This window comes from Barbus barbus (genome assembly GCF_936440315.1).
Source record: "Barbus barbus genome assembly, chromosome: 48".
Taxonomy (NCBI): Eukaryota; Metazoa; Chordata; class Actinopteri; order Cypriniformes; family Cyprinidae; genus Barbus; species Barbus barbus.
Genome location: NC_136726.1, coordinates 15383717 through 15511227, shown reverse-complemented (window position 1 = coordinate 15511227; position 127511 = coordinate 15383717). Strand labels below are relative to the sequence as shown.

General features: G+C 36.5%; 5 protein-coding genes across 6 annotated transcripts; 2 read left to right on the top strand and 3 right to left on the bottom strand.

Moving 5' to 3' along the window:
* Positions 1-12696: 12696 nt before the first annotated feature.
* LOC306866831 (cytoskeleton-associated protein 5-like) lies at positions 12697-42589 on the bottom strand. Its single transcript, XM_079412214.1, has 44 exons — positions 42475-42589; positions 41125-41211; positions 39502-39695; positions 38434-38640; positions 38156-38327; positions 37855-37987; positions 37505-37608; positions 37301-37414; positions 37113-37217; positions 36916-37005; positions 36666-36830; positions 36434-36562; positions 35581-35733; positions 35407-35505; positions 35205-35315; positions 35017-35109; positions 34742-34927; positions 31079-31173; positions 30922-30979; positions 30572-30697; positions 27905-28044; positions 27611-27785; positions 27361-27474; positions 27109-27237; positions 26727-26921; positions 26255-26390; positions 25906-26003; positions 24793-24918; positions 24541-24690; positions 24257-24460; positions 23358-23493; positions 23073-23266; positions 22807-22973; positions 21390-21563; positions 21177-21297; positions 20836-21015; positions 20423-20610; positions 20211-20286; positions 18003-18191; positions 17783-17920; positions 17599-17682; positions 17340-17499; positions 17109-17251; positions 12697-13649 (listed from the first exon to the last, which is right to left on the bottom strand). The coding sequence occupies exons 2-44, from the start codon at positions 41179-41181 to the stop codon at positions 13434-13436; spliced, it is 6024 nt and encodes a 2007-aa protein (XP_079268340.1). The 5' UTR covers positions 41182-41211; positions 42475-42589; the 3' UTR covers positions 12697-13433.
* Positions 42590-44268: 1679 nt separating this feature from the next.
* Positions 44269-48651, top strand: LOC306866836 (centriolar satellite-associated tubulin polyglutamylase complex regulator 1-like). 2 transcript variants are annotated; one of them, XM_079412220.1, is made up of 9 exons: positions 44269-44390; positions 44540-44642; positions 44896-45026; positions 45143-45227; positions 45330-45415; positions 46252-46447; positions 47859-47968; positions 48088-48178; positions 48309-48651. In XM_079412220.1, exons 1-8 carry the CDS (start codon positions 44342-44344, stop codon positions 48153-48155), a joined length of 828 nt encoding a protein of 275 aa, XP_079268346.1. In that variant the 5' UTR covers positions 44269-44341; the 3' UTR covers positions 48156-48178; positions 48309-48651. The 2 variants fall into 2 exon arrangements, with proteins under 2 accessions (XP_079268346.1, XP_079268345.1); XM_079412219.1 differs by having other exon boundaries at positions 44279-44390; positions 48088-48151.
* A 687-nt stretch (positions 48652-49338) lies between these two features.
* Positions 49339-65396, bottom strand: LOC306866838 (C-Jun-amino-terminal kinase-interacting protein 1-like; the record flags this gene model as incomplete). The annotated part of the gene is made up of 12 exons (XM_079412222.1): positions 49339-50846; positions 51741-51839; positions 52388-52458; positions 53015-53131; positions 53258-53361; positions 53460-53629; positions 54118-54190; positions 54899-55897; positions 57002-57083; positions 60809-61117; positions 64247-64358; positions 65326-65396. 12 exons carry the CDS (start codon positions 65394-65396, stop codon positions 50774-50776), a joined length of 2280 nt encoding a protein of 759 aa, XP_079268348.1. The 3' UTR covers positions 49339-50773.
* Positions 65397-68022: 2626 nt separating this feature from the next.
* On the bottom strand, positions 68023-82875 carry LOC306866833 (cryptochrome-2-like). The gene is made up of 11 exons (XM_079412216.1): positions 82522-82875; positions 79518-79626; positions 76281-76423; positions 72913-73186; positions 72547-72687; positions 71652-71963; positions 71422-71573; positions 70839-71041; positions 70070-70153; positions 69602-69816; positions 68023-69090 (listed from the first exon to the last, which is right to left on the bottom strand). Exons 1-10 carry the CDS (start codon positions 82677-82679, stop codon positions 69608-69610), a joined length of 1785 nt encoding a protein of 594 aa, XP_079268342.1. The 5' UTR covers positions 82680-82875; the 3' UTR covers positions 68023-69090; positions 69602-69607.
* Positions 82876-90239: 7364 nt separating this feature from the next.
* On the top strand, positions 90240-91496 carry LOC306867017 (carbohydrate sulfotransferase 1-like; the record flags this gene model as incomplete). The annotated part of the gene is made up of 1 exon (XM_079412481.1): positions 90240-91496. One exon carries the CDS (start codon positions 90240-90242, stop codon positions 91494-91496), a length of 1257 nt encoding a protein of 418 aa, XP_079268607.1.
* Positions 91497-127511: the final 36015 nt, after the last annotated feature.

Here is a 127511-nt window from a genome sequence, read left to right as displayed (position 1 = left end):
TTTTTGAAAAAAAAATTATGAAAAATTAACCATATAAATTAATTAAACAATTTAACTACATTACATTATACCGTAAAACCAATACTAAAATGTTCTGAAAAACATCCCTGTTATTGCACAAGGCTCTGTTTTTGGAATTAGCATGTTATGCATTTTATAATAATTTTACAACTTTTAATGTATGCAATAATACAAATACATTAAACAACAATACCATCTGATTTTAAGGTATCTTACCAACTGTAAAATATTCAGAATATTATTCCCTATAATGCACAAGGCTTGGTTTTTCAGATTATGGATTTATTGTTTTTATATACAGTATAGAATCCATATTTGTCATGTTTTATGTACTGTACCTACTCAAATTAATTAAACTCTGACACCGTTGGAGATATAGATATCAAACCAACTGTAAAATATTCAGAATATTATTCCCTATAATGCACAAGGCTTGGTTTTTCATATTATGGATTTATTGTTTTTATACACAGTATAGAATCCATATTTTTCATGTTTATGTACTGTACCTACTCAAATGAATTAAACTTTGACACCGTTGGAGATAAAGATATCAAAACAACTGTAAAATATTCAGAATATTATTCCCTATAATGCACAAGGCTTATTTTTTATGATTGTCTTTGTTTTTATATACAGTCCACAATCCATATTTCTCATGTTTTATGTACTGTACCTACTCAAATGAATTAAACTCTGACACCGTTGGAGATATAGATATCAAACCAACTGTAAAATATTCAGAATATTATTCCCTATAATGCACAAGGCTTGGTTTTTCAGATTATGGCTTTATTGTTTTTATATACAGTCCACAATCCATATTTTTCATGTTTTATGTACTGTACCTACTCAAATGAATTAAACTCTGACACCGTTGGAGATAAAGATATCAAAACTACTGTAAAGTATTCAGAATATTATTCCCTATAATGCACAAGGCTTGGTTTTTCAGATTATGGCTTTATTGTTTTTATATACAGTCCACAATCCATATTTTTCATGTTTTATGTACTGTACCTACTCAAATGAATTAAACTCTGACACCGTTGGAGATAAAGATATCAAAACTACTGTAAAGTATTCAGAATATTATTCCCTATAATGCACAAGGCTTATTTTTTTATGATTATGTCTTTATTGTTTTTATATACAGTATAGAATCCATATTTGTCATGTTTTATGTACTGTACCTACTCAAATTAATTAAACTCTGACACCGTTGGAGATATAGATATCAAACCAACTGTAAAATATTCAGAATATTATTCCCTATAATGCACAAGGCTTATTTTTTATGATTATGTCTTTATTGTTTTTATATACAGTATAGAATCCATATTTGTCATGTTTTATGTACTGTACCTACTCAAATTAATTAAACTCTGACACCGTTGGAGATATAGATATCAAACCAACTGTAAAATATTCAGAATATTATTCCCTATAATGCACAAGGCTTGGTTTTTCATATTATGGATTTATTGTTTTTATACACAGTATAGAATCCATATTTCTCATGTTTTATGTACTGTACCTACTCAAATGAATTAAACTCTGACACCGTTGGAGATATAGATATCTAAACTACTGTAAAATATTCAGAATATTATTCCCTATAATGCACAAGGCTTGGTTTTTCAGATTATGGCTTTATTGTTTTTATACACAGTCCACAATCCATATTTTCCATGTTTTATGTACTGTACCTACTCAAATGAATTGAACTCTGATACCGTTGGAGATAAAGATATCAAAACTACTGTAAAATATTCAGAATATTATTCCCTATAATGCACAAGGCTTATTTTTTATAATTATGTCTTTATTGTTTTTATATACAGTATAGAATCCATATTTTTCATGTTTTATGTACTCTACCTACTCAAATGAATTAAACTCTGACACCGTTGGAGATATAGATATCTAAACTACTGTAAAATATTCAGAATATTATTCCCTATAATGCACAAGGCTTGGTTTTTCAGATTATGGATTTATTGTTTTTATATACAGTATAGAATCCATATTTGTCATGTTTTATGTACTGTACCTACTCAAATTAATTAAACTCTGACACCGTTGGAGATATAGATATCAAACCAACTGTAAAATATTCAGAATATTATTCCCTATAATGCGCAAGGCTTGGTTTTTCATATTATGGATTTATTGTTTTTATACACAGTATAGAATCCATATTTTTCATGTTTATGTACTGTACCTACTCAAATGAATTAAACTTTGACACCGTTGGAGATAAAGATATCAAACCAACTGTAAAATATTCAGAATATTATTCCCTATAATGCACAAGGCTTGGTTTTTCAGATTATGGCTTTATTGTTTTTATATACAGTCCACAATCCATATTTTTCATGTTTTATGTACTGTACCTACTCAAATGAATTAAACTCTGACACCGTTGGAGATAAAGATATCAAAACTACTGTAAAGTATTCAGAATATTATTCCCTATAATGCACAAGGCTTGGTTTTTCAGATTATGGCTTTATTGTTTTTATATACAGTCCACAATCCATATTTTTCATGTTTTATGTACTGTACCTACTCAAATGAATTAAACTCTGACACCGTTGGAGATATAGATATCAAAACTACTGTAAAATATTCAGAATATTATTCCCTATAATGCACAAGGCTTATTTTTTTATGATTATGTCTTTATTGTTTTTATATACAGTATAGAATCCATATTTGTCATGTTTTATGTACTGTACCTACTCAAATTAATTAAACTCTGACACCGTTGGAGATATAGATATCAAACCAACTGTAAAATATTCAGAATATTATTCCCTATAATGCACAAGGCTTATTTTTTATGATTATGTCTTTATTGTTTTTATATACAGTATAGAATCCATATTTGTCATGTTTTATGTACTGTACCTACTCAAATTAATTAAACTCTGACACCGTTGGAGATATAGATATCAAACCAACTGTAAAATATTCAGAATATTATTCCCTATAATGCACAAGGCTTGGTTTTTCATATTATGGATTTATTGTTTTTATACACAGTATAGAATCCATATTTCTCATGTTTTATGTACTGTACCTACTCAAATGAATTGAACTCTGACACCGTTGGAGATATAGATATCTAAACTACTGTAAAATATTCAGAATATTATTCCCTATAATGCACAAGGCTTGGTTTTTCAGATTATGGCTTTATTGTTTTTATACACAGTCCACAATCCATATTTTCCATGTTTTATGTACTGTACCTACTCAAATGAATTGAACTCTGATACCGTTGGAGATAAAGATATCAAAACTACTGTAAAATATTCAGAATATTATTCCCTATAATGCACAAGGCTTATTTTTTATAATTATGTCTTTATTGTTTTTATATACAGTATAGAATCCATATTTTTCATGTTTTATGTACTCTACCTACTCAAATGAATTAAACTCTGACACCGTTGGAGATAAAGATATCAAACCAACTGTAAAATATTCAGAATATTATTCCCTATAATGCACAAGGCTTGGTTTTTCAGATTATGGATTTATTGTTTTTATATACAGTATAGAATCCATATTTGTCATGTTTTATGTACTGTACCTATTCAAATGAATTAAACTCTGACACCGTTGGAGATATAGATATCAAAACTACTGTAAAATATTCAGAATATTATTCCCTATAATGCACAAGGCTTATTTTTTATAATTATGTCTTTATTGTTTTTATATACAGTATAGAATCCATATTTTTCATGTTTTATGTACTCTACCTACTCAAATGAATTAAACTCTGACACCGTTGGAGATATAGATATCAAAACTACTGTAAAATATTCAGAATATTATTCCCTATAATGCACAAGGCTTATTTTTTATAATTATGTCTTTATTGTTTTTATATACAGTATAGAATCCATATTTGTCATGTTTTATGTACTCTACCTACTCAAATGAATTAAACTCTGACACCGTTGGAGATAAAGATATCAAACCAACTGTAAAATATTCAGAATATTATTCCCTATAATGCACAAGGCTTGGTTTTTCAGATTAGGGCTTTATTGTTTTTATATACAGTCCACAATCCATATTTTTCATGTTTTATGTACTCTACCTACTCAAATGAATTAAACTCTGACACCGTTGGAGATATAGATATCTAAACTACTGTAAAATATTCAGAATATTATTCCCTATAATGCACAAGGCTTGTTTTTTATAATTATGTCTTTATTGTTTTTATACACAGCATAGAATCCATATTTTTCATGTTTTATGTACTCTACCTACTCAAATGAATTAAACTCTGACACCGTTGGAGATAAAGATATCAAAACTACTGTAAAATATTCAGAATATTATTCCCTATAATGCACAAGGCTTGGTTTTTCAGATTATGTCTTTATTGTTTTTATATACAGTATAGAATCCATATTTTTCATGTTTTATGTACTCTACCTACTCAAATGAATTAAACTCTGACATTGTTGGAGATATAGATATCTAAACTACTGTAAAATATTCAGAATATTATTCCCTATAATGCACAAGGCTTGGTTTTTCAGATTATGGCTTTATTGTTTTTATATACAGTCCACAATCCATATTTTTCATGTTTTATGTACTCTACCTACTCAAATGAATTAAACTCTGACATTGTTGGAGATATAGATATCTAAACTACTGTAAAATATTCAGAATATTATTCCCTATAATGCACAAGGCTTATTTTTTATGATTGTCTTTATTGTTTTTATATACAGTACAGAATCCATATTTTTCATGTTTTATGTACTCTACCTACTCAAATGAATTAAACTCTGACACCGTTGGAGATATAGATATCAAAACTACTGTAAAATATTCAGAATATTATTCCCTATAATGCACAAGTCTTGGTTTTTCAGATTATGGCTTTATTGTTGTTATATATGGTACTGAAACTGTATTTTTAATGTTTTAGATACTGTACCTACTTAAATGAATTAAACTCTGACACCGTTGGAGATAAAGCCATCAAAACAACTGTAAAATATTCAGAATATTATTCTGGCTGATGCAGAAGGCTTTTTTCTTGATTATTAATCTCATACGTCCTGACCCTTGATTTATTTTATGTACAGAACTGCTATAAATCCATTACACTTATACACTGTTTGAGCTGAAGAAATTAAGACAACTGTATATTTCTGGGAATACAACTTTTTTAAATAATAATTTACTATAGGAACAGTATTTAAAAGGTCAAAAAAAAAAAAAAAAAACACTTCCGAAACCATTTTAAAACCCCACAAGTCTCATTCTGCAATTTTGCTAGAGTTAAAAATATTTGTGTTGAATGGTTTAGGCTACAGGGTTTGAAAAATGTACATGAAGAGTTCCAAACGCATCATTTCCAAAACAAGCATAGTGCAATATAGAGTTAAATATTCAGGGCAATTGCATAATATTCAAAATTAGCTTTATTTTTAAATATTGTAAAGGCAATAAAATGCAATGTAAATCAACAGTAAAAACAAAAAAGCACTGTAATACACACACACACAAACACACACATATACATATAATATGAATAGGTATTGTAAGTAATATTATTTAGAGAATGAAAAATCCAGTGAACTTTATAGTCTGCTGTGTTTACAAAGATAGGAAAAAGATTTTGCTGACAAGGTGTTATAGTGCAGGAAAACTAAATAGGTACCAACACATTGTAAATGAAATTAAATAAAACAATAAAACCAAAGTATGGAAGTTATTTAAAGTAGACAATGGGCATAATTACAATAATATGGATTTTGCAAAATTCCGTAGTTTTTACAAAATAATTCTGACAACTGTGGTTGTCAGAATTATTTTGTAAAAAATACAGAAAAACTGTAAACACATTTACAGAACAAAACTGTAAAATTTACAGTATTAAAGTGTAATTTACAAACAGGGACGGACATTTGAATGTAAACCACTAAATTCTCAAATGTAAATATTACTAATACAACCCAACAAAATATTGAACCTTTTGTAAATGGTCTCTCAAACATTCAATCCAATCCTCCATGTACGTCAACATTACTCGTTCTCATTTCATGCTTTGGCATAGCATTTGGATATTACCTTATAAATATGTTTTGCTAATAAAGTCAAATAAGTACTTTATAAAATTATTCACATATGTTATCCAGTAAATGCAGCTGTTATATTCATAGAGTTTGTGATAAAAGTACCTTTTGCAACGTATTACTTGAAGATATTGAACATTTATTTTTCTTTTGCCCATTTCCTATTTCATTTTGTGTTTACTTTAAAATACACATGCCACATATAAACATTAAACATAAAGAAAGCCCTTAATTTAGAACATCATGATATTTTATTTTGTTTTCAAAACCATATTTCTCAGATTTTCTTTTTATTAATGTAATGTTATTTTTTCTAGAAACGTTAGGGTTAGTTAAGTAAAAAAATATATATATTATACTATATATTACCTTTTGTAACACTGAATTCAAAATATATTTTTAATCTCTTTCTAGTATGAAATCAGAAAATAAGAAGCTTATAAAAACAAAAATTGTAAAGCTTTTTTTATAATCTGATAAATTGGTGTATAATAAGGAATAATAATTAGCATAATTTACAGATGTGCTGATACCTTTATCTCCATTAAGTGGGTACAGAATATAAAACATGAAAAATAAAATTTCAGTACTGTATATAGAAATAATAAATAATTACTTTGAAAAAAGAAAAAGCCTTGTGCATTATTTTTACAGTTGGTTTGATATCTTTATGTCAAATGGTGTCAGAGTTTAATGAATTTAAGATGGTACAGATGTATAAAACATGAAAAACATGGATCCAGTACCATATATAAAAACAATAAAGCCATAATCTGAAAAACCAAGCCTTGTGCATTATAGGGAATAATTTTCTGAATATTTTACAGTTGGTTTGATATCTTTATCTCCAACGGTGTCAGAGTTTAATTCATTTGAGTAGGTACAGTACATAAAACATAAAAAATATGGATTCTGTACTGTATATAAAAACAATAAAGACAATCATAAAAAATAAGCCTTGTGCATTATAGGGAATAATATTCTGAATATTTTACAGTTGGTTTGATATCTTTATCTCCAACGGTGTCAGAGTTTAATTAATTTGCTTAGGTACAGTACATAAACATGAAAAATATGGATTCTATACTGTATATAAAAACAATAAAGACATAATATGAAAAACCAAGCCCTGTGCATTATAGGGAATAATATTCTGAATACTTTACAGTAGTTTTGATATCTTTATCTCCAACGGTGTCAGAGTTTAATTCATTTGAGTAGGTACAGTACATAAAACATGACAAATATGGATTCTATACTGTATATAAAAACAATAAATCCATAATCTGAAAAACCAAGCCTTGTGCATTATAGGGAATAATATTCTGAATATTTTACAGTTGGTAAGATACCTTAAAATCAGATGGTATTGTTGTTTAATGTATTTGTATTATTGCATACATTAAAAGTTGTAAAATTATTATAAAATGCATAACATGCTAATTCCAAAAACAGAGCCTTGTGCAATAACAGGGATGTTTTTCAGAACATTTTAGTATTGGTTTTACGGTATAATGTAATGTAGTTAAATTGTTTAATTAATTTATATGGTTAATTTTTCATAATTTTTTTTCAAAAAATTAAGCCTTGTGCAACGTAAAGGACAAATATTTATGTCTATCTGAGTTAGTTACGGCTTGAAACATAACAGGCGTTAAGAGTTTAACTGAAATGAAACCGAATGTCTAATGAATGTCAAACGTAAAACTAACTTTACCGCCGTCTGTCAGATACCAGTATGTGTATGGCTTGTTTTAGATGGAAGTGTTTGCGTGAAGAGGACGTTACTATAACAGATGATGAAGAGAGAGCGAGGGATCTGGAGAGCAGCCTGTCTAACATACGAATAACCCCTACAGTCACACACGTGAGGTTACTAAAGTTGTTAGAGCAATGTTCAGCGTTTCTCCATAGGAGTTCCTCTCACGTGCACACGCTGAATGTTTACAGTGGTCTTAATCATTATCCACAAACATGGGTGGTATATCAGGTCATGCACTATTAGAGTAGCAGACCAAGGTCGCCAAACACCTTTAACTCTTTACTTTAACAAAACGATAGGGTACATTAGTGCATGCAGAAGCCACCGTGGCCTCATTGTATAGTATGCTATATTGTAACTCAAGAATAAATCTCATGAAGCCTGACAATAACACATCCAGTTCAGGGTTATTATAGTTTACTAAAACTAAAATCATGAAAAATACCTTAACTGAAATAAAACAAACAATAACTGAAATAAAGTCAAATATAAAAATCTTAAAACATTTTTTATTTCAGCTATTTTCAATAAAGTAATAGTGTAAAAAATACAAATGAATAAAAACGACATAAATACTAATAAAAATGACAAAAACACAACAAAATTACACAGCAACACAACATACCTTTTAATAAATTAAAATAAAATAATATTTATATTAATATTTATAAAATAATAATTATTAAATGGGCATTAAAAAAAAGGCCTGACATATTAAAAGTTGAATTTTGTAGTTCCTGAGCATGTCAGATGGACTTTTATAGTCATATTCGCACAGATGGTCTAGCAAGAAGAATCGAGAAGCCTTTCGAAATTACAGAAACCTTTGAAGATCGCACTGACTTCCTATTTTATCGACACGTTTTTTATGGAAAGCAAATAAAAGTGGTTCGGGCTGGAGAGGCTCTAGAACAACGGTCTCTACAGGTCATGCTCTCTCAACAAACAGCTTCGACCGTTAAGCAGTTTAACCCAATATTATCTTACAGGTATAACATTAATCAACAATATACTAGTGGCCTTCTAACAAAAAACATCCAAAAGATGGGGAAAATGGGCCAATACAATTTATTTTGGGGTCTCCAACAGAGGGTGGAGGAGCGGTTTCACAGAGATCATTCTAAGCCAGCAAGTAAAGATGTGGCTAAATGGATCTTTATGGTGTCGGACAGACGGATCCAGGTGACCTTTCATCTCGAGGAAGACAGGATCATCCCAGCTTGGCTCAACTTCATTAAACTCAAAGAAGCGGCAGACTCACAGAAAGCACAAGCTTTTACTCCACAAATGGTGTCTGGCTTTCAGGTCTGACGTCACATCAAATATTTTTTGGTTGATTCCATAAGCATAAGTTATATGACTGTGTTTTATTGGCACGTTAAAATGATAAAACAAAGATTTTGAAAAGAACCGCAAAACATAAAAAAAAAATTCTCAAGAAAATCTCAACAGGACTTTTTATGATATAGAATCAAAGTTTCGAGAATAAAATCATAGCAAGACTAAATTAAAGTAATATTTTACGAGAATAAAGTAAAACATTAATAATATTATGAGAAATAATTGAAAACAGAACAGCAAGGACATTTCTGTTTCTGTCAAGTCACTATGCACAAACCCACCCACATCTCATTGGACCAAATCTGGTTTCAAATATCTGGATTTTAAAGAAATTGTTCACTCAGAAAAAAAAATTCTACCTAAATAAATAAAAAACATTATTAGGTGAAATGTCCAATAGTCGCATTACACTTTGACAAACTGGTGTGCGAATTCGTATCGTGGTGTGTGTGAGATTTTTATAGAATCTCCTTTTTACGATCTTTTTTGTATAATCTCAGTCGTACATTTGTACATTTATGACCTGCTAATTCCACACTGAGGGTTATGTTTAGTTTATTTGAAATCATATGATCATTGTATGAATTAGTGTGAACTTGCAACTTAAAGAAATCGTTGATTTTCTTTATAAAGTTCTTTAAATATCGTTGACTCAGAAATGAAAATTCTGTCCAATAAAGAAAAAAAGAGTAGATGATTGGATGACGTGTCCAACAGAGTCTCATGACAAATCGTAACTGGCGAATTCGTACAATCTCATTTGTACATTTTTGTACAACCTGCTGAGTGGGACATTCTTAGAAATGTTCAACTTTGTAAAATAGTCCCGGTTTCTTGTGAGATCATTTTACCTGCAGATAGAAAAATTTAATGAAAATGGTTTTATGGTTTATATTTTGTTTGCATTCACATCTTGTTATATTTGACGTCTTCAGGTGGATTCTTCTGCGAAACCCTACAAGACCTTGCAGCTATATGAAATGCTTGGGGAATTGATGAGAGAAGAGGAGAATGTTGAACTTCGTATCAGAGATTCAGAAAAAAAGGTACTGCAGTTCACAACACCATTATAGTAGTAACATCTTTAACTAGCCAATCGCGTTGATGCTGGCATGTTTGTTTCAGGTTAGGTCCATCCTTTCTTCAAGAGAAAAGGAGGACAGTAATACTGACCTGCTGATCTCTATCTACAACCCTAAACGGTCCGTCTGCACATGGAAGAAAAGGCAAATCAAGGCTTTAATCAGTCAGCCACTTTCACCACAATGATCCAAATTCACCAAACCCACCTACCTCTGGTTCCTTTTGTTTCTTAGGAACGTATTTTGTTTCAGAAACACATGAGTAAATCTGTATATTGTTTTTGTAGACACAAGGAAAGAGCGCCTCAGAAATATCTGGCACTGGAGGAGAAACTAAAAAGACACCCAAGGTTGGCCAGTCAGTATACGACAATGCGGTGTGGCACGGAGGCAATCAGCCTGTGGCACTGCTCAGGTGTAATGGAAGCCCAGATTGCTTTGATAGCGGCCTTCAGGTCATCTGCATTGTTGGGTCTGGTGTCTCTCATCTTCCTCTTGACAAGATTTTCTATGGGGTTCAGGTCAGGCGAGTTTGCTGGCCAATCAAGCACAGTAACACCATGGCCATTGAACCAGCTTTTGGTACATTTGGCGTGTGGGCAGGTGCCAAGTCCTGCTGGAAAATGAAATCAGCATCTCCATAAAGCTTGTCAGCAGAAGGAAGCATGCTCTAAAATTTCCTGGTAGATGGCTGCGTTGACTGTGGACTTCAGAAAACACAGTGGACCAACACCAGCAGATGACATGGCAGCCCAAATCATCACTGACTGTGGAAACTTCACACTGGACTTCAAGCAACATGGATTCGGTGCCTCTCCACTCTTCCTCCAGACTCTGGGACCTTGATTTTCAAATGAAATGCAAAATTTACTTTCATCTGAAAAGAGGACTTTGGACCACTGAGCAACAGTCCAGTTCTTTTTCTCCACAGCCCAGGTAAGATGCTTCTGACGTTGTCTCTGGTTCAGAAGTGGCTTGGTAGCCCTTTTCCTGAAGACGTCTGAGCGTGGTGACTCTTGATGCACTGACTCCAGCTTCAGTCCACTGCTTGTGAAGCTCTCACAAGTGTTTGAATCAGCTTTGCTTGACAGTATTCTCAAGCTTGCGGTCATCCCTGTTGCTTTTGCACATTTTCCTACCCAAATTCTTCCTTCCAGTCAACTTTGCATTTAATATGCTTTGATACAGCACTCTGTAAACAGCCACACCTTTCAGTAATGACCCTCTGTGACTTACCCTCTTTGTGGAGGGCGTCAATGTTCATCTTCTGGATCATTGCCAAGTCAGCAGTCTTCTCAATTATTGTGGTTTCAAAGAACAAGCGATACCTGGAATTTATACTGTAGGGATGGTCATTAATTGAAACTCAAATGTAAATATTCTAATATTTTGAGATACTGATTTTTGACTTTCATGAGCTGTAAGCTCTAATCAAAATTGAAACAAAAAAACTTTTGAAATGTTTTACTTTACATGTAATGAATCTAAAATATATGAAAGTTTCACTTTTTGAAATAAGTTACAAGAAAAAATGAACTTTTTCACGATATTCAAATTTTTTGAGATGCACCTGTATAGCGCCGTTGCACTTTGGGCATCCCGAGTTCGAGTGCCGGCTCGTGGACCTTTCCCAATCTCACCCCCATCTCTCTCTCTCCCACTTCACTTTGTCAATTAACTGTCCTATTAAAATAAAGGCTAAAAATGGCAAGAAAAAACTATTTAAAAAAAACTTGTGAAATATTCATTTAAAATCTTAATATATTTTAATGTAATTTATTCCTGTGAATTATCATTACTCCAGTCTTCAGTGTCACACAAACCTTCAGAAATCATTCTGATTTGTTGCTGCAGAAACATTAAACAGTTGTGCTGCGCAATATTTTAGTCGAAACAAACATTTTTCAGGATTCTTGATGCGGTGTTATTTTAGTATCGTTGATAAACGGTTATAGTTTTAATATTTTAAATCAGATTTTTTTATGTTTTCAGTTTAAAAGTTTTAGTAACTTTGTAGTATCTTGGTTTCATTTTTATTAATATTCTTGTTTTTAATCTCTTGTTCTAGTTATTCTAGTACTAAAACGAGAAATGTCTCTGTAATGATTTTTAGTAAACAATAACCCTTCTTTGAATATGAAGTAAAAAAAATAACAGCATTGGATTTTTTTTTTGTAAAAATGTGACTTATGGTTCCTTGTTTTAATGCATGTTTGCGGTTTAAAAAAACCCTCACATTTTTGTAGAGCTGTACAATACACAGTACTATTACAATACAGATTTATGTACATCTATAATATAATATTATTGTGCATTGCACAGACTGAGACACTCAGCCTCTTGAAGTAAAAATTCAGGAGAGCATCAACATAGTTTGTTAAATTATATAAAAAACCTTTATTGCCATTTTTACTATAGATTATACACTTAAACTTAATAGCAACACTTCAACACTAATCCCAGTTGGATAATACAAAACAATGCATCAATAACCAACATCTCACTTCAGAGTGCAAAATGTTGGGAATAATATTAAAAGAAAAATGGAATTAACAGCCTTTAGTAATGCAAACTTTATTTACATAAAAATAAAGATCCAGTACTTCATGCCATGCTCCTTAAAAGAAAGGAATCAATTCTTCAAATGTTATGAGAGCTTCAGAGATGCTTGGAATAGAGAGAAAGAAAAGGCAGAAAGAAAACAGCAAAAATGGCAAACAGTGTTGAACAGAGAGAAGTTGAGACCAAGTGAAAGCGACATGAATTCAGATTTCTCTAAAATGTCTATTTTAAAAAACAAGCATCAGTTACACATATTACAGCATTCTGCACAGGATAACTGTACACGGAAAATCCTAAATGACACATAAAAGCCTGGTGTGGTTAGCCACTGTATGTACAAAAACAACTGTGCACAGTACTAACATACAGAAAATGTTTACTTAATATTATACAATGTAGACAGACCGAGTTATTTATTTTTTCATCCTATTTCGCAGAACCGTAATCTATGCACGCATTTACCCTGAAAAACATTGGGATGGTGGAGTTTGGGGAAGTCGGCTGAATATCTAGTGCATTAGCGTAGAATGAAGGCGAGGTGCTGATCTACTGGCGGTTGCTCTTTATCCTCTCCAGCCTCTTTTTGAGGTCGTCGAGGTTGGAGGCGGGGGAGGAGGAGCGGGTGGGGCTGTGGGAGTGCGACTGCTCCTGCTGGAAGTGCTCGCGGGACTCTTTCAGCTGGGACAGTTTGCTGTGGAGCATGTCTGTGGAGGAGGCCACCGATGGTCTCAGGGAGCTGAGTGGAGGGCGGTCTTCCTCCGGCTGCAGGAGAAAATGCAAATATTTACTCTAACTACTTATATATACTGTAAATAAAATTCCTACGTCTTAGTTGTTAAAGTATTAACATCAATTATCATCAATAAGAATAAAAAACAAACAAGTTTGATAAATCTACCATTATTAAAATAAATCCTAAAATTGAAAAAAGTATTAATACATCAAATAACTCATTACTAAAACTCAAATTCACTAATTGTTATTGATGATGATCATAATAGTTTAACAGACTAAGGCTACACTTACACTAGTGCATTTTTGTTTTAAAATGCATAGGCTAACTTTTGCTACACTTCCGCCTGTCGTTAAAGTACTCCTGGCGTTTTTAACCCTCGAAAACTGAGATTTTTGAAAACGCTGCAGACCCCGGTTAAGTTTGAAAACTTGGGGGTTGCATTTCAACAGAAACGGACCAAAACGGATACTTAAAAAAAAATTATGGCATGGCCCACATTCACTCTGCGTATCCTTGGCGACTGTAAAAAATAACAGCATGCTCATTGTTGCACCCACAGATATGTATGGGTAGACTCCCCATTCGACCGCACCAAGCACGCAGACGCGTCCATCTAAATAATAGGGAATCTATCTATACATATCTATGGCTGTACCTGCACAATGGTCATGTGATTGTTTCTGAAACGCAGTGTAAAAGCCAGTGTAAACGGCGTTTTAAAACGAACACACTACTGTCCACTAATAGTGGACAGTGCCACAGTGGGCAGTCGTGGCCTAATGGATAGAGAGTCGGACTTGTAACCCGAAGGTCATGGGTTCGAGTCTCAGGTCCGGCAGGGATTGTAGGGGGAGTGAATAACCAACACCCTCTCCACCCTCAATACCACAACTGAGGAGAGACCCTTGAGCCCACTGCTCCACCCTTGAGCCCACCCATTGGCTGCCCACTGCTCCAGGTGTATGTTCACTACTGTGTGTGCACTTGGATGGGTTAAATGCAGAACACAAATTCCGAGTATGGGTCACCATACTTGGCCACACACCACTTCCCCTCCTAATATTAATCATAAATAAAGAATATTTACTATTGATTCTTTGATGTATTACAACAATACTTAAAGGTGCCATAGAATGCATTGATACATTTACATTTATTCATTTAGCTGACGCTTTTATCCAAAGCGACTTACAATTGCTATATATGTCAGAGGTCGCACGCCTCTGGAGCAACTAGGGGTTAAGTGTCTTGCTCAGGGACACATTGGTGTCTCACAGTGGATTCGAACCCAGGTCTCTCACACCAAAGGCATGTGTCTTATCCACTGCGCCATCACCACCCCTGTACTGATACAGTATTTTAAGTTGTTCTCCGATATCTACACAGAAGGTAAGTGGCTTAGGTAAGGGCAAAAAAATCTCCAGAAATGATTTTACATGTCCATTTACAACCCTAGGATTTCTCCCTAGAATGAAACGGCCTGTTATTGGCTTATTTGGCAGGGTCATGAATAATAATGAGCTCTGCTCTGATTGGCTGTTTCACAGTGCTGCTCATTTCAGTAGCTTACTGCAAGGAGGAAACACAGAAGAAAATATATATTTCGATACTTTGTCTCGCCGTTATATCGTTGGGTAATTATACTGTATATAAAATGTGGGCATCAGGGAGCCGCTATTAATACGCGAGGCATTGAAACCGCTTTCAAACGATCGGTCGAACGCATTATAGTTTCACTTTCGAGATTTGTGATCGCACTAACTCGGTTTATACTATGGAGCGGCAGTAAGTTACTTACCACACATTTTACAAGATCAGATGCTTGTCAGTGGTGCTCAGGATCTGTAAATCATTCGTCCTCATCTCTCCTTACTCTGTTTATGTGGTAAGTGAAATCTGCAGTGTAACAGGCTACCGCTAGCAAGGAGCTAACCATTTCCCTTTAGTGGCTCGTGTTATTTGCTTTCCGTGCCTTTCTGCACAACCTGGAACATAACATTGATTTCCATGATCCGCCATTTTCGCTGTTGTCCGAATTTGATTATTTACAATACCTGTAGAACTTCTGATGATTTGGCTGTGTAGGTTTGGCTGGCAGCTGGCCTAGAACATGGGCGGGTTTATGCAAATGTTGGTGGCGTAGTGATCCCGACTGTTACGTCACAGTCAGTGTTATGTTCTGATTCGCCTGTTTTTCAGTGGTCTTTTTTTATTCACGAGATTTACATGGAGGAAACAATGGCTCACGGTATGTCATTTCCATGTACAGAACTCTTATTATTGAACTATGCCAAGATAAATACAGTTTTCCATTCTAATGGCACCTTGAAGTACATTTTAGGATTTATATATGAATTTTATTAAGAAAAGTTAAGCAAATGTAATAATAAAATCCTAAAATTGAGTTGTTAATGTATAAAATATCAATAAAAGACTTGATTTACTGTTAGTTATTAAAACTAATGTTATTATAACTATAAATTCTAAAATATTGCTAAATTAATATCAAATTTCAATAATTTCTCAGCAATTTTTTGATTTACAGTTGTTAAATTAGTTATTGAAACACTTATTAAAATCCTAAAATAGTTATTAAAAGGTATTAGCGAATCACTGATATAACAATAAAACAAAAAATTGTTATTTGATAAGTCAGAAAAAAGGATCATAAAAGGCTGGGTGTTACGTCTTGAGACGTATTGTGTATATGTCTTGCTTTGCTGGTCCTCTCTCTCTCTTTTGTCCCACCCTTTCTTTCACAGGATTGGATCCTACCAAAGTGATCTCCAGATCTGATTGGTGCTAATGGGACCAAAGAGAGGCAATAAAAGGATCTGCACCACCTGAGGGGGGCGCTCTGCTCAACTTGTGATTTCCTGTTGTTGTATTGCACATGTGCTATTGTGTTTGCGCTACAGTGTGTTGTTGCTGTTAGCTTGCCTGTTATCTGGCTGTTGTGTGCAGTGTGAATTTTGGTTTTGAGTTGATAAATTGTAGTCACTCATTTCCATTTTGTAAAGTACTGTAAATACTCTTTCACACTTGGAAGCTGTAGGGGGCGAGTGCCATTTTCTTTTGTAAATATTGTTTTTTCCTGTTTTTCATTAGATAGAGAGTTAGGGTAAGATCGTATTTTTATTTAGTTTTTCCTTTTGTTAGGGAATTTAGTCTTTTCTTTTAGGAGCGAGCTTGGTGTTTGTTTGTTGTTTTGGCCTTTGCTCACCCCTGAAGTTGTGCTTTCACTCGTGGTTCTGTAAATAAATGTATAAAGGATCTTTGATAGTCGATTTCAGTTTATGTTGCGGCCTTACCCTAGACAGGGTCGTAACACTGGGCGTCACAAACATAACATTGTGTTGAATTCACATTAATCAGCTTATTTTCATGTAACAGCTTCATGATCTAAGACTTTGTAACAATAAGAACATGAAGTGATTCAATGACTGTAGTCAATTGTGTCTTGACTGAAGTTTTAGGAGACAAACCGTTGAGTTCTCAAGGCCGCGCCGTTGCCGTAAGATCTTCAGTCTCTCGTAGTAGGCGGCGGCGTTCAGATCTTCTCCGTTACTGCTGATGGGCACGGTGCTGGAGCTCGGCAAATACGAGTCTGTGCTATGCTGAGGGATTACTGAAACACAACAGAAACCTTACTATGCTAGAACAAAAATCAAGACAACAAAACAAAAAGATGTTTCATGAAAGTTGGTGCAACTCACCTGTGGAGGTCTGAATTCGGCCTTTTCCTTCACGCTCTGACTCAATCATGCGAAGTCCTCGCTCCACGTAACTCTGGAAAAACTGGGATGTGTTCCTCAAGAAGGGCTCGAGGTCTGCGTCAGAGTACTTCTGCTTGTATTCATACAGCTCTGTCAGACCCTGAGAAACAACACACTTTGAATGGAAGTACTGAACCGAGAACTGCAAATAATTCTGGTAATTTTGCAAAAATCAGAAGTCTTCACAAACTGTTGTAACCTCTTTAGTGTTCTCCTTGGAGCCAATCTTTTTGAAGATCTCAGACAGGATGTCGCTCACTTTGGCCTTGATCACTTTGTCATCCTATCCAAATCAAAACAGTTGAAGAAACCAGATCAGCCACAACAATTTTTTCCAAGCATCATCAAGATGAAGGTTTCAGTTGAGACCCAGCAGGACATACCGATCTGAGGGCGCCCTTCTCTGTGCTCTTGTCAGACTTGAGTCCGGAGAGGTTTGCTGAATGCTTGACCACCCGCCTCAGATGCGCCTCCAGTTCCGACTCGTTGCGGTTCTCAATCATGGACATGTGATCTAATATCTATGAGAGGGACAGTCACAGATTTCTTTCATAAAGCAAGTTTCATGAACTTTCAGGGTCTATTAAGGGCTCAAATGTGTACCTTGGCGCCGGTGAGCCTGCAGAGCGTGTGCAGCAGAGTCTTCAGTGTCCGGTGGGGAACGTCACTCTTCAGCTGTTTGAGCTTCTCTTTAGGGAAAACCTTCATGAAGTTGTGCACATCCAGCAGGATGCGGTCCAGATTAATACTGTTGATGGTCTGTGGCAGGAAACGGATCATTCTCCATAGACACTGCATAGGACAGAGACAGGTGTTAATTAAAGAGGATTTAAAAAAAAAATAAAAATAAAAAAAAAAACCTACATAGTTCATTAATTGCTGTTTTATGTTGGAACAGGATTAGGGGCAGTTTAAAAAAAATAAATTAAGCATCATTTAGTATTATGTATATTAATAATAAGAATGTTACATTTATATAGTGCTTTTCTGGGTACTCAAAGAGACGGGAATGTATATTAGGGATGGGCATTATACCGGTAGGAATTTGTTAACAGGTAGAGATTTTGGACTATAGTCTCTATTGCAGATACACGCTTGCGTGATGTTGCTGTGCTACGCGGTCACGAAAACTTATCGTTTGCATGTGCTTTTAAGCATTCTGTTTAAAAACAAGTGATTTTAAGCGGTTGAAACTCAATCAGCAGTGAGAGAACTCATTTCGCTATATGTGCTTTATAGGCCTCGAGCTGTTAAATAGACACTTGTATTTGTCATCTTTGCAAGTATCCTCAAACAGGTCTAAAGTGAAACCCAACAGCTGAGAAAGAAAAACACGAGTTCTCTGCACAATCTGACTTTGTTGCAACGTAGAATTAAACTGCTGGTCTTGTCTGGCCAGAGGAGAACGGCACACTATTTCGACAACACCATTTCCCTTTTTTAATACTGTAAAGCTGCTTTGACAATCTGCATTTAAAAAGCGCTATATATATATATATATATATATATATATATATATATATATATATATATATATATAGTATGTTGGATCCGGGCAGCTCAAAGTGACAGCAGTATAATATTCCTGCTGTCTGTCACTCAGGTTTATCAAACAACAAAAGAGAAAATCTCTCACTGCTCTTGACTAAATCCCTTTGTAAATTAAATATTTACTTAGAGTAAAGAAAATGTAGTGTGTATTCATTTGATTGCTTTAGACAACATATGCAACATTTCTTATTTGTTCTACTGTATTTTCTTTTAGTCATATTGCTTGTAATTAGTTTTATTCTTTTTGATTAATTGCTGACTGTTTACTTGTCTTCAGTGAGCTTTTTTTTTAGCCTAGTACAAGTTTGTGATATCGACACACTGGTGACATGAATTATGTCATTTCCATGGTATTAAAAATTTATAAAAACCTTAAAGCAAAAATAGCTATTGTGATACATCATTACCGTGGCATAAAATTACTAATATCGTGATAAGATTTGTCATATCGCCTACCCCTAATGTATATACTATGAAATTTCATTTTTAAACTTGATTTTTTTTTCACTTTCCATTTGAAATTATGTGCTTGTCATCTAGTTTCTTAGCTTTCAGTTTTGTAATTTGAGAATGACTTAGGTTTTTAAATGATTTTGAGTCTACAATAAAACTAACTTGGACACAACTGATTAGCATTGCCCTAAAAAGGGGAAGAAAATGGAGATGTTCTTCCACAATGTTTGAAAAAAACAAGACCATTGGCTAGTAAAATGGTATATCAAATGTTTAACTATTTAGGTCACTGCCATTTTGTTTTTTTACATTACAACAGTCTACTTGGAGCATTCATAAAGTTGCAATTATGAGTTCAACAACGTTAATGGTGTTTACCACTCAAAAAAAAAAAAAAATGCAATTACCATAACTGACATTACGTAAGCACATTATTGCCTATGATTCATCAGTGCATGCTGTTCAAAATAAAACGTACTCATGTTAAATTATCTTCTCCACCTTTAAAATAACCTTTCCGGGTGTGTGGGTGGAATTAAGTGCATTCAATATCTTTTGATGATTCAAATTCAAAAATACCAAAAACAAGCTCCAAAATATTTCCCACTTAATTGACATGACTTCTGGGTGTGTAATACGGAGTCAAGTAAATCATTTTATCCATCACAATTTCATTGAATTGTGGAAAGTAACTTAAATCCTACAGGCTAATTAAAACAAAACAAAAGAGTCAAGAGTTCTGCTTGCAATATGACGTAGTTCAAATGTCAACATGCACATACGCCCCACAAAGTGAACCAGTCGTACCTTCATGACAAGTTCAGAGAACATGGGAGAGCCGGCAGTGCTGATAAGACTGTCCTGCAGCAGCACCAGCAAAGCACTGGAAAGAAAACAACCTTTAACCTACAACCATCGATTACAGTCAGTCTGCAGTGTCAGCCAAATGTACACAGAACAGTACACAAAACAAAGTTTCCTGTAGAGGATTTGCAGCCCAGCGGAGCCACACTGCTAACCTCAGGATGTTGGTCTGGTCAGATTTCTCTAGCACTCGAACCACGAGCAGGTTGACGGATCGAATGAGCTGCTGTCCGTCCTCGATGTCCTCCACTCTGGAGTCCAACATCAACGTGATCAGACCATGCATCAGGTCCTTCAGGACGCCCAAGGAGGCCTCCCGCGCCAGACTCTCCATAGAGAACAACTAGAAACGGACACAGTGACTCAGCACACCAAAGAACGATGACTTTTGTTTGCTCTGCTGACACAATGCATTTTAACGCATAAACTATTTTCTGCAAACAAAAGCTTTGTTTGTTTCTGGGAATACAATACCAGATGTGTTCAGAAATTAGGCCTTAGCTTCTTTGGAATCCTTTACGCCGAAACAAAATCTCTTTTCACAAGCTAAAAGTAAAGCAGCACTCACAGAAAGCATGTTTCCTATGATGCAGCTGTAGAGTTTGAAGATGTCCTTCTTGTCCAGCCGATCGTCGGCCATGTGTGTGTTATAAATGAGCCGCAGCTGCATGAAGGTGGCAATGAGGAACTGGTCGATGTGTCCAGACATGGCTTCCGCTTTGTCTGCCTGCCTCAGGACCTCATCAATCTGCAGAAAAAAAAAAAAAACAGGAAAAGGTCTTATTGAAAGTGGAAATTATTGCTGGAAAAGAGCATTAATTTCTTTATAAATAAAATAAAAAAGTTGCTTGAAACATTAAGCCTGGCTATGACATGTAAGAATCCAAATAGTGGAAGCAGGACACTCACCTGTGCCAAGGCTTGGATACTGGTGTTAATGTCCCCACTGGCCACCTGAGAGATGACAAAGTTGATTGTGGAGGCAGTGCTGTTGTGAATGTCGTCAAAATGAGGAGAGACGGAACGCATCCTGAAAACACACAAAAAACAACATTTAAATATTTTATTATGCAATACATTTAACAGACTCGAAACAAGACCTCTATAGTGCTAAACTCTTACTTGCGCTCAGGAATCAGGACCGGCTCCAGAACGTCATCCAGTTTGTGCTGCACCAGGTCAGGGATATCGCTGGCACACGTGTGGTTGTTCTCGAATACGTCCAGATCCAGCTGAAACTCCTTCGGGATGGACGGAGTTGACTGCTCCAAGTGAGCGTTCTGCGCCCGAGCTTGACTGTTGAAAATGGAGGAAGAGGTCACTTCTGCTGCATTATGACAATTCCCCACAACATGAATAAAAGTCCCTAAAATTTTGATTCAGTACCAACCAAAACGAAAGCATCAAAGCGTTAATCCACTTATGATTTTCCTTGCAATACAAAGTTTACAACAATGAATATTACCATTTGAAATGTGCCTTCAATTTGTCTCCTAAGTTTACTAACCAGAGTAACTGGAATAGTTTCAGGTAGGGGAGCATTTGACATAGCAACATCAGTTAAATAAAAATAAAAAGCTACATACACAAAAAGTTCAAACAGTCATTTGTGCCCTCTCAAATGTTTGCTAAATTGCATAGCTTTTATCAAAAATATTGCATAAGCATATAAACACAATCCTATTCAAAAACTTAGGGCGTTTAACATTTTTTAATCGATACTTAATTTTAATGCATCGTTGCTGAATAAAGTCACAGTAAAAACATTACAAAAAAAAACTCCCATTTTAAATAAATGCTTTTCTTTAACTTTCTATTCAAAGAATCCTGAAAAAAAGGCTGCTAAAAATTCAGTTTTGCAATCACAAGAATGATGTTTTTAATGTTTATTAAAATTTTAAACAGTTATTTTATGTATTTTTGATCAAAGCTTTGGTGCATTTATGAAATATAAAAAAATTAAAATGAAGAAATATTAAAAAGTTCAAAAGTTTGGGGTAAATGAGTTTATTTTTTTAAGCATCTTGGTGCATAATTACAATTTCTGTGTGTTAATTTTATGAAACCATGGAAAAATGCTTTCAAACTACATTTGTACTGTTATATACTCTTTACATAAATCAGAGCGAATACACAGGGATTTCAAATATGAGGCTGAAAAATATTAGGCAATATCAGTCACCCATACGATCTAATAATATCCCTAATATTTCAGTCCAGTTTTTTTGTGATCTCTAGACCTCCAGGATGTCAGGTGCCTTGTGAGCAGTGGCTACAGCTGTACGGCAGTACTTACATCCTATAAGTGCGATACATTATTCTGTCCATGGAGGGCAGCGAAGAAAAGAAAGGAATAGTAAGAGGAGAAGAGAAAGACTTAGGATTAAGAAACAACATGCAATGACACAAGAGGATAGAACGAGACAGAATGAGACCATGTGCGTATAGAAAATATTCCAAACGGACCAGGAATTCCCATTTCCCATATAATACCCTTGGATTTCAAACGATCATTCAAGAATGCATAAGCAGTACATACCTGAGCTTGTTGGGCACTTCCTCTTGAGCAGGGTTGCGCAGGAAGGTTGCATTGGGATTGGTGGGATGCTCTTTCTGAGGTCGCTCCTGTTTGGCTGATGCTGCAGGTGTCTTCTTGGCTGAACGTTTGATCCTCTCCTCTAGCATGCTCATTTCTTTCTCAGACAGCTTGGCAATGATAAAATGTTCAAAGTTGAGTATAACATCACATCTAACATGACGTATCAGAAATGAAAGGTGAAACGTTGAGGGTAATTAGCGTCTTACATTGCCAATGAGTTTAAAGACTTGGTCTCCACAGGCGTTGTAGGCGGCTACGACTGTATTGAGCGCAGCGTTGCGGACCGTGGTGTCACGGTCTCCGATGTGAACGGCGATTTCTTTAAGAGCCTTGGCTGGAGTCGGCTGGCACACATTCATACCAAAGTTCTCAATCAGGCAGCCGAGCTCCTCAAGACATTCTGAAGACAGAAACCGTCACGATAAAGACACTTTCCACTGTAAAAATGACACTGTTTTTGTGTTTGAGAAACCAAATCCATGTGCATTTACCACATCTCTGCTTGGAGTTCTTTGATTTGGTCCCTTCCATAAGGAAAGGGAAGACTTTACTGGCTGCGTAGACTTTACACAGCATTGTCAGAATAGCTCTGACGTCTTTACGCACCACATCCTTTGACTCGCCAACCTGAGCAAGGACAAGAAACCAAAAAGCTCCATGTTAGGCAGTGCGTTTCAAAAAATTAGATGCATGTTACCGTATTTTCCGCACTATAAGGCGCACCTTCAATGAATGGATTTGAACTGTATTTTAGAACTGTTTTCATATATAGGGCACACCGGATTATAAGCCGCATAGAATAGATACTGCAGTCAAACGTTTGACTGGGTTTGCGTTATGCATCCACTAGATGGAGCTGTGCTAAAGGGAATGTCAACAAAACAGTCAGATAAAGTCAAACTTTATTAAGCGTTCTGACAACTCCGTTCACTCCCATGGTAACGTTGTTCAAACGTTGATGTGCATTTTTAACAATATCTCCCAGCCTTGCTCACTCTTCTCCCAAACGTGGAGGGGAACTTTTCCCTAATTCAGTAAACACGTAGTAAAAGAAACAGTCTGATACCACTAAATCAAACGTTAGTGCATAACTCAACATTGTTTAGTTACGTATAACACGTAAAGCTCACTTTTTCAGTTCATTCCCCGTCCACGAATCCCTCGAATTCTTCTTCTTCAGTGTCCGAATTGAACAGTTGGGTGTGAGTAAGCACAGTACCGGTGTTTACTGACTACGGTAACATTTTGACAGAGCACCTTGATCTATATATACGGCGCTCCGGATTATAAGGCGCACTGTCGTTTTTTGAGAAAATTAAAGGTTTTTAAGTGCGCCTTATAGTGCGGAAAATACGGTATTTACTTATCGTTTAGATGGATAAAGACCCACCTTGAGGATCAGGTAGGGGATGAAAGATGAGGCCTCATAGTCATTGAGCTGGTAGTTCTTCCTGCTCAGCATGGCGAAGAGCAGCTTGAGGAACTCCAGGGCTTTCATCAACACACTGGTGTTTGTGTCAAAGAATCGCAAGGTGAACCACTTCAATATCAGATCTAGACAGCTAATCACAGCCTCACACTCGGCCTCCATGTGCTGGAAAATACAGTTCAACATAAGTAATGTCTAGTTTAGATTGATATGATTTTTGACTCCCCAATTACTAGATGACTAACCTCGATCATGGCTCCAATAGCTTTTACATGGCGCTGAAAGTCAAAGTGGAAAAGTTCGTCTTGCAGCCACTTGGCCAGACATGTGGACATTTGAGTTTTCAGCTGCTCCACATACTCGTCACGAGGAGTGATGAAGTTCCACTTGAGAATCTGAAGAAGAGTTGAGAAATAAACAAACATGAGAAAAAAGCCTAATGGTGATGCTCAACAGCGCTGACAAATATTCAAGAGAACAGTTCAAAAGCTGCTCACCTTTAATGCCCTCTCTTCCTTGATCCTCTGCTCTTTGCCGTTGGGAACGAGGATGAAGATGGGGCCAGATTTGTCCTCCTCATCCTTTGCCCCAGCCTTAACTGGAGGTTTCTTACCCACAATACCCTAAAGGTTTAGGAAAACAATTGTTACACTGAATCTAAGTCCCAAATTGTGTTGCTTCATGCCGAAAAGATTTTTGATAGTAATGTCTCAGTTTGGTAAACAGATTTAAAATTACGAATCCTTTAGCTCATGAATATCAATTTGCTCATGTGGGGTTGTAACTCTTAGAATATTAACTTAATCAGGAGCAATAATTATATTATAAATATCTATTACAGTGCAAATAAAAGCTTCTGTTTTTCACTAAAATAATAGGAAGCCCTTAAAGGGATAGTTCACCCAAAAATGGATAGTTCATTAATTTCTCACCCTAATGTCATTCCAAACCTGTAAGACCTTCGTTAATCTTCGGAACACAAATTAAGATATTTTTGATGAAATCTGAGAGCTCTTGGATTTCATCAAAAATACATTAATTGAATAAAGAGAATGTTAAATAAATAATTTGTGTTCCGAAGATGAACAAAGGTCTTGCGGGTTTGAAACAACATTAGGGTGAGTAATGAAGCTTCTCATTTGTTGGCAACAAGTTTATAAGTGCTTCTCATTACAATATTTGTAAGAATTTCCACTGACTACCAAAATCGGATTGTACCAGCAGAATAAGCTGAATACAGCTGAATAAGATAACAAAGGTTTTAAATCAGTTTGCGTTACATGCAGTGCTCCCACACCAAACCGTGTCACCTCATGCCAGCTCCACTGGTGCTCAGAGATTCTAATATACCTGTTCACTGCTAGGCGTCCCTCTTGAGAGCCTGTTTTGTTTAGCATTATCTTTCTCTCCTTTCACTTTGAGCTCCATGCTCCCTCTCTATTGCACAAAATGACACTTTAGAGAGCAACAGTCACTGTCTTTCCATGAACAGTCCCTTGTGTATTACAGACCTGATGTTTCAGATCAGTTTGGGAAAAGGTTTTATATCTTTCATGAGCAGCAACTCCCTACCCAAAACAGGCAAAGCAGAAACGCTGAAATGTGCTCACCTTTTTAGCCGCAGGACCTGCTGGTTTAGCTTTCTTAGTGTCTGGTTTGGGTTCTGGTTCACTGAAATCTTCACTGGGACTTTGGTTCCTGGCTGGAGCTGTAAAATTAAGATGTTCAAGTTGAGCATCTTTAATTTTCATTTTGCACAAACTAATAAATATATAAAAATATATCTTTTTATATCTTTTAAAAATTACCCCAAGAAAAGGGACAGGAAAAAGCAAAAAAAGGGTGATCTTGCGGTGTGCATATGTTTGTATTATCAAACATGCAAATATACACTTGTTCAATAAACCAGCCACGAAGTGGTGGTCATGTTAGCTGTGGTTAAAGGGAAAGTGCACGAACCTGAAGCTGGTTTGGCAGCAGGGGCGCTGGAGGCGGGAGTTTTGGAACCTGCAGCTTTGGCAGGAGCTGCAGGCTTGGCTGGCATCACGGCCCTGGCCTTCTCCAGCATGCCAACCACCTGGTCCTTTGAGGCCGGCTGCAGAAAGACAAGAGTGAGACTGACGTTATAGTCTATAGTCAAAACTTGATCCATGCGATTTGGTTTTATTTACTATCTAAAATAACATTGAATGAAATCATACTTTTATCAGGATGCATTAAACTGATCAAAAAGTGACAGTAAAGACATTTATAGCGTTACAAAAGACATCAAATAAATGCTTTTTTGACATTCATATTTAACTGACTTCACACAAATATTAAGCAGTACAACTAAGCAGCAAATCAGAATATTAGAATGATCCCTGATGGATCATGCGACACTGAAAACTGGAGTAACGGCTGCTGAAAATTCAGCACTTCTCCCACTTGCCTTTAGTTTTCCGGTAGCCTTGGTCATCTTCTCATAGCCCAGGTGCATCATGAAGGTGGGAAGCGCATCCTGAGCTTTCTTACGCACATCGCCACTGCGGTCCTCCAGGCAGGCGTACAGGGGAGGCATGCACAGCATGAGGTCCGCGGGCACCGTACGCAGTGTGGGCAGCTTCTCAGCAAGCCAGCCCAGCATCTACAGAATTTTAACTGCATTTTAGCTTGTGATCACTGATCAAATAAGGTTATTTCTTAAAGTTTTGTTTTAGCCATGTGTTTTATACATGAGCTCCATATTCTTTTATTATTAACTTTAAAAAAAATAAAAATTTGACTTCTTTTAAAATGCCAGTCATTACAGGGTAAACCACAAGGTGCCATACTTCCTGTCTGAGGAAGGGGTTTTCCTTCTTGAGCTCTTCTGATAGGTCTTCTCCTTCAAGCCATTCCTTCATTCCAGTCTGCTCCACCCATGCGTTCAGTGTTGACAAGGCAGCAGCACGGACGTTGGACTGAAAAGTCAAATTTCAAGCAAATTAGAAACAACTCACTGCTCTAGCTGTAGATTATTTGAACAGCCAACAGCCAGACAGGCAGCACAAGAAGTGTTACAACTCCCAATCAGGATTTCATACCTTGCTGTCTCCAAGAACAGTAATAACTGGAATTCCCAGGTTCTTGACATGTTGCTTGAGAGATGGACCCATGGCAGTGGCTATCTGTTGCAGAATATTGAGAGTCTGCTGGACCTACAGACATTTTATGCAATTAAAACCATTTAATTGAATGCTACAGCTGAAATACCTGGACGGCTATGGGGAGCACTAAAGCACACTAAACTATTGTCAGAAATAAAACATTTGAATCTAAAGTCATTTGAATTACCAGTAGTTTGTTGGAATCATTGAGACGACCCTTCAGTGCCATCGGCAGCTCGCCGATGGTGGCCTGGATGAATTTGGCCTCAGAAATGACTGCTGCCACCTCATCAAGCCCCTCCTTCCTTATCTTCCAGTTCTTATCGCTGATCTTTGACACCATGTCCGATGTGATTTTATCACTGTGAACGAGAATCAGTCACGATCTCAACTGTTTGTTAGCACTGAGATCCAAAAACTGCTTGATGAATGTATCATTTGAAAAGAGAACTTTTTCTGAAGTATTGTCACACTCACAGACCTGATATCAGATCTGGGCAGCAAGTCCATGATATCTCCGGCTCCACCGTCCACCTCCTCTTCTTCAGCAGCATCTCCCTCTTCTTCTGCTCCTGCTTTTTTGGTGCCACGGATGGGGGCGGGAGGAGACTGACCCTGCATCTATTAATAATAAAAAAAATAAAATAAAAAAAAGTGTGGTGAAAGGTGAAAACTGATTTAATTAACAGGGGAAGAGACAAATACATTAGCACCAGTGGTATATTTAAAGGGATAGTTCACCCAAAAAAGACAATTCTGTCATCATTTACTCACCCTCTAGCAGTTCCAAACCTGTATGAATTTCTTTGGTCTGCCGAACACAAAGGAAGATATTTGGAAGAAAGTTTTTAACCAGGCTGTTTTGGGACACTTCCATAGTATGAAAAAAAAAAAAAAAAAAAAAAAACTATGGAAGTCAAATGGTGCCCCAGAACTGCTGTTTCCCACATTCTTCAGAATATCTTCCTACGGAGCTCAGCCCGGCATGTCACCTATAGGCGAAAGAAGGAAAAAAAAACAAAAACAAAAAAAAATTCCGTCCCCTCGGTTTATTAACCGTACTCACGAATTCTTAAACCGTTCCCTCAGTTTAAAAAAATAGTGCCCATGGATTAATAAACCGTACCCACAAATTTCAAATCCGTGCGCTCAGATTTTGTACCATACCGGTTTTTGAACACGTAGCCACAAATTCATAATCTGTCCGCACGCTTTCGCAATCCGTTCCCGCGGGTTTGTAAACTCACGGATTTGTTGCCACACCCCCACCGGCAGTTTCAACCAGGCCACCTGTTTAGGTGTGGGATGCACTGTATTGTTTTTATTAAACATTATTTTTCATAGTAGCCTATGAGACCATGATCCGCACACACAAAATAGTCTTCTTTTTAGCATTTATTTTACATTAACCAATAGGATAAAACACTGCCGCCTGTGCTAAATAAATTCTAAAAAGAATAGAAAATTTCCTGAATTTTCTATAAAAAAAAACAAACAAAAAAAACACTATAGTTTCAAGAGGAGAAGGTACAAAGCAATAAAAAACAAACATACTGGTTGTCATTCCTTTGCTCTCTAACTGAATGCAATGTTATAATAGAACTATTTAATAATAACATTAACAGTGAAACATGCATCTATGGGGGAAAAGCTTAGTATAATAAAAAAAAAACACCAAAATAAGTCTTCATGTCAAGAATGAATAGTACACAAATTCCAAAACTGTAAAAGGTAATTTAAAAAGAAAGCATTAATGAATTATTTTATGATAAACATTTTACTGTCTTAAGTGCACTCATTTATTTAGCCTATAAATAATAATAATAATCACTATTGTTATTATTCTTATACATTTAGGTTATGCATTTAGAAGATGCTTTTATCCAAAACGACTTACATAAGAGGAACAAATTACTCCAAAGTCAGTCACAAATCCAGGTTTATTATACAATAACCAGGTGCCAAGATTATCACAAATTAAACAAGATTTTAACGCACATCTTTCTTTTTAAATCGTTGTATTCCACCTCGTACCCGTTACAATAGAGAATCACTTAGACAATTTGCTGTAGGCCTATTCCACATAATATGCAATCAAACAATAATAGGCTACAATATGATTATTTAACACGTAGGCTACCTAGGAGCTGTTCTTCTAAAATTAATCCGCGAGTACAGTTTACAAACCCACGGGAACGGATTGCGAAAGCGTGCACATGGTTTATGAATTTGTGGGTACAGATTCAAAAACCGAGGGTACGGTTTACAAAATCGGAGCGCACGGATTGGATATTCATGGATATGGTTTATTAATCCATGGGCAAGATGTTAAACGGTTTATAAACCGTACTCACGAATTCTTAAACCGTTCCCTCTGAGGGGACGGACTGCAAAACCGTCGCCACGGATTGTTTTTGTTTTTTTTCTCCAACAGGTGACATGCCGTCATCTTCGTATCTTCCTTTGTGTTCAGCAGAACAAAGACATTCATACAGATTTGGAACTACTTGAGGGTGAGTAAATGACAGAATTTTCATGTTTGGGTGAACTATCGATCTTAAATTGAACGACAATTTTTTTTTTATAAATATATATATTTTATTTAATTTCTTTGCACTTCATCTCTTTTAATTTACTTGTTTTTTCCTGTTCCTTTTATTTTATTATTCTCTGATTTACTGATTTATTTACGTTTATTTCTTTGATGTAATTTTGTTTTAGTTTGTTTACTTGTTTTCTTTTACTCAAGTTTATTTTATTTATGTTCTTGGTTATTTAACTTAATAAATCAAAGAAAACCAGTCAACAAATGCCTTTTGAAATTGGTTTCAAATACATCTGTAGTGTGAAATTAAGATTGTGCCCTTGCAAACAATCTGCTTTGATAAACAAGGTGTAACTAATGGACAAAACATGATCATTGCAGACAATGAAGCAGTAAAAATAAACAAATACACCCCTATTATGTAGACATAAACTAGGTAGGGAGGGACTAGCAATTCCAAATTAAAACGATGAATAAGCAGGTGTGGTTAAAATGATTATGTACATAAAACAGGTTTTAATGCGAGCTAAAACCCAGTGATGGTCAAGGCAACTCTTTGAAACGGCCAATTTCAAATACTGTTTTTCAAAAGGGCATATTTACCTTTTCAAACTCAGCATCAATTTGTGAAAGGAGGGCAGGTTTTTCGTCTTCAAAGAACATGCGCAGGGGAGCGCCCATGTACAGATACATGACTCCCAACAGAGTGATCGCTGATATCCTCACAGCCTGAAGTTAACATGAACAGCTCATTACACACAATTATATCAGGATTTACAGTGCAGTTTGACCAAATATCAAGATAGCCATAATATTCCAGGCAAATAATGTTTATTAAATCACCATCACTAGAAAGTGTTGCAGAATAAGGGACCATTAAACATGCCTTTCCACTTGAAATGAAATTTATTGTTATGTATACTGAAACCATGACTCACAAAAAAACTACTCACAGGATTTGTGGCACCCAGAGCAGTTTTGACATTGTTGATGAACGCCTTGACATTTATTCTGGATTAAGGGGGGGATTAGATTCAGAGTCATAAATGAGGAAGAGATTAACAGCATGAAGAAAAAAATAAAAAATAAATTCAGGTATACACTGCTCACCCTGCAAATCCAAACTCCTTCATGGCATTGGCCAACCAATTCAGCGTCTCTGCTTGATTTTTAGGGTTTTTCTGAGTGAAAGCCATCGAGACAACCTGCGAATTAAGAAACAAGGACAATTATTTAAATCATACATTTTATAATGCCATAATATATGATGTTTAATAATCAAATAAACCACTATTAGTACCAATAAAAGTATTAAACATGTATATGATAATAATCAGGCATGTGATCAGTTAGACAAAAAAGGAAAATCTGACCACGCCCACAATCCATGCCCCCAGCACTTATTAAAAATATATATTTTGGCACATTAAAAAGGTCTCTCTTATATTGTAATACATATTGTCCAGAAAAAATAAAAAGCAGCATTTAATAATCACGATAGCAATATAATATAATAAAGTGCTATAATAGATTATAATAAATAGGTGTGGGAATCTTTAATCACCTTACGATCCGATCTGGATCCGATTCTGGGAGTCACGATCCGATTCCAGAACGATTCTTGATCTACTTTTCCCCCCCTTATTAATTAATTTAGTTAGTTTACAGACTTAAGAATTTAAAATGTTAAGAATTTTAAATGAATATAACTTCAAAACATACAAGTAGCAAATAATAAAGAGGAGCATAGAAAAACAAAGAGTGCTTTCAGTATCTAAGATTATCTGAACGTTTCCCATTCAAGAACTGTGAGTGATTTTTCTTCTTTACTGTTGTTTTTTTCCTATGACATCATAGGCAGCGCGAGATCTAATAAGCTGCATTCACGCACGGATCTCTTTTGAAATATTAGTAATGTGGTTTGTCCTGTACGTTTAATCCCTTAAGACATAACATTAATTTTGTGTCATAAAACCATTTTGAGACGCAAGTACATTAAAGCAGTCTACACAAAAAAGCGCACGTCAGCATTTGAAGTTGAAAGCAGCCTTCTGTTAGTGAGGTTCATATACAAGTCCACTGCATTCCAAACCACATAAATGATAACTTCGTAGAGCATTTGTAAGGAAAATACAGACGGGCGAGACCGCACACTTCAAGTGTAACATCAAACAAAGCGTGCGTCTCTCACAGCGCATCCTGTGCAATGAAGCTCGTGAATGTCGATGTAATTCGCTTCAACTTATCCGAACTTTATGAAAGATTCTCAGAATCAATCCAGAATCGTTGGAGAGAGAATCGCGATGCATAGATGGATCGATTTTTATCTCCCACCCCTAATAATAAAGTATATAGAATTGTTATTATTATAAAATTACCTGCCAGAAGTTTGGAAACATTACAATTAATGATTTTGAAATATCTTCAGCTCAAGGCTAAATTTATTTGATCAACATAGTAAAAAAAAAAAAAAAAAAAAAAAAAAAAAAAAAAAAATCCAGCAATATTGTGAAATATTACTACAAATTTAAAAAAAAAAAGTTTTCAATTTTAATATATTATAAAATGTAATTCCTGTGATGCAAAGAAGAATTTTCTTCATTACTCCAGTTTTCAGAGACAATTTTGCTGCTTTATATTTTATGTGGAAAGAGTGATACTCTTTATTTTTCAGGATTGTTTGATAAATATAAAGTTTAATGAACAACAATTATTTGCATTTATCAAATATATAAATTTTGTTAATGCATTCATTAAATGGAAATCATTTTAAATGCTTTCGTTTTTATCACTTTCACGCATGATGAATGGAACTAACGGTGAATCGAAATAAAAAAAAAAACAGGCTGTAGTCTGACGCGCTACATGTCTGCTGTTACAGTACTATTATATGATTACATCACAACCGTTGCACTAGCAATCTCAAATTCTCACCGCCATTCATAAAAAGTCACCGGGTCGAATAACACGTTTCAGCGCTGATTCTACTCACGTTTGGCGCTTTGAATCATTTGAACTGTCCTGCAGATGGCGCCGCGAGCTCGTGCAGCGCTCTCAGAACCATTCCATCCATGATGTTTCATAAAACAATCTTTTCGCAGTTTATTTAGCTAACAGCTTAAGGCCATTTGCGATATTTCAATCATCATGCAGTACCCCCCCACCCCTCCCCAGAAAAAAAAAAAAACCTCGGATCTATGCGAATCACATGGGTCGTCCCTCAGAGGTTGGAAGATACGGAAATCCGTATTTATACCACAAAAAAAACAAAAAAAATACATCCCTGAATGATACAACAGCAACAAGTTTTTTACTTTAATTACTATTCATAATAATAATAATAATAATAGTAATACATAAAAAAAAAAAAGGTACTACACTTACTACAACTAATTCAGACGTTTAAAAAGGATACAATAAACACGTCTATTACTGTTATTATAAAATAAATGTCAAATAACTTAAAAAGCAAAAACAAAATGGAAACTATTAATTTCCTGCTAGTTTAAAGGTAGGGTAGGCAATTTCGTAAAGGCTAACTACAGCCCACCCTTCCAACATAACTGCTCTGTTTCCGTTTTTTTCCAGCATAAAATCATTCATTTATCTTGCAATTAATGAAAATTAAACAAATCTTATTTTATTTTTGGAAAATAAAGGGGATTTAATATTACAATTAGAACATTGAAGACATTTTATGATTATTCCTTAAAAATAAGGTTTTAATCATTTTAGTAGGCTATTACGTACATTCTACTGAACAATAGGAATATATTTCTGCTGCAATGTCTACAATTGAAACCCGAACTGTTATTTTGACGGGTTGCCGTGAATACCTTTATCCTCATATCATATAATCCTCATATCATATAATGCGCATGAAGTGACTCTCAGAGCAGTTCTTGAGATGTTGTTCTGTATTTAGGTCCTCATTTAGTGAGGCGGCAGACGTTAATATCACCACAAGCCTCACGCACGCTTCTGTATGAGTAGCAAACAAAACCGCACATCTGTGCCATACATTACAAAATAAATAAAATGAACTTGACCTTCAAGGGGGATGGGGGGTGCCGTTGGGAGGGCGGGCCGCCCTCCTAAGATAATGGCAGGGGAAACACTGGTGGAGGACTGAATGCAATGCTGTCAGATTACATTAAGTCTCATTCACCACTGAGAAAACATTACAGTACGAAGTAACAAAATTACTAATAATAATAATAGCGCCTTTCATTCTTGCTGGAACGCGCTGATGACGTATCACGTCTGCGTGAACAGGGAGCACAGAGGTATGAAAATACATATTTTGATAGGCAGGCGGGACAGCCTATCAATTCAATTCAAGTTTTTGTATAGTGCTTTTCACAATACAAATGGATGAAAAGCAGCTTTACACAAAATTTTAGTTTCTACATTATATTTACTAGTAGCTTATCAGTGGTGACTATGTCAAGTTGCACATATTCATGCAATTAATTGATGACATGAAATCAAACAGACGGTGAATACTAACTGCAATGATTGTGTTAAAAAAATTTTTTTTTAATGTTTGAGGATTCAGAACGAACATTTTGATTGGACAAATTTGATGGTCCTATGCATCCACAAACGCTATATAAATACATATACATTTTGACCACTTAATTTAGTTAGTTTAATTTAGTTTAGATTGCTATCGGGATGTAAAGAAACTTTCAACCAGCAAAAACGTTTCTGAACCAAATCACCTACCCTGCCTTTAAAATGAAGAAACAGTCCCACACCACAAATACCAACCTGCTCAGCAGTCCACGGCAGAGAACAGGCCTCCCCAATCGCAGTGAGAGCCTCTTTAGCGTTACTTCCACACTTCACGTCTCCAATCTTATCAACCAGACCATCCAGAACCACCAATGCCGATGTCTTTGAGAACGATCCCTTTTGTGCGATTAAACCCACAATGTGGAGCTTCATTTGCATGACCTGGAGATGGAAAGATACTTGAAACTAGCACCAGATCGAATGCCAAATGCTGAGAATTAAGAACAGCCCTACGTGGTTAAGAGGACTACCTGAAAGTTGGTCTCTTTCCATCCAGGTTTCTTAGCCAGCATCTTGACTAAAGCCTGGCACGGCATTTCAGATTTGTCGATCTGCTCCACAGCCTAAGCAAAACACATTCTTTAGAGCATGTTCCTAAAGTTGAAATCATTGCAAATAAGCTGAAACAGCACACAAATTAAAGACAAAATCCAGTCACCCTCTGAAACTCTTCCATGCAAGCAAGTCTCTCCTTCCAGTTACCGCTGTCCAGCAGCTGCATACAGGAGGCTGGGAGCACAGCGGCAGCCTTCTCCTCACAAACTTCAGGCTAATTAACACATCAATAACAATTACATAACAGTGGTCAACAGTTGGTCAAGTTTGATAAAATAAATGTCAATGTAAAATTGCAGACATACAGATAACTCAGTCTCAACAATCTCCTTTGTGTCTGAAGCTTTCTTGGACTTCGCACTTGGGGCAGAGGCAGGTTTGCCCTTCTTGGGAGGTCCTGCAGCCTGTTCATAAAGAATGAGAAGTTAATTTGCCTTGCTTAAAAAGAACTGATTTAACAAAAAAAGAACTGATGATACCTTTGCAGCAGCAGCTTTCTTAGGAGGCCCGGATGGTTTGGCAGGTGCTTCAACAGGTGGAGGTGCTTTTGCAGTAGGTTTCTCTTTCTTCTCTCCTCCCCCACCTGCTCCTTTCTTTCCAACAAGCTCCACTTTATCAGCACATTCTTTTATCTATTAATGCATGAAACAAGAAGGAAGAGTAATGAACTTTTGCACTAGTTCCACCTACAGTCTGTTCATTGACTGCCTGATACACATTTGTATGGAAAACTCGCAGTTAGTCCAAAGGTGTGGGTCATTCACCTTCAACTGGCTGGTTTTATGCAATTTTAGAAATTTTACAAGGTTCCAAGTTAATACAAAAAAAAAAAAAAAAAAAAAGGCTGATTGTTTTAGACCTTTCAGCATTGCAGGTTCTTAAAGGACAATTTACATTAAAAACACTGAATTATTTTGCTGTTACAGTAGAATGTCAGTATGAAAGAGACCAACAATTTAAACAAAGGACCATTATTTAAAATACAGATTAATAATCTAAAACCTCATATTACAAAGTTAACTCTGTAATTCACAATATTTAGAATCTAATGAATCTCTCAGTACAAGAGATTCAATACATTTATTAAACAATATTGCATATGCATGCCCATTTGCCCAATTTTTACACAAGTCACTTAGTCTTTGAAAAACATCTCTGGCAAATCCTACTGTACATAGTGTGCCTAAATTAGAGCCTAAATTCACTTGAAGCATTTAAAAAAAATGAAGACTAAAATAACTAAAATTGTAATTTATTTGTTATCAGCTATTATATTAATATGCCTCAAAAAGCTGCAACCTAAATGTTGTGATGCAAAGCTAACATTTTTACCTTGTCCAACTTGAGTTTGTCAATATCAGCAAGGAATGGGTTAACTGCTTTCTCCCCTACTACCTTCATGGCTGTCCCCAAAGCCTCAAAAGCAGCATCTCTAACCTCCGGCGCAGAATCATTCACTTGCTGCACAGAGAGAAGAGGGACAACCAAATTCAAGACCTAAAGACACCAGCACTGACATGTTTCAGAAAGTGTTTCAGTGCGTTTACTGGTGAGGAACCTGTACCTTGAGGAACGCTGCACAGAAGGGCTTCAGAACGCTTTTTGGCAATGTGCTCGGGGTACAGTGACGAAAGCTTCTAGCGAGGAACAGTGAAGCCTGTTGCTTGATGGACGGGTTCTTGTTGTCCATCACTCCCAGAATATCCTCACTGATGTTTTGCAAGGTTGTCTGCAATACAATTGCCATTTTCCAGGTTATTAATAACTGATTTCAAATCAGTTGTCAATTGACACCATGCATTTTGAATACTCACAGTAAGGAAGACTGCATCAATGGCCTCCTGCAAGGCCTGAACCACCTGAGGTTTCTTCTCCTTGAACTTCTCCAAGATGGTTGGCACCACCTTCAAAAGAAAACATTTTAAACGGCTGTCTATTTACTTTGAACAACCATCATGATTTGCTTATCTTTTTTCCGTGGAGTTCATATTGCGTCATTGTGAGCACTTACTTGACCTGCATATGTCCCAAACTTCTTCCTCAATCCTGTCGCCAGACAAGCCAAGCATTTGGCTGCCATGGCCACTAGCATCACATTGGCATCTTTCCCAATAACCTAGAACAACAAAAGGTAGTATTTCCTAATAGACTTGCTCACACAGGATATCCTGTTACCCAGAATCCCACTAGGACTGTTACCTTTTTTAGCGCTCGAACCAGGTCCCCATAGTCTCCGTTCTCTAGTTTTGGGTTCTTAGTCAAAGCCTCCACTGCCTCCAATGCTTCCTTCCTCTCCTGCCATTTTTTTGCTTCCTGTAATGAGAAAGAAAAATGATGCAGGAATGAAATTGACAAAACCCCAATATGATTTAAACAGATTAGGGGTATGTTGTTCTGACTTACTATTTTCTCATAGAAGTCTTTAGGAAGTTTAGAAAGGATCTCGACAGCTTCCAAAAGCTCATAAGGATCCACCGGAGCAGCTTCAACCTCATCATCATCGTCTCCTAAAGTCAGAAATTGAAATTTAAGAAAAAGCTGTAATAAAATATCCATCTCCTTTTAAAAGTTACAAAAATATAGATGCTTTGTACAAATTGGCACATACAAATTGGCACATATAGATGGCATACTATGACAGACAGTTATAAAAACAGGATTAGGAAAAATTAGTTCAAACTGAATGCTTAATTTTCACTAGTGCCTTGAACCACTGACTGCTTTTTGCACTGGTGTAGAAGCTGTATTCTCACCGTCTGCCTCATCTCCTCCTGCAGCCTGCTGTTGTTCAAACTTGGTCTTAAGGTCCTGTTGAGAGCGCAAGAACCTGGTCTGCTTAGGAGCTGCGGTTGGCAGTTTCACCCATTCTTCCTCCAACTCTTTCAACTGAAAGAAAAGTATCAAATAAAAAAAATATTACAACCTGTATACACCGTTAACATGGAGAGATGAATGCCTCAACTCAAAAGAGCCAGTCTATACTAATATCTCAATGCACATTTTTAAGTGAACACATTATGTATTTGAAAACTTAATTGAGAAAAGCAGTCTCACCTGTACAGAGTTGATATTCTGGAGGGGAGCTCGCAGCGCATCACGGATCCATCTATAGATCTCCACCGCCAGCAATTTGGCCTCATCTCGAACTGCTTTTTCTCGAGACTCAAACAATTTTGGCAACACTTTCACAACAGGTTTGAGAGTTATGATCTTGGATCCAAATTCACTGAAAAATAAATTTACAAGTATTTTATGCTGAATAAGTGCCAGCAAGTGACTATTTGACTACCGCATTTCCTTATGGTTAACAAGTTTAAAAATTGCCTACTTACCAAAGTGCTTTCCTTAGCGTCTCAATGCAAGCGACAACAATTTTGGGGTTCTTGTTATCCAGTCCTTTGATCAACTCATCCTGGACCACCTCTGCTTTCTCAATCTCTATGTACATGAGACATATATCAGTTCCCAGCTCCTTAGCTCGTGCTTTGGGCTGGTTGAAGACTTTGCTGACCACTCCAGAAACCACTTCCCCTGTTGTCCTGCAAGACAAGACTCTCCATTAGATCATTAAGACATTATAGATACTAGGCTCCACAAATCAACATTCTCTAGAAAATTCTTCTACACAGCACCAAGACTGTTCCCCGTTTAATGCACCAACTTGAAGACAACTTTGGTGTCACAGATAGCTAAAAATAATCTTCTATTACTTCAATTGAACATATTGCTTTCAGGATTTATCTGTGATTGTCTCCCTAAAGCAAACTGAGTAAATCACATTAAAACACAAACATAATAGAATAAGTTACTTGGTTTCATATCGTTCCTTTATCCAATCTTAATTAAAGAGTTTATTGCACCATTAACAATGACTGACCAGATTCTATTCAGCTATATTTAGACAGTCACAAAGACATCAACCCAATAATGGAAAGCAGTGCCCAGAGCAGCAGAAATGTAGGCCTTTTTTTCTGTGATGCATGTCTAAATTTAAGGAATAGCAGTGTTCCTCATGGAAAAATAAGGAAATGAGGTACATTTCCATGTTTTCTTAATGGGTTAAAGCTACTATGTTCCTATAAACAAGACACCTACTTTGCTTGATGACTCTCACTCAATCCAGAAATAGATTTTCACCGGGTATCACATTTCTGCTTTGTTCCAAAACTCAGTTGTAAACTAAAAGCTCTTACAAAACGTTATCCCATATAAAACAGGTCACAGAAACAAAGAGCTGCTCAGGGATCGAGGGAAAAGCAAACGCTGCCATTAATGCTCCAAGGACAAAATTAGTGGTTCGTGAAACTCGCTTGAAACTTAGCAAGAAGTCAAAGACTTCTGTTGTGTAAACTACTTCTATGGTGCTTCTTGGCATTTTGGGACAAAATGGGACTACTTACTTGCCAGCCACGTGTGCATTCTCGATAAAAGCAAGTGCTGCCTCCAGTCCTTTGAGTTGGGCTACAGCATTTGAATCTGTTACAAATTTCTTTATAAGTCCAAGGTATTTGCCCCATTCTGGGCTCTTCTCGTCTTCTATCTTCTGGAAGAGCTTCAATGCTTCCTCGTATCCGTTTAGTCTCGCTTTCCAAATCTAAGGGAAACCGGAAGATCAATCATGACAACAAACAACCAAATAAATGAGCTTGTTGATGTAACTGATCCACTTTCTTCAGGGCCTGACATATGTTTAATCACCATTATTCATAATACAGGACACATGAACTCAAGGTCACTATGTATGAAATGCTTTATCATCCTGAGTGGCAATGTGCGGTATATGCAAAAACTCAGGTCGATAAAACGAAGTACCAGTTATTAAACAATTTTTATCAAGAAACTGAAGCAAAACTTCTTTAATGTGGTGTGACCAAGCAATTTAAAAATCTGTCAGATTGAACCAGATGATTCAAACAGAAGCACTACTATTCACTACCATCTCCACCCGATTGTCCCGCCTCTTTACTACAAGTTCCAGCAAGAATAAAAATGAATGAAACTCAGAGGGTATGTTGAAAGAAGCAACACAATTGGCTGAAACCCATCATCTAATCGTCCAATCAGTTTAAACTGCAGAAAGACGTCACATGTAAACAACCTGTCACCTAACATTACATTCACCTCAGGAAAGTTCTCCAGTAGCTAGTTAGGAAAATTAACTCTGGAAAACATCAGAAAGATTAGATTTTTTTTGTTTGTTTTAATTAACACTTATTTAGCAAGGACGCACGCATTCAATTAATAAAGTGACAGTAAACATTTCTAATGTTACAAAAGACTTCCATTTCAAATAAAATAAATGCTGAATTTTGAACTTTCTATTAAAAAACAAAAATGCTAAATATTTATTGAGCAACAAAATCAGCATATAAGAATGATTTCTGAAAGATCATGTGACACTTAAGACCAAATAAGGTCTCCTCAAACTTCAGCATTACCATTAGAGGCATAAGTTACATTTTAAAATAAACAGTTACAATTTTAAATTGAAATTTTACAATTTTACTGTTTTTTAAACAAATAAATGCGGACTTGGTGAGCATAAGAGACTTGTTTTAACAACATTACTTATAACACACACAGTTCAAATTACTACAGTTTAAACCTAATCCTACCAAATAAACATATAAAATGATTTTAACAGTGTCCAGGATTTGCAGTGGCTTGGAGCAGAAACAACTGAAAACTGACACTTTCTTTTTTATTAAAAACCTAAAAATGAGTTTTTGGGTGCGAGTGATGCAAAATGACTTAACATGATTTTGATGGCAAAGCAGTTTTTCAATTGTAAATGAGATTGCTGACAACATAGGCATTAGATTTCCATAAAGACATTACTTGAACTATGTAATAGTAATAGTTCTTGTTTAATTCAGTGGTTTGCATGCATTCATCTCTGAAGACAACAATTAGGGTGATCGAACCGCTGACAGTTTAGTTCTACAACCACAAAAGCTGGTCCTTCTTACACCATCAGGGGATTTTGGATGGGTCAAAATATAAAAGTAGCCGGGATCACTCACCTTGTGTTCACATTTTTGGTCGATGGGTAACTTCATCCATTCACTGTCATCCCCCATGGCTGTTTTCTGTCTGTCTTATCTATTCAACTAAACAAAGGAAGGGGAAACTTTGGTTCCTCGCACAGCATACAAAGCAGAACAAAAAAGTTGTATTGCAATCACACTAATTTTTACACTTCATCACAGCTTTCTGCCCTAAATATGTAAAAGTCACAGTTTAAGACCACATAAATGCAGAATTTTAGAGTTTAATGTTAATTAGGCATCTTTGAGTTCATCTGATGCATGCAACAAACATCTCAAACATCTAAAGCATTCAGAACAAATATAATTAAGATGGCATGAGAAACCTGACCAGCTTGTCACAATAACTTTGCAAGATCATCATCCACATGCATTTCAACAACAACCTCCAGACAGAGGAAATTCTTGATTCACTTCACTGCAAATGCACACATCATCCAGATCTGCAGCCAAAGCAGAGCAACATCCACTAATGCATCTCCCAGAAGAGGCTAGTTTCATATTACATATCGATCCGAGCCGAAAACTAAATCCTTAAACACAAAAGCCCAGGCCTTATAAGAGAGGAAAACACAAAATGTACACAAGATACGTGTAGGAGAATGATGCATGCAGAAACTGCCGCCAATTCAGCCCGCCCAAAACAAACATAATAAGCAAACAAGGACATTTATACGCAAAAGCATCCGTTTAAATGCATAAATAATGATAAATGACGTAGTTTGAGGGTTTTAAAAACGCTACAGTGGTTAGCAGCGCATCACATGCGAGAACATTATCGAGGTGCAGCAGAGCCGTTAGTGACCCGCAGCTGCTGTCGCTCGGGCCGTCGCTTTCTGCAGGATAACACGTTTAAATATGGTCCTACTTTAATCAGGACATAGCAAATTTACTCCTTACAGCATTCTAAAACCATTCCCGTGTATGGGTTGTTTAGCTTCAAAGAGTAAATATGGCTAAATTTAAATATACCGGTTAGCTGTTAGCACATACGCGGCCCTGACTGACTGTCTGTTAGTCCTGCAACAGCTTTAACCATCACGAGATTCAAACAAATATCGCCATTTTCACAGCTTTCCCCAACAAACACAACGCTTGAAATGTCAAAAATTAATCCTTGCTGTCTCATCCAACCTGATATGCGACGACGAAATGAAAAACCTGACTCACACTATTGTTTGTCACAGACATTAAAGCGGCTTGATATTATTCAGTCCGTCACTAAAACTGAAGCCCTCGAATAAAACGCAGCAAACTATAACGAGGCTTAAAATGGCTTTCGTGTAATAATCTCCGATCATAAGTAAATATTTCCATTTTAGTTACCTGCTTTTAGAGAGGGAAGACAGGGCGATCTTCATCAGCTGGGACCAATATTTGGTCATTACTCTCCAGGCTTTGAAACGCCTCCGAGTCTCTCCGAGTCCCTCCGAGTTGCTCCGAGTCGCTCCGAGGGCGGGGAGACATAGAAGGAGACGCCTAGCTTTCATTCAAACCACCTCTTCGTTTGTTATAGGCTGCATAGAGCATTTTTATGCTGTTAAACATGTTTTTATTGGATATGTAGTTTTTTAATATATTTGTGCATCAATAAAGTGAGCATGAAATTACAGAATGTTAGTGTTTAATCTTATATTGTTTATATTGTCCTCATGTGGTTTATGAGGACACAAATTTGTATAATGACATGGGTATGACAGAGGTATTACAATATGAAGGTGGTTTATGAGGACACTGCCTATGTCCCCGTAATTCAAAAGGCTTAAAAAACATACTACATGGTGTTTTTTTTTAATCTAAAAATGCACAAAGTCTCCTGTGAGGACTAAGTTTAGGTGTAGGGTTGGTGTAGGGCAATAGCACACACAGTTTGTTCAGTATAAAAACCATTACGCCTATGGAGAGTCCCCATAAACCACAAAAACCAACATATGTGTGTGTGTGTGTGTGTGTGTGTGTGTGTATATATATATATATATATATATATATATATATATATATATATATGTGACCCTGGACCACAAAACCAGTCATAAGTGTTAATTTTTCAAAACTGAGATTTTTACATCATCTGAAATCTGAATAAATAAGATTTCCAAAGATGTATGTTAGGATAGAACAATATTTGGCTGAGATACAACTATTTGAAAATCTGGAATCTGAGGGCACAAAAAAATCTAAATATTGAGAAAATCACCTTTAAATTTGTCCAAATTAAAGTCTTAGCAATGCATATTACTAGTTTTGATATATTTACAGTAGGAAATGTATTAAATATCTTCATGGAACATGATCTTTACTTAATATCCTAATGATTTTTGGCATAAAATAAAAATCTATAATTTTGACCGATACAATGTATTTTTGGCTATTGATACAAATATACCCGTGCTACTTATGACTGGTTTTGTGGTCCAGGGTCACATATATATATATATATATATATATATATTTATAACGTGTGTAATATAAGATACATGTATATGTATATCATAATACATAAAATAACTGTACATAGTAATAACTTGACGTAACCTGCCAAGGATTTTTTAATTTGCATTGTAAAATATGTAATTTTTTTAATATTACATTTACATAATAAATAAAATGTAGCTTTTTAAAAACTAAACACCCTTTTAGCGTGCTTTTGTTAATGATATGTACACGCACTGTGGTGGCACAAAAATACTTAATTACAGATCCTCGTGGATTAGTATTTAAATGGGCAGCCATATGGGCGCAGTAAAACAGCTGCGCTGCGCATGCGCGGGTTTCCATAGACGCGGCTGCATCAACAAAAACTGACGAAACACAGCCAAGCATTTTTTAAAAAAGAGGGCGAGACTCCACGCAGCGCTCACGTCCGTGTTATGTCACGTGCTGCTCAACCGCGTCGTCTATTGGTTGGTTTATATCCCTAGATGAATTTGAGCAAAGATACTGAGGTTCTTACATAAATACAAAATAAATGTTTCGGGACAAAGCTCAGATATCGACTTCCAGTGTTCCTATATTTTTTAAATAAGAGAACGCAGTCTATTTAAATACGTTTTAACAGCAATTTTAACCCTGAGCCCTAAGAAACTACAGATGCAGTGCAGAGTGGGCACACTGACCGCTAAAGAAGCTTAGAGACGCCATTCTGAATGGGTTACCAGCAGAGTCATCTAATCATTCAGAACCATAAAACACCATGAAAATGAACACGGATCGATTCAACCTCACTGTTGACGAGTATCTATGTATGTTACGGTTATCATTGCTTTGGTGGTTCGTAGATTGACAAGCTGCAGTCGGTTCCTGGATAACTGCTTGCAGAATGATTGACAGATGCATTGAACATTTTTAACACACCACTGTCATGTCACTGCCTTTTCTTTTTCCTTTCCAGCTGAAACGAATGTCCTCTTCTATCTCAACGATGCAGTCACACAGCTGCTTGAACATAAAGAGGAATATACTCAGTTCGGTGTGGTCCGATATTTAGCAGAATAGTAAGTTGTTATTATTTAGCACTTATACAGCTATATCATTTTTGTTTATTTATTAATAAATAATTATACGTTATATAAATAATATATTATAGTTATTTATTATTATTTACTAATACATTGGCACACACAATATTTATTGTTATTTATTAATTCATTTGTTTATAATAATATTTTATTTTAGTAATATATATGAATATTTTTAAATACAGATATTACCATGTTGCATGTCCCAAAATATAATATAATTTTGCAGTTTTACCAGTGTGAAAAATGGGAATCATGTGCTCTTCAGGGAATTCAGTTACATCAAGGCAACTTCTCAAAACAGAGAGTCTTTCATCCATATCTTCTGGAAATGCTTCAGACAGATTGGCAAAAATGGGGGTAAGCAGAGCCAGATGTCCCCTTTTATCATTTTTTAAGTCAAGCCATAACTCTTTACTTTAGTTGCTTGCATTGGTGTGTTTACTGTGAACAAATTTGGCTGTTTCTTCTTGCAGATCTGTTGGCAATGTCAGAATACAGTTCACTTTTACAGCTGTTGTGTCCTGACTTTCCTACTGAGATGATAAAAAATGCAGCCAGGTAGATGCATATTTGTATTTTGACGTTTCCTTGACCGTCCCTAACCCTTGACCGTTCTCTCCTTTCATATTGATATTTAACAGATTTTTTTTTCTGTTGTAGGATTGTCCTTATAGACGATGCCACAGACTGTCTAATGTCATTCTCAGATTTTATTTATTTATTCCAAATCCAGTTCTATTATGAAGGTAATAAAATTTATAATATAATAATATAATATAATTAGTGCTGTCAAACGATTAATCATGATTAATCGCATCCGAAATAAAAGTTTTTGTTTACATAATATATATTTAATATAATTTATTATGTATATATAAATACACACACAAATACAGTATATATTTAACAAATATTTACATGTATATACATTTATATTCTTATATTTGATATTATTTATAAATATATTTAATATATAAATATAAACATTTTCTTAAATATATACATGCATGTGTTTGTATTTATATATAAATAATAATTATATACAGTATACACTCATATATTATGTAAACAAAAACTTATTTTGGATGCGATTAATCGTTTGACAGCACTAAATATAATATAATATATAACACAATATGAAGCTGTGATTATAACTGTAATAATAAGCTGTATTTTTGTAATTATTCACTTTGGTAGTATTGAGATTCTTAAAGTTTTGAGTCAAACAACCTACTTTAGTTGCCAAAAAAAGAAAATTTAAGTTAATTCAGATTAAATTAAATATTGAAAAAAAACAATGTAACCACTTAAAATAAACGATTTTCCTTATACAAATAAAATGAAAAGTAAAATCTTGATGTTAAAAAAGTAGATTCAGGTGTTATTAGTCAAGCACCCAATCACAAAAGCACTGGTGATATTTAAAGGTCTTGCTTACAACAAAAGCCGTTCTGACCTTGAGAGTTTAACTGCGGTTGTAACAAAATACCAGAGTGACATCACTCGCATGTGAAAGCGTTTCTATGGTTACTCGAGGCTCCATCTTTCATCGGAATGATCTCATCCTCATTCACTTTCACAGAGTTTGTGGAGAGTGTGTCTGTGATTTACCAAGACCTGCTGTCGGGGAAGAGCCCAAACACCGTCATAGTCCCGACCTCCACCTCGGTGGAGCAGTTATCCAGCACAGCCAATGAGGTGCCAGATGCTCAAGAAGGCATAGACTCCTCCATCTTTTATGAATGCATCAAGGGACTTTGTGAGAGGTTTAAACACAAGTAAGACAAAAATTAAGACATTTTTTATCATCATTCATTCATAATATATGAAAGTGACATGACATACGGCCAAGTATGGTGACCCATCTGCATTTATCCCATCCAAAGTGCACACACACAGCAGTGAACACACACACACCGTGAACACACACCCGGAGCAGTGGGCAGCCATTTATGCTGCAGCGCCCGGGGAGCAGTTGGGGGTTCGGTGCCTTGCTCAAGGGCACCTCAGTCGTGGTATTGAGGGTGGAGAGAGCGCTGGACATTCACTCCCCCCACCTACAATCCCTGCCGGTCCGAGACTCGAACCCGCAACCTTTGGATTACGAGTCCGAATCTCTAACCATTAGGCCACGACTTCCCCTAATATATTGTCATTTTAGTACTTCAACGTATTTTATATTTTAAACTTATTGATACCAGTTTGTTGCCAAGGTAACATCAGCTAAGAACAGGAAACGGAGGCTACAATAGCACAGGCTCACCAAATTTGGACAATAGAAGATTGGAAAAACGTTGCCTGGTCTGATAAGTCTCGATTTCTGCTGCGACATTCAGATGGTAGGGTCAGAAATTGCCGTAAAGAACATGAAAGCATGGATCCATCCTGCCTTGTCTCAACGGTTCAGGCTGGTGGTGGTGGTGTAATGGTGTGGGGGATGTTTTCTTGGCACACTTTGGTCCCCTTAGTACCAATTGAGCATCGTTTAAATGCCACAGCCTACCTGAGTATTGTTGCTGACCATGTCCATCCCTTTATGACTACATCTTCTGATGGCTACTTCCAGCAGGATAATGCACCATGTCACAAAGCTCAAATCATCTCAGACTGGTTTCTTGAACATGACAATGAGTTCACTTTACTCAAATGGCCTCCACAGTCACCAGATCTCAATCCAATAGAGCCTTTGGGATGTGGTGGAACGGGAGATTCGCGTCATAGATGTGCAGCCGACAAATCTGCAGCAACTGCGTGATGCTATCATGTCAATATGGACCAAAATCTCTGAGGAATGTTTCCAACACCTTGTTGAATCTATGCCACGAAGAATTAAGGCAGTTCTGAAGGCAAAAGGGGGTCCAACCCGGTACTAGCAAGGTGTACCTAATAAAGTGGCCAGTGATTGTATATATAAAATGTTAACATTTCAATTCTAATTTTTTTTTTTTAAATAGTTAAAATAATTTAAAGAGTTATTTTATTACTCTTGAATTTGCTATATATTTTTAATTATATTCAATTTATATTTAAATATATAATTATATTTAAATTAAATTTGACTTATTGGATCTATATTTAAATACAATTATAATAATATGCTTATGTAGTAACTTGTTTATGACTAAATTTAATGGCACCCTCTATAGCCATCCTTACTACTAGAATATGATAGTGATATAATTTTCCCAGGTTTCCTTCCACTGTTGCCATTAAGGAGATCTTAGAGAGCAGTCAGCGAGTGTCTTTCAATGGCTTCCTGATGGCCTTGGCCAAACATGAGGGAGTAAACCAAGACATCGGTGAGCATTAGATGATGCTTAAATGTATTTCTGAATACTTGTAACTTTTATTATTACAAATATAAACTGAATGCTTCAGTTTATATATTAGATCTTGTGTCATTTCATTTATTTATCAGGTGCTCTTCCCAATAAATCGGACCTGCTGATTGATCCAGAGATGGACCAGGAGCTGGAGAGACTGTGAGAGAGACGGACTTGCTTCAAAGAGTATATTACAGTCACTTGCTGGTTAACTATAAACCATCTGTTATTAAACAACGAATAGCTTGCTAACAATCTTTTTATATTTAACACTAATATACTAGCATTTGATGCTATATTTCTGTGATTCTTCCAGCATAGCTCAAGTCGCCATCAGCCCGACGTCCAACAATAGCAGCAGCAGCGTTGTGGGACAGAAGGAAACGTCCAAGAAGGCCTCACCGCGCAAGTCCCTGCACCAACGCAAGAGGATCGAAATGGAGAGCGACGGTTCTACAGAGGAGACTGACTCTTCTGAGAATTAACATGCACAGACCTGCTTGTTAGCATCTTTATGATTTTTTTTAGACTACTGTTAGTGCCGGTTCACTAATTTGATTAGAATAGTGGCGTTTCAATAGTGCTGATGCGTGTCGGTGTTCACTACTTTCTAGTTCTGTGGGCGTCTCTGTAACCCAACTACTTCTGTTGCTGAAGCCAAAAAAAAAAATACAAAAAAAAAATTGAGCCATATTGTCTGAAATGACAATTATTTTATCTTAACTTCTTGTTAGAACTGTTGCTTAAAAGAAACATTCAGTAGTAGATTAATTAATCTGTGATGGACTTAACCCAAAGAATATCATATTTGAGTGCAGTAACATATATGTCAAATTTAGTTTTATTAAACAAAGATCAGTAATATATATATATATATAAATAAAAAAATCCATTAACTTTTATTCAGGAAGAATGCATTAAAATGATCAGAAGTTGAGACTTTTTTATTTTTACATCGTTACAAATATATCTATTTACCATAAATGTTGTTCTTTTGAAATTTTCAACACTGATCATTTTTTAAGCACCAAATCAGCATATTCGAATGATTTCTGAAGGATCATGTGACACTTAAGACTGGAATAATGATGCTGAAAATTCAGTTTTGCATCACAGGAATAAATGACATTTTCTCACAATATTACTGGCTTTACTGTATTTTGATCAAAAATAATTTCAGCCCTGGTGAGCTTAAAAGACTTTCAAAGAAAATTTAAAAAATCTTACTAACCCCGAACTTTTGAACAATAGTGTATGTAAAAATCTTTTGTTTGTGTGTATACACGCATATCTACACACACACTTATAAAGGTCTAATAATAATTACACACCAGGACAATCCATTTACAAATAGGATTTAACTTTATGGGTTCCACAGAAGACTTATGATCATTCAAAAAAACAAAAACAATGTACAGTGATAAATGAAATAGGCACAACTTGTGATTTTGCAGGATCGGTTCGCAGATATTTTTTGCAGACACAAATGGTCCTATTAACTGAATACCACCTTTCAAAATGGCCATACCAAACAAAACATCTTCAAACTGTTCTACAGGAAACCATTTGGCCTTTTGATCTATTCAATGAAAACCTTGCTTTTTTAGTGAATATTGCATATTAGGTAAGCGCATGCTGTGAGGATGTGCCATTTTGAAAGGACTGGTGAAGATGGGTCTATTTTAGGCCTTGGCTTTAAAACTTTTCTTTTTGTATCTGGGGGGGTGGGGGGGGGGAGAAAGCACACATTTTTCATTACCAGACAGCCGTATTCCTCAGCACCATAGTGTTGCATCCTCTCCGTATATATTTTCAAGTGCCAGAATAATATATTTTAAGATCTCTCCATTTTAATAGAATTATAAATAAGATATCTTATATAATATGTAAAAAGAAATTAAATTATTTGGTTTTCACAGCTACATATGTCAGGGATACTGAGATTGAAGCAGAATGCGAATAAGCCCAGACTACACTCTGTTTAACAGAGCAACATATGGGAATAAGCACACATAAACATTAAATACGAGAATCAAAAATAAAAAGCATTCACAGACGGAGCATGGATGCCATATTGTATTTGTGAGACTTTGTAGTGCGCAACTGACTGAAGATAAACAGCAGCAATTTCCCTATTTAACATACAACACTTGAAATTGTGGCACAGCAATGCTCTGTATCACGGTTTCACAGCCTTGGCTTCAAAGCGGTGCTAACCCCCCTTTCAAAATGATTTGAGAAACACTGGAAAGAGTTTTTTAACCTGGGGTTTCGCATAGTGGGACACTAGATGGACAGACTGGGCTGAGTTCAATTACATGGTTCACTTCCATTCTGAGTGAAGAAGGACGTGCGGGAAAGAAAAAGAAACCATTCGCCTCTGGAAGATTTTGAAACTGATATTTCAAGGTAAAAAAAACCTTACAGTTGTTTTAAGATCTCCTTTCTGTCTTATGTTGTTTCATCCATCATTAATGCATCAAACATTGTGCTTCGAATGAATTCAAAACCAAACTAAGCACAAATGATTTTCACAAGTCACATCAAACATTTTTTTTGTTAATAAACTTCATAAGGCTTTACACCGGTCAATAATACTCGAATTGTACGATGTGAAAGTAGTTGCGCTGTAGCTGATATCGGTTTTCGATTTTAACATTTGTCTAAAATAGACATCAACATTATATCATCAACATGACAAGTTACAAAGAGGCTCAAAACCACCATCATGCGACACGTCATATAGTAAGTGATAATGGAAAAATACGAATAGACTGAAGGTCATTCGAGGAAGATGTCTTCTGTCGGACAGGAATATTCCATATGTTCTTTGTAGAACTGCTGAAAAGCTTTCCTGTAAAAACAAAAGTATTTTTTAAATACATATCTATATTATATGCACTAAAGTCATATTTTAATTGCATTTTGGGAAGGTCTAGATGTGAATTTTAGATGTAGAATGAGTTTTGCTTTTATTTGTGCTTTCAAAAATGGACACAGGAACAGAACCAGGTTTTGAAAGTAAAAATTCCAATCATTTTCTACACTGGGGAGTTGATTTTTATTATTATTGATTATTATTTACCATTAAAGAGAGACCTACTTTAAGCTATGCTGGTATATACTTTTGTTAAAGTCATCAGCCTGCATAATTTTAACTTGTTTCTTAATCATGTTTAACAGCACAATTCCTTCAGAGGTTAGCAACAAATTGCATAGTACACAGTTTTCCGGTGCTCTCAAACTACTTATCGTCATATAAAGTCAACATTTTTTATTTCTCTATTGTTTTTTGATTGTCATTCGTAATGCTTCATGTAGTTCAATCCCCTCACTAAAGCCACATATTCTTGCATCTTTGTTTTTGGTCCAATTTTTAAATATGTCTTGGCTTTTACTATTTCTAAAGTTTCTACTATTTAAAAAATAAAATAAAATTAGCAAAAATATCCATCTTCTCGCAAAACGAAAATCAACATTTTGTGGTCCTTAGTTCATATCTATTAGCCCTGAGATTATCTGTATGTTAGCATACAACTAAAAGCTGACTTTTGACAAAAGATGATGTAAAAATCTCTCTTTCGGGGAAAATGGACCATAATATTAATAAGTAATTACTTTTTTTTGTCCAATTAATACAGCAATATGCAAAAAGCAGTATGTTAAATGAGTAGGATATGTTCCTCAATATATGAGTTAGTGTTTCAACAGTAAATCAAAAGTATCTGTAACTGACTAGAGAACTCACCCTATAGATTCAGCCAGTTTCGTGGTTGTATCATCTGAGAAGAACACATGACAGGCAAATCTCTGGTATGCTGGATGTTTCGTTATTACTCCAAAATACCTGAAAAACAAATGATGGAGTATTTATTTGCAGTCAAGAATGTGGCTGTATTGTTGTTTTTGTATGTTCTCTTTTTTCCCTGTAGGGGGCGCTGTAGGTGGGTAAAAATTGGGTTATTGTGTTAGCTTTTTATAAGTGACCACAAACTCTCAGTCCCAAATTAAGAATTTTATATTAGTCTTTTTTATATTAGTCCTACCATTCAATTTTTTTTTTAAATAAATTAATTCTGTTATTCAGCAAGGATACATTAAAATGATCAAATGTGCCAGTAAAGATTTCTATTTCAAATAAACACTGTTCTTTTAAACTTTGTATTAATCAAAGAGCCCTGAGAACATGTATACTAAAATATTAGGCAGCACAACTGTTTTCAACATTAGTTAGTGCATAAAAAATTATTATAAATGTATTCATTTATTTCAAGTATTTTATAAATGTATTTAACCCCTAATTCATATATTTTCACTTCAGAACTAGTCGAAATTGACAGAAAGGACCTGATAATAGCATTTTGAGAGAAACCGTGATTTTCTGTTCAAACTCACTTCTTGTTCTTCGGATGGCACCCACAGAAGGAGATGTTTTTCAACTGAAAAAAGTGAAAGCACTTCTCACCCTGTAAAATATGGAAAGAAAGACTGAGTGGTCTAATCAGCAGCAGGGATTGAAACACATTAGTGTAAGCTGCAGCCACATGATGTCAGTGTGGGGCAAGGTCAGTATGTGTGTTTAACTCCTGGACCCTGTGATTTAGATAACTGAGCGCGCTCACTAATTCACTCACAGGGGCATAGGGGGCGAGATTCCCCCCACATTATGGCAAAAGATTACCATTCGGTCTTAAGACCCGTCATTGCATAACTGTGGGACTGAATATGTTGCGTCACAGAGCACAGTTGAGTGAAAGAGCATTATGGTGGCAGCATCTAGCCAAAATATGAAGCCAAGGCAGAAGGAATTGACATTGAGTTCAAATGGCAATTTTTATTAATTCCCACTAAGCTATTTCATATCATCATCCATTTAGCCTTATTGAATTACTTCCATAAATGATAAAATCACAACGATTTTTTAAAACATTTTTTTAATGTTTGAGGCTTGAATAGGTACTGCATGACAGGAATGACCCTTGTGCTTATTTTTTTTTTTAAAGAAGAATGCAGTATACAAACCCTTCCAGAAGTCCGACAGTCATCTTGAACAATGATTTTCACTCCTCTTGTGTTGATTTCCAGAATGCAAGGTGAAGGGGGGCTGAACTGCATTGTTGTTCGTCTGTTTGATGCTATCTGTTGACATAATCAGATTGCATATGAACATCAGATTAAATATGAACAACATCATGTCATTGTAGTTATTATGTAAATACATGGAAATCCAAGGCAGAAATATAATGCAAAAATGGATTAGTATACCTTGTGCATGGCGGCACAAAGCACATCGTTCCCTTTGTGATACGGCACTTGAACAGAACCAAGGAATTTTACCCAGAATTTGTCCATCCAGTCACTTTTGACCTCTGAATAAATCACAGCAGACAGAGAAGGCCATTATTCCTCAATGCACAGGAAACAAAAGCTCAAATACTTAAAATACTATAGCAAAGCCAAGATTTACCTTTAACAAGTTCATCCTTTGTCACCTTGACAGCATAAAATGCAGGGAAGATGCCTCTGGATCCAGTGCGCATGTTGTAGGCCTCGCACCATAGATCCTCGGCCTGCACCTCAACCAATAAGGGGTCATCCGCCTCCATCTCCAACTCATCATCATGGCGAGGAATAAACCTGTAATCAAGCCAAAATTAAGAATGCTCAGAAATCGCCAAAAAAGGGGTTTAGGCTACCACCCATGAGTAAAGTGTCTCTCTGAACAAACTATATATTTGCATAGTAAGATATGTCTTAGTACTCATGTTATGTTTTTAATTTTTTAGGGCTGTCATCTGGTTTCAATGTAGTTTGTATTTAGGTGAATTTCAAAACAAAATTACTTTTTTTAGGACAGTTATTTTAGATGCATTGTGACATTATTTTCATGAGAATTTAGCACATTAACAAATAATAATAATGTTAAACAAATACAGTATAAATGTATTGCAGTATGTTTTGTTTGCGTAACTGTCAAAAACGAAGAAAAATAAATAATAATAATAATGGTCCCAAAATTTGGCTTAATTTGAAAAAGGCCTGAATATTTCTTGGCTGGGATATGTTTATCTCTTTTTTTTTTTTTTTTTTTAAATAGTGTATCAAGGATTTGATCGACTCCTTACCTGAACACTGCTCTGTGGCTCTGTTCTCTTTCCTCTCCATTAATAACACAGGAGAAGAATCCAAATTCAGCACCTAAGTGGGAGAACAAACGTTCATTGTCACAACAAGAACAACAAAGGATAGAGACAAATTTGAGTAGGAACTGCTGGCTGAATTTCATAATCTTGATCCTGGCTGGTGAAAGGTGGTTCTGATATTAGCAACCCATTAATGAGGAAAATCTCTAGTTCTTGCAAAGCCTTGGCAGATGTATTACTGAAGAGGTGCCACAAGGTTCAACCCTTGGCCCTTTGCCATTACTTCTGAGCCTTTTTCACACCGCCCTTTGCCTTCATTTAGTGTATCCACTGAATATATAAGGTTAATGGATGTTGCTAATTTTTATAAATGTATAAACCATAATTTTATTTCTGAATTATATTGCACCTTCAACCCCTTTATAGGACAGGTTATGAGATAAAGCCTTCATCTACTGGGAGCACATGGCCTTTTTGGTGCACAACTACAACTTTATTTGAAAGTTTATTGTAACATATTGGAAGCCAAAAAATAAACTCATAAGCTAGGCATTGTGGACAATGGAAGTGTTTCATGGTCAAAAGTAGCTGAAATACCCCAGCAGCCTCATGAAATGGCTAAATGGATTTTAGAGTACTTAATTAAGATCTGTGCATATTTGCAACAATCCCTATGTTAAGAAAATGAATGAATTTATTTACACATAAAATCTAAATTAATATTTTTTTTTTTCCAAATTCCAATTCAGCTCTTATTTCTCACCAAAGAAACGTGACCGTCCATTCCTAAAGACGTTCATGAACTTGCGGGAACGGGGCATGTCTGAGGTGGTGTCTGTGGTAGAGTCTGCTGACAAACAGGAAGTGTCTCTCCTCATGCCCCTCGCTCCCGACTCTTCCTCCTCTTCATCTACTTCCTGATCCTCCTCATCCTCGATGGCAGACTCATAGACGGTATTGTCACTGTCACTTTCGTAACCTTTGTAGCAGTCCTTGATACTCACTAGCTCGAGCTTAGCATGCTCATCCACCACCAAAGTGTACTTAACCGAGTCATACGTCAGTCCCGAAGCATCCGTGCTGACCGCCACTGCCTTTAAGTTCCCTGTGTCCTCCTTTGCCAATTTAGGCTTGCGAATTTCAGCCCACTTACTTGCGTCCCCTGCGTCGCTGAGGCTGACAGTCCGGCATGGGGGCGTGGGTGGGTACACCTCATCCTCCTCGCTAATGGAGGGGTTCGGACAACCCGCTGATGGGTAGTAGTGAAGGGGAGGAATCTCCGTGTCCGAACTAATGGACATGCGGTTGCTGTCGCTGCTCTGGGACAGAAATGGTCGCTCCTGTTCACTGTTGACTGGCGTGAGGTGGATCTCCTCTGTTGCATTTCCTTCTGAAATGTGATAGTCCTTGTTTTTGTCGACCAACTGGTTACACGTACCTTCATTCTCCACAGGATACTGCACTTGTTCCCGATAGCCGTTGACAGAGTGATACCGGGCTTTTTCCTTGCAAATGGTCGGGATGTCAAGGACACCCTCTATCAGGGTCACTTCCGTGGATTTTTCCCTCATGACTGTCTGTGTGAGGGGCGCCACCACGTTGGGGTTGTTCAAAGACTCTGACAACTTGTCCTTCTTCTTGGTGTGAAAGGCGGAGGCTTTGTTCGTGGAGGAGGCAGGGCCCCTTGGTTTGGTGTCCGCCCTGGCCTGAACTTTGTCCCCATCGGTCAGGCTAACCTGCTCAGGTTTGGCCACCAGATCTCCTGTTTCACACACACAGAAGATTATACATTAGGTAATAAGCCTAATGGAGAAAAACATCTGAAGACGATTATGTAAAAATGTCAGTCAAGACCATAATTAAAGTCATGCAAAATGCTAAGTCTCAATCTGCACAAGAATTAATCAATCTTGATGACTTTTAAAATAATATAGAAGACTATATGATATATGGTAAAGAAAAATATGGAGTTGAAGTGTGTCATATTGTCAACTAAAGAAACGTACCAGCAAATAATATGAGATTAAAGCTTCTTCGACACCAAATGTATGAACAAAAAATTAAAACAGTAATGAATTTTAAATTCGTAATGCAATTGAAGTAGTAACTTTATTTTTATTCATATTGTGACGTACATTCAAGTGAAACACATTATCTAAAAAGAAAATATTGTAGGGCGGGGACTTATTTCAATCCATCGGTTGCTGATTGGATGGTGGCAGATCTTAATTTGAGAAGTTTGTCACCACAAAAACTTCCAGTTATGACAGTTTGATAAAAAATTACAAGGTAATATGAGAAAAAAAGAGAAAAGTAAAACATGCATGAATTGTTCACAATAAGATCAAAAACATGAGTTTGTAAAATAGTGTGAATTTTCATTGCATACAGCGTTTAGGTAGGTGCTAATGCTTACATATGCCAAATGCAAATTTCCCATCATCAGGAAAGCATATAATTTTAGTATATAGTGAAGCCATCCAAATTGGGACAAAGCCATAGTATTTAAACTCCTTAAAGTATTTCAACAAAAATTAAACACATTAGCTTTACAGTATCCAAGCCTTTTTTCATACTAGGAGAGTCGGACACAAATGACATCTGATGAACTCTCTGGGTAAGTAGATTGACGAAAATCCCATTAAGTTAATTAGACACATAAACACATTTTCATTCCATGGAACAGAATACTACAAAAACAACTACAATTATGAACAATAATACACCTACAACTTGTATTTCTTTCATTTATGGTAATTCCTGTAAAGCATAGAAGTGATTATGAAAAATGACTTGTGTTGAAAATTCAAGTCTCAGCAATTCTTCAGACATGTTCATTCGTGTGGTGTGCGTGGCCATTACTCACCCTTAATGTGTGGTGATGAAGAATGGGTTTTCTTTTCTTTCCTCCGTTCTTTCTCACCAAAGGAGTTGTTATTTATTGTGTCCTGCAATTGAAGTAAAAAGAAAGGGATAGATTTTAATATTACAAAATGCAGAGAGACCAATATTGTTGAGATGAACTCTTACAAAAAAATTAAAAATACCTTGGCATAACTAAATATGATAAAAATAAAAAACTAAAACTGACACGTGCACATCCCTCCATTTTGGATAAATCATGTGATTTTGTCACCATTACTCATTGTCACCACATTTTAGGTGCTTTTCTACAGTGAAACAAGAAACAGAAACTGTATTTGACAACAATCCATAAAATGAGAGTGTTACAGGAAGAGCAATCTGACCGATAGATTTACTGCTCTTTCTTGATGCTGACTCACCAATTGACCACGCTGCTATAATGCACATTTAACACTGACACTCCTATGTTGCCATAGCAATGCGCCCATCTATGATGCAGGAATTGGCATGCGTGAGAGAGTGTCAGTGTGTGCGTAAGTGTGGGGGTAGATGGGAACACAGTAGTGTTCGTGACGGAGTAGGAAGACACAGATGGCTAATATGATGCTCTTATTTAGTGACACTAAAAACGGTATGAGGGAAAAAAACCAGATGGGAGAAACTCGATCCGCACAGTTCACTGCTATGTAGTTTTTTTATTGGAGCCTATCTCCGTCTATTACTGTATCAGAATATAGAACTAGTAAGAACGTTTCTCAAAGAGTTGACAGTTATATATACTTTTATCTATATGCTACTGTTATATACACAGTTATCTATATGCTACTATCATATACAACGTTAACTGTATTCTAATGTACTCCTGAAAGTTCCTTTAGCAGATTTAATTTGCATATTCTTGGTTGTAAAATATTGATAACTCATCCTGTTGAGTCATCAATATTGTTTCGTCCAATCAGATGCTTTCTACTGTAAGAACAACATAAAGATAAAGGTATTTGTTTTTGTTTTTCTTAAAGGGACTACTTCTGCCCAAACACACAGTTTCAATAGAAAATATGTCAACAAAAGAAACAAAAAAATTAACGTTAATTTATTTAATCAAGTCTTCAAGTCTCATAAGTGTTAATCAAATTCAAATAACTTATTCAAAATAAAAAACAATGTCTTTTATGACAATAATGACTTAAAATGACCCTATTCAGTCTCTTAATGCACATTCCTGGTGTTACTGTACACAAATGTTATTTACATTATTTACAATCTTTCAACAAAATGAAAATAACTCTTCATCTAAACGACCTTCCTTTTTGGATGACGTCACAAAGCCCCTCCTATTCCATTGAGGTATCATGCCATGCAATTTTAAGAATTCTATTTCCTAGTAAATCAAGTCTTTACATTTTTAATGGTTGAATATCCTATTTCAGTCAATAACATGTCAGCTTATAGAAGTAATAGAAATAGGTTGTCAATAGCGCTTCACATTGATTCTGAGGGTTTCAGCCAACACCCAGGCCGAAATATTTCCGTCACAATGTAGATATTTTTAGAGCAGACTTCTCACGGTTTTACTTGTATTACCCAATAACTCTGTTCACTGTCTGTAGAAAAGCTTGTTGCTAATTCCTCAAATGCCCTTTGAGCCCTGCGGCTGTGCCAGTGCTGCAGACATGGAGAGATTCGACAAGCCAAGATTATGAGATTAAAGACAGGGAAGTACATTTACAGTCATCCACCATCTTCTCTGGTCGTAAAACGGTCTGCAGACCTGGATATGATTCAGTGTGCTCAAATAGTCAAACCAAAGCCTTTTTTTACACAAGCAACTATGTCAACCTCATAATAACCAGTTGGCAAAATAATTAGATATAATACAAGTGAGCTTTTGCAAGTGTTAATTATAAAGACCATTGGTTTCAATATATCCGGTGGTTTGGGAATTCAGTACACTGGACTGGCCAGCACTAATGCTATAAGATGGTAAATATTGTTATGCAATTAGTGCAGAACAACTGCATTGTGTTAAATGTGCATTTTTAGCTCAGCAGGTTAAAGCGATGAACATTCTTTCGTCATTTACTCACACTCATATCATTCCAAACCTGTATCATTGACCTATATTAAATCAAGAATGAGATGTGGGTTTTTGTTTGCCTTCAGAAGATCTGGAATAAAGTGATTTTGACACTTTTAATACATGTAATAGAGCAGCTGGAACATTCAGCAAAATATCTCCTTTTGTGTTCTGTGAAAGATAGAAGTTTGGATTGACATGAAGGTGAGAAAAAATGACAGTATTTGTGCATAAAAATCAGATGTCTTTTTTAAAAAACTCGGGGGAATATTGGAAAATAACAGCAAGAAGCATAACCTAATGCAGTAATAGAGAAAACTGCAAAGGTCAATTTAAGTTCAGTACAGTCTGGGTTAGAAGTGCTGGGCCATTACTTAAATCATTTAGTTTCTTCAGCCTCATTACCCATAATGCACTTCAAAATTCAGAGAGAGAAGACTCTCAAACATCAGCATTATATTATATATCAGTGTTATATATATTAAATACTATAATATTTCTATATTATTATAGTATTTAATACTTTTTTATAATATAGTATTTAATGCATTTTACTTTTAGTCATTTTGTTATGTGCTTTTGTCATTTGTTTTTGTCTTTAAATTTTTTTTACTGAATTTATATATATATATATATTTAGTTTTAGTTTTGTAATATTTATACTTACAGGTATTTCAGTTAGTTGCCAAGGCAACATTAAAATTTTTTAATCTTATATTTATTTTATTTGATCTTCATTTCAACTACCATGAACTATTTTAATAGTTTTACTTTGATTTAACAGTAACAATACTAGGAACTATTATGCGCAGTAATAATAAATTAATAACACATTTTAACGTTTATAATGTCTGTAATTATCATTACTTCACATTTAAAAGTGTGTTTTGTAAAATACAGTAAATTTGGGCATTTAATATTAAGGGCAACCAAATTTTGAGGCAAACTGTAGTTAATTAAAGAGCTCAAAACAGTTTGCTTAGTTGTCACAACTAAAATTCCAGTATCATCATATTTCTGAACATGATAAAACTACACTCATAAATGTCAGGTCAGAGTATGTTGCTTTTCCATTGGGGAATGTTGTCACACAATGTCTTTTTCCAGGACAGTAATGTTGGAAATGTTAACTAATGTAGCCAAGAAATACCCCAAGGAGTAAAAAACGTGACAATGTCCCCCGGTCTCTTCTAATATGATATATAGATCAACAAGTTATCAACAGTAGCTATCCCAGAAATGTAAATCACAACCCGTTTAAAAACAGCGCCACATATGACATCCAAAAAAACAGCGTTTTTACTCCCACCTCATTATATATTGTTCAAATCGGCCCATTAAATTGCCGCCCCCTGCTGTTTGACCCTCACAGGTCAACAGTAACGATCCACTCGCTCTTTCTCGTCGGATTGCATTACGAACGGAGGGCGAACAGCAGTGCAGGTGGGCTGAGCTGGAGCTCACAAACAGGAAACGTCATCAGCATCACCGGCCGTGAGTATCAAAGAAACCCGAACGCTACATGCCACCGATTTGTATACACACTGAAAAATACACGCCATCCCTCCAGGTCAACAGCTCAAGATGACATTACCGCTCGAGATCCTGTTTGTGCAGTATGGAAATCATCACTTTTACTGTAAAACAATTTATAATCCCTGTCCATCTGCCTCGGACGTAATCGCAAGCCTCTTAAAGACTGTAGGCCTTTGCCAAAACTGTCCGTCTCACCTGAGTCCTTGGCACTTGGGGGAAAAGATTCAGGGTGGTGGGTCTCTTGGGCCGGTATGTATCCATGGCGACAGCAGGGATGAAATCCTTTAGCTGAGGCTGAGTGACAGGCGGCCCTGCGCCCTGCTCTTCCTTGTAGTTGTCATCAACGACATCAACCGGCCACCTCTCGTTCTCCTCTTCCTCTTCTTCCAAGATTCCTCCCTCTGCATCAATCAGGTCCAAGTGGAGCATCTCCGTCTGCAGCTCCACCACCCCCCTCCCCTGGCCGCTCCTCGGCGTGCCATTGGTCGGCTGAGTCATGTGATCCTGGGAAGAGCAGGCAGCAGAGCTTTAGAGGCGAGAGCAAAGGAGCTGCAGTCAGATGCAGCCGACCAATCAGAGCGCGGTGATGACATCAGCCTGTGGCTCCCTTCCTGGCTGCTGTAAGGAAAGCTAATTCAATCCCAGAGAACAATGAGGCGTGTCACGCGACATAAGCAAAATAAACACACCCAGAGAGATTATAACATGTTTAATTATGCTAAACTGCCTTGAAGTCTTTAAATGCAGCTCTTCTTACCATAAACACTGTCAATTATCACATAAAAAGAATGAAGGATTTTTGTTTACGTGGTTAGATAATGATATCCATACTAAACATTCAGGTGTTATTGATCATGTTATAAATTCTGTCAAAGCCAATTACTCTGAACCTCATTGTCTTTCAACATGTTTTCTGATAATGCTAATTATTGCATTATCTTCTACTCTTTTTTTTTTTGTAGCATAAACACTTATGTTATGTGGTGCTAATTATTGCATATAAAGGATAGTGAAATCATAAATGATGGATTTTTGTTTAAGTGGTCAGATGATGATATCAATGACAAATTGTCAGATGTTATTGAACATGTTATAAATGATTTCAAAGCCAATTACACTAAACTGCCTTCTTGTCATTAAACACAGCTTTTCTTAACATAAACACTTACGTTATGATGCTAATAGTCGCATAAAAATGTTGCGAAATCATGAACTAGGGATTTTTGTTCAATTATGCTAAACTGCTTTATTGCCTTCAAATGCAGCTTTTCTAAGCATAAACATTTATGCTATGATACTAACTATTGCATAGAAGGGGTTGTGAAAACATAAATGAGGGATTTTTAGTATTTAGACATTTAAGTTTATTAAGAGTTCAGATGACCAGATATCCATGATAAACAGTCAAATGCGATTGGCATTTTAGCATGAAAATGTTTAGGATGCTTATAATTGCATTTAAAAAAGGCTGTGAAATTATGAGGGATTTTTGTTTAAGTTTAAATGGTTAGATGATATATCCATAAACAGATGCGATTGACATCTCCCCTCAGTGTTCATGTCTTATGCTAATGCTAATTGACTGCTTTGCTAACTGGCGCTGAACACTACAGCCTCTATTGTGACCTCACTCACTCATAGTCATATGAATACTGATATACTCAATCTCTACGCATATTTGGACTGCAATACATGGAAAATGATGATGTGCCTTTGACCTAGAAATCTATTTTTGCTGTGGGGTAAACAGCTCGCCAGGCTCAGCACCGTCAGATGATTCCTCACTCAGCTCCAGACTGTGTCTGATGGAAAGATAAGTGACTGTTTGGTTTTAGGGTGGAGAGATATATAAACCACACACACACAGACACACACATACATTTTACTTTGTGGTGGGGACCGCCTGTTGATGGCTACTGTTTTTGAATTAAGATAACTGTGATTACTTTACTAACGGTAATCATACTCTTTAAATACATTTTAATTAAGGAAGGACACAAGGAAGGTAAAAAATGGAAGGGATAGATCATGCAAATGTTAACTTTTTGGTCATTTTCCTCAACATCATGTAATTTTAAACCTGTTTGACTTTGTTTTGATCATGAAAAGGAGATGTTTTACAGAATGTCCAAGCTGCTCTTTTTAGTTTGTGATGTTTGCCTAACATTATCTTTTGTTTTCTACATAAAATGATTTTTCAAAGTTGTAAATAAATCTAATGATAAGTGTAATGTCTGACTCCTGAACTAGTCTGTAGTGAGCTGTATGTTCATCGCTGGATTTTAGCCCACTGGAGATTAGCTACAGGCTCAGAGCAGATGTTAATTAACCCGCATAGCCATGTACAGGTGGTGCTTTGGCACACCTCCCACAATCAGAGTAAACTCTGACACCCTTGGGGGTGTTGGGGGTAACGCGTTACAAGAAACGCGAGTTACATAATCAGATTACTTTTTCCCCAAGTAACTAGTAAAGTAACGCATTACTTTTTAATTTGCAAGAAAATATCCGAGTTACTTTTTCAAAAAAGTAGCGCCAGTTACTTTGTTTTGTCATTTATTGACTGACAAGTCTCATGTGCCCATGTTGGAAGAAATCGGAAGTACAGAGGCGTTGTGTGCGCTGTGTGAACATGATGTTACTGTAGTTCTAGACTAAATGTCAACATGTATTAATTCATCTCACTCGCAAAAAACAGATTTAGTATTCCTCAAAATGAATTAAAACGGTGAAATGCAAACAGAATATGACTCAAACCTGCAATAATTAAATACTTTAAATAACACAAATGTATCTAATCCCATTTTATTAACCAATGTCTTTGCTGCTGACCTTTGATGATCCATACTAATAAGCAAAAATTAAATAATTTCTGCTTAAACTAATAAGCAGAAATTATGCTTCATTTTTTTTTTATTGCTGAAGAGTGTCGTACCTGTTTCTCCTGCGTTCTACTGTACAGATGTGAATTTACTTTTCCTTCAGCCCGAGGTTTATTCATTACACTTTTTGGTGCGTAAGGGCTTTTACATTTGCTATAAATAGAATTTATTATATTAAACACAAACAATCAAGCCCTGCTCATATTTAAAAAGTAACGCGAAAGTAATGCAAAAGTAACTTTCCATAAAAAGTAATGTAATTAGTTACTTTTTTAGGAAATAACGCAATATTGTAATACATTACTTTTAAAAGTAACTTTCCCCAACACTGCTGACACCACAATATATATTCAGCTAAATATGCCAATAAATAAATAAATTGTGAAAATCACATATAAATATATTGCTTTAATATACAAGTAAATATATTGATAAATATATTTAAATTAAAATAACCTAAATGATTCTTTCTTAGAAAAAAAGGTGCAAAATATATCACTGGGCCAGTACATTTTCAAAAAGTACCAATATATACCATTTAGGTGCTAACATGAACTTTACAAATATGCACCCTTTAGGGTTAAATAAGGTAAACAAAAAATGTACTTTTGAAAAGGTACCACCCCGGTGGCAACTTTTGTATCTTTTTTTTTCTGAGAGTGTATAAAAATGTATTTGTTTACCCCAAAATTCCTGCTATGAAAACAGACTCAAATCTATACAGTAAGTTTATTTGAGGGTACAGACTTACTTTAGGGTCGAGGTCGAGCTGGTTGAGAGTGATTCCGTTCTCATCCATGATTTCTGTCACTTCTGACAGGTCATCATCCTCGTATTCATTCAGACTGATATCATGGGTTAACCTGCAAAGCACCAGCACACCCACACAGACAGTGACACACACGTCATCCCTCAACGAGGTCATCGCTAGACAATCATACACAGAGAGAGGGCACGGCTCTCCTGCTCATCTGATAACTTCATAACTACTGCTGCAATGCTGTAAACTTCTAGGCATATTACTCACTGATCTATACATGTAAAAAATTTTTTTAAGTAGTTTCTTTTCATGTCATTTCATGTAATCCTATTCTGCTCATTTTAAGTTTATAATTTAAGTCTGTTTGATAAACCTTTATATCAATTTACATATAAACAAATTTACATTAAAGAATATTACAGACTTATCAAAGGTTATATTCAGAATTATGTAAGTTACGCATATGGATATCTGCTGTAAGTACGCAAAAGCAAAAACAAACACAATTCTTGTTTTTTTTCATAAATGTAAAATGCTTATTTAACACATTGTATGAACTTGCTTAAGGACAGCATTATTTATATTATACCTAATGTTTTGAAATAAAGGTGTTTTTAAGCATCCTTACCCTTTATCTGCAAGCTAGCCGATAATTTAAGCTTTAAATGCACTCATACTAAATTCGCAGTACTTCCTGTTTATATACCTGTAATTGTGCAGCCGCCCACATTTCTAGATAGATAACAAGATGAACAAAACAATTTAACATGATAACAATGAATTCAGTCAAGCACATGAACCTAGCATATCAATAAACGTCTTTTTGCACACCACAGTCGTTACTTTATCTTTTGATTATGATTTTGTACCATGCAAAAGACTCAAAGCAAGACCAGAAACATACTCATTAACTTGCACAATCTTCAGTTCCATACACAACCCTACACATATTTCCTTCATGCACACCAAACTACCTATTGGCCTATTTCAGAACACACAAGCTAATCCAAGGTCAGTTAAGTGCAGCGTAAAAAGGCCGTGTAGGGGACACGGCTGCATCACTACTGTACCATTTCTCCCACTGTTCCTCCATCCAGCTGTCCCCATCCTCTCTGGAGTCCATGGCCAGGCTGAGCACCATCTGCGGGGCAGGGCGGGGTGCCACTGGACCCTTCTTGAGGGGGAAATCGATGGAGCCAACAATTATGCCACTTTCTTTCTCCACCACCAGTCCGGCACTCCACACAGAAACGTCCTCCACTAGGGTCCTCAGGGGGGGTTACATCAGCCACGGGAAGCTGTAGTGGATGTCCTCACTTCCCCTGGAAAACATCCTACTGTACACCCCTGACACTCCTTGCTCTGCTCTGCGTGTGTCCTTCAATGGAGCCATTAAAGTCAGCAGTACATGAGTGAGAGAGTGAGAGAGTGAGAGAGAGGCGTAGTCTCCACTAAAAGAGTCTGCCACCCCAGTGATTGATGGTCCAGAGCAATGCGGCTCAAGTTGCCACCTCCACACAAGTGCAGTCTGGTTCGGTGAAGAGATGCCTGCTGAGAATCGATGGCATTGATAATAGATGAAAATATCTGGAAGGCTGTCTGTGATATATATTGTATCATTAAAGTTCATTAGGAAACCCTCCTAAACCATGTAAATTAGATTCAGATCTTCTTGCATTTCATTAATGTAAAAACAAACATGTTATTGATGGATCATATATGCATCATCTTCTTTTACATTGTGCGTTGGGGCGATTGCAGATAACGTGTGTTATTGACTTGGAGGAGATCCGTTTGATTGCGGGACTCTGCAGAAGATGGAGGACGAAGAGAGGCAAACAGTCAAAGAGGCAGAGATAAGAGTCTCCCCAAGGCCATTATGCTCTTTAAGAGCAGACATTAGCTGACCTGGACAGGAGCTGAGAGCTCTTCCCTCATTACCGCAGCTCCCACAGGACTCCATTCACATCAGCTCTGCATACTGCAGCTCTATTGCATTACTACAACGCCAGTCTGAGATAGACACCAGCACACTGCTGGATGCTGATCTGTTCACTCAGATGTGCACTGATGGCACACTCTTTTAATACAAATGAGAAAATCATAGATGTCATTCTAATCATTCCTTCATTTTAGAAAAAAAGAGCATTTCTGACTTTATTGTATAACAAAAAACAAACAACAACAACAAAAAGAGAGAGAGGGGGAAAAACAGGACAATCAAAAACGATATATCATAGAACATAAAAAAGAGAGGAAAAAATAAAACCAACAAAAAACTCAAAACACACACCAAAACAGAACAAAGAAATCAAACAGAAAAGACAACAAACAGTCCAAACCACAACACAGAGAGAAAAAGAGAGAGAGAAACAAACAGGAAAAGGACAACAAATGCTAAAACCCCAAGACAAAAAAAACAAACAAACACAACACAAAAACAGATCAAAAGGAATAAAAACAAAACATGACACCAAAAGGACAGGGCATAAATAAATGAATAAATACAAATATACTATACATTTCATAGAAAAAAATAATACTTCTAAAATAAAACAATACTGAATAATTCTAAAATAAAACAATGCTAAATAAACAATAATACTCATAGGCCTGGTTTCGCAGACAGGGTTTAGACTAAACCAGGATTAGGCCATAGTTCAATTAGGATAATTAATTTTGATAAACGTGCCTTAGAAAAAACATTAATGGTGTGCATTTTGAGACAAAATAAAGGCATTGATATATTTTAAGATCAGTCAGAGCAAGTTTCTTTCAGTTGAAACCGCTCAGACTTAGATTTTAGTCTGGGATTAGTCTTAAACCTTGTCTGTGAAACCGGGGGATAATATAACACTAGGATAAAAAATAAATAAAGATTTAAATAAAAATTAAAAACTAAACATGCTTATGTATACAAGGACCCAAAACAGAACAAAAAAAGGAACATTTTTTATTTTAAATAAATTGCTAAATAAATATAAATTTATTAGAAATAAAAATAAAGAAAATGCAAAAAATGCAGAAATAAAACAATACTAAATCAAATACATGTACTGGTTAGTCATAGAGACATCTGAACATCTTTGTCTAATCCCTTTTTTTCTAGTTTATATATTACATACATTAGTAATTCATTTTGCACGACATGCTTAATACTTTTTTATATTATCATTATTCTTTTTCTTTCTGTTAATACATATATGCACTATTTGTAAGCAGCCCAGCAATTGTTTTGGCAATACAAATGTAGTTTTTGTCTTGCCAATAAAGCACACGAATTGAATTGACATAAATTAATAGATTTATGACTATAAATTTTAATCACTTAATGCAAATGAGAAGAGCATTTTCATGTATTTATTAAAAACAAACCAACATTAGGTCCATATGTCGCCCTCTGGTGGTGGTTGAAGTCAGTGTTTCTGAAAACTAAAACCACTCTACAGGAATTTCCATCACCATGCTAAGGTGTTGTGAGTGGTAGATAGGGAGTTGCTAAATGGTTGCTAGGCGTTTCTGTGTGATTAAGTCAAAAGAGCCCACACCCTGATCATATGATATCTGGATATGGCTCCAATCCCTTCTTCAGTGTAGCTCTATGGAATTTATCCAGCTGCTCTAACATCCACCAGGCAAAAATTCTGTCTGATCCCTTAGAAAAGTGCAAACACACCTTTCTTCTACAAGCTGCAAGAATTCATTCATGTCTGTAAAACAGGGTGTCGAATGAATAACCAAGTTTTCAGATTAAAGAAAAACAAATGGGTTCAAATAGGTTCCAGAAATTTATTTGATATATTGTAATCTACACTGAAACATTGTAGATGCAATACATCACAGAAACATTGTTTGTCGCTGACAGAAGCATGCAGTGAAAAGCCTTAAATAAATTACTGCCTACAAACAGAAAAGCTTAACAATCCCGTCAGCCTTTTAATGAAAATAAACTCTTTTATACAATACAAAAAAAGAAAAAGGGACAAAAAAATAAATAAAGCTGTTCCACATTGGCAGAGAAAACATCTTAAACGGTTAAATTATCATGAACGCACACATTAGTGGAATGTACAATTAATCCTCGTCGACTGTTAGAAAATGTTAAAATGAATCACTTGGTAAATAAATCAAACTTATTGAATTATAAACTGATGATTGTATACTGTTAAATTCAGAAAACCTTAGTGCAGCCAGTGGCAATTAAATGTTTGCATTCGGAGTTACATAAAGCATATATTTATGGGGATAAATTACTGAACCAGAAACCGAAGAAGTAAAATTCTTCATTGCTTGGGTCAACTAGTTGCTTGTAGCTTGCAAGAAATTATAGAGTTCAACTACATCAGACGTCATATCAAATTCACGTGGTCAGAACACTGTAGGCATCATCGTCAAATGTTCCCTCATCATTTCTATAATAAATCCATAAACCAGAGTTGCATAAAATTTGGCTAGATTCCAAGAATACTTATATCGGCGAATCGCTTGTTACCCTAAAGTTTCACTGGCGACGGCAATATCCATTAATTCTCTGTCAGATCGCAATACCGGGAGAACTACACATCTGATACAGATCTGAATCTTCATACAATCATGTTTAGTTTAGCAGGTCGAAACTGGAACAAAAGCAGCTTTTTTTTTTATTATTGATGTTTGACAAACAAGCCCTGGATTTGTCACAGGCATTGACAGAACTGCAGTGTTAATTCTTTTGTATTAATGCTGTTTCTGTTCTTCTGTGAAAGGTGGCGCCAGTTGCACACTTTTCTCCTGCCGTTCAGCGAGGTGGACTCCTCAGACTTCCTTGGATATAGGACTGCAAAAGCAGTCTCAACCTGAAGAGGGCAGAAATAGAATTCATTATCATCACTGTTCATTTTGCTCCTTGCTGAATATGCTTAATTCAATTGTGGGATTCAGCAAAATAAGTTGGTTTTTGAAATAGCTCTCACACCTCATCATGAAGCATTGCAGTAATAACTAGATACATGTTCAATTACATGCTTTTTAATTTCACAACATATTAGAAGTGTTTGGTTTCAAAAACATTTAGATTTTAATGTATACATAAATACAATTATAACAATTATTTTAAAATAAGTTATTTCACAATTAAAAAAATAAATAAATAAATTATATATATATATATATATATATATATATATATATATATATATATATATATATATATATATATATATATATATATATATATATATATAAAATTAGTCATGCAATTTCTTTTTATTATTGCAACACAAATATTGCTATTCTGATGAACATTATTATTATTAATAAGACTCAAAAGCAGTTATTAATTTTTTTTTTCTTAACTCTGGCTGGTACCTGTGGTCACTGCTTGTCATCAGTCTTCTGCTCGACTCCTTTGGCTTGGTTGGTGTGCTTGACTTTTGACTTCTGTTTGCTTGGGAGCCCAAAGGGTCGGCCCCTTTTTCTCTGAGTGTGGGCCCCGGGGGAAGCTGCTGTCGGGCTTGAGTTTGGGGTGGAGGGCTCGGAGTTGGGCGGGGGTGATGGCGCAGGGGTGGGAGTGGACACTTCACCTGCAGAAAACATGATGGTGCTTCAGCAAAAGTACTGTCCTGACTAGAAGAACTATTTGTTTGGTTTTAGGGGGTTTTAACATTAAGGGTGAAGTCTGCTTTATACATTTATTTTCTTCGGCATTGTAAAGCTATTTTTTATGAGATCAGGAAGTGTAGTTACATTTTGCTTATAAAAACTAAGCATAGCTAAGAAAACTGAAAGCTGCACAGTGAATCCTGTTAGTATGATGGATGATTGACGTTATCTCACCATCAGTGTTGCTGCTGGCCTGAGAGTCATCCGACATGGGAGGCTCCGCCTCTTCCTGGATTGTAGGGACTGAGGCGAGCAAACCTGCAGAGAAAATAGAGAAAGAGGCTTTGTCATCTGCATAACAAATATACAGAGGTCACATTACAAATAATCATTATCTTTTCTATGTACAGGGTTATAAATTTACTGACATTATTTTATCTGTTAGTAAAATGCTGCAACTATTGGTATTTTTAGGACACACTGAAATTACAAGGACTTGTGTAGCAAGACGTCTTAGTCTTAACAAGAAATGTTCTTGTTTTTTTGCAATGTTAATTAACAATACTCTAAAAATTGCAATCAATGGAACAGATCAGATATCTTGTGTATCTGATCTTTTTAAATGGCAGCTTTGAAAAGCTTTTTCACTTATTAAATCATTTGCAATCAATTTTCAGCCAATACAGCCTCTGCATATGTAATATTTTGTGTAATCAAGTATGATCACTTCTCTATGCAGTCTAACTACAAATTATCTACAAACTCAATCGGGGGTCAAAAGCAAACTGCTTCATTACAGTACTTAGAGCTACTGGGTCAAAGAAATTTAGTGAGAAATGACAGTAAATTACTGCAACTGCTTAAATAACCCCTTATACAAGCACTCAATATCATCAGAATGTTTTTTTTTGTTGGTGACAAAATGCTGTAATTTCCCATTTCCTCCATAAGAGGGCTGTAATAAACCTTATGTCATGATGGATAGGTACACTGTGTTACTCACTAAGGCCTCTGTAGTGCGACAGCTGCTGGTAAACCTGCTTCATTCGTTCAATGTTAAGCCGGCTGCTCTCGGCATGGTTGATCATAGGTTTAGGATAGTCCACACCCACAATACAGTTGGCCGCTTTCTGCACCGATTCTGGGGCGTTCCATGGCTCGTAGATGTAGCGGTTAGGATAGTCTTTTAACTTCGGGATGTACCTCCTGTAAGTGAGAATATAAGATAGTTTTATGACAGATGCAAATGATTGCAAAATAAATATTTTTTTTTTTAAATAATTACTTGCATTTTTATTACAAATTACTATATCAGTATTAAAGGCATTTCATCAATTCATCAAATGACATCCATCAATCTTAAAATCTTAATATTCTAATTTCCAAGGTATTCTTCTGATATTCCTAATAGAGAAGTCTCCACTGTCACAGCAGCTCTTTTGAATATGCACAGTGGAAAAGCCTGAACCTGTGTAGCGGTTTACTCAAGCCTTTACGCAACACAAATCTACGAAACTCTCAAAACATATAAAACCAGCCAGTGATGTAAGACATGCTTGGGTGTGGTTCGGGGCTGGTTTGTGTACCTGATGTAGTCTCCGCTGGGATCAGTCCTGCGGCCGAAGCCCACGGGACAGTAACAGTGGAAGAACTGCTGGAAAAACGCACTGCAGGACAGCCACATCCAGCTGCCTGCATTCACGCTCCAGTCCGCATCCAACAACAGCTCCTCAAACACCTGAGAGAAAGAGAGGGCGGTTAAGAGGGGAAAAAGGAATAAAAAGGAAAGAAGGTGAAGTTGTGCCATCTTATTTACTTTCATTCCGTTTTCCCAGCTGATCCACAGGTCTCCACGAGTGAGGAAACAGGCTACGGCATGTCTGGCCAGGTGGTGGATCCAGCCTTCCTGTCTTAGCTGGGTCATGATGGCATCAATCCAAGGGAACCCAGTCCGACCTTCTGCCCATTTAGCCAACGCCTCAGGATTGTGATCCCAGGGGATCTGCACGCAGATGGGGTTTCCCTCCATACGGTCAAAGTTAGGGTTGTTGGTGCCTGCCGTGTAGAAAAACTCTCGCCACAGCAGCTGGCCGAAGAGTGAGAGGGGTGGACTGGATCTTCTCCGTAGCTGGACAAGTGCAAGAGGTCAAGAAAACAGTCACAAAATATTTGCATAACTATGCTGTGTCAGTTCTACAGTCTTTTATTACCATACATGCATGTTCCAATAATTAATTCTCATATATTATAACTGCCACATTTTAATTCTCTTGTACAAAACTAACTTATTAACTATCCACCTTACTTTTTTATGAGTACTGAAGTTTTCTTTTGTTTTGAAAAAAGTTCTCTTTTTTCCATGTATTCTTTTGCATCACTACCTGGACCAACTTATCCATTTTAATTAGTTTTGTCAACATCAACCTTTAGATCAAAAGCACTTTTAAGATCATAAGAAAAATACATTCAGTCAAGTGTGTCCAGAACTTTGGTTAGTAGTTTGGCTAGTATTCATAACTTTTTTTCATGGTGTCCCAAGGCTCGATTCTGGGAACCTCTATTATTCAACATAAATGCATCTACTGGCAAGAGTAAATATTTTATTTGAACATCCACTTTCATGATTTCTATACTGGTTACCTTTGAATTTTAACTATTAAACTTCCAGTTCTCTAGATTACAAACAATGCCATAAGATAACAATAACTTACCTTCATAAAAAGTTCCCGCAGATTGTAGTAAAACACGCGACATGACAGACAGCCGAATCGTAGGTAAGGACTAAGTCCAGTTGGGCTTGCGAACAGTGATAGAGTGGTTATTCTAGGCCTCTCGAAATTCGCTACCCAGGCCTGCATCAAAATAACATGATTAAATCAAATATGAAAAAAAAAAAAAAAAAACATTTGACCGATATACAGACACACATATATAAAAAAATAACCATCATTCATTATTATTTTCTATAAATTTAAAAAATGCATAACTGCATTTCTAGGAAATAATTAAGATGTCAACAGTCATTATTAAAATGCATTTTAAAATGTCTAACTTCATTAAGTATCACCATGTCTCACCTTTCTGTCTAAGTGTTTATTTAATCTTTCCAGGGCTTCTGTCTCACCACCCTTCCATACATGTGAGCTGTCACCCTGAGTCTTAAAACCCAGCTCCTCGAGAGAGGGTACGCCATAACGTTCATCATGATTTTCCGAGATCTGCATCTGACACCTGGCCATCTGTTCTTGAGTGATAGTCGGCAATGGTTTCCTAGGAAGTTCGAGTCTGTTCACAATGGCTTGAAATCTCTTGAAAGTGAGAGGGGGGCTGTGGTTGTTCATTTCTATGATCCTGAGGGAAAAGCAAAAACATTTTACTTACTTGTTCAGATGACAATATATGGTGAAAATTCTTATTTGGGTCATATATTCCAAGATGTAGGCTAGAATCTGTGATTGCGAAGTACAGTAAACATCCACACCGGTGCGGTGACTGACAGCTACATACTCCTCAAAACATTAGATTCATCTGCGCTGGAGCTGTGCCGACTCACAACCCCACGCAAACAAGATAATTCCGCAAGTAACTGCAATTCCAGGTTTCAAACATAGATGGCGACAAAGAGGCAAAACTTACGGACTGCAGCTTTAATTTAGTCATTAAAAGTAAAATATAAAACACTATGTGGTGGGATGAGCACAAATCTGAACTACTGAACAACTTGTTGCCCTGACTGACATCAATATAACCTTGCTTGATTATAGGACATTCTAGAACATTCTATTTCAACGATCTGTTTCAAATAACCTGAGGTTGCATGGCAAAAAGCCCAATTTTATTCTCAAGGAAACAAGGTTATTAAAGTAAAGTCATATTCAATCAGCTAGGAAAGTTTGCATGGCAGCGTGTCCTAAGGTAACATTTCCCCACATTCTCCAAATGCAATCACATACGCCTGTCTGGCTCTGAGAGACTCAAAGAGAGGAGCTAATAGTCTCAGTGGCTCCTCTAAGAGAGAAACAACAGCCTTTACACATTAACAGCCTGTCCCTTATTTATAGTCCTAATCTTATACAACTCCTGCCTATATCCGTCAGGGGTGGAGCCCCTGTCATTGGCCGGTTTTCTCGGCACGGTGCGGAATCAGAGGGCACCCGCGTGCTCGTTAGGAAAAGCCTGGCGCTCGGCTCGCACATGTTTGCAGTGGTGACTTGCATGCTGAGCTATTTCACCCTCCCACCCACAGCACATGTTTCACAGTGTGACCGCCAGAGCCACTTTCCACCATCAGATGGCAGCCGTGAGTCTCATATCGGCCAGGAGAGCAACAGACGTCATATGCACACCCGCACATGCATTCACACATGCTTATGCTTGCAAGCTCATTCTCTTCCCCTCTGAATGAGACGTAGAATCTGGGCGTATCACTAACATCCAACCCATTTATGTAACCTACGCAAAAGGCCACTTGTTTTACATTACAAGTCAGGAGCAGTGGTATCTACACGCTGATCTGAGAAGGGGAGAGTCATTCTCTCCTCTTTGGTAATACTCTCAGGAAAGGCGTAGGAGAGAGAATGCGAGTTGCACATAAACACAAGTTAAGGCCAGGGTCACGGTACTGCATAGTTCATTGTTATGCTACATTATGCTAAAAGTGCTGGCAAAGTTTACGGAGGAATCTAGTCAATGATTAGGGATTGTTGCCCTATGACTACACTAACAAGGAGGTTTTCCTCTCTGGCCCAGTAGTTCAGATTTGTACCTGTCCTACTGACATTTTCACTGTCCCCAATACATTTTTATTTTTATTTTTTTTATTTGAACTATGTCAGTAAATTGTATCAGTTTTTATATTTCATCAGTTTCAAAAGTTTTCCTATACTATTTGTCAAAAAAGAACCCCCCCCACATACATCCATCCATAAATATTTATCATAAATAAATACTACTTGTAAAAGCTGAAAATTATACAACTTTAAAATATCTGTGTGCGCGCGCGTGTGTATTATGTGTGTGTGTATATATATATATATATACACACACACATATCTATATATACACACACAAAAGGCCTTTCTTGTATGATCAGATCAATGCAAATATCAACCATTGTTTTTAAGCAGCAAACAGTTGTAAATGAGAAAGAAGTTAATGTGCCTTCTAAAAATCTAAACAATTAGACAGTAATATTTATTATTCGTTTTAATTTAATATAATTTATATGCTTGATTTATCACTTTTCATAAAAATGGTCTAAGGCTAAAATGCTGTGGTATAAGATTTTAGTTTTTGTGAAAACCTGTATCTGAACTGTAAATCATGTAATTTTATGGCTTAATACTGTATGTTACCATGGACATTGTCCAACCCCGCTCATACTGTTCATTTTACTTGTGCAGCTCTTAAAATGGGTCATAAATCTGCATACCTTGTAAATAGTGAAATCAAATTCCTTCCTTCATATTTGTTGATATTTGTGTATTGAAAATATTTTTGATTGACGATTAGACTCCTATCTGATTTTATATATTTAAAAAAAATTTTGGGGGGGGGGATAGTTTGACCAGGGATTTTGAAATTTTGCGAGCCCTGCACCAAATACATAATGTCTGTATATGTTTTGTGACATTGATATCAATGTAATTTCACCATGTCTCTGCTGATTCCTGATTCATGTAAACTACTGCTCAAAATCTTGGTCAGCAAGATATTTTTTTTGAAAGAAATTAACATTTATTCAAGCAACTAATCAAACGTGATAGGAACATTATAAATGTCTTCACTATTTCAAATAGATTATTCTTTTGAACTTCTTATTCATCTAATAATCCTGAACAAAACATACTATGGTTTCCACAAAAATATTAATCAGCACAACTATTTTCAACATCGAAAATAATAAATGTTTCTTGAGCATCAAATCAACATATCGAAATGATTTCTGAAGGATCATGTGACACTGAAGACTGGAGTAGTGATGCTGAAAATTCAGATTTACCATCACAGGAATATATTTAAAAATACATTAAAGAAAACAGTTATTTTAATTTGTAATAATATATCACAATATTAACATTTTTACTGTACTTTTGATCAAACAAATGCAGCATTGGAGAGCATAAGAGACTTCTTCCAAAATTATCTGAAATCATACTGACCCCAAATTTTTAAACGATAGTGAACAATAATTAAACCTCTTAACATACTTAAGAATGGTCAGCACTAGTAAAACAAGCTACTAAAAACATAGTTAATGCACTACGTCAAATATTAAAATAGTTTTATAGACCAATAAACTGGACCTATAAATTAATTTCTTTACAAAACCTTAACAAAAACTTTTATTGCATCAGTGAGTGAGTGTGTGCATGTGTGCGTGTGTGTGTGCGCATGTGTGTATATTTTCCATGAGCAATGTGTGCGAGTTCAGTTCATCACCCACCTGTCTGGACTGTAGAGCGTGTGAGTGTTTCGTACCACGGTTTCCACACCGTATTCCTGCGCCATTTTAATGATGGCTGCATCCCTTTCTTTGCCATAAGGCTCAGAGTCATATTCAAATGTGAGACGTGTGACATTCCACTCCTGAAAGAGACAAGAGATCAGACATTTATGTTAAAGAATGATAATATCAAAACTAACTACTACAACATCAAGGTGTAGTATCTTCACCCCTTATTTCAGCCATGTAGAAAGCAGTACATAAAAAAAGTACATCTGGTGATATAGTAATTTAGTGTTATATTCCCAAAAAGGGCCTGAAAAGGAAAACCATTACTAAACATTTCAATATCCTTTCACACGTCGCTCAGGTAATCATCACAAAAACGGATGCTGTGCAACTCAGCTGTTCAGAAGAAGTGTACTGTAGGCGGATTCTGTGACTTCTTGGTTATACAAGTGCACTTTGAAAGGCTGATGCCATCACCCCCTTGCATAAACAGCACTATCAACCTGCCAAAGGGTTCGTACAAGACACTTGACTGATGCATTGCCGTGTTTGAGAGAGAGAAGACTGCTCTGACTGCATGAAAATAAGATCTTTCATAACACACTACTCTAAAATGCTGGTGCAAATCGATCAGGAGTCAGGACTCAGATGTTTAGCTGAATACAGAATTACTGGAGCATCTAAATGAGACATTTAAGAGCTGTGGGATGCATTGAACTTTATTACTTTAGGTTAGAGATTTGAATAGTCCCCTAAACCCAAGGATGCACAATGGTAAAGAGATGACTGCCTTAGCAAGCATAGCTAGTAAACATTTATATTACTCAGGATTCCCACACATTTCAAGCAATGAATTTCCATTACTTTTCCAGTTGTGAATGACGAAGTATGGAAAAAGAGAGAATTTGAAAAAAATAATTTATAGAGATTGCACACACAATGACCAGTTTCCAGCCAATTATTTTTTTGACAGTTGAGCGGTTAATTGTCGATTGTTCCCTTGAGATTATAATTGCGATTATTAATAACGATTATTTTGAACAGATTTATGCCATTGTTTGAAGCTGCATGCCATATATTTATATATAAAATATATATATAAAAAAAAAAAGCTGAAAACACTCTTCCTGGACTTGTATTGCTTTTCTATAGAACTGAGCCTCAAATGTCAACTTGGTTTGGTTTCTTCTTTAAACAAAAAAAGAACAAAAAAAAAAAAAAGGTAAAATTATGCATGGTAAAATACTAAAACTAAAAGAAGAAAATGGTCTAAATAAAGCTACATATTTCATTTACAATTAAACAGACGAAATTTCTAATTACAGTAACATTTTACAGTACAATTTATATTAACAGGGCTCCAGACTAACAATGGAGAGCAGTGGCACCAGCACCTGATTTGGTAGCACTGAACATGTAATATTACAAGTTTTGTCTCTTAGAAATGCACATTAACAGGAGCTTGAGTTCAGAGTAGCAGGAGCTTGAGTTGGGATGCAGAAGTACATTTGACAGTACCATTGTCAATATGAATAACCTACTTTTCTGCCACCATTTCTGCCATTGTTACCATTAGTGTTACAGTAAAACTATATTAAATGTGGGTGATTTGTGGACTGAAATGTCTTCTAACTGGATCGTTGTTGCACTGTTTCAGCTGCTTTCTGCATCAGTGTTGATGAGAATAACAGCTCAGATTTATTTGGCTTTAAACTAGTTTAAATTAAAGAGATGTGATTTGTACTGGAGAACTCTGCGCTGAACTCGAGTGCTTCTTACTGGATTTCACAGCGTTGTTTAGTGCGTGATCGCGACTGGTCACTGTAATAAAAGCATACGCTCTAAGCTCGCGCTGCGCTGTTTTCTTTTGAGGCGAAGCGGATAAAAGGTCAACGATTACCGCTATTTTGTTCCGCTTTCGACACGTTTGGCATTTAAATCTATCATGCACAACAGGGTGACAACGATCAGTTAGACAAAATGTCTTTTATCCAGTGTGTTTGAGTTTGTTAAACACCTTAAGCACACAGAATATTGCAAGTGGGCATTTTTAATCGTTTATTTTTGTAATTGCGGCTTTGAACGATTATGTAATCGTGGCATCCATAATCGATAACCATTTACAACAATGATAACAGTAAGAAATGTTTCTTGATCACAAAATCGGCATATTAAAATGACTTCTGAAGGATCATGTGATATTGGGTATTTATAACATTTTACTGACTAATATTTCACAATATTACTGCTTTTACTATGTTTTAGATCAAATAACCAAAGCATTGGATAAAATTAGAAAGTTTTCTCAAAATTACTAAAAAAAATAAATAAAATTACTGGTTCAAAACCTTTGAATGGTTGTGTATTTGAGATAACATAAAAAGATACTGTAATTATCATTCTAGGTTACCAGCTCAAAAAAAACAAAAACCCAAAGATGATGCAATTCAGTGGCAACCTGAAACACGTGAGAAATAATAGACAAAAGCAACACAAGGTTTGTCATCCTCCATGGAGACCATCTCTAAACACTTTGTGATTAATTAGTCTTACTATTATAGAACAAAAACTACTTAAGCTGAGATTTCCACCAAACACCATCCTTGTCACACTACATCCTTTTATTATGTCTGGTACCGAATGGGCAACACGGGAAATTGAACATCATTTTGACGAATCTACTACCTTGAAGATGTCTCTCCCACTGATACTGTAGTGGACCAGCGATCACCCACAGCTTCCTCTACACTAGTCTTCCCAGCAGACCACACCACACTGTGTATTTTATGGAACAATAGAAACCAGCCAATAGCTCATGTTTGCTAATCTAATTAGCCAGAGGTTGATATTTGGCAATATGTTTTAAATCAGCGTTCAGGCTTGTTATCGGTTTAAAACGGCTGCTGTCAAAACATAACATTCTTCATAGTTTGAGAAAAATCTTCTGAAACAAATCATCACTTGCAGATGAACCAACTAATGATAACTGACCACTAACATCACTGTAGATACATTAAAAATAAACATGTTAAAATACTCTGTCAAATCCACTAACCACAGTAAACACGCAAACATACCAAAAAACTCAGCATTGCTTTGTGCACCAGTATATGCTCAGACCTGATAGAGACTTTCCATGCTTCAAGTTGTCAGACATAACGGTTTAGATTTCAAAAGCCAAAGTGAGACTAAAAGACACAAGACAAATATCCTGAGAGAAATACAGACCTTGAAGAGTCTCGGGAAGACATCTGTTGGCTGTCCTCGCACCACAAAAAGCCTTGAATTCAGTTTCCTCAAACTTGTGTCCAAATCTTCTAAAGATTCCAGTAAAAATCTGCCAGAGAGAAAATTTCAAACATTATAATATTTACAAAAGTTAATATGAATATTCCATGAACTTGTAAGTAGTGCTAAACTTTAGAAGTTATTCCAAACTAGCAAGAGTTACCAGGTGTTTTCTCACTAAGGAAGTGGACATATTGTATATTTTTCTGTCAACATGTAAGAAAATCAATTTAAATATTTTAAGTAAAAATGCAAATGATTTTGAATTGCAATATTAATAGCACCTTGCACTGATCACCCAAATCTCTATTTGTTGTTATTGATTCAGGTTTCATTGGAAAATTCTATCTTGCCACCAAAATACTATTTAACCTCATTCTACCTCTTACAACTCCAACTCTCTACTACAATACACTTTTTAAAATAGGTGGCGGTGAATAACATCTGTGTTTGAACTAATGAATTGTCCTTGCTCGTTCTCTTCCTTTCGAAGCATTTTTCTTAACGATGATCTGCTGAAAGAATTACAAGTGTGTGTAAAAATATTCCACAAGTTCCTAACTGAAACAATGATTAATTAAGGTTAATATTTTTATATATCAGGCTAAAAATCATGCCCCCCCCCCAAAAAAGATGAAAAGAATTAAAAACACAACAGATCTGCTTCATTGTCATTTGTAAGGAAAACGAGAACGATGCTTAAAGACACTTTGCGATAGATTTGTACATACATTTGAATGAAGTTTTGTAAGACCTGTTTCTGACGAAAACGATTTGGTATTTTTTAACGAAATGGTTAAGTTTCTTTCGTGGAAATTGTGTTTTGTCCATGGTTTCTCCCCATCAAAATTTCTCCTTTGGATTAATGCTGATGCAACTGTTAGAAATAAATATCTTTTTTCCCCTAGATGGTTTAATAACAACTTGAACTGTATTCTATCTGTGTTTGATGATTTTGGTAATATTTTAACTTACGATAATGAATCTCCATAATTTTCCAGTCCCACCAAAGGAATATAATACTTTGAGAGCGATCCCAGTAGGCTTAACCCTGTTAATTAAGTCACTTTAAATTCAGTAAAGGCAACAGTGTTTATCCGGCTTTCTGTTTGTATGGTATCGATATTTTAGATCGGAAGTGCAATAACAGACATATTCGCAAAATATTTCAGATAATAAGGTTACTCCAAGAGGGAAATTCTACTGGGGTTCCTCTATAACAAATATAAATTGGAGAAAGGCCTGGCTTTTACCAAGTAAATTTAGCATATCTAACAAGGTTAAGGAGATTAATTTTAAAATCCTTCATAAAATTGATCCCGTTAATTTGTCTATTTCTAAATATTCTAATGTTGATGAGTCTTGCTCGTTTTTTTGAGGAAACAGCTGCCCATTTGTTTTTTTGATTGTGGTGTAACTATGTTTCTAACCTTACAAATGTGACCCATACCTTCATCCTCAAAGATGTTATTTTTCATTATGAAAGTCCAAAGCTATTATCTGCTGAATATGTTGTTAATTTTCTTATATTGAATGCAAAATTCTTCATTCAGAAGCAAAAACGGCTTAAATCTCCCTTGTCTTTCCCCCTTTTTCTTGTTGAATTGGACTCTCGTTTCATCTCTTAGACTTACAAATAACAAAAAATTGCCAAATTTTTTATGTATTATGACAACTTTTCTAAAAGGATGTCATTTTATTTTTGTACTTTTATAGATAATATAATTTGATGTACGCAAATCCAGAATATTTGTTTTCTGTTCTTATATTTATGATTGCTCTTTGTTGGAATATATTCAAGTCTCGCTTCTCCGTTTCTGTTTTTGCAATATAAAAAACAAAACAAAAACCGAAATGGTTAAGTGAATGATTCAAATATAAAGCACTGCTCGTCGCCACCTACAGGCGTAACCGAGCCATTGAACAAATCCTGGTGAATTGATTCAGAAGATTCGAGTCACTGGGATGAATCAAAACCCCTAATAAGAATCTTTTAACTAAAAAAATATTTTACAAAACTCGTATTGTCTGATTCAGCATGCACCGGGTAATAAACTTATATAAGTTTGTTTTCATAATTACATGAGCAGAAATGGATGCTTACAAACCTAAACTATCGCCAATAAAAAAAGATTGAAGTCTGACGGCGTTTAAACAGGTCACACGACAATGCTCTGATATGCATTCCATTTAAATATTTGTAGCACTAGGTTATTCATTCATTCACACAATTCATCTCACAGCATGCGTGGTGGACAGCACACGTGAAATCTCGTGACTCGCGCGATCGAATTTAGAATATTTTTACGCGTACACTTTTATAAATACTGTCTCCGAACTGCGTGCGTTTGACTTAATCGACAAACACATTCAGTGATGCAATAATAAAACTTGGCAATTTTATCTGTTATATAAAACCAAAGTGGGCGTGAGCAAAACGACTAGCCTGTTAGCTTCCATATAACGTTAGCTTAATGGTCTGAGGTCTGAACGCTGTAACTGCGCCACCAAAATTATTCACATTTCATGCCATTAACGATGAATTAATTCAGCGTGTATTTTTAAAATAGAAATAATACACTCTATTGGATTTATAGAAGTGTCCAGCTGACTTGTAAAGTTCATTCACCTGCTGTAAACAGCATTCGGGCCCCTTACGCGAGTCAATATTTTACGATTTATATAACATAACTTACATGGGTAATAAGAAGTCAAAATGTCATTTTTGAGCTTAAATAAGACCTCCTTAAAATGACATAGCAGAGCACCAGCTCACAAGCACACCGAGTCGACGCACGTCAGGGCCAAAACATAACAGCGGCTGTGCAAAACAGCTGCGTAGTTACGCGCCACCATATCTAACGTTACCCTTCACAATTACACCAGACTTCCCAACGTATGCCTGTTTATAACTAAAAAAAACACTAAAACAAAAGGCACGAACCTCCATCTGTTAACTCCCACGTTGGCCGAGCCTGCAAACCACGGATCCAAAATATAAACACACCGCACAGTATCCGCGCCATTGAGAGCTTCCTGCAAAGCCGGATTATCATGAAGCCGCAGCCCTCTGCGAAACCAATGCACGGAATTCACCACCATAGTTGAACTTTATTCCATCCTAAAGGTTCAGTGAAGTCGATGATAGTCCAAAAGCGTAAACGATCCCCGATTTCAGCCGTCCAGGAACCACGTTACACCTCTCTGTGAAGTTTGAGGTGAGGAGCAGCCACAGCAGACGCTCTCGTTTCTTCCATTGGGCAGCACACTGGCACGTGTACGGATTACCAGAATGAGTGACTCGGGTTTACGAGCTGCTATTGGTTCAGCCCCACGGTGGAAATCCAGCCCAGTCACGTTTCTCTGGTGTGTTGTTCATGGGAAATAATCGTCAAATTATGACATCAGATCATGCAACTGGTAAAACACGTAAGGCGCGCGCGTAAGTTATCTGAGGTGAAGACGGCAAGTCTTGTTATATATATATATATATATATACTGAGTATAACCAGTATAGAATTACAGTATAGAAAGTACAGAGGGACGTATAGAATACAAAAAAGGGACTTTGGTATAACGCGAGAGGACATGACGGAAATGGAAAATATATGTATCACGTACACACAGGTATCCCAGTTGAGTCGGTCTACATGTTTTATAAGCATAAAGTGAAGAAACGCACTTGCATTAACGTGGTGTTTTGAGCCCCCTCGTGGTAGTTCTTCGCATTGCTGTGCTCAGATAAAACAAGGTTCAGATTAGGGTCAATGAACTTTTAAAGCATTTGTGGCTGACAGTTTGGCTCACACATCCATGTCCCAGTGCTTTAAGCCGCCTGACTGTTTTTTTTATATATAATATGACATAAAAGTCGTATATCAATAGTGTAACAATGTAATACTGTAGTATGATACATTGCATCTGGTGTTATTATTATTGTTGTAATATAATACATTCTTCTTGTTTTTGTTGCAGTTAGTAGCACTAATCACAATAATACTGTATAATTCATATATTTATTTATAATGCATATTAGTGTACATCAGTAGTAACAATGTAGTATATACTGTAGTGTATTATGTTGTTGTTGTTGTAATATACTGCAGTATTATTGTGGTAGTGGTGTTAGTAGTAGTTCTAATCATAATAAAAATTGTATAATAATTCAAATATGTATATCATTTATAAATATATTATTGTATGTCAACAGACTGTAGTATAATACATTTTTACTGTTGTTGTTGTTGTTATTATTGTTGTAATATTATACATTCTTCTTGTTTTTGTTGCAGTTAGTAGTACTAATCATAATACTGTCACGGGTCATGGTTGTAGGAATGGCACAAGACGAAGGAGTAGACGTAGAGATACTTTTAATAAACATCAACACACGTAGACCATTATAATAACATTAATACGAGAAAAAGACTGAACAGAAACAGAAGGCTTATAACTAATGAGCAAACGATATGGATGATACAAGATAGGTGAAATGAATGAACCATGATTAACTAATGAGAACAGGAACTACCAAATAAGGGCAAACAGGAACAAACACGTAACAGTGTGCCCTGGAGGCTGGTACAGGACAGGGACACTGGAGGGACCACCAGGGCGGATCAGGCAGACCCGGAAGCCATGGTGGATCAGCAGACTCAGGGAGCCATGGGAGGCCACATCTTCCTTTTTTTTTTTTCCTAAAGAACAATATGTATACACTACAATAAACTTCTTTCAAAGCTTTAGCTTTGCAACTTACTTTAAATTTTGAACTCAATGTCACCAAACCAAACGACAGGTGTTAAACTCTCAAACAATTACTTTACTACAGTCCTTAGAACTTTAGCACGAATAATGCTTTGGTGGCCTAACCACTCTGCCAGAACGTATCACTTTTACAGTCTCTTCTTCAACAACTTCAGGCATTGAAGACAACAGTCCAGGTGTTGTTATTGGCAGTGACACTGGCATTGCAGACACCACATCTGGGACACAGTCATTTATTGCTGGATCAAATGAATCCTGAATGTGTGAATTCTGGAAACTTGTCTCTTTCGTCTTGAGCAGGTGTTTTCGATTTCTTCTGTAAAATTCTCCATCCTGCGTTTGAACCAGGTATGACCTTGGCTTTTCCACCACGACAGCTGACTGCCAGTGACTTATCAACTCTCAATCTCACCTTTCTCTTTCCCTCAGAGCAGGTAGGTCTCTTGAACCTCGATCATAGTAGAACTTTTGCTTTAGCTGTCTGACTTTTAGGCTTTTCTGAACCCCTTTATGCAGCTGTGGTTGTAACAACTTACTCGCTGTTGGCAATCTGTCAGTCTGCGGCCCGTAAGCAGTTATGCAGGAGACAACTTCACTTCTCCAAGTGGCGTATTCCTGTACTCAAGAAGAGCAATGTACGGGTCTCCATGACTTTCTTGCGCTTTCTTGAGCAGATTCTTAATGGTCTGTATAGCTCTTTCACATTGACCGTTTGACTGAGGATATCTGGGGCTTGAAGTTAAGTGTCTGAACTCCCATTTATCACTGAAGTTTCTAAATTGTGCACTCACAAACTGTGGTCCGTTATCTGAGACAACTTCATCCGGAATTCCATGTCTTGCGAAAATTGACTTCATTGCCGTTATCATATGTTGGCTTGTTGTCTGTGTTAATTTTGCAATTTCAGGAAATTTCGAGAAGTATTCCACACATAGCAGGTAGTCTGCTTGGTTGAAGTGAAAGAGGTCAACTCCTACCTTTGCCCATGCTCTGTCTGGTAAGTCATGACTGACGAGAGGTTCTTTGGTGTTATTCCTTCTGAAGGTATTGCACACAGCACACTTTGACACCATATCTTCAATTTGTTTTCCCATTCCCAGCCAGAACAGTACATCTCTCGCTCTCTCTTTGCACTTCATCACTCCTAAATGAGCTTCATGAATTTTCTCCAGCATTTCTGCTTTGCAGCACTACCAGTCTTGCATTTTTGAACAACAGTCTTTCTGGGAGGGTCAGTTGTTCCTTGAAGGTTCAGTACTTCCTTATTGCAGGTGGCACACTTCTGATTTGTTTAGGCCATCCTGTTTTGACTACTGCTTTCACCATCTGCAGTTCTTTATCTGCTAAAGTAGTTTCCTTGACAGCTCTCAATTTCTCTTCCGACAAGGGCAGACATTCTGACAATTGGTGTACTTCCAAGTCTCCATCCAGTAGTTGTTCTGTTTCTTCTTCCAGGTAGGCTCTGCTAAGCGTATCTGCTATTTTCAACTCTTTTCCAGGTTTGTAGGTTACCTGCAAGTCATAGGGCTGGAGTTTCATCAACATCCTCTGCAGACATGGTGGGGCTTTCTGAAGAGGCTTTTTGAACACTGTCTCCAGTGACTAGTGGTCTGACTGTACTCTTACGGTCTTCCCATAAAGTTACTAGCAGCAACAGAAAGAGTCACGTCCTTGTTGACATCAAAGAATTTGAGAACTGGAGCATTGCTCAGCTGTGACTTAAGTGCCTCAAAACTCTTTTGCTGTGATGTTTCCCAGTGCCACTCCACTCCCACTTTCCCAGTGCCACTCCAAGTTTCCTCAGCGGCGCACTGGTCTCAGACAGGTTTGGAACAAACTTTGCGAGGTATTGAACCATGCCAAGAAACCTCATTAAAGCAGATTTGTCTTGTGGTTTGGGCATCTCCACAATTGCTTTTGATCTTGTCTGGGACTGGCTTCAGATCTTCTCCACTTAGTACATACCCGATATACTTTATTTCATCCATTCTGATCTTGCACTTTTCCTGATTTAATTTCAAATTGATACTTCATACTCTCTCCAGAAGCTTCCTAAGCCTTGAATCATGCTGTTCCACATTTTCTCCCAAAACGAGTTTGGTTCCAAAACGCGATAAATGCTCAAAGATAAATCTAAAAGATGCATACCTGACTTTATAGAAATACATAGTATTAAGTATCGAGACACCCCACACTACGGGCTTCTGGCGACAGAATCGCCTCGATCCTTTTGCAACATTTCCTTAAGTACTTCAGACCAAGACCAATACCCCCTGAGATGGAGACAGGAACTAACAATTGTAATTTGCGAGTTAACACCTTTTGTGACAAAAGGTAATTTAGCATGAAAACCACTGGGAACTGACCCGCCCTCTACAGTGTGCAAAATATCTCTGAACTCTTAGGATCTGTATTACCTTTTAGTTTACTTCTTATAAGAATGAGACCATTGTACCAGTTGCCCTGAGACAATTCAAATGATACCAAACATGACTGTAAATATCATTAATGCAAGTGACCATTCTGAGTGAGTTGAGTGAAGGGAAGGATGAGTGAGGGGAAGAGGGGATGAAAAGGAACTGATGCATATGTCAGAGAGGCGTTTTCCCACATTTTCTCTCAGTGGGACGTGGAGACAGATGTCTGTATGTTAATGCACTGTGTGTGTGTTGTCCATCTCAGAAGTTCAAAGTGTCTGAGGTTCTGTAATTCTCATGTTTCAGAGGAGCTTGTATGTTTGGGATCATGAGCAGATCCTTTCTTTCTCCAAACTTTAGCCTTTCCATCACTTTGGTCCATAAAATCAGTCCATAAAACCTGGTCCCAGAAGTTTTGAGGCTCGTCTCCTATTCTTCTTGCTAATGAGTGGTTTGCATCTTCTGGTGTAGCCTCTGTACTTTTGTTCATGAAGAATTCTGCGAACAGTAGATTGTGATACCTTCACTCCTGCCCTCTGGAGGTTGTTGCTGATGTCACTAACAGTTGTTTTAGGGTCTTTCTTTACAGCTGTCACAATGCTTCTGTTATCAACTGCAGATGTTTTCCTTAATCTACCCATTTGAGGTGTGTTACTTAGTACACCAGTGGTTTCTTTCTTCCTCAAGAGATTCCAAATGGTTGTACTTGCTATTGCCAGTGTTTGTGCAATGGTTTGATTGACATTTCATCTTCTCTCAGCTTCACAATTGCTCGTTTTTCACCCATAGACACCTCTCTGGTTTCCATGTTGGTTACATGTCTAACTAACTATAAATGCAGTCTGCACGGATCTGAAACTGAGCGCAGACATTCAGTGATATTTACTGTTTGAATAATCAATTAATAGGACACACCAGAGCAACAAAACACACCTGTCAGTCACATGTTCCAATACTTTTGGTAACATGAAAAATGGGTGGGTTCAAACAAAAGGTGCTATCTTCTAAGTTATGTATCAGATCCAGATGAAAATACCTGTAAATAAAAGCTGAAATGTTAATCTCTCATCTCATATTCATATACTTTTGATGTCAAACCCAAATGTTTTCAGTCTACAGCAAAAATAAAGGAATTGGCCTTACTGTTCCAATACTTTTGGAGGGCACTGTATATCCAAAATAATTGATATTGAATCGAATCGAATTGCAAGCTTGTGAATGGGAATCGAATCGTGAAATTTGTGTCAAAACCTAGCCCTATCAATTAAACGCAAGTCACGAAGTATCTAATTTATCCACACCTTAATTATATACCTTGTCTCATTTTTCAAACTCAACTGTCCAGGAACTACACACTTAATCTACACTTTAACATAGTACATTACTATTATATTAATAATAATTATTATTATTATTATTAGTAGTAGTACTAATCAGATTGTTGTATAATAATTAATATATGAATTTATAATGTGTATTACAATATTTCGCCCCAAATAATGTAAATTCATATTAATATAATTTGTATGTTATTTATATATAATGTAATAAATTATATAATAACCATCATCATAAGAGTTATTATAAATTAGTTAAAAAGTAAATTACAATATTTAATATATTTCTTTATAATATATGACATTTATATTATATATTAATACTATTAGAATGTTTTAGGGAGTTGTAAATTTGCTGAAGAATTTAAACAAGACGTTTGTCAGTGTAAAACACAACTATTTATTTGCATTTAATTGGAAGACTACATTGTGTTTTCTTAGTGTCACTTAGTTAGTTCAGTGTCACTCTAGGGCTGTACATTTCTTATTATCTTAATTTTTGCTGTCTTATGAGTCCAATAACATGACTGAAATATCTCTTAGAATATCCTTTGCATTAACCAAACCTGTCAATGGCAAATTAAAACGAAATGTTATTTACAAATTGCCTCTAGATGGGAGCAACAATGCACACTAGCACAGTTCTTGGATTTCGTACGAACGCTTTTTAAGTGTTTACATGACTTTCTAAATGTATATTATGCTCGAATATATGGATGAAAACAGAGAGGAGGAGAGTTATTTAAGAAAGGATGGCAGCATCTGTGTAATTAGTAGCCCTTAGTAAATGGAAAGAAAAATGCCAGTAGAGGACCTTTCAAAGATGTCAAAGAAAGCAGTATTCTGACTGTTGTGAGGAGAATCAAGTTTCTTTTCTTTTTAGCTTTTTACATGATTTGTCAAAGCTCTATGATTTTACGGATGTAGCCTGCTAAAAAAGAACTCAATGCACAAGCTCTTAAGTGAATGTAAACTGTTGGGAATAAAATCAGATGTGTATCAATAGATTGGATCCGTGCATTAGAACAAAATTGCCCACTGCTTTTGACTGAATGACAGCCACTAATAGCTGTTACCAAACAAGTTTACTTCATTGCTTTTGGCACACTGTACCACATACATTGCACAAACATTTTAATTCTAAGGTGAGTATTATTATTTTATTATTGCTCATTATATATTATATATAGTAAAATATTATACCTATAAACCAGGGGTGTCCAAAATCACTCCTGGAGGGCCACTGTCCTGCAGGGTTTAGCTCCAACTTGCCTCAACACACCTGCCTGGACGTTTCTAGTGCGCCTAGGAAAACCTTGATTTGCTGGTTCAGGTGTGTTTAATTGGTGTTGGAGCTAAACTCTGCAGGACAGTGGCTCTCCTGGACCTAGTTTGGACACCCCTGCTATACACCCATAACAGTTAACTTTAAAAAAAAAAAAAAAAAAAAAAAAAAAGGAAACCTAATGAAAAGAAAATAGTCTGTTTGGAATTTTCAAAAAACCTCTGACCCCAAACAAAACAAACACACATATTTACAAGTTAAATTGGTGCATTTCATGAATTAGCATAGAGTTTATAGATAAAGTTTCCTTTGTTATTACTCGTCTGGTTGGAGGTTTAAAACTGATTAATAATGCTTTTTTTGACAATAATAACTGAATGATATTCCAGCTTGTAATGTTATTAGCCTATAAAAATGGGACAGTCACAGTCAGGGCTAAAATAAAATGAAAGTATGTGTCAAAAGATATAAAGTATGTTAAAGGTTAACTGAGCATCAATAAATCATAAACATGTCAGATATCACAACTGAAACTTTGCCTATGGCTATTCTCCAGGGATAATCTTGAGGCTGTTTATGAGAAGAATTCATTTAGTAGCCCATCTACATTCCAGAATTGTGATGTGATGGAATCTAAAAAAACTCAATCCTTCAGATTTATACAAAGGATCATAGCAGGCAGAGATCAACATAGAGAAGGGCTGTCAGCGAGTCCAGAAGTTTAACTTGCTCATTCGCACCTGAATTTCAAATAAAATCGTTAGTGCTTGTAATACAGACTCGAATGATTTTTTATAATTTTTTTCAGCAGGTCTTTGTTGACAGGACTACATCATCTAAATAAACTTATCCAGCTATGAAGTGTTCAAGGAAGACCGTGATTCTGCTTGCATTGGTGTCTATACCGATTCAATACACAGCGATGAAGATTTTTATAGGTTTTTATGTTCATAAATGTCAGTTTCTTAACCTTTTGAACTGTGGCTTGGGACAGGATGTGAAGACCTTCGATTGGATGTGTGATAATTGCAATTCCACCAGGAAGACTAACATCCTCATCTTGGCGACCCCACGCAGCGGCTCCTCTTTCTTTGGACAGTTGTTCAACCAGCACTCAGATGTTTTCTATCTTTTTGAACCACTCTATCATGTCCAAACGACCTTAATCCCTCACCTCTCTCCCAGCAGATATGCTGTTGAGCACAAGTTGTGGCTGGAAGCCAGTCGTGACCTTCTTAGAAGCTTGTACAACTGCGACTTGTATTTCTTAGAGAGTTACATCAAGCCGCAGCCAGCAAACCATACCACGGATAAACTGTTTCGACGAGGAGCCAGCAAAGCCCTCTGCTCTATGCCGGTCTGTGATGCTTTCAGCTCCAGCGATGGCAATATAGAAGAGGGGGATTGTGTTCAAAAGTGTGCCTCCCTTAACTTGACCCTCGCTACCGAATCATGTCGGGAAAGACGGCACGTGGCCATTAAAACAGTGCGTATTCCAGAGGTCAATGATCTTAAAGCACTGATCGAGGACCCTCTGCTTAATCTGAAAGTTATTCAGCTGGTGAGGGACCCGCGTGGGATATTATCTTCTAGGATTGAAACCTTTCGGGACACATACCGCCTATGGCGGATCTGGAGAGCCACAGGCCGTAAACCTTACAACTTGAATTTGACTCAGCTCACGACAGTGTGTGGCGACTCTCTGAACTCGGTGTCCACCGGCTTGAGCCGACCGCCGTGGCTTCGTGGACGGTACATGCTGATGAGATATGAGGACTTGGCCAGGAATCCTCTCCAAAAAACCAAGGAGGTTTATGAATTCCTTGGTCTTTCTTTGGAAAAAAGTGTGGTGGACTGGATACACAACAACACAAGAGGCAATAACGACGTGTCAGCAGCGCACAAGTACGGCACGCTGAGGGATTCGGCAGCCAACGCAGAGAGCTGGAGGGTAAATTTGTCTTATGAAATGGTTAATTACACACAAACTGTCTGTAAGAACATTTTAGACAAGCTCGGCTACAAAGCTGTCAACTCTTCCGAGGATCTGAAAAACATGTCACTCTCACTCACTGAGGACAAAACCTTCATACTTTTTTGTAATATAAGGTAATGCATGCACAACTATTTTTCTACTTTTATATTCTTAGCCTCATGTGAAAGAAGCTTTGCACAAACAAATTTTATACATTGGAGATCTGTGTAGATTTGTTATGTTGTTTCTATTTTTTTATAATGCAGAAGAATATGATCATTATTTAGTCAAAAGGTTTAAATTTTTCATTGATTCAGTGTGTATACTATAGATTTGTATTTAGTGTCCAAAGACAAATGTTTGGCTCAATTTATGTGATTCTTTGCTGTTGATAAATTCCAAATTAATGAAAAGACAAAGCAAATACACTTTTTTATTGCTTACATGGCTTCCTGCTATGATTATTTTTTGTGTGCTCTTAAAAAATAAAGGGTGTTTTTGCAGCAATGCCACAGAAGAATCATTTTGGGTTCTATAGAAAGAACCATTTGTTGAAGAGTTCTAAAATATCCACCCAAAAGTGAAAATTCTGTTAGCAATTGACCCTTCACAGGAGCATGATTGACAGGCGATCTGACCAATCATAATGCTGAATCCACCATTTTCTCCAATAAACAAATCAGACAGGAGAGTAGATTAACGTCGGTGGACTTAAACTTGAATAATTGTGTGTATTGATGTCTTTCCGTGGTTGAAATAAAATACCTTCTGATGTTCATTCATGTTTATTTTGTGCTTTAACTGACGTGGTATCTGTCATAACATATTAAAGAGCCACAAAACTGTATTTATTTTTTCAATTTCTTAAAGGGGTTATCGGATGCAAAATTCACTTTCCAAGTTGTTTGAACAAAAATGTGTGTTGGAAGTGTGTGTACACATCCATCCTATAATGATAAAAATCCAACCAGCGTTTAAAAAAAAAAAAAAAATCCCTATTTTAAAATCCCCTTTCTCAAATCAGGCTGTTCTGAGATTCCTGTCAGAATGACGTAGTTCTGCACAGCCCGCTCCCACGATATTTGATTGACAAGGCTGTCTTACCTTAGACCCGCCCTGAGTGAGCTGTCATCAGTCCGCCATTGTGTCGACTCTGGTGCAGGTGAAGACAAGAACGTCTCCGATTATTGAGGTGTTTTGTTGTTGGATGTAATAATGAATATAGCAGTCGTCATTAACTTTACTTTCGTTTTGAAGGGAATGCGCCAATCTGCCTAAATGCGTCTATGTTTGCGCGAATCATTCGTGACCCAGCTTCATCTACAGAAGAAGTGAGTATAAGGTTGTTTTTTTATGACTCTTTGCAAATAACTTTTCCTAATTAAGTGCTAGATAGCAAGTTTCGCGGCTAAAGTAAACAGTACTGCTCATCACCCCATGGGGTAAGCAGAGCTCATTAGCATTTAAAGCAACATGGACTATAATGGCTTGCTAAAAACAGAGCTGATTTTGACATGGTAAAAAAGGTGTTTTTTACACTACCATTGTGAAATTTTAACCAAAGTATGTTATAGTCTTTTCATTAAGACTCTAAAGCAGGGGTGTCCAAACTACAGCCCGCGTCATCTGCGGCCCGCTATCACTCCTGATAGCATTTTCCAGCAACCACGTCGCTAGTTTCAGTTTCGCTTTAAATATTTAGGCTGGGCAATTATAATATATGTTTATAGTGAATGCCACTATAATTTTTGTTTATTTTTTACTTATGTTTTTGTTCTTTTTTCTATTCTGAACACTGCTAAATTTACAGGATTGTTTGTGGAGTGTAGGGAATATAAAAACACGTTTCTAATGTTTGTAAATGTTTATTTTATTTTACATTATTTCTGAATGAAATTTTAAATGTGTCTTATACATTAATTGATTTGTACACTGATGCAACTTATCTGTGTCAAAGTGCTCATAAAAATAGGTAGAGGTACAAGAATAGAACTGCCATGTAGGTACAAGTATACATAGTACAGTAGTAAGTGTCAATTTTTAATAAATTAAAGCTTCATATTATGCGGCCCCTCACTTAATGTGGAAAACTTGATGTGGCCCTCGAGTCAAAAAGTTTGCCCACCACTGCCCTAACGAATCGTATCAACTTGTGGAAAATGGGCATCCGATGACCCCCTTTAACTGCAGTCATCCCAGTTCTCAAAAAAAACAATCTTGATCCCTCAGTTTTATCTAATTATCATCCAATTTCAAATTTACTGTTCATTGCTAAATTACTGGAAAGTACTGTTGCCTCCCAGCTTCAGTCTTTTCTAGTTGAAAATAATCTCTTTCAATCTGGCTTTCGTCGATTGCATAGCACAGAAACTGCTCTTGTAAAGGTACTAAATGATCTACTACTCTCTGGTGACTCTGGTTCTCTATACTTTCGCTCCTTGACCTTAGTTCTGCTTTTGATACTGTTTCTCATGATTTACTGATTTCCTGCCTCTCTGATTTGGGTATTTCTGGTGCTGTTCTTTCATGGTTTTCTTCTTATCTCTCTGACAGACAGTTCTACATATCAGTGCCGGATTTTTGATCCCCTACTGTCCATTTGAAGCAAGGTGTCCCCCAGGGATCTGTTCTTGGCCCACTATTATTCATTATTTACATACTACCTCTGTGTCAAATCTTGTACTGACAAGGATTGTAATTACCACTCATATGCTGATGACATTCAAATTTACTCTATATGTAGGCCCACTCTATCCAGTCAAATTGACAAAATCTCTACTTCTGTACATGAAATAAAAGACTGGCTAACCTCAATTTTTTTTTAAACTAAACATGGACAAAATCAATATCATTATTGTTGGAACCCCGTAACTCACTAGAATCATTCCTAATAACTTTTCTTCTGAGATAGCTGGTACTCCCATTAGATCAGGGGTGTCAAACTCAGTTCCTGGAGGGCCGCACCCCTGTAGAGTTTAATTCCAACCCTGATCCAACACACAAACCATGTAGTTTTCAAATTAGCCTGACGGACGTTATTATCTGGATCAGGTGTGTTTAATTAGGGTTGGAGCTAAACTCTGCTGGGCTGTGGCCCTCCAGAAACTGAGTTTGATTCTTGTCTTCTCAGTATCACCTTGCTTCAATGGGGCGTAGATCATTCATTGTTGCTGCACCCAAACTTTGGAACTCTTTCCCCCCCATCTCTTCGCTGTGTCAATAATAATCTTGATTTTACATCACTTCTTAAAACTCTCCTGGGGCCTGTACCATGAAGCCGGTTTAGCTGGCTATCCAGGTAAGTTTCAGTTTAGTTTGTGCCAACTCTGGGTTTTAGGTACCATGAAAGTGGTTTGGCTTTTAGCAGTGTTCATCGCCATAGTAACTTGCGCTCCACAGCTAACCTGCTCCGGGGCAGGTTATGTTCTGGTTTAGAGAGCTCAAACCGAAATTTGACCAATCAGCTTCAAGCAAAGTGACACATCTCTAACGCAATAACGCCACTCCTCCAGTTTCTCTTACTCCAAATTAAAGGACGCTACATAATAAAACATTTTTAAAGATAAAATCATCTGATTTTTAGAGATGATTATTTTTTATTATTTATATAATTATACCCTTAATCCATTACACAAGCCAGTTTAATTAAATAGTAATTATTAAGCTTTTATTTTAAATTAATCTAAACATATAGATAATATGCAATATAAATACGTTTTAGAATCAATAGCTGTAAACATGACTACATATGAGTTTAGATTTTTAAGTGTTGTTATATCTATAAATATTATTAACTTTACAAATTTTACTTGCACTTATATGGTAAGATAAGTTTTCCTCTTTCATGGATCGATCGTTTCATCTTGCTGTGCAAATGTGTTTAAATTCTTCATATCGTTCAATCTTTTAATCTTTGGTAGTGAATCGCACTGACTCTCTCACAAGAAGTGAATCACAGTTTCAAGGCATGTGATTGGCTGCTCATTACTGATGTCACACATTCATGTGCACGAGCTCCATTAACTCAGGATCAAGCCTGAGTTGACAGAGAAAGTTGATGATCAGCTTCATGGTACCAACAAAGCCGGATTGGACTGGTTTGGTTTTGCCAACTCAAAACTAATCCTGTAACCCTGAGTTTGTTCAGCCACCATCATGGTACAGGCCCCTGTTCTCTGAATGTTATAATTTATAAGTTATGCCCTACATATTTTTGTTTTCTGTATGTTACCATTCTTATTTTGTGTTGTGTTGTCTCACCGTGTTATATTTTGTTTTTCACTTGTGCTTTTGTTTGTCATGTTTATTTATTATTTACGCAATCTTGAGCACTGAAAAGGCGCTATATAAATAAAACTTATTATTATTAGTAAAAAATTACAAAATGTGAAAGCTGAGACTTTGTTTCACACCAAAAGTAACCTGCTCTGTCTTGTCTGTGAAGACTCACATTGTCAGTATCTGTTTGGCAGTTTCCTCATTTTTATGGAACCAAAACAATTTTTTCATTCTTCAAAATATCTTAACAATGTGGGTAATTAAATGATGATTGCATTTTTTTATTTATGGGTGGAGTATCCATAATGGGAGCTAAGGAGTTCCTCCTATATGGCCCGGAAACGTCTCCAGAAGAATTGGAGAAAGCGCTAATCCGTTATCACAGAAAAATGGAAATAATTCAGACAGGGAAAAATCGAATAACAAACCGCCATGGCCTAAGGACCAGCCCAGAAGATCAGAACGGGAAAAGAAGCCATATAATCGGTATGAAAGGGAGAGTATTGTTTGACTGCTTCTAATCCTTGCTCTAGAGGATCATGGCTTTAGGTTTGAAAGATCTAAAAACTTATTAACAGTGGTGGAGTATGAATGACAAAAGTGTTTATGGATTGTGAAAAAATGTGGTCAATGCATGCATTTTGTCTGAAAGCAATGAAAAATGATTCACAGTTTGGTCCGCATAGACTTCTGTATCGCTGAATGTGAAAATTTGTCAGGACCGGAATAAAATTATTATTGATTCAATGTGTGAACAGTTTTGAAAATGTGGCTTCAGTATTGAACAATGCTTGTTAGCAATTGAAAAAACTAATGTTGGTGGACTTAAACTTGAAAAAAATTGTGTGTATTGATGTCTTTCTCTGTTTGAAATAAAATACCTTCTGATGTTCATTTATGTTTATTTCATGCTTTATGTAAATATGAAAAGATGATCGGTTCGTGTGCTGCTTTAACTGATGTGCTACGATGATTTCTCACGACACATTAAAGAGCCACAAAATGGTATTTATTGCTTACCTTTCTTAACAAATGACAAAATGCTCACAACACAACCAAATAAAGACTTTTATTTGCAGTGCGTTTCTTTATTACGTTGTGTTGTGAGCATTTGCTGCGCGCGTGTTGTAAAATTGATGAAGTTGTTTTCTTAATTTGCAGGAGTTTTTTGCAGCGCGTTGAGCTTTCCCAGCCACCGTATAAACCAGTTAGTATGACCACTTTTTAAATTTCTTTAAAACATTTATTTCTTACAATTATTTCTTGCACATAAATATTACCATCTTACAATGGTACCCCCCCTCCCCCTTTTCTAGAATGAAAGAAAAATGTTTTAAACGGATAATGTTTTAAAGGGGGCATGTCATGGGGAATCAAATTTTCTCTGATTCTTTGACATAGGCCTATTGTTTTTCATGATTTGTCATTGCTTCTCCTCTCCAGTCCAATTTATACAAATTTTGAAATCAGCCATATCATGGAGCAGAATGTGGTGTTCATTTGAATACATAATCATCGCAATGAACTAATAAATAAAGTGGTCAGGCCAGTTTTTTTACAAAAACGAAAGACCACTCTTTGCTTTTTTGCATTCTTACAACTGAGATAACAGCCTTTGCTTTTGCTAGAAGTAAATATGTCTGTGAGAATTTGTCATGGCAAACCTTTTAAATCTGCTGATTTATTTATTTAGTTAATTAGTTAGTTTTAGTGATTTCAGATTTTTCTGATACAGATTGCACTATATATTGAGTTTCAAATGCTTTCTTTGAAGTTTTTTTTTTTTTTTACATTTCAATGTAGTATAAAATTTTTGTGTATCATTGTTAATCTTTGTAAGTTTACTGAGGCCCCCTAATGGCCAACCAGTTGAAAACCATGGTCTTACAGTGCACAAAAAAAGGCTGTCTCTGCAAGATGTGAAACAATCCTCAAAAAAGGTTTGGTTCATGATGTTTAATGTGTTTGACATACAAAAATATTTAAAGAAATATATAAAACAATTATATCATAATTTTATTACGCTAAGAGATATATTCATAATAGATGTTATTAATTCATATTAAATATATAATACTATGAATGAAGATGCTGTATAAATATTATAATACATATTTTAAATTATATATATATATATATATATATATATATATATATATATATATATATATATTATAATCCCCCCCTCAAAAAAAAATATTACATTAAAATATAATAAATAATGTACCGGCCTCTAGAGGGCGCTTTAAGTTCACATTTTACAACTAGCCTCCCTACAATGCCAATATGGATTTCTTGAGTTAAATTGTTTTGGTTTAAAGTCTAATCACAATTAAGATCAATATTAAGAATGGCTTAAATACCTCATACCTTATCATGCTTGAAAACTGAGTGGCGTGCATTAAAATGAGCCTCACTCTTATTTTTTTTATATATATTTTCCAAGACGACCAATCCAATTTCAGATGTGCCATGTGTTTTGATCAATAATGGTAAATCTAGATTGAACTTGGGGATATTCCAGCGGTTTGTTATGAATGGCCTGATAAAATTCTGGGTATTAAAGGCTCTAAATTCAATCACTGACAAAGCAGAGAAAAAGTCGCTGACAAGCAGGAACCTGCTCTGCAATAAGCCTTCAAAACTCCTGGTGTATGTAGTGATATCAGAGAAATATCTCTTAGAATATTCCCCGTTTACTGCCTAAAATCAGGCAAGGACAAATAAAACAGAATGCTTTTAAAAAGCTCATCAATAGAGCTGACCCTTAAGATGTCCCTTGCTACCAATAGAAGAAATTTTAATATAAACTACATCCTTGTAAAATTCAAGCGATGTAAAAAGCATATTACTTGAGGAAATTTGCCTTTAGGAAAAGTATTTGCTTTATTCAATTTTTTTTTTTACACGTCTCGGACATAAATGATTAACAAGTTCCTGCTTTTTCAATGACCTTCTAATTTCTTTTATTAATGCTATATCTAAAAGTAGTCTTCATTAGAAATAGTTTCCTGCTGTGGAAGTCTCTTAATTTCACAGGATTAAGCCATTTTATTATTATACCAGATATTACGATAGCTGAGAGGTATTTGATGGTTATCTTTTAAATATTTAATCTGCAAATTTAGGCATAAATGGGTTTAGTAGATATCAGGAATAAAAGTATGAAACATTAGTATACCACGCTAAATATATACATACATTATTATTTCAATATGTATTTATATAAACATATAAACAACCTTACATTCATTTGTATGTTTAGGACTATATGAGTAGCAAGGGTCACTGTTAAATCTGTGAATGTGACTTAATTAGAAAGATAATTGATTTGATATGGACATTATAAGTGAATGGTATCATTCTTTTCAAACCAGGTCAGTCCCCAAGAGCCCTTTTATAGTGGTTTAAGAGTGTTTTTATGTAAAGTGTTGTTCTTGAAATGAAAACGATAAGTTTTGGTTCTAAGGCTTGTTGTTCTGAGAGAACAGGTGGTGCTGATCCATGCTGTATTAGGTTTAATTCATGTCTTGCCAGGAACGAGTGTCCATGCCAGTTAACGCACGGGTGATTTATTGGATGTCTAACAGAGCTGGCATGGTGCAAGAAAACATCAAAGCAGTCTTGTCTTGCTGAATTTACTTTTAAAAGTCTATAAATAAATCGATGAATAAAATGTTTTTATTTTTTTTCCAAAATTTTTTAAATTGTGCAAGAGACCAAAATTCATTTCTTATGTATTCGTCTATAAATATTTGTTTCTCTAGATTATTACATTCTCTCTCTCTCTCTATATATATATATATTCTGTGGTCTTTAATATCCTCTTGCAAAAGGACCAGCTGGATGGCAAAAACAGTGCTAGTAGTACCTCAAAAGTAATTGGAATCAAAAAACAACTACTGACTCTCCACTGATCAGGATGACCGCCAACTCATTTGAATGTCACTCAACAATCATAGGATGACATCAAGTGACCTATACGAAAAGAATGGCAGATGGAAGCTGTGGTGAAGTGCACGGTGAGGAAGCTTCGAAACAGGGCTGAAGTTGTGCAAAGCTAGAAAAAGTCCTTCATCAATGAAAAGCAAAGAAAAGCCAGGCTGAGATTTGACTGAGTATATGTATGTGTATATTACACATTGTCATCTGTATAAGTCTGTAAGTATGTATGGTAATGTTTATATGTAAATTGTTTCTCCACTGTCTGGAGCACGCTCTTAAGAATCTCACTCACCAAGGCACATGTGCAGTGGTGATGTGACAATAAAAGTGATTTGATTTCATTTGAAGTAAACAAGTAAAACTATACATTCTGAACAATTATACTTTTAAGCAGTGCATTAGCAGTTAGTATGCTACACCAAGAAGAGTCTGTAAAAATAGGGCATAATCTACTATGTTAATATGAAGCAATTTTCCATATTGATTTTTCACAGGTTTTTTACCTGCATTTTAAATTACGCATTGTATTTTGTGTTTTCGGGTTACACAATGGATAATGGATATGTCTTGGAAAATTTCTAGCACCTTTTCCATTTTTCTAGATATTTTTCTTACAGTGTACTAACTGATCAACAATCACAGGTACAAGCTACAAGGTGTATCATAAATGAACAATTATGTAGCTAACTTAATTCATGCTAGGCAATCTTTGGTTCCTCTTTCTGTGTAATTTAGATGGAACAAAAGTTGCAAAAAGTTGCCAAATAAATTTTAAAAATAGCTAAATTTGTTGCTAGTTGCTTGTGGAAGAAAACGTTGCTAGGGTAGTCTGAAAAGTTGCTAAATTTAGCAACAAAATTGCTAAATTGGCAATACTGATGAGAACTGCTTGTCACCCCATGGAAGAGAGGGGCGGGGTGAGCAGAGCTGTTTTTAGCAAGGTAAAAAGGGTGTTGTTTTACACTACCATTGAGAAATTTTAACAAAAGTACAGTATGTTATAGACGTTTCATTAAGACCCTAAAGAATCATATAAACTTGTGGAAAATGGGCATCCGATGACCCCTTTAATCCTGCTAAAAACATACTAGAAGTAAACACAAATTGAATTAAGACGTGGAGTATTCCTGTTTTAGTTGCATTATCAAAGTGCAGTACAGACCTTTTTCCTGAGTAACCGATGAGTGGCACCCATGACGGATTCTAACTTCCGTTTGGGTGCTCTCGTGTTCCGGTCTCCATAGAAATCCGTTAATTTAAACTTTTTCAATATAACTTAATATAAAAATGTGTGTGCTGTGTTGTTGTTGGCTGCCACAGTAACAGCAATAAGCTAAGGAATTCCTTTAAAGTACTTGTTTTGCGTACTAGAAAACCTGTCATGTCCGCTGTATGCATGGCTTGCAGCGCTTAAGTTAAAATACTGAGTGTGAAATAATAAAATGTGTTAAAATCAGAGGTGGAAAGTAACGAATTACATTTACTCGCGTTACTGTAATTGAGTAGCTTTTTTGTGTACTTCTACTTTTTACCTTAATTTTTAAAATCTGTAATTTTACAGATTTTACTTTTACTTAAGTCTATTTTGTTTGAAGTATTGTACTTCTCTACATTTTAAAACGCATTCATTACTGAGTAAAAAAATAAATAAATTGCTCCCTGGAAACTACTGCAGTATATAATGGGCAGGAGAACAAACTGGCGCTAAAATCACAAGAAAGATGCAGAGAGACAAGGCAGGCGTTAGTGGTGCAAACACAGCTGAAACCCAAACCCCGTCGTATTCTGCTGAAGTTGAACTCGAAGGAAATGAACTGAGCCCCTGGCCATGTTTATGCTCTATTATGCAGTGTAAGCTGTGTTTGCCTAGGGAGACCAAACTAGCAGCTTATAAAACCTCGACATCAACCCTTCACAAGCATGTAGAGGTAAATACTTGCATCATTGCATTGGTGGTTAAAATGAAGCTTTGGCAGTTTAGCAAAAGGTTTTGCACAAATTAGCCAAAAAGACAGTGGTGCAGGGTGTGCGATATCGTCTGTGGCAATATCGTAATTGTTGTTTTAACGATGTGCAATTTGACTATCAGCATTAGGGATGGCTCGATACCATAATTTTGGCTTTGGTACGATACCAGAATGTAGTACCTCGGTATCGATACTAAATCGATATCATAGGTGGCAAATAACCAGCCTCAAAAGATAAGTGAATTAAAAAAAATATATTATTAATAATAATAATAAAAACAGATTCATATGTTAATACCTTTGTATCAAACTGTAACAAAAAACCTAAAGGGAACATAGGTTACATTTTGATGTTGGAGAAAAAAATAAATAGGCTAACTGAAGTAATAAGATGAAAATATATTCAAATCTAATCTTTTCAGTGCAAACACACAGTGCAAAATAAATGTCTCCTAAAAAAAAAAACCTACCGGAAACATAGGTTTCATTTTGAAGAAGTTTGAAGAAAAAAATAGCACTGAAGTTGCGCAATTGATGCAACAAATGTTGCTTTATTGTAAAGTGTTATTCTAACAGTCAAAGTAATATTCAAAATCATGTTATTATTTCTCTCTCTCAGATTGTTTTCAGATTTCAGACTCAACCAAAGAAAAAGCATTAAATATAAATCTCACTCTCTCACTTGCTTCATATTAGTGGTCGTCAGCGCGCCAGAAACATTCCCTTCATATCATTGATACTAAAATTAATATAGCAAAACTCTTGCTCAATTCATATTTCCTCTCAGATCTATTGGTTAATGTTGATAAACTGCTAATTGTCGGAGATTTTAAGATTCACGTTGATAATACAAATGATGCGTTAGGACTTGCGTTTACTGACCTATTAAACTCTTTTGGAGTCAAGCAAAACGTCAGCGGGCCCACTCATCGTTTTAATCATACACTAGATTTAATTATATCGCATGGAATTGATTTTACCAATATACATATCGTACCTCAAAGTGATGATGTTACTGATCATTTCCTTGTATCGTGCATGCTGCGTATTACTGATATTAGTTATATGGCTCCGCGTTATCGTCCAGGCAGAACTATTGTTCCAGCCACCAAAGACAGATTCACAAATAACCTGCCTGATATATCTCAACTGCTCTGTGTACCCATAAATACACATGAACTAGACGAAATGACTATCAACATGGGCACTATCGTCTCTAATACATTAGAAGCTGTTGCCCCCCTCAAATTGAAAAAGGTTAGAGAAAAACGTACAACAGTTATACCCATTCTCTCAAGAAAGAAACTCGTAATCTTGAGCGCAAATGGAGAAAAACTAACTTGGAAGTTTTTAGAATTGTGTGGAGAAACAGTATGTCCAGCTATAGACAGGCTCTAAAAGCTGCCAGGGCAGAGCATATCCGCAAACTCATAGATAACCAAAACAATCCAAGGTTCTTATTTAGCACAGTGGCTAGATTAACAAATAAACAGACGCCACCCAATCTAAATATTCCCTCACAGTTTAATAGTAATGATTTTATGAATTTCTTTACTGATAAAATAGATAACATCAGAAATACAATATCAAATGTAGATTCTACTGCGTCTAGTATTTCAGCTTCATTCATCGCACCCAAAGAAAAACTGCAGTGCTTTACAACTATAGGACAGGAAGAGCTAAATAAACTTATCAGTGCATGTAAACCAACAACGTGTTTATTAGATCCTGTACCCACTAAACTACTGAAAGAGTTGTTACCTGTAGCAGAAGAACCGCTTCTCAATATTATTAACTCATCGTTATCTTTAGGTCACGTCCCAAAACCATTCAAGCTGGCGGTTATTAAGCCTCTTATTAAGAAACCACAACTAGATTCCAATGAACTGGCAAATTACAGACCCATTTCAAATCTTCCGTTTATGTCTAAAATTTTAGAAAAAGTTGTGTCTGCTCAATTGTGCTCCTTCTTGCAAAAAAATGATCTATATGAAGAATTTCAGTCAGGTTTCAGGCCTCACCATAGTACAGAAACTGCACTTGTTAAAATTACAAATGACTTGCTTCTTGCTTCAGATCAAGGCTGCATCTCATTGCTAGTATTACTTGATCTTAGTGCTGCGTTCGACACTATAGACCATGACATACTCATAGATCGATTACAAAACTATACTGGTATTCAAGGGCAGGCTTTAAGATGGTTTAGATCCTACCTGTCCGATCGCTACCACTTTGTTCATTTAAATGGAGAGTCATCACAATTATCACCAGTAAAGCATGGAGTACCACAAGGATCTGCCCTAGGTCCTCTGCTATTTTCAATATACATGTTGCCTCTTGGTAATATTATTAGAAAATACGGGATTAGTTTTCATTGTTATGCTGATGATACTAAACTATATATCTCAACAAGACCAGATGAAACTTCTAAACTATCTAAGCTAATAGATTGTGTAAAAAATTTAAAAGATTGGATGACCAATAATTTCCTCCTATTAAATTCAGATAAGACAGAGATATTACTTATTGGACCAAAAAACAGTACACAGAATCTCTTGGATTACAATTTGCAACTAGACGGATGCACTGTCACGTCCTCTAAAATAAAAAAATCTGGGTGTTATATTAGACAGCAACTTGTCCTTTGAAAATCATATTTCCCATGTTACAAAAACAGCATTCTTCCATCTTAGAAACATTGCCAAGCTTCGAAACATGCTACCTGTTTCTGATGCAGAAAAGCTAGTTCATGCATTCATGACCTCTAGACTGGACTATTGTAATGCACTGCTAGGTGTCCTGCATCTTCAATAAACAAGCTACAGATAGTCCAAAATGCAGTGGCTAGAGTTATTACCAGGTTAAGAAAATATGATCATATTACCCCAATTTTACAGTCTCTGCACTGGCTACCTATTCAGTTCCGTATCATTTACAAAATATTATTACTTGCCTATAAGGCCCTAAATGGTTTAGCTCCTGTGTACCTAACTTGTCTTCTACCACGCTACAATCCAACCCGCTCCCTAAGGTCACAGAACTCTGGACTTTTGGTAGTACCTAGGATAGCAAAGTCCACTATGGAGGTAGAGCTTTTTCAAATTTGGCTCCCAAACTCTGCAATAGCCTTCCTGATAACGTTCGGTGTTTAGACACACTCTCTCTGTTTAAATCTAGATTAAAGACACATCTCTTTAGCCAAGCATTCACATAATGCATCTTATAATCTTGTACTGCAGTTATATCTGATCAAATGTACATTATTATTATTCTTTAGCTTGGGTTGAACAAATCATTTTTGCTTAGATGGAACAGCAGCTACGCTAATTATGTCTCTATTTGTTTCTGCCACGGGATAAACTTCAGTCTGAATCCAACCCTTAAATGATCCGAGATGACCGAACACCTGAGGAAAGGTAATACCAACCCCTCAGAGGACTTCGGAGGATGACAATGCTCAGACAACATACAGAATTACCAAATTTTGCCATAAATTAAACATATTAAGGTTCTGCAATATATAAATATATTGTGGAAACTTAAATTCCTAGAGCTGCTTTGCAACGATTTGTATCGGAAAAATCGCTATACAAATAAACTTGAATTGAATTGAATCTAAATACCACTTCAGATGAAGCTTATGCGTTTCCTCTGCATTGCAAAGATGAATTTTGTTGATACTAATTTAATTTGCCTGGTAACAGCCCAAATGTCTTATTATTCTAAATAACTGATTCCTTTAATTAAAAACAACAAATTTGAGATTTATAGGCCTATCCCAGGGGTGTCAAACTCAGTTCCTGGAGAGCTGCAGCCCTGTAAAATTTAGTTCCAACCCTGCTCCAACACACATACCATGTAGTTTTCAAATAAGCCTAGATGATTAGATTAGTATAGATATAACCCTAATTAAACACATCTGATCCAGCTTTAGCTAGATCGGATGTGTTTAATTACCGTTATATATCTATACTGTTGTAGGGCTGTGGCCCTCCAGGAACTGAGTTTGACACCCTTGGCCTATCCCATTGTTGCCTCCCTCCCACTGTTAAAAAGTAACAAAGTAATTTTTACTCTGAGTAAATTTTAAATGAGCTACTTTTTACTTGAGTAGTTTTTTAGACTGGTACTTTTACTTGTACTTAAGTAAAATTTAATTAAGGTAATGGTACTTGATTAAAATATTTTCGTACTCTTTCCACCTCTGGTTAAAATAATGTTTGCTCTTATCATTTTGTGGACAAAATCCTGTGAACTTCGCCCCGATCGGGAGCTGCATGTGCACTAATCTGTTTTCATTGAAGCTAAACTTGCATTGCTTCGTGTCATCTTCTCACTCATTAAACTATGACAGGTCCTTTACTGCAAAAAGACGGTCATTGCGACACTGTAAAGCGATGAAACAATGGCGCAACATGATTTTTAACATCATTTTCATAGTATTCATGTTATATTATCGGTTCTGAAAATACCGTCGTGTAGGACTTTTCGCCACATTTTGCGACAGGATACATACACGGCAGTTGTCAACCATTTGACACTAAACAAAAGAGGAGCATGGCTTCAACAACGCCATTATCTGTTTGCACATATAGAATGACAAGTAATTAACTGCACTTGAAGCTTTCGTAAAATAAAAAAAAAACACACCAAAACTGTATATGGCATCAAAACGAAGATGAACTCTATATTTATATGTATAATTTTGGAAGGGACGTCGGATGGCATCGCTTGGGGATATAATGACGTGTGCCATTAATATTGTCTTATTTAGAATAAAGTAAATAATTAGATTACCGATGTCCATATAAACATAGTCACTGTTACCCAACACTGAGGATTATTTTTTCCAGCAGGACAACGCTCCATTTACAGCCAGGTCAGTAAAGGTGTCAATGGAGGACCACTAGATCAAGACCCTGTCATGGCCAGCCTAATTTCCAGACCTGAACTACATTTAAAACCTCTGGAATGTGATCAAGAGGAAGATGGATGGTCACAAGCCATCAAATGTGGCATATATTCAACCAAAAGCAATGTGAAAGACTGGTGGAGTGCATGCCAACATGCATGAAAGCTATGAACGAAAATCAGATTTATTCCAACAAATATTGATTTGTGAACACATTAGTATTGTGATGTCTAAAAATGAATATGAACATGTTTTCTCTGCATTATTTTAGGTCAGAAAACTGGATTTTTTTTTTTGACCAGTTGTCATTTTCTGCAAATAAATGCTCTAAATGACAAGATGTTTATTTGGAATTTGGAAGAAATGTTGTCAGTAGTTTATAGAATAAAACAAAAATGTTAATTTCACTCTAACACATACCTATAAATAAAAACACCAGAGAAACTGATAATTTTGCAGTCGTCTGTTATTGAAATACAACATTTTGAGTTAGAGGTGGAGAGAGATAGATGAACTTATCCCCAAATCTCTATGCTATTCTGGGCCCGTATTCCTAAAGATTCTAAGAATCCTTTTAGAGAGCTCCTAATTTAGCTTAAAAAATTCTAACTAGGAGTCTTAGCTTAAAAGTGATTCAGGACCAATCTGACAGCAACTCGGAGGGAGGAAAAGACTAAAACTTTTATCTTAGTGAGGAGGCGGGGCTGACCCCGTTGCCAGCTATGATACAGTCTTTTGAAGACTGTGATTGGTTGGTTGTCCAAGAAGGAAATAAATGAGCACTTTTAAGAGTAGGGTATATTATTAGACTTCACTTTGAAATGACAGGCGTAATTTTTCCGTACTCTCTCTCGCTCTCTCACACACACACATGTTATATGTATATTATATATATTTTCTTAATTTTTTATTATGCTGTCATACTTCACGTATTTTATAGGAAATGACCAGCGACATAAGTGCTGTAACAGACCCAAATCATCACTGCTGCATGGTTTCATTTTTCCAGTTGCCAAATATGTTAATGTAGTGATTACGTCCATTTCTGGTGCTATGGCATTTCAGCGCGGTGTCGGAGTTGTTAGCATGTCTTTAATAAGATCAGTCACAAACATGATCCCTGCACGAACTAAAGTGCAGCGTCTTATTAACTCACTGTCATGCATTGTGTGCAACACATTTCTTCTCCCTCTTCATTTTCGTCCATTTTCTCCGCTGTTAAAGAAACTCTTAAGCCCCTTAAAAGTCCTCGTCCGTACTCCTAACAAGTTTGACCTTAAGACCTCTTTTAAGGGTTAAGATGCTTTCTGAATTACTTTTTTCTTTACTAGGATTTTTTCTTTAATTTTAAGAGTAAACGCCCACATTTCTAAGAATTTTCTTAGAATTTTGCAAAAAGTAGCTCCTAGTGACAAAATTCTAAGAAAATTCTTAGAAATGTGGGCATTTACTCTTAAAATTAAAGAAAAAATCCTAGTAAAGAAAAAAGTAATTCAGAAAGCATCTTAACCGTTAAAAGAGATTTAAAAAAAACCGTTAAAAAAATCTCAGACACCGCGCAGAATTGCCATAGCGCCAGAAATCACTACATTAACATATTTGGCAACTGGAAAAATGCAACTATGTAGCAGTGATGATTTGGGTCTGTTACAGCACTTATTAGGCTTATATGTCTCTGTTCATTTCCTATAAAACACAGTAAATATGCAGGGCCGGCGCCAAGGCGGCCAAACGAGTAACTGTGCCCCCCCACTTTCCATCCTCTCCCCTCCTTGCTGAACGCGATCGATTTTGAAAGCGAAAGATAAAACAGCGCACATAATGCCCCCCGACACACACACAACGTGATTTGTGACCCCCCCCCCCCCCCCCAGAAATTTAAATGCCCCCCGATGGAGGTGCCCTGGCGCTGGCTCTGTATGACAGCATGGTAAATAAAAAATAAAGAATATATATACATATATAATGTGTGTGTGTGAGAAAGAGCGAGAGGAAAAATTCTGCCTGTAATTTCAAAGTGAAGGCTTATAATATACCCTTACTCTTAAAAGCACTCTTTTATTTCCTTCTTGACAACCAACCAATCACAGTCTTCAAAAGATTGTGTCATACATAGCAACGGGGTCAACCCCGCCTCCTCACTAAGATGAAAGTTTTTGTCTTTTCCTTACTCAGAGTTGCTCTCAGATCGGTCCCGAATCGCTCTTAAGCTAAGACTCCTACGTAAAAGTTTTTAAGGTAAATTAAGAGTTTTCTGAGAGGATTCTCAGAATCTTTATGAATACGGGCCCTGGTCTCTAGATTTGGCTCAAGTCTCTTCTTCAGTCTAAGTCTAAGGTTGTTTTTATCCGTTTTATCGTCCAGCAGGCATAAAAATCGAGCGCAATAGCACATTTCCTCAACAAGCTGTTTGATTTTAGGCATTCAGGAAAATTTATGCACCAATGTTTAATGCTTAGTGCTAGAGGTTTGTCCAAATCCCCTAAGTATGAGCAAAAGCGTTAGCAATGCTTTGCTTTAGCAAGCACTACTAATGACCGGCTACCAGATCTCTGCTCAGCGGTACAGAAACTGTTTAATGCAGTTAATAACTGAAAACCTAGGATATCCATTTATCATGCTGTACAAAAATGTGTCAATAGCAGGTGCAGGTGCAGTCTGCTTTTAATCTTTTTGAGGTTTTTCCAGGACCGAAAAATATATCAGGTTGTTCTGTTCTCCTGAAAATCGCTCTCCGAAGTAATCTTTCAAAAGCAACCTTTGTGTAAGGCGCCGAGAGGAGGCCAAATGTCACGTCCACAAGACTGATGTTGCACAAAGTGTTTGAAGGCTGTGACCATCTGTGAACGCGGAATCATAACTGTGGATGTGCAGCATCTCTTTCCATTCCCCCGACTGTTAGTCAGACATCTGAGGACGGAGGTGATGCTGAATGATATCTGGCGGCTGCACGGCGAGAGCTCTGTAATTATGACTTCAGTTGCAGATGATGAGTAGAGTGCATTTATGAGCTTAAAAACGCTTCCAGTGACTCATCCTCCATCTACCTCGAACAAGAATGCTTGTTGAGAAATGTCATCAGGCATGAACTGAAATGAAAATGAGTCGGATGATCTGCTATAGCAGGATTCAAATGTTTAGATAATTTGCCACTCTCGCTGGTACTGCAATCTGTAAGCACTGCCTTGTTATTTGGCTCAAACATGGTAGGTCAGTCTGAATCATTAATGTCACAGAGAATAAACCGTCTCAAAGCCTATCATCAAAATGAAAACGCAATAAAGAAATCAATGAAATACAAGAAAAAAGATAAATAAGCGATGCCTCATGGAGTTTGTTAACCCAGAGTTTTTCAAGCTTTTCGATGCCATGGACTCCCTTGCCACCTTCCAAAATATTAAGAAAGCTATACATTTATCTCATTTATAAAGAACAATTTATACTGTGAAAAATACAAACATATTTAAAACATGTGAAAAAACACCCATAAAAAAGTTAAAGTAAGCTTTAGTTAGTTTTCAGAAATTAAGACTTATGTATTTTATTTTAATTATTTATTTTTGGTTAAGAGTAAGAGATGAATGATATGAAAATACAATAAAATGCATTTAATTATTTTATAACTATTTTAATTTCTTTTATAATTTATTATTGTTATTAGTATTACTATTATTGTTGTTGTTATTAGTATTCACTTGAACAAGTTTAATAAATATAGCTATTATTAGCTAACTGTTGTTGCACATATATACACATTATATATATATATATATATATATATATACACACACACACAGTATATCACAGGAGTACACCCCTCACATTTTTGTAAATATTTTATTATATCTTTTCATGTGACAACACTGAAGAAATAACACTTTGCTACAATGTAAAGTAGTGAGTGTACAGCTTGTATAACAGTGTAAATTTGCTGTCCCCTCAAAATAACTCAACACACAGCCATTAATGTCTAAACTGTTGGCCACAAAAGTGAGTACATCCCTAAGTGAAAATGTCCAAATTGGGCCCAATTAGCAATTTTCTCTCCCTGGTGTCATGTCATTCGTTAGTGTTACAAGGTCTCAGGCATGAATGGGGAGCAGGTGTGCTAAATTTGGTATTATCGCTCTCATTCTCTCATACTGGTCACTGGAAGTTCAACATGGCACCTCATGGCAAAGAACTCTCTGAGGATCTGAAAAAAAGAATTGTTGCTCTACATAAAGATGGCGTAGACTATAAGAAGATTGCCAAGACCCTGAAACTGAGCATGGTGGCCAAGACCATACAGCGGTTTAACAGGACAGGTTCCACTCAGAACAGGCCTCACCATGGTCGACCAAAGAAGTTGAGTGCACGTACTCAGCGTCATATCCAGAGGTTGTGTTTGGGAAATTGACGTATGAGTGCTGCCAGCATTGCTGCAGAGGTTGAAGGGGTGGGGTGGTGGGGGGTCAGCCTGTCAGTGCTCAGACCATACGCCGCACACTGCATCAAATTGGTCTGCATGGCTGTCGTCCCAGAAGGAAGCCTCTTCTAAAGATGATGCACAAGAAAGCCCACAAACAGTTTGCTGAAGACAAGCAGACTAAGGACGTGGATTACTGGAACCATGTCCTGTAGTCTGATGAGACCAAGATAAACTTATTTGGTTCAGATGGTGTCAAGCGTGTGTGGCGGCAACCAGGTGAGGAGTACAAAGACAAGTGTGTCTTGCCTACAGTCAAGCATGATGGTGGGAGTGTCATGGTCTGGGGCTACACGTGTGCTGCCGGCACTGGGGAGCTACAGTTCATTGATGGAACCATGAATGCCAGCATGTACTGTGACATACTGAAGCAGAGACTGGGACTCAGGGCAGTATTCCAACATGATAACGACCCCAAACACACCTCCAAGACTACCACTGCCTTGCTAAAGAAGCTGAGGGTAAAGGTGATGGACTGGCCAAGCATGTCTCCAGACCTAAACCCTATTGAGCATCTGTGGGGCATCCTCAAACGGAAGGTGTAGGAGCGCAAGGTCTCTAATATCCACCAACTCCGTGATGTCATCATGGAGGAGTGGAAGAGGACTCCAGTGGCAACCTGTGAAGCTCTGGTGAACTCCATGCCCAAGAGGATTAAGGCAGTGCTGGAAAATAATGGTGGCCACACAAAATATTGACACTTTGGGCCCAATTTGGACATTTTCACTTAGGGGTGTACTGACTTTTGTGACCAGCGGTTCAGACATTAATGGCTGTGTGTTGAGTTATTTTGAGGGGACAGCAAATTTACACTTTTATACAAGCTGTACACTCACTACTTTACATTGTAGCAAAGTGTCATTTCTTCAGTGTTGTCACATGAAAAGATACAATAAAATAATTACAAAAATGTGAGGGGTGTCCTCACTTCTGTGAGATACTGTGTATATATATATATATATATATATATATATATATATATATATATATATATATACTGTATATAACATTTAAACAATCATAATATTATAGCCAGTAAGTACATGAAAAAGAGAATATTTTACCCAACCATATAACATTTTGTAATCATATGCTAAACTTCTTTTTTGATTTCGATATAAGAAACTCAGTCATGAAGGATAAAGGAGAGTAAATTAAAAGATTTCTATAGGCCTAGTGATTTATAATGATATGAAACACTTAAATGCTACATTTTATGTTATATTTTCAATAATGCTTTTTTCAATATTTAAAAATAAAATCCTGCAGGTTTGGAATGACATGAGGGTGAAAATGATGAATGCTATCAGCTAGTGGGCAGACGAGCTCTTTATATCTTTCTCAGAAAAACTCTTTTTCTCTGTCAGAATGGATGAGAATGTATTACTGCCATGAATGACCCTCTGCACCTGCCTGAGTCCCCTTGAGATGTCTGGAGGAGCAAAGTGATGACAGTAACAGAAACTAAAGACAAATAGAGTCTAGAGGTTCTGTACAGTACGTGCCGTCTGCAAACTTTCGTGACTGACTTTTAGCTTCCACAGCAAAGTGTTACTCAAGCTCTCAACTGTACGTCTTTGCTGATTTAGCTAGCGGGAGGAAGCAAGTTTTCAAGGAGACGAGTTTCTTACTCGTATCCTCTAATTAGGGACGGCTGCGGCGTGGATTCAAATCTGCAGCGTGCCACGGAAAAGATAAAGGAACGAGGTCTTGACTGTTGAAAAATGCACTGTTTGCAAAATTAGCGCCTTTAGGTCAGAGAAGACCGTTCTTTAGTTATTGACAGTAATGAGCGGCTGCGCTCGTTAAAAATCACGGCGCCAACTGGCGAAACTTTCCAGGCTCGGGTGTGAGTTAGCTTAGCTTAGTTTTAACATATTATACAATGCTAAAACTGAGCTAGCATCTGCCAGAGAGCTTGCGGAACTTATAAAGTCTTGCATATGAATCAATCTGCTGTTTTTAAATTAGTATAAGCCACCCAAAAGAAGGTTTATTGTGCTTGGTGTTGCAGTAAACAGCTCTGAGAGAGACTGCGCACCTTTGTTTGAGTATGTGAATGTAATTGCTTTTAAAAGGGAAAATGAATCCCGCTACACAACAGCTAAAGCCATTAAAGCATTACAAGGCTTTATTATTGAGGCTGCTAATGGTTATGAATAGCTTCTCTTTGGGCTGCTTGAGTTTGCAGATCATTCATAGTGATTAGCCTCCAGACAAGGTGATTTGACGTGAGCGTTTGAATAGAATTAATGGAGGACATGTCTAAAGTAAAAAGTTTTTTAATCAACAAGCTGCTCTTTCTTTCCTTTGCTAAATGGGCACTAGAGATGATCATTGTACGCCAGACATATTGTTGGGGTCCATCTATTCTGAATAATCAGGAAAGAAAGGCAAACAGAAATGTCCCTTGCTGAGTTTGGATGTCTGCTAACATTTAAGGCCACTTTTGTGAGAAACGAAGGATACTCGTTTCTGTCTCGTATAGCCATACGCTGTCTCACAGTGAGAGTCATTGTCCTAATCATGGTATCGGATGACAACACAATGTAATAAAGTTAGCTTGAAAGGAGATGGGGTTTCTTTTGCACAATCTCTCCATTTGTTCAACTTAATCTTGAGCCCTCGGAGGGAAAAAACGACAGATCGGTGAAGTCAGGCTTGGGTCATCTTGGTTTCTCATGGTTAGTCAGTTTTAGGTGAACGTGGAAGAACATTCCCTCCCATTTCTGCCGGTGTTTGGCACACATGAATCTATCGGCTAACATGTTTGGCAACTGTGGGGTCTGGCGGGATTTGCTGACATCACTTTGTGGCTTTGTGGTTATGTTACTCTGGTGGACCAAAAAATAGACAATGTCTTTTCAAAATACATTTCATTATACAGTACGTAATAGACAATGAGTAAGTGAAGCAATCTGGAAAATTGATGTAAAATGGCAAAATATAACTTGTTGGCTTGAGTTTTAAGGTGAATTTACATGATAACAGATTTCTTGATATATTTCATTAAGAAACAGACTACGAGTAAGCAGCTCTAGGAAAGAAAATTGAGTTAAAATGTAAAATAAACCTTGTTGGCATGATTTTTGAGGTGCTTTTAAACAATGACTGATTCCTTGCTGTATTTCTTTGTTTTAGGCTCTTTTAAGCAATTTTGAGGAAGAAAATATATATTTTTTTTACAGTGAATAAAAAAAAAAAATCTTTTAATAGAAGTAATAATAATAGAGTAAGCGATTTTATAAAAGCAATATGGAAAATTAAAAGAAAATGGCAAAATATTACTTTTTGGCATGAGTTTAAGGTGAGTATACATGATAAAAGATTTCTTGATATATTTAATTATGAAATAGACTATAAGCAAGCAATTCTAGGAAAGAAAATTGTTTTAAGATGTAAAATAAACCCTGTCTGCATTATTTTTAGGTGCTTTAAACGACGACTGATTCCTTGCTGTATTTCTTTGTTTTAGGCCATTTTAAGCAATTTTGGGGGAAGAAAATATAATTTTATAGTGAATTTTAAAAGAACTTTGATGCATTTCATTATAGACATTGAGTAAGCGATTTTAAAATTAAAAGAAAATGGCAAAATACAACTTGTTGGCATGAGTTTTAAAGTGAATTTATATGATAGCATATTCCTTGATGTATTATATATATTTCAAAATGAAATAGACTACGAGTAAGCAATTTTAGGGAAGAAAATTTAGTTAAAATGTAAAATAAACATTGGGTGCATTTAAATGATAATTGATTCCTTGATGCACTTCTTTGTTCCAGGTCATTTTAAGCAATTTTTGGGAAGAAAATATTATTTTTAAGTTGAATTTTACAAGAAAAAACCTGTATGTTTTATGTATTCTTACGTAGAAAACATTCTACCATAAAATTAAGTGTTGTATTTTGACCCCATTGACTTCAACAAAAACTGTTGAAAAACAGTCAAAATATATTTTTCTGCAGAAGAAAGGAAGCCACATGGGTTCTAAGCAACATTAGGGTGAATAAATGATGACAGAATTGTAACTCATGGGTGACCTCTTGCTTTAATGAGAAAAAATGTTAATGAACCCCACTTAGCACAGTTACTGGCACAAGAGTACAACGTCCCAGTGGCCGAATGGGCTTGTTTCACCTTTTAAGGTGAGAAGTGAAACTTTAGGCCCCTATTGGCTCCTCAGGAAGTCTGCCTTTGTATAGGTGAGTGAATGGTGTCTATTGGCGTCCGTGTGAGTGTGTGTGTGTAGCAGATGCTGGAACTGGTGGACAGAGGTGGTGGCGGCAGCTGTCTGATGTCCGTAATGGGGCTCATGGGATATCTTTATGAAAACACACAGCCTCTAACCACATTCAAATGGCACCGCAGATGACAGCTACAGTGCTTTGCTCTTCAGTGTTTGTACTGTTTTTGTTTGTTTTTCCTGTTTTTTGTTTCTCAAACACGATCAGTTTTACCAGGGATGACCTGCTGAACATTCGGCAGAACACACCACAAAATCTTTTACCGGATTTTGATTATTCGGACGTTTTGCTGGACATTGTTGTTGGCGGAGCCGTAGCTCTGGTCAAACGCTTCAGGACGCGCAGACGGGGGAAGCGAGCCGGCACGCTTGTGAAGCTTCGTCAATGCGGATTTAGAACGGCGTTGCCTAGCATCCATCTGGCAAATCTCCGCTCTCTACCCAACAAAATGGACGAACTCCTTCTGCTCTCCCGGACAAACAAGGCTTTTTCTAACTCTGCTGCTCTGTGTTTCATGGAAACCTGGCTGAATGGCGACATACCGGACAGCGTGCTACATCTGGCTAACTTCCAGCTGATCAGAGCAGATTGAGACGCAGAATCAAGGGGGAAATCGCGAGGCGGTGGGACGTTATTTTACATCAATGAGAGGTGGTGTACAGATGTAACCGTGTTAAAGAAGATGTGCTGTTCAGATCTAGAAACGCTCTTCATTAACTGCAAGCCGTTCTATTCGCCACGGGAGATTTGTTCGTTCATTCTCGTGAGTGTCTACATTCCACCGCAAGCGAACGCAATATCAGCTTTACAGAAACTCGCTGATCAGATCACAGTCACAGAACAAAAACACCAGGACTCTCCCTCTGTAAGGGAAGGAGGGGAGAGGAAGGGAAAGGGGTGTGTGGCCAAGTATGGTGACCCATACTCGGAATTTGTGCTCTGCATTTAACCCATCCAAGTGTACACACAGTAGTGAACATACACCTGGAGCAGCCAATGCTGCGGCGCCCGGGGAGCAGTTGGGGGTTCAGTGCCTTGCTCAAGGGTCTCACCTCAGTCGTGGTATTGAGGGTGGAGAGAGTGTTGGTTATTCACTCCCCCCACCTACAATCCCTGCCGGACCAGAGACTCAAACCCATGACCTTCGGGTTACAAGTCCAACTCTCTATCCATTAGGCCACGACTGCCCCCATAAAGCAAATCTCTCCCGCGAACTGCCAAAATACAGACAGCACATCACATGTCCCATCAGAGTCAGTAATAAATTGGATCACCGTTACACAGCGATAAAAGGACGCATATCACTCTGTCCCACGAGCAGCTTTAGGACTCTCTGATCACTGTTTGGTTCATCTCATACTGACCTACAGGCAGAAACTTAAATATGCAAAACCTGTATTAAGAACTGTTAAAAGATGGACTAATGAAACAGAGCGGGATTTACAAGCCTGTTTCTCTCTCACTGATTGGAATGTTGAAGCTGCTGCAAACGATCTGGACGAGCTCACAGAGACTGTAACATCTTATATCAGTTTATGGGAGGATATGTGCATTATCCTACCAAGACTAATCTAACTTACAACAACGACAAACCATGGTTCACTGCAAAACTCAGACAGCTCCGTCAGGCCAAAGAAGATGCTTACAGAAAGGGGGATAAAGTCTTGTATAAACAAAATACACACTGGAAAAGGAGATCAGAGTGGCAAAGAGGAATTATACTGGCAAGTTAAGGAACAAATTCTCTTCCAGTGCTAAAGGAACAAATTCTGCTTCAGTGTGGAAAGGTATGAAAGATATCACCAGTTACAAGACACCTTCCCCCAGCACTTCAAACTTCTTCAAACGCTCCACCATCATCCTCGTCCCAAAGAAACTCAAAATGATTGGACTTAATGACTACAGATCTGTGGCTCTAACGTCTGTGGCCATGAAATCATTTGAAAGACTGGTTTTGGCTTATCTGAAGGCCTCCACTGGACCCTTACTGGACCCCCTGCAGTTTGCCTACACAGCATCCTGTAGCTCAAATAGTGGAGCATGGCGCTAGCAATGCCAAGATCATGTGTTCGATTCCCAGGGAAAGCAAGAGCTGATAAAAATGTAAAAAAACCCCCAAAAAAACCTGTAACTTGAATGCAATGTAAGTCGCTTTGGATAAAAGCGTCTGCTAAATAAACTCTACCGTGCGACTGTACCGGGCAGGGAAACCGGCATCAAGTATCACTTTTTTTTTTTTTCATTTATATGTTTATTATTGAAATGTCGTTATATGCATGTGTCAATTTTATTTAATTTCTTTATTTTCTTAAATATGTGGGTATATAGTATTTATAGAGTTGTAACTTTTAGTTTTAGTTACTTTTTCTTATTTGTAAGTCGCTTTGGACAAAAGCGTCTGCTAAATGACAAAAGTAAAAGTAAGTAAAGTAAAATGCATAAATGTAAACACCAAGATGCAAACCTCTGACCAGCACCAAAAATAGAAAGGCAAGATTAGAGTTTGCAAAAAAGTACAAAGGTAAGCCAGAAGAGTTTTGGAACTGTGTTTATGGACCGATGAGACAAAGATGAACCTTTATCTAAGTGATGGGAAAGCAAAAATGTGGAGAAAAAAAGGGAACTGCAAATGATCCCAAGCATACAGCCTCATCTGTAAAGCATGGTGGAGGTGTTGTCATGGCATGGGCATGCATGGCTGCCTCTGGGACATGCCTCTCAACTTTACTGATGACTTACTGTATGATGACAGTAGCAGAATGAATTTGGAAGGGTACAAAATCATCTTGCCTACCAATATTCAAGAAAATGCCACCAGATTCATTGGGAAGTGCTTCATATTGCATCAGTACAATGACCCAAAACACCCTGCCAGTTCAGTCAAGGAATTTATAAGGGCAAAGAAATGGAAAGTCTTAGATTGCCCAAGTCAATCTCCAGATTTAAATCCGACTGAACATTAATTTCACCAGCTGAAGAGGAGAGTAAAGGCAGAAACTCCCCAAAACAAGCAACAATTGGAATTGACTGCATTAAAGGTTGGGAAAAGTATTTCAAAGGATGAGACCAAGAGTCTGGTGATGTCTATGGGTCACAGACTCACTGCTGTGATTGTGTGCAAGGGATCTGCAACTAAATAATAGCTTTTAATCTTTTATATCTGCCTTATGTTCAACTGCCCCAATACTTATGCTCACATCAATGAGTGGGATGAACTCTAAAAGTGCTGTTCTTTTTATTTGGTAAAACATGTATGTGTTGAAACGGCTAATAATAAAATGTGACATTCTGTAATTTTGTCTCTCATTCATCTTTTAATCATATTAGCAAATGTCTTGACTCCACAGCCAACAGAGCAATTTTGTTTTTACTGTTCCAATACTTTTGGAGGGCACTGTTCATAATTGTCTATATTATATATTGTGTTTTAGCTATTTTGTACATTGCCTATTTGTAGGTTTGTAAATTATTATTTTATTATCTGTGTCCTGTCGCTGTCATTATGTTGCACTGTGGAGCTTCTGTCACTATAACAAATTCCTTGTATGTGTAAACCAGAGGTCGCGTTAACCGAAAAATTCTCCGTCTTTGACGAATTTTTTTTTTTAGCAGTGACGGAAAAATCTGAATGCCGTCTGTCACATTAGCAGATTACACTGAGGGTGATCTATTGTTATTTATAACTGTAATTCCTAGGCCTGTCCAGTTGGTGGCGAGTGTGCTCCAGTGAGGCAGCAGAACAAAAATAAAAGTGCCTTTGACTACACACAGGCGACTATTAGTAAAGCCATCAGCTTGATCTGAGGTGTCTATCACGCCACATTAAAGAGCGCAAAAACGTAGTTTGTTGTTTGGATTTCCTAATAAAATGGACAGAATTTGAAATCTGAGGCTGCATTTCATATCAAAAGTAACAACCTACAAAGCCGATTGCCTACTGTGTATTCATCAAATGAAAACAGCATGGATTGGGAGTTAAGAAACGTTATTGGTTCATAAAAATAAGAATCTATTAAAACAGAATAATTGTTTTTAAATCCAGCACTAGCATATTTTGTTGTTTTTAGTGTCCCTGCGGTGTTGAACATGAAAAGACGCAGTTCACTTCCTAAATAAATGCATAAGCCTATATGCTCCTCCTTTAGGCTCATTACTATAAATGAAAACGTGAAGAAAAATAAAAGCAATTAAATGAGTTATAATTAAAATATGAAAATTAAAATGACAAATAATAGATTATGACGGAATTTTTACGACCCTGTTGTAAATGACGGTCAATATTAAAGTCTAACGCAAACTCTGGTGTAAACATACCTGGCCAATAAAGCTCATTCTCATATTAGGGCGAATACAGCATAATTTACAATATTACATACATTTAAACTCGTTTAACAAGCATTTTAGAGATAAAAAAGGCATATAGAAGTAGCGAGTTTATTCAACCATTCTCTGTAATCGTTTTTTACCGAAATAGTGCTAATTCTCGTGCCGGTGTGTTGCCGAAATCTGAGCTGGTGAAGGGCCGCTTTAGACCGAGGCCTCGCGTTTCACTGGCAGTTGAGAGATGGCGACAAAACCTGCCCAAAAACAAACAGTACTGAGATTAGACAACATATTTTAACATCAAATTAAATACAATCCATTTATGTTATGCAAGGCAAAGGCGTTTCCAGCGCGAAACGACCGCAGCTGACTTGACATCTCGTCCTCATGTTGCGTTGCGTAAAATAATATAATTTACACCACATTAAAACCTGTTAACCCGCATCGGCCCGCGGGCGGGCCGGAAGGGCGTGGTCGGGCGTGGTCGGACTTTTTATTACCTTTGTTTTAGAACAATATTCAATCAATTATCATTAACTATATATCATTTGAAAGCTAAAACACTCAAGATTAACGATGTGAGCTTGTTTTTGAAATCAATACACCAGAGAGGAAAGGGTTAACAGAAATGCTGAAAGACCGGCCATTTAAAATGAACAAAGCGAACCGCAGTACTCACGTTTGATCGCCAATAGCGCTGGTCAGCTCAGACTATTCCAAGACACACCAGCATACATTTCAAGAGAAGGGTCCACTCTTCAAAATGCATCCACTTTTTAATCCAAAACAACGAAAAAATAGGGGAAAACACGATAGATCCTCCTTTGTTTACATAAGCGATTCGAGTTATAGTTATCGATAGCGTCCATTTTCCAATAAATATCGATTATAATTCGTATTCCAGCTTTGAAACGCCATCTATTTCCAGCAGAATCGTCTCTTCCGAGTAAGAATAGCCCTCCCTCGTCTCTCTCCTTCAATCGCAGGAGCTGTTATAACCCGGGACAGTAAGCGCGTCCGTGAATGGGTCAGCGAGGTGTCAATCCGGACACATCACAATAGGGGTGTTTGAACCCAGCCAATGCCTCGCCAGCACAGTTTTGATGGATGGAAGTGTTAGCCAACCACAAGGACGTTTAAAGTGATTGACAGTTTGAATAGTTTACGTAAGATTGTTTAGAGAATAGCTCGGCGTATTGTCCGTGTGTTTTCGTGCGCTCTCGGGTTACGCATGAAGCGTACACATAATGGCGTCGCAGCGCTACACAGACTGGCTATCAGCGAACAGATGTTGTCCAAAGCTCACATCTGAATCTCTCCATCGTGGATCTTCGACTTGAGAAGTGTTTCTGTGGCGTTTGGTGGTGTTTTGGAGGACGTGGGGAGAAAAATGGCTAATTTAGTAGCCGAATACGCGCTGAGATCGCTGGGAAGCGTGGATAGCATTAGCACGTAAGTGTCTCCACCCTCCTCTTGAATGTTTATGTGTCTTTATCATGTATTTGCAGCTTTTGTTTCATGTTAGCTGTTTTAGATTCTAAAAATGACAACGGAGAGGGATAATATGAGGGGATTACATGAGTTTTGTTCGTGTGGGTGGGTGGGTGTGTTTGTTTGTGGGTATGTCCCGGTTATTGTGTGTGTGTGCGTGTGCGTGCGCGCGTGTGTGTGTGTGTGTACAAAATGTAAACAGTGTTGCAAGTTTGATTTGTTTTGCTTACACACTTTCTCACTCTTTTTCTCTCACTCTTCCCTGTCTTTTCAGAGGTCTGGTGAATCCAGATGGTCAGAAAAAAAACCATTTTAGTGGCTGCTAGAGCGTCTTCCTCCACTGTAAATACTGTAAATAGTTTTTTTTTTTTTATTATTTAGTAATATTAGTAATAGTAATCTATTACTATATTAGTAAAATAGTAATATTCATAATATTCACCATATAAAATAAATAAAAAATACAAATGTTGTAAAAACAATGAATTTTGCATGTTTTGTGTTTTCACTAGTTCAAAAATGATCAAATCTGTTTTGGTTCACTGTTTTCATTATTGGAATTGTTCAGAATAAAGACTGTTTAGTTATGTTCAAATTCTGAAATAGTTTTGTGTTTTTTTGTGGTTTCATTGGTAGAGCAGTTCTGAATTGATATACATATGTAGTATGCAGTGTCTTATGGAGTCTCTAAATAGCATTTTTGAAAGGATTCCTAGACTTTTCTTGAAATAAAATATCCAAATGACTTTTCCAAAGCTTTTCTTGAAATGAAATACCATAAAGATGTACTTTCTGTAAGTCTTTACCTATAAAAAATTTATTATTTCATATTTTATTTCAGGAAATATTTAGGCGTTTTTTTTCAAAAATGCCATTTGTAGACTAACCAAATGACTAAATGAGTCAGCACTACAAATGCTGTTCAGAAATAGTTTTTTATTGTGTGTTTTGGTGGGCAGAGCAGTTCTGAATTGATATACATATATGTATTATGTAGTTTTGACTCATTTGGACATTTGTTTACAAAGTGTCTATTTGGGGTCTCCAAATGGCTTTTTTGAAAGGACGCCTAGATTTTTTTTAAATAAAAGCTTACAGAAACTACATTTTTGGGAGTATCATCCTCAAATTTGAATCAAAACATGGTCAGATGTTCAGCTTTATCTTTATGGTGTTTTCAGGCCTTTGGCATGAAAGTCTCATCCATTTTTCCCTTAGTGAGCTTCATTAAAACATATCGCGAGTCAATTTCATGTATATTTTACCTTGTTTTACTCTATTGCTATACTAATTTTGAGTTATTATGACTCTAGAGTAACAAAGGATCAAGTGTCTAGTTTCAAACAACACCAGATTTTTAAATATAGACCTTAGGGTTCAAGAGCTACAGACATTTTTATTTGGTTATATCGTTTTTTACAAAATGCTCAAAAATAGGGGCGCAGGGTAACAGGTTAAAGACTTTATAAATAAAATGTATACAAACATTTATTTCCCCGAAAGAGTGCACCAAATCGGCGGCGGCGCTGAGAACCGCTCTCCCCTGTGGACTTAACAAGCCCATGCTTTCTCCAGCTGCGTTGCTGAGAAGTTTCACTGGAGACAGGCTCAACCCAGCGGTTAGGTAGAAAAAATAACCCAGCGTTAAAATAGCCCTATAAAATGACCCAACAAGCTGAATCCAATAATTCGTCTCCTCACTGTCTCTTTGGCTGTGTCCAAATTCAGGGTCTGCATCCTCCTTAGGATCCTTCCTACCCGGTTGAAGGAGGAGGGATCCTCCGACGTCCGCAAAACCCGGAAGTCGGTGTTTGTGAATTTGGACAGCCTACCCTTCTTTCAGTTCCCTCCCTTACCCGTTGCTCATATCCTGTCGCCTAGCAACCATGACAGCGCCAAGCAAGAAGCGGGAAAATGGACAAACAAAGAGTTATTCTCCTCATTTTAATTCTTTTGGAAGAAATAAAGCAATTAAATAAATTAAATACTTTCTTTGCTCGTTGTCGGAGAGTTTTTTATATCAGACTACAAGACAGTCACATCCAGGTAAGCCATTATAGCCTATTTTTATTTGTTTTTAAGTATTCTAATTTCTCCTACAAATTCATTGAGCCGAAGCATAAACTTTAGCTTGTTTTGTCAGAGAAACTCCTCTCCCACTCCGCTACCGCTCGCTTCGTCCGCCATTACGCTCTGCCGAAAAGAATTATGGGATAGGTAGGACGGGAAAAGATCCACCACACCCATCCTTCCAATTCGGGGAAAAGGAGGACGTATTTGTGGGCCGCATTTGAAGGATCCTACGAATTTGGACAGCCTTCGTCGCGGCGCTGTGACGTAACATCCTTCAAATGAGTACTCCGAAGGATGCAGACCCTGAATTTGGACACAGCCTCTGTGTCAGCGTAGCGCCATTTTGAAAAGCATCCGATGGACGCAAAGTGCCTATGCTGTTCTCTGTCATCAGTAACGCATGGATACGTATTGTACGTTTATTTACGCTGATTTTAACGGAAACAGCGTATCCTTTGCGTTACTGATGATAGAGAATAGCGTACGCACTTTTCAAAATGGCGCTATGCTGACACATGCTGTGTCCAAATTCAGGGTCTGCATCCTTCGGAATACTCATTTGAAGGATGTTACGTCACAGCGCCGCGACGAAGGCTGTCCAAATTCGTAGGATCCTTCAAATGCGGCCCACAAATACGGGTGTGGTGGATCCTTTCCCGTCCTACCTATCCCATAATTCTTTTCGGCAGAGCGTAATGGCGGACGAAGCGAGCGGGTAGCGGAGTTTCTCTGACAAAACAAGCTAAAGTTTATGCTTCGGCTCAATGAATTTGTAGGAGAAATTAGTAGAATACTTAAAAACAAATAAAAATAGGCTATAATGGTTTACCTGGATGTGACTGTCTTGTAGTCTGATATAAAAAACTCTCCGACAATGAGCAAAGAAAGTATTTAATTTATTTAATTGCTTTATTTCTTCCAAAAGAATTAAAATGAGGAGAATAACTCTTTGTTTGTCCATTTTCCCGCTTCTTGCTTGGCGCTGTCACGGTTGCTAGGCGACAGGATATGAGCAACGGGTAAGGGAGGGAACTGAAAGAAGGGTAGGCTGTCCAAATTCACAAACACCGACTTCCGGGTTTTGCGGACGTCGGAGGATCCCTCCTCCTTCAACCGGGTAGGAAGGATCCTAAGGAGGATGCAGACCCTGAATTTGGACACAGCCATAACAGCCGAGGAGACAAATTGTTGAATAAATGTCATTATTTTTATTTTCTTTGCATACAAAAATTATTCTCGTCGCTTCATTTATTCAGAGTGAACCACTGATGGCAGATGGACTATTTTGACTAAGTTTTTTTATACTTTTATGTACCTTGACAGTGCAATTTACTATGCAGTCAATGGGACCGTAACAAGCCTCCCGGGTTTCATCCAAAATATCTTAAATTGTGTTCCGAGGACAAACAAAGCTTTTACGGGTTTGAAACGACATGGGGGTAAGAGAATATTGACAAAATTTTCATTTTGGGGTGGAGTATCCCTTTAACGTTTCTCAGTCTGGGAATTTGAGTTGCATTGCTGTCTACAGCGGATTAGACAGCTCTCAGATTTCATTAAAAAATCTTAATTTGTGTTCCCGAAGATGAACAAAGGTATTGCAGAATGACATGAGGGTGAGTAATTAATGACAGAATTAAAATTTTTGGGTGAAATATCCCTTTAATATGTAACATTCTATTTTGAAAATGTGGCTCAAAATTTGACTGTACATGTTGAAATTAATACCTGATGTATTACTTTTAAATGAAGCTTTAAATGAAGTTTTAAATGGCTTTTACAAGAGACTCTTCTTGTAAAAGATCTTTCTTTTTCCATACTTCTTAACATCAGACTATTGTGCCCATTATGCCAACTCTACCTGGTTAATTGTTTGAAAATTGCAACTTTCTTTGTTCAAATGAGCTCTTACTCTTGGTATTTCATATATAAAAGCATATTTATGCAAATGACATTATTTTTGCCTCCATCTCAGAAGTACTAAACAGACGGAACCCACAGTTCCTATAGACACATTCTGTGTTCGGCATTCAAAGTCACTGTAGATATTGTGCTTATTATTAATTAAGACTCAATGATACTGCTTCGCTGTGCTTGAAATTTAAAGAGGAGCCATTATAATATGCTATATTGATGTCACTAGCTTTAAAATTTCATTACGTATAATCTTATTTTAATATTTGATGCAAAGTTTGCTTAGCCAAGGTAAAAAAAAAACTCCAGAAAAGCAGTTAAAAGCAGACGAGCAAATTAATTTATCCTGCTTTCCACACACACAGACCAGAGTTTCATTTAGTTTCTAGTCCATTAGCTCTCCATTTCTTTTAGGGCCTTGTCTAATGAATGTTGACATTGTATCCACTCTCAATCCGAAGCATTTCACTGTCAGCCCGCCGCAACTGGAGTCAGGTTCAACGCATCCCTCTTTGAAATTCAACGCGCGGTGCTTACATCGATACAATCACCCTCACACATGCCATTGGACACATGTTCACTTTGATATCTGTCCTTTAGCGCGGAGCAGATTTGCACCGGCCTCAACTTCACAACAAACGCAGCAATTAAATGTCCCGCTGTCCCAGACACAACATTATAAAACTGTTTAATATTTATAAGGATCTGTTTGTTTTGTTTGCCACCTTTCAAACAAACAAAGGATAATCCACCCATAGAATATGTCATTGTAATGACCTGACACTATTCATTCTGAAGATGCGCTTCGTCAAATCATGGACGTAACTCGTCACGGACTGCTGCTCGCAGCTGACTGCAGGCGCTTCCCTCACTCGTGGGTCTGAATCCGAATGCAAAGCTCAGCGTTGAGGTCAGTGGAAAGTGCTGAGGGTGAATTTTAAAAAAAGTGGAAAGTGCTGGGTCGTTTTTTCAGCCTAAAATCATAAAGATGCTTTTTTTGCATTATTAAATCATTTTCATGACAAGTGGAGGTTTAAATACACTTTATATAATAATAAAAAATTAATTATTGGCTGGGGATGGGGGTTTAAATACACTTAATTGTCATAATTAATGAATAAAAATCCAATAATAAGTCTTAAATAGGCTTAATTTTCTTCATGCAAAATGTATTTATATATATTTATGAATAAATTTGTTTTTTAATTCATTCACAATTGTTTACATATCTAATGTAGATAGTAATTATAATAATTATAACAATAAGTATTCAATTCCACAATTGAAATTATTATTATTATTATTCACAGCCATAATTAATAGGCTCAATTTTCATGAAGAGTATAATAATAATATTATTATAAAGTCTAAAAAGAAGCTTTATTTTCTTGATGCAAAATATATTTATTTATTTACTTATGTTTTACATATCTAATTTATTAACGATATTAACTAAAATATTTAATTATATACAATTTGACAATTATTATTATCATTCATAACCAATAATAATAATAATATTTTTTTTTATAATTATACAATTATATTTTATTTTATTTAGCTACTAACAGTTGGGGGATGGGAGTTTAAATGTGCTTCACTGTCATGAAAATAATGTAAAAATGGGCTTTATTTTTATATAAAATTAATAAGAATACCTTAAAATAAAGTGTAACCAAACATTGTTTCAGGTGAAAAATGACTTGGACATTCCTTGACAATTTTCATGAGGATCACTCATATGCACTTATGATCATGAAACAGGAGCACGCATATCTCATGCACAACATGATTTACACAAACAAGACCTGTTCCTGATGTTTTGTCCTATGTTTTTCCTTAAGCAATATTTCTATCAACCAATCTCAATCCCATTATTAGTTAAAAGAAAAATTGCTTCAGGTAAAACAAAGGATGTTGACAGGAACAATTTCTAAACATCATGTTAAACAATATCTCAGCCAGCATTTTTTTTTTATCATATTTTTGCCTCCAGAATCCTGAAGCTCCAGTATAAGCTAATGGCGATAAAGTCTTTTAATGTGAAGTGTGAGACTGTACTCTCACGATTTCACACTTAGTGAGAAACAGAGAGTTATTAGGCTCTCCCGTGCAGAACTCAAATCCTTTAATGATATCTCTGGTGAAGCAAATGAGTCAAGTACCATTTTAAAAGCCCTTAACCTCTGTTAGAGGTGAACAGATCCACAATAGCACCGCTGTGGTCATCTGAAGCTGTGGCCTCTTGGTGCATTTTTCTTTGATAAGACACAATGACGTAGACACTTCCCAGAAGCAACATCAAACCCGAAGACTAATGATCACCACCTGCTTGGGTCCTTTGCTATAAAGAACGACACTGATGAGACAGGCTGTTCTTTTTTCCTTTGAATACTGTCCTTTAATAAAACAAGTCCAGAAATTCAATATTTGATTGACAAACCTCTAATTATAGAAGCCTGTTAGTCGCATAGGGCTTTCATGAAGCACACACCAGACGTTTTCACATCTTGAAACAGGGGCGATGCTGATGGA

Bases quoted from the DNA above. Each gene is read 5' to 3' on its own strand.
- LOC306866831 (XM_079412214.1), bottom strand. From the start codon at position 41,181: ATGGGGGATGACAGTGAATGGATGAAGTTACCCATCGACCAAAAATGT. The intron at 27,238-27,360 runs GTATGAAATCCT...TTGACTTTTCAG, and splicing joins CTGTTCTTGGAGACAGCAAG to TCCAACGTCCGTGCTGCTGC. The intron at 17,252-17,339 runs GTGAGTTGCACC...GTTGTGTTTCAG, and splicing joins CCGAATTCAGACCTCCACAG to TAATCCCTCAGCATAGCACA.
- LOC306866836 (XM_079412219.1), top strand. From the start codon at position 44,342: ATGAAAATGAACACGGATCGATTCAACCTCACTGTTGACGAGTATCTA. The intron at 45,228-45,329 runs GTAGATGCATAT...TTTCTGTTGTAG, and splicing joins ATGATAAAAAATGCAGCCAG to GATTGTCCTTATAGACGATG. The intron at 45,416-46,251 runs GTAATAAAATTT...TCACTTTCACAG, and splicing joins AATCCAGTTCTATTATGAAG to AGTTTGTGGAGAGTGTGTCT.
- LOC306866833 (XM_079412216.1), bottom strand. From the start codon at position 82,679: ATGGTGGTGAATTCCGTGCATTGGTTTCGCAGAGGGCTGCGGCTTCAT. The intron at 79,627-82,521 runs GTTCGTGCCTTT...TCTCTCTGGCAG, and splicing joins GTGGGAGTTAACAGATGGAG to ATTTTTACTGGAATCTTTAG. The intron at 69,817-70,069 runs GTGAGATAACGT...TGTTTTCTGCAG, and splicing joins GGCCAGCAGCAACACTGATG to GTGAAGTGTCCACTCCCACC.